Below are 139,974 nucleotides of genomic sequence, written 5' to 3'. Positions count from 1 at the left end.
GAATATTTTTATAAAGTGCACTCTTTTAACAGTAACTTATATTTTATTTGCTACCTTGGACCGAAATGCAATTAAACGTAAGCTCGTTGCAATTCTCATGTAAATACTATTAAATGAACCGGCATTTTGGCCATTATTCCCCTCACAACTAAAACTGAAACAATCAGGCGAGAAGAACAACAACAACCGGGGCAGGACATCGAAATTGATATGAGACACATCTGCTCAAAGTTAATTAAATTGTACAGGCTTACAGCCAGAAAATGCAATCTATATCCAGGAGTGCCAAGCAGATCTCTGGTATCTCTGTCCCAAAAGGGCACTGCGTACTATTGTGTTTACATAATGCAAATAATGCGAAAATAACAATAAATCTAGACGAAGCGGGCAAACACAGAGGGTACAAACAGACAGACGTGTAACAAGACAGAGACCAAAATCTAAATTCAAACAGTTAACAGTGACCCACGATTGTAGATTGCCTTGAAAGTTACATTAAATTCAATGAAAAACCTTTAAAAATTAAAAAGTACTAAAGAAGAACACGGGAAATACTTTATAAATATTTATAAAATATTTCAAAAGTTCTTCAGATACATCAAATAAATATCTAGTACGTTTCGGGGCATATAATTACATAAATAAAGTTTAAATATTTATTGAATTGCAATACTTTTTCTTAAAATATAAAATTTACATCGTTTTTTCACTAATAATAACTATAAATTCTGAAATTGAAACCTTTTAACCCAAGAAACTGAAACCTTTCCCAACAAAGTTGATATTCAAAGCCCTTTTATAATGAGTATATATCATATTCTATCACTACTGTACCGAAAGTAATCCTTTCCGAACTGTGTCACAGCTGAGGCGATACTGAAAGTGCAATAAATTAAAACCAAGTTGAGGAATAAATTCGTTATTAATGTATCGTCTAAAAATGTCACAGAGCATTACCCTCAAAAATACTGAGGAGGCGCCGCCAAAAAAAAAAAAATAAAACGAGGCGTGGCCAACAACATGGGAGACCCATTGTAAATTTTGCAAAAAGCTGGAGGGGTTCGAGGAGTTTTGGTAGCAGCTGAGCAATCGGGGCAATAAACCACAATCGAATGGATTCGCTCCTCAATGGGCTACTTCTACTCGACCGCTGCTGCTCCTCGGCCTGCCTTCCCTCTTTCTGCGCACAGTTGGTTCGTACTCCGCATCCTGGCCAGAAACACGGATATAAATTTCAATTTCCGACACTCTAAGTGGCGGCCAAATGAAATAACATTTTCATTTAACCTGCATTCGATTCCCAAGCACCGAGAGAATCCGACAGATAGAGAGGAGAAGAGAGAGAGAGAGACTTGGAGAAATATGGGGATGAAGGGAGACAGTGACTATATATGTGCGTACATGTGAGAAAAAAAGGAAGATAATTAACTATATATATTTATACTATCAATTAACTAGAAATAAGTGAAATAAATTATATTAAACAACTTTTATACTTAGTTTATCCTTGACATTAGCTTCAATTTTGTTCTCATTTGTCATACTCTACTTTTTAAGTGTATACGTCCATTATCAAGCTCAGATTAAAGAGCCAGTGATGACCTAGAATATTGATTGCAAGTAAAAATAGTATGTAAAAAGTGTTGAAATCTGATTAATAAACATTAAACATTAAACGTTATTTATAATAAGAATTTCATAGGATAATTTTTTGTAATATTTTATATAACAATATAGCTGAATATAGTATATAAAATCCGCTGAAAATTGTATATTTAATAAATGAATTCGTAATTATTATTCTAAGAATTTTAATTAAATATAAAGGAAGAAATCAATTGGCAGAATAAAGTCAAATCGTCTTCACTACTCTCGAGTGCTGGCTCAGCAAAATAGGTTTGATTCGCCTTTTGCATTACAGATTGCATTCCTCGTCCATGCGGAGGCTTCCAACACGCACGCATTCCGGGCAAATCGAGAAATCAAGGAGAACGAGGCTGCTCCCTCTTTACAATCCATGAGGTATCTGCTGCAACTGCCGGCACTCGAGCAACAGGAGGCACTGCATTCTCCCCAGGAGAAGGAACTGCACAGCAGCCAGACACTCATGAAATTGGCCATAAATAACATTTTCTTTACATTTCATTCGGGAGGGCCGTCGTCCTCTACCTTCTCTACCTTCACCAGGAGGGCAGGCAGGCAGGCAGGCAGACAGCTGTTTCTTAATAGTGTTTGGCCAGGCTGAGTTGGGCGTTCTGCTTAACCAACTGGGCGTAGCTAAGTTGCAATTATCCGGCATCAGGAACTAGGGATCAAAGTCCTGTGCGGTTGATTTAAAAGTCCATTTCACTTAGGCACTTGCATTCATTTCCGCTCTGCTCTTTTCAAAGCTAATTAAAGTTGATTTCGAAATTCGGTAGTCAGACCACTGGCATTGATCTGAAAGGGATTTTAAAATTGGAATGGGATTTTATGTGAGTTAATAAAAATTGCAAGAGGATAAGTGCATTTAATAAAGAGTTTAGTATTTAATTATTAAATATAAAACATTCTTTAACTTTTTAAAATGTTTTATAGAATTTTACTTTGAATATGGATTATGGATGATGGATTTTCTTAAGGATTTTGGAAAGCTTTCTATTAGAAAAACTAGAAACCTATAAAGAATCCAATTGATTAAAGTCCACTCCACTTATCTAACTGAATTAAACTATAAAATTGTCTAGATTGCTCAAATTTCCTCACTGATTAAACAATATTCAGTCAACAGAAAATGAAAAGAAAATCTACCTTAAACTGCCATAAACAAGCGCACAAACTTAAGTAAAGCAAATCAAGCTGCTCGGCTGAAAAGGAAAGATCCCGAATCAAAGGCGGAGAAACAACAAGAAATAGCAAACTGAATAAGGAACTTACCGAGCGTATCCTTATGATTTCCCCATGGAAATCAGTTTAGCCAAGCTGCGTACAAGTGAGGAAAAATCATAAAAATTTGTGCTACAAATAAACAAACCAATAAAAGTGACGTCGTTGTTCAGTTGACGTCGTCGCCATCCTGTGTTCTCTCTTGTGTTTCTTCGTTGTTATCGAGTCAATGAAATCAAAACGGTAGCCGAGGGTTAAAGGGTTCGACGAGGACGTTTTGCAGGAAGTGCAGATAGACGAGGTAGCAAAAGCCGACTGAGAATGCGTTACGCATACGCCATGTTAAACGCTTGAAAACAATTTCTATGAAATTTGCAATTCATTGCCAGGAACAGGGACTCTCCTCCCGACGACTCCTTGCCAGCTTACTTCCTGTCTGTGGCTTTTGTGCTTCTCCTCCAGCTTACTCCACATCCTGTCTGATATTTACTACTCTTTGGGCATTAAAAGCTCTCTCTGTGTGTGTCTCGGGGCAACGCTAGGAGGTAGCGTTGCTGTTATTTTCGTGGCTGCGGCCTGCAAAAACTTTCGTAATTGTTTATAGACTTTGTGTGTTCCTAACTCTTGGAGATCCTTGTGGTTCATATATGTTGCTCGTGTGGGAAGTTACTTTTGTAAAGGCCACTGAAATGAATTTAACTAACTGCCATGGTCACTACTTGCTTTGTGGGCTGAATTTCTTACGAAATTATTAATTGGGAATTATCCTTGTTTTATCTGGAAAGCTATAAATTATAAATTAACGGGTTAAAAAAGATTCACAAATGCACCTATAACTGAACCAATTTGTCAATAGCTTTCACTAGCTTCCGTTTTTACGACTTTCTAATTTTTTTCAATTATTTACCACACACACAGACTCATTTCAATTTATAGCCCCATTGGTGGCTGACAAACATCGCTATAAATTCCAGCGCCACTAAACAATTGCTGCAGAGAGCCGCCGCAGAACGAAAAAGAGATGGCCAGATAGATAGATATATAGATAGATGCATACATAGATATCGGCCCGTAAAAATAATAATGAAAATTTTCGATAGTTCGTGTGCAGAGGTAGGGCAGAGCAGAGCACAGCACTTATCCTTCTTAGTTACACGCCAGCTGATGTTGCCGTTGGACTTATTGATACTTATAGCACCACACGCCAGCAAACACACAGAGGGTATCTCCCCCTAGCATACACTAAGCTAAAATCTTTAGCTTTTAGTTACAAAAATACCAAATTTGTAATAAAAACTAGTACATCCTCTTAGCAACTCGTTGTGTCCCGTTGAAACCAACGAGTAAGTGTTAAAGAAACGAGATTACTGAGTTGGAGCGAGATACTTATAAAGTAACAACTTTATAGTTTTATAACCTTGGTTATATAATTGTTTTAAAACTTTCTAGATTTTCCAAACGAATTCAACCTGTTTTCAAGTCTCAAATCTTTCTAAAATTCAAATTCTAAAACACTTTTAATGTATTAAATATAGAATTTTTCTATCAGTGCTGGTCCCCTTGGTTTTTGGGCTGCTGCAACGCAAGCGAAATAAATTCAATTTCGTAAAACTGATTCCCCACACAATTTTCAAACCGTTACACTCTGCTCCTGACTCACTCGTTCGCTCACTCACTCGCTTTTACCCCGCTTACCCCGCCGCCAGCGTTGGCGCTGCATATGTGCGAAAATTTTGCAACAAAATGAATATGTATTGGCATTTAGCCTGAAGTAGCTACCAGCTACCAGCTATCAGGCCAGGCAGGACCTCCAAAGGTGGCAGCATCAGCAACAGCAACAGCATCACAGCAACAGGGAACATCATGTGGAGCAGATAACAATTTATTGCCATCAAGCGGGCCAAAATGCTATAGTAAAAGTTAATGAAACCAATTTGTTTCGACTGCATCGCGTGTGCAAAACACAATGTGTGTGTTCCATGGAAAATGCGAGGTGCAAAATAAATAGAACGAGATAGGAGGTGGAATTGAATGAGGTCAGTTACTGAGCCAAATCGGGTATTGTTTATCCCCGAAGTTGATTGCCAAAATGTAAGCAAACCAATGAGCTGAAATAGCAGGCACTTGGTTGCATATTTGTTTTATTTAGTAAGCTGTTGGCATTCACTTGAAAAATAAATCAAAATAAATTAAGTTAAACGAAAGCTTAAAAATTTGGAACTACGAAAATTGAGATGAAATTCATTAAACAGGAATTTGTACATACAATTCCTAAACAAAATGAAATCTTTAAAAATTTTAAAATATCCTTCTTTAAACTTTACATATAACCTTTCTTTAACTACCAAGCAATTCATTTTTTATGCAGCTCAAGCACTTTAAATAAAATTTCATAGCCCAACAACTCAACCTGGCTAATGAACATTAATTTTGCAAATACAATTCAGTGCAAACACTACACTTAAATGCCCTTCGAAGAGGCCTGCTGACCTGGTTACGTATTCATAATCAACAAATAATTTAATAATTTACCGGGCTAAAGGGGGGAATAAAAAAATCTTTCACATGTGAGCCGGCATTTATTATCGTTTTTAATATTCAGTACTAAATTTAGTATCGTAAAATTTGAGTGCCTCGGGGGAGGCATGCGAATATGATGATATCCTTTCCTCGGAAGTTTGAGTCTGAGAAAATGCAATCAAATCCCCAACTGATGACGATTCGCTGCCGTCCTTCTTCTTTCGTTTTAGGCGGGTCGGAGACTTTTTCAATCAAATGTTGATGGCTTGCAACGCCGCTGGGTTAAGGCATTTTTATGATTGTTTTGGCTGGAAACCACCGCTCACGCAAATAGGTACAGTTGTGGTGAAAGAGTTAGTTTTGGATTTTGTAAAATTAAATAATTTTAAAATGATTTAACAGATTTTAAAACTACCAAATAAGTATTTTATGTATTTTATTATAGAATTTTTCGGTCGCCTGGGGCCAGAAGTAGACGACCTACAATGTGATGTTTATGCTATTTTGTAATTATGATAATGCTAACCAATAAGGTTGCCGGCGCGCCCGCTTTAGGGCTGAATTAACAGACACTAAGGACACAAAGGGGTAAACAGTACTCCCCGTATGCCTTAATAAATAATAAGAAGAAAAAAAAAAAAGAATTTTAATGTATATAAGGCCAGAGTTATATTTTATTGCATACGCTTAGGCTTTTTTCGAAAGAGATTTCAAACCTCTCGATATTTGTATGTTAACATTTGTTTTAGGTATACCAGCATTATTAAAAAAAGAAATAATAATCTTATTTTCCAGTTTTGTGCTCTACAATTTTGCGTAACCTTTCAAACTTCAATATGAAGTTTTAATATGCTTTTTTTTATTTTCCTTAAATTTTTGTTTACTTTTAAAATTCCTAAAATGCTTACCCCTGCTGTTCTTGTGTGGCTGTATGTGTAACGTAAGGCCATAACCCTTTTTGACCGACATCCCGCAGGACCAAAAATGTGGGGGAGGCCGGCAAATGTTGCCAATTCGACAACGGCACTCAAATGAATTGGCGGTTATTGCGCGGGGAGGCGCTTGGGATCGTCCTTTCCTCCCTTCATCCCTTGATCCGTTCCCATTCTACCAACCCCTCACACCAGAATGCGTTTGCTTAACGGTTCATTGGATGGCGAGCTTCCTGTCCCTGGGTCCTGCCAATCTTCTGGGCATTGGGCGAGGAGTAATCACATTTAATATGAAACGCAATGCAGCAAAAATGCCGGAAACTTGCACGAAGGATGTTATATATACGGTATGTGTGTACATGTATCCTTTTGCCGTAATTTTTTATACTCATTTTTTTTTGAGCGTTTGTATGTTTTGACGGTGAAAAGCAGTGTCCGTAACTAACTGACCACTAATTGAGCCAACGGAAATCTAGAAACCGCACAACATAATTTAAATAAACACATGCGCGCACACACACACACAAAAAAAAGTAAAGCAGGAAAGAAAAGTAAACTAAAATGCCACTAAGTGAAGTTTTTGACCACAAACAGGACGCCAACCAGACTGCTGGGGATACAAGAAACTGTTTCAGTTCGTCCTGAATCTCCTGCACACTGCTCTGGCGGCTGTGGAGTTGGAGTTTTAGTTTAGAAGTTTATTTAGAAAAAGAGTATATATTTTTTTAATAATAATTATAATTTTATAATTTCTAATAATAATATAGTATATTAATAATATAAATAATTTCTTACAATTAATTCCCTTTTTGATCCCAATAGTCCTGCAAGTTTTTAGTTACTCTGCCACGTCTTTTGTCACACACTAAACACATTTTTCAAAACGCTTCCGTTTGTTGCCCAGCGGCCTTCTATTCAGCAACTCCCACTCTACGCTTACCACCCATTTCCCCCCCCCATTTAGATCTGCCCTTTTGCTGGGCATTATGTGAAAATGAGTGTGTTGTCATGTCGTCGTGCAGTGAGTGCAGGGATGGACGGGAAGCTGAAGTTGCTAATGCAATCACATAGCATTCATATTCATCATAACCACAAAAGGCACTCCACATGGGAAATCCGAAATGGCCAAGAGGGGGGTGGCAGGAGGGAGCTATGTACTTCCACTTCCGCTTGGCAGCTGTGCGCCATTTTGCACGTGGCTGCTTTGCATGACTCTCCCCACACCTAACATCCGCATCTATGTCTCTCTTTCCATTTCCGCTGACGATTTTCTTTCTTTCTTTAGTGCGAACTTTTCCCCTTGGCGATTATTTTTTCTGTTTTGATTTTTTCGCAGTTACTGTTCTTCAATTGTTTTGGGCAGTGTACTGTTAGCGTTTAGGGAACTTGCAGTCGTAGTTTTTTTTTGAGTATTTTAATCTAATAATCTCCTATTTCGTATAGAAATACTATTGAAAATAGTCCTTAGAACCCTTATTTTCATCTTGTTATTACTTAATTTTATTTTTTTAAGCTACACTCAGAAAAAAACTTAAAAATTTGTTAAGAGCAAGTCATTCTGGATTTGTTTTTTTGTTTTTTTTTTTTTGTTTATATTCATGAAAACTTATTCTTAATTATAAACAAATTTCCTTCATCTAGGGCTTTGTTTTCTAGTAATTTATGTAAAATTTTCTATTCTTTGACATTTATTTTCTTGGTAACAAATGCTTTCATGTTTTACCCTCTGACATTTCGGCTATTTCACCTCTCTTAGTTCATCAGCTTAGTTGGCAAACATTCATCAAGTCTTTACACAAGGTGTCGAGCCATCAAAATATGCATCCCAGGCTCATTCCTTCGCCTTTTCCTGCAGAACTCATAAAGCGAGCACTTGATTTGTTCGAACTTGCAGCGCCCCTCTCTGTGCTTCTCACATAATCCAAATAGTGGGCAAGTTGCCTGCTGCCTCCACTTTTCACCTCCTTTTATTTCCTCTTTTTTTTTAATCATAGCTCAGCTGGTTCGCGTTGCTCTCTCCTGTGCTCGAGATAATTGCAATGTTTACTCCGGCGCTGGGAGCCAAGCTAAGTGAAGCGTTAAGGCGGTATCAGGAGGCAACCAAATGACGCTGGGAGCATCTCTACTCTTGATTAAAATTTCTGATTACTACACTGATACTGCCGCCGCGCAAACAGAATGCAAAAAACCAGAGAGAGAAAAAAGGAAAATGAACACAAAAGGGGAAAAACATGAGGGGGGAAGTTAACAAAAAGCCAAGTAAAGTAAAAGGGGCCACAAAATGCAACGACAGCGTTTTGTGTTCCACCTTCATCTGCACCTGCTGCTGCTGCTGCTCCTTCTAATAACATATCACCATCACCTGCTGTGTTTGGTTTTCATTAGTTGGCCCCGAATCCTTTCATCTCCTTTGCCTTTGCCCGCCAGCATGATTGATGATTTCAATTTGAATTTTCATGTCAAGTGGTGATTCATAAGCAGACATCACACAAACACAGGGGAAAAAAGAAAAGCAGCATCAAATTACTATCCAACTTAATTTAACTTTTTCAAACAAACACTCTACAGCTTGTCGACGCTAACGCGACTGTACTTCCGCTTTTAGCTGATATCTCTTTATGTATTTTTTTTTTTCCAGAGGTAGTGAGTGTGGTGTGCTAATTAATGATGCCCATGACAGAAATTTATGCGCTATATATAGCTAAAAACTTTTGCAATATTTGTTCGCATTTAGTTTGCCTTTCATTTGGTCTGTTCTTGTCTCTGCTATCCCTCTTTTCCTCTGTCGTTGTTTATATGTGTTTTCACATGTGCACACGTGTGTGTGTGTGTGCTTGTTGGCACTTCCGTTTCCTGTATTAGGCCGGAATATTGTGCTCAGTCCACTTCATATTTGTTTATTATACACTTACCCATTAGCCATTCAGGCATTGTTGTGTTGTTTGCTTTCCTGGAAATTATTGGCTTTGGCTTGAGATATAGTATGTATATGTCATAATCAATGCCGTCAAATATTGTTCCATTTAAGCTGTTGTTTTTGGTTGGAAATATTGTGATTTGCGTTTAGAGCAGGCCATAAACATATTAATGATAAATTCATAAATTAATCTTAAGTAGCTTGGCCAATTTCAGCGACCTATATATTATTAATAAGCTTCTAGCTTACGGCCTGAAATAAATATTCTGTCAAATTATAATATTAATATATTTTCGAATAGAAAACAATCTGAAATACCTAGGAACTTAAGTTTTTCCCAAATTGTCCTACCAAAGGTCCATAATCAAAGGGTATTTTCACTTCAACCACAATTCGAGGACATACCAATCTTGTTTATTAATAACTCGTTTTGCCTTATTGTCCATCCCGTGGCCAGGACACTCTGCTCAACAAACTTTGCCCCGGGCGAATGGGCTACGTCTAATGGTCATTGGCTGTTCCAGACTCCATTATGCAGCCATATTCCTCTCCCTTCTCCAGCCCCCCGACCTTTGGGCGTGCATCGTTAATGCCTGCGGAAGTGAGCTTAGTCCTGGTCCTCCATGATGTTGTCTGCCGCTCATGTTTCGAACATAAAACTTTTGCCATTGCATTTAGGTGAGCGGCAACAAATGCAACATGAGCATCGGCAGCTGCTGCCACCTCTTCATCTCTTGTTGTCTGCTGTCCCTGTCCCTGTCCTAGCTCCTGGCTCCTGGCTATGTCTATCTGCAATATCGAGTGGCGGCTTTGCTGGTGCTTGAGGTGTGTCTTTCATTTCCGTAAAATGCACTGGACAAAAAATAATTATGGTTAAATCTTTATAATTACAGGACTTCTATGAAGAAATGTCTTTTGAAAATGAAGAGTAATTTAAGTATTCTCTTGTTATAATAAACATTTCCATAAAAAACATTCTAGTGAATTCTAGTGAATCCTATTTCCTCTCGTTGGCATCCTCTATCATCAAAGCTCATCGTCCTTACCAATCCTCGAATCTAAGTGTGGGTAACCAAGCTCGAAGTGAAGTTCAATAGAGTTTCAGTTTCGGGCTTAGGCAGTTGTTTTTGTGTTCGAATCCATTCAGTTGTTTCGCCTCGAGGGAAGCGAACAAGTTTCATATTGCATGGCACTTTTAATAAGCCAAGAGAATTGAATAGTTTTCCGGGAGGTTAGAGGAAAATGCACCATTCAAGGACATATGTGAAGTGCCACAAAGCAGCTAAGAGGGAAAAACCCGGGAAATTGTATTCGAAGGAGAAGGGAGTTGACTTGTAATATTTTTTAAACAATTTTAATTAACCTTATAAATGTGAATAAAATATTTTTACTGAATAAAAAATTGCTTAACTTAGTCTTAAAATAATATACAATATTTTTCCTTTCACCCTTGAATTTTTGTGTACAAAATTGTAGCTCTAAAACCAGTTCAAAAGTATTATAAAATAAAGCAAAAAGAACACATAAAACACTATAAAAAAGTGCAAACTCTGCATACGTATCAATGATGGAGAAACCTTCAAATAAAGGGGGCAACGCGGAGCAGCAAGTAGCAAAGCGAAAATAGCAAAATAGCGGTTAATACACACAACGATGACGTCAAGGGGAAAAATCGGCTTCGCTGGAAAGAGTGAGCAGCAAGTGTGGAGCGGAAAAGCGACGGCTTCGGGGAGGAAAGCAGCAGCAGCAGCCAACGACAATGACGACTTGTCAAATATTGACGTATCTCTTGAAAATTGTGCTTCATCGCGGCTCATCCAATGTAAGCAGCCCAATGGGCCATGTGCCAGCCACTCCCACAACTCCTCATTTTCCCCTTTTGTGTCCTGACCTATCCTATCCGTCGGTATCCCGTCCTGGCAACGTCAGCAACATCATCAACTAGTGTGCAACACATATGACACTGTTGTCAACTAAACTTTTTCGTAAGCCCATATGAAAGTGGGTACAGTCTAACTTTCCTATACAATACATATCATATAAAATTTGTAGCTATAGATTTTAAGTTTAAGTTTATAATAATACGTTAATAAGAAGAAAAAATTAAGTAATATATCAGGATATATAAAAAATATCTTAGATTATTCAAAAATAAAATATTTACATCAGGAAACATAAGAAATTATATAGGGAAATATCGGAAAAAATATGTCAGTATGGAGAAATATACAAAAATATAAAGATATATTAGAAATATATGTAAATTCATAGGAAAATAAAGAAAGATCTACGCAAATATAGGGAAATATTTATATGTATAATAATTAATTATTTTAATAAAATTTATTTTCTGTCCATCTTGGTTAGCGCTACTTTACTGTACTCGGCATTTATCATTTGTATGACTAGCATCGACGTTTTGTATGCATTTGCTTCCCTTTTCTGTCCCCTTTGTATTTGTTTCATGTCCTTTTTTCGCTTTCGTTGCACTTTTACTGTCCGATCCTGCTACTGGCGCTCCTTGTTCCCCTGCAGACATCGTCCTCGCTCTCCCACTTTTATCCATCCCTCCTCCTGCCAACCAACTATGGCACTTCATTTGCTGCGCTCAAGTGGATCCACTTTCATTTGTTTGCCTTGAAAAAAAAGAAAGAAAAAGAAAATCAAAAAGAAAAAAAAAAACTGTAGAAAAGTAAAATACAAGAGTGGGCGGAAAGTGGCGACCCTTGCGCCCTGCCAATGGATATTTCTTTTCGCTGCCGCCCCTGTCATTGTCGCCCCGTTGTACAGTGGAGTGTGGCTGCTGACAGACAGTAGTCGCCGTCCGTCGCCTGCTGCTGATTCAGCTTTGTTTGCCTTAAGCCTTTGTGCACACACTTTGCGCCTCGGAGACTCCAGCGCCCCTGGAATCAGACTGCCAACTGCATAAAGCAAAAAAAAAAAAAATAATAAAGGAGAAAATTCCAAAAATGCACTAAACTTTCAACCACTGAAAAAATCTAAAGAAAAGTTCCGCTTGAATATTTAAGAAATGTCACAAAATACCTCTTACAGAAATAACAAGAATTATAATTTATATAAAAAGTGCAAATACATATATCTCTCAACTCTTCTGGAAGAGCTCTTCTATAGGACTTCGCTTGGCGTTTCTTTAAGTGTAACCCTTTTGAAGAAGCAACAGCAGCAAAAAATGAGCAGTGACCGCTGCCTGGGGGAAAGAGTGGGTGCTTGAAGGGTTTGAACCTTTTGTGCATTGGCCGCAGAAAATGCATCATCAATATGGCAGCAATGGCTCTACTCATGCTCCTGGTTCTGCTGCCCACTACTGGTCCCGGTCCATATGTGAATGACGGACGCCTTCGGGCAGAAGGAATTGCCATGGAGGAGTTATCCGCACGCATAATGCTGTGCCCCTCTTTTCTTTGCTTTGTCTGCGTTTGCATTTGCCGGAGGGGGCGTGGCAACGCCCAAAACGCCTCCGGGGACTCTTCACTCTTCGTTCTCGTCGCTTGCCACATGATTTTCAGCACCGAGTCCTCAGGGCTGCATCGTGCTTAGTCAGTCAATGACAAAGGACCTTCCACGCTGCGCATCCTTTGGCACAAGTTATTGGCGTTGATATTTTACGATTCTTGTCTACAAGTCATCGGCGAAATGGTCCGTCTACTGCAATGGATGTTGTTTGTGGGAAGGATATTCTTGGGTTAGCAGTTGGTCATAAAAAATGATAACCACTTATGGCAGGGGAAATACGATTTGCGAGAGATGAAATTATTTAGATATTTATATATTTATCTTTTGAATAAATCGAGAATTGAATTTAAAGGGAACTCGGTATTGGTTTTTTTTTTATTTAGTTATTTATTTATGTTGTTTAGTTTCAGTTGTACATTTTCAGTTGTTCATTTTCAGTTGTTCATTATTAATTGTTCATTTTCAGTTGTTCATTTTTAGCTGTTCATTTTTAGTAGTTCATTTTTCGGTGTTTATTCTCAGCTATTACGGTATTTTTGGTGTTTATTTATTTATTTGGTATTTATTTTTAAGTTGTTTATTTTTTATGTTTTCTTGATCATTTTATAGTTATTCACTTCGATTTTTTACCATTTACTGCACTTAATTCAGTTACTGGGATTCATTTATTACCCCTTTTCAGTATTTGCATTGTTAATTAAAAAAATAAAAACCAAATAGACTTGCATCAACGGCAGTTCCCCAACTGCACTCAAACAAAAACCTCTAGTTTTGACCTCTGCAAATTAAAAGCAAAAACAAACAGTGCACAAAAAGAGCAGCAGCAGGGAGGACAAAGAACAATAATAATAATAAGAAGGCAAACAAAAACAAACAGGCCAAAAGGCAAACTTTCGGCCAAATCCTTACAAATGTTTATCTTTTCTTAATCCCGCACTTAACTGTTAGAGACGACCAGCATTGGCTAAGGCCATCCAAGTTCTATAGGAAAAAGGGGAAGAAATGGGGGTTTATTTTGGAGAAATGTGCATGAAGCTGGCAAATTGCTTAACGCTTCACAGCTTTCCCCCCTTTGAACACTCCTTTTCTGCTATTTTCTTAACACAGTTGTAAAAACTTTTTGCGCTAAAAATTTGTGCTTTCCAAAATCCAAAGAATTTTTAGTGAAGCGATGGTAATGGCGGCGGCTGGCGAGGAGTTTTTCTTGAAAGAGTTTTACTAGAATTTTTGCAACGACAAGTTTCGCAACTATTGGGCGATGTGGGGTGCCGGGCTGTGTAATGACCATTTTTGCGTTGAGCTTCATTTGCACATCGACCACAAATGTCGAGAAAGTTGTGAACTTCTCATTTATCTATTGCACTCTCAGAGTTTCCTTACACAAAGTCCCGCCATCATAACGTTAAATCTGTCGCCATAATTCTTCTTCCCATCTTAAATAATTCTGTTCTGCTGTTTTTTTCTTCGAGTTTTAAAAGTTTTTCCTTCCAGCTGTTTAATTGTTTTATATTTATACTTCGTAGGTTAAGAGAGAGCTGGGGTATATTGTATTGGCGGAAATTTGTGGTGTGGGGAAATGTAGAGGTAGAAAAGGAGTGTTTGTCTAAAGAAGGAATTTTGTGGTGTGGGGAAATGTAGAGGTAGAAAAGGAGTGTTTGTCTAAAGAAGGTATAGCAGCCAAAACCTATAGCTGCTATAAAAATGATCGCTAAAATTATATAACAACCTAGGAAAATTAGCAACAATTTCGGGGTTTTAAGCAAAAGGTTCTCAATAATTAAATTGCTAATAGTTTACTTAACTGTTTAATAGATAATATCTCTTTTTCTACTCTAATCTAACAAATATGTTTGCAACACCAAAGCAAACGAAACACTTGCAATTGTCGCAACTTTTCACTCTTCTGGCATTTGTTTTTCTAGTATTCCCTAGCTTATTTATCTTGGCTGTGGATTGAAATTGTGGGTGTGGAGCAGTTGGCTCCTGGAAGACGTTCTCCCAGCGCGTCTTAATCTTTTGTTGATGCTTGTTTATTCTGCAATTACTTAGGCGTACTGTTTGCGTCGTCTGCACTGCGGCTGCGACGTCTTCAGCTCTTCATTGCCTCCATTTACTTCCTTGTCTCGCCGTAAGCCACCCCTTACCCCTAGTTCTATCCAGTGACCGGCTGTTTTTTATAAACACTGAGCAAAAAATGGGGTAAAATAAGAATTGGTAAGGGTTAAGGGTTGAGAGGTTAAGAAGATTTATAAATCTGTAAAAAAATTTATTATGTTTATGAATTAATTGCAATTTTTAAAATAAACTAAGATGTTTTTATTTGAAATAAATATGTATTTTCAAAGAAAATTCTTTTACATTATTAAACAAAGTAAACCGATCATAAAATACTCGGCCATAAGTTAGTACAAAAAGCATTGCCTACTTTTAAGCAGTTTTGGTACTACGAGCCTAATTGGTAAACCCTAAGACTATATTATGTATCCGATTAGTATAAAATTCGGTATTTGCTAAAAATAATAAATTCCATATAATTGTATAATTTTTTTTCTCCATGCATACCTTATTCTAGACACTCGCTGCGTTTTAAGTGCTCCAGTGCGTTTAGGTTTGTTTGCTCTTTTCTCAGTCTGCCTCAGTCTTTATTTCTTTGCTGTCTTTTTTCGCAGCTTAGGCGCGACTCTCCTCGTCCTTGTACGTTGTTGTTGTTTTTGGCTTGGTAAAGTTGTTTGCCTAATTTCATGCTTTGCTTGCTCCCAAAAGGTGTCGTCCGTGTATAAGTGATGCCCTGCGTCCTGATTTGTTGAGAGTAATTTGCATAGGACTTTAGGAAGAACAGGAAGAAAGGCCATAAGCGGGGCTTAAGAATATTTGGAACGCTACTGGGGTTCTATAGATAAAGTGATAAGTTCTGTGAAGTTATAGAATTCTGTTTAGAGATAGTTAGGTGCTAGAAATGACTTAGTAAATTTTATAAATTAAAAAGAAATTTAATGAAAAAATGCAATATTTTGACTTCTTCCAGTTAAATCTTTTATATATAATCAAGATATTACAAAGAAAGTATTTCTCAAGCTTCCTTTCACATAAAAGTCACAATTAAATGCTCATTTATCAAGCAATTGATCATGATAATGACTATGGGGTGGTACTGATGTGGCTGTGCAGAAATAATTTCCCGAGAAATTTTCCGCCCCCAAAAAGGGTGCATTGGGAAAATGGGATAATCGAGGGCGGCACACTCAAAACTATTTGCCAAAGCTTTAATCGGAAACGGAAACAGGCTGTGACAGTTAGGCAGGCAGTCAGCCAGTTGACAATCGATCGATGGATGAGGTTACAAGGGGAAAATCCAAGGGAGAGCATGCAGGGGGGGGGGCACAATCAAAGCGGAAGTCATTTTCGTACGTTAATTGACAACAAGCAAGGGGCGAGGGCGGGCAGGGTACAAGGACTATAAAAGACCAGGACAGAGTGCAACCCATATAGACGTCGATGGTGTCGCCGACTGTCTCTCCTTGTCTATCAATCAGTCGACCAACTTTCAGTCAACCATAAACCCACCATCCCACTTTCGGTTCGGTATTTGTTATGGCGAATAGTTTCAGCATTGTTCCAAAGGCTTTTCTCCTTTCATTTTGTTTTAAATGGAAGGCTTAATGACGAGTAAATTTGGAAGGGGATTGAGGTATAACCTCAGGACTGGCGCCTCCTCAAACTGCTGTGGGTGTAATGATTGTTACCGATTTTCGGGATTTGTGGTCCTTTGCTTGATTGAAGTTTTGCGGGAATCGGCGAAATGGAGCAAAACATTTGATGTGGTTCTCGAAAGATGATTTGTGGAAAAGGGGAGAAAACCAGCCACGAAATTGAATAAAGTTGTAAGCGGCAATGAAGAGAGAATAACGTCAGTTCCTTGAATAAGCATAAATTTGATGTGCATTTAATTCTGAAATAAGTGCTTTTCCTTGTAACATATTTCCTGAAAATGCTTATTATTTTTTCTCATTAATTAAACATTCAACAAAATTTCTATGAATGCATGCATGTCTCTTCGCCTTTCACTCTATTATATGATAGAGACCCCCTTTCTTGTTTTTGTTTGGTATTCAGTTGCTTTTTAAAACACACAACGAAAAAAACAGGGGATCCTATGCGACGTAAACTGAGAACGACAAGCCGTAAACGAGCTCAGCGAATAAATAGCAACTGGAGGCTATTTTTGTTTTAGTTCTCACTGCAGCTCCATTCTTTTATTTCACACAAAACAAAAATAAATTGAAGTAAATCTACAAAAAGTATTAAAATAAAATTTAAATAAAATAACTAAGATATAGGAATAAGATTGATTATTATTAATCAATTTATTAAATAAATAAACAATAATATGTTTAATATTTAAATGTATTCTTAACATTCTTTCTGTGTATCCATTTCGATTTTGATGTGCCCTTTTGTCCAAGTGTGGCTGTGCCGAATCCGTCAGCATTTTGTTGCAATCACCGAGGGGCATTTGGGGAGAAGGAACGTGACATATCAAACACTGCAACCAAACCGAAGCGAAGTCATCGTCATCCTCATCGACGTCATCGCCATCATCAGCGCATCCTACGGTCATCAATGCAGCTGATGGTAGCTGAGATGACGGCTCAGGGTCTAGGATGTAGAACAGAGAAGATACCCCATGCATGAGGGTTCGTTCTAGGAGTAACACGAATATTATATATAAGTTGTTAAATTTAATAAGTAATTTCAAACTTGGTAAACTTTTAAGATGGAAAACAAAATTTCCTTTTGTAGGAAACAGAAAACTGTAATAAAATATCTGTAGATTAAAGATATCAGAAAAAATAAAAATATATATTTTTTTTTATTGTAATTAAACATATATTTATATTCTTGTACAAGAAAGTCTCATAAACAAGGTATATATATTTTATAAATTTATAAAACTTAAGGGCATTTCAAGTTCGCCTATCCTGTCACTTCTTGGTGTTGATTTTAGTGCTGCTGTTCAACACAATTGAATCCCCATCCAGCGATGTCCCGGTTCAGTTTCAGTTGCTGTGCTGATGAAGCTGACATAAAACAATGCAATGGACGATTTTTCCGAATGTGCTTCCCAAATGAATGATTCTGGTGGATGTCTGTTTTATTTTTATTTGAAATTTCCCTCAAACTTCGTTTTTATTTTGTTAAATCAAACTGACAGCCAACCATTTCCATTGGCACAACCCTTTCAACCCTTGAAATCAGTGAAATTTCAACTAATTTGACGTATTTTATTCCAGAGGCTTAATCAGTCAGTCTTTGTTAGCTGAAATAAATCCTATTTTCTATTTTCTCTCCTATTTCCATCCATTTAGATAATACATTTATTATTTTTTCAACTTGTTGGAATTTTAAATATTTGCCAGGAATTTTTTTAAAGCTGAGAGTATGGGTAGTCACTTGATTATTGCTATTTAAATACAAAATTAGGCTGGATTTTTTGTTACATTTTCTATATTCAACGGATAAATTAGTTGGATTTATTGCCAAGGCTTTTTTTTTCTAACTAACCCAGTTCTCTACTATTTTTGGGCTACAATTAAAGCTAAACTCCTTGATGAATAAAGCTCAGGCTACACAGTTTTAGCATTTTATTGCTGCTTCGCAAAAATATACATTAGTCTTAAATTTATATGTTAATTACATGCCATTTGTCCGAATATTTGTGTGGGCTTCAGAACAAGGAACTGAACTGAATTGAAATGCCTGCTGTTGTGGCTTTTGTTAATTATTTTTTCCCACACACACACACACCCGTCTTTGCTGATATTGGTTTTCTTGTAATTATTCTTTATTAAATTTGCTTGGGAGGAGAAGAAAAATAATTAAAAGTGTAGCCAACGTTGGTTTCGTGGGACTTTATTTATGATTATTGGCAGGCCGAGCTGAATTAATTGAGTAATTCGCATGGCCTTGTGCTTTTTTGCTTAATATGTGTTTATCATTATATCCCTGGCTTTTTCCCTAGTACAAATTGCACCACATTTATAACACTTTCCGTCCTATCCCAAAGTTAATAGCACTCCAGTCAATCTTTGTTTAATCAAATGGTGGATCGACTTGGGCTCCATTGTGGTGCTGATGGTGGTTGCTCTCCTTGGTATTGGTGGCCATTAGTTGCTATTATTATCCTCATTACACTAAATGATGGCTAATTTCTTCTTGCAACACTCTAAAATGGCTCAGGCTCTGGGTGTTTGGCAAATTGCAGGTCATTAGATTCGAATAGAGCCCAATACTAGCACCTAACATCCTTCTATTAACCACAAGAAGAGGGTTTCCTATGGGGTAAATGAAGGCATTAAGTTATTGTGTGCCCAATTTATTGATTTGTTGGTGGTGGGAAAAGGTTATTTAAGGATATAAGAAGTGTTAGTTAGCTAGAATTTTGATATTGGTTTATCAGATCTTGACTCTGAGAAATGTATTTATTTGTTTAACTATTAAATAACTATTTTAATTTTATCCTGCTATCCTGCATATCCTGCTATAATAGATAAACTCCATTCCCACAGCTTGTAATTCAATAAAGGTTTAACAATCCCAAAAATCATGTTCACCTTTATCCCCTTGTATTTATAGGCAAACAAAGAAGTAAACTACTTAAGCTTCCTCAACCTAAACGAGGCTAGAAAGTAAAAGTAATGCAATTTTCGTCATTGAAAGGTGTTAGCCGACACACGTGCTTCTTGGCTTGGCCTGTCATTCATGCTACTCGTGTAGCAGACATTTTCCAAATGATTATCTTTTTCTTTCTATTAATCCCAGACCAGTCAAAGAGAGAGAGGGAGAGAGAAAAATAGAGGGAAGTCAGGAAAAATTCCTCCGTGCGTGACAAATTTCGATAAAAAGGCGTTGACCAATGATGGGTATGGGTTGAAATCGAAGCGAACTCCGTTTCTTAACCCCTCTCGCCGCTGGCCATTTAACACTTCGTTAAACTCGAGCAGCTGCGGAAAAAAACCCCTGCTTGGTGGAGAAATGAGAATCCTCGTGTCCAGGAGCAATGTCCCCCACGGGCAACCCCCATAAATATTTCACACTCGCACACAACGCATGCAATAAAATGCAACGAATTACATAGTTGAAAATGTAAACACAGGCAAAGGGTTAAGGGAAACGCAAAAGTATCAGTGGTAGTAATGGTAGAAGCGGAAGCGAAGACAATGGTGGCAATAGCAGTACAGTCAAGACTATCTAGGATGGATCTGGGTTTTATATTATCATATTTTTAAAGTAAAATATAGGCTATATATAATTTTAAATGCTTAACATGCTAGAAACGGCTTATAAATAATTTAAAAAATGTATAATTATAATCCTGAAAAGCATTTATGTCCGTCCAAAAATAGGATTCGACATTATTTAAGACTGATTAATCAGCCAATTAAGACCAAATATCTGTTAAAAATCTTTAGATACTTTCAAGTCAATGACTTTTAAAGACATTTTCCAAATTTTTCTTACTGTTGCAAAATTACTATACAAATTATCTTTAAGAAATATATAGAAAATCCTTTTAATACATATATTTTATATGCTATTTCGACTGTTAGAGCTATATTCTTCAGCGTCGACAGCGCTGCAGCAGCTTAGGAGCAGCAATAAAAGTCAATAATGTGTGTTTCGCTAAAACAGAAGCAGCAGCAAAAGGAGCAGCAGTAGCTGCTACATCGGGAAAAAAAGGACCTGGCCAGACGCGGAATACTCACATTTTGCTGTTACGTGAGCTAATACAGTTGCGTATTGTATTGGTCAGACACTGGCAGGAGATGGGGAGGATATCCTCGCTTTCGCTATTAAATTTCATAGCCCTTGCTTGTTGCGAATTTACGGCTGTTAAAGTTTTAAGTAGCCAATTGAACTGGAAATTGTGGGTGTGCGGGGAGGTTGTTCCTCCGAGGTCTGCGTCTGGGGTCAGAGGTAAATACTACCTGGTGGTCACGTGCCCCATGTCCTGTAAATCGATTTCGTTCTTATGTTTCTCAGGCAAAGTATCAATGAATGAACTTCCATTAGGAAGTCCTAAAAGATGTTTAGCTCAATGGGATGGCAAAAAAAGAAAATTAAAAAAAGCAAACGATTTAAACTGCAAATAGGAAATATATTCAATGGTTGAGCATTTCCTAATTGAAGGTTTCCTAATGGAATTGCCTATAAATTGTTTAATGGAACATGTGTTTAACTGTAAAACTGTCTTCGGTGGAATAAATCTCTATTGAAAATATAGAGACAACTGAAGATGTGAATAATTAAGAAAGATAAAGGTAGGACTCGTGTTTAAGGGAAAGAAATTAATATATAAAAACGATTTTTCAATGAAAACGAAAAGGGTCCTAAGGGGTCTATCCTTATAGTGATCATCTCATTTATGTACAAACTTTGGTTTGAGACTCAACTAACCTTATGGGATTGAAGATAAGACACGATCAGGTTGATTAACATTTTTGTAGTCCTAATTTAAGTTTTTCTTTATTTTAATCTGATCATAATATGTGTAGGATCAGAATATTGTCACATATTCTGGAGCTCTACCTCAGATCAGATTTCAAGTCCTCATAAGATATCACATCGCACTTTGTCGGCAAACATCCCTTGCCTTAGATTTTCCTTTTGCTCAGTTGCATTGATCTCTGCTCGTTATCTCCGTTTTTCTTTTTCGAATTTGAATGCCAAACTGATTGGGAACGATTCGAAGTGGTGTCTTATCAATTTTCGAAAATAGCTGCAGCGCGGGAGCTGCTCTCTTTTTTCCGATTCGAGTTCTCTGTGTGACGATCGCCGCCTCTTAATTCGATCACACGAGCATTATCACTGCCGATCCGTTCGGTTGTTGTTAGCTCGAAAGTAATTTTGATTTAATTTTTGTTGTCTGTTTTTTTTTTTTTTTGTCTTTAGTTTGTCAGAGTCTGTTGTCTTGATAACGTTGCTGATCGTCTCTAATTTGCTAAATTTATTTAATTCGACTTTTTTCTGTGTGTTTCGTCTTGGCGTTTTCGTTTTGTGCGTGTAAAAATTTAAATTCCATAATAGTTATTGCTAAAAATTTCGAAAGAAGTGCTTTAATTGTCGTGAAAAAGCTGCGAATAAATATAAAAAAGTATTGTACGCTTATGTCATTACGTCTCGTAGCGTAACGTAACGTCTCACGTAAAACGTATATAAATCAAGTGCCTGTTTCTGCTTTCTTTGTGGGTTTTGTGGTCTCTCTCTTTATCCAAAAGAGTATATATATATTGTATACTTCTTGAGATATATCCAAGCTATCATTAACAAAAATCTGTGTGTGTCCTATATACCATATGAGTCTTATGTGAGTACGGAGTATCCCTAGTTTTAAGCCTTTAAGTTGTTTCTGTTGCTACACTGTTGTTTACCTCTCGTTTTGGTCGAATTTCGATTTATTTATTGCCAAACGTACTCAACTCTAACCTCATTTAACTGTGTGTGTTGTCTCATTATAAACCACATGGGTTTTTACTCGGCTCTATAAATCAGTGAATATATATGTATATAAGTTTATGTGCTTCTATATATGCAATAAATCTTTGTTGCTTGGGTTATCGGTTTTTTGCCTATTTATTGTTGTTGTTGTTGTTGTGAATGCTGTGGTTTTTATTTGCTGTCGATGTGTCAATAAAGGTTTCCTTGTCCTCAACATTGTTTATACTTTTTTTTTCCGTTGGTATTATAATTGATTAAAATGCTATTATTTGCATATCAGTTTTTTCTCCCCCCAAGAGAGACGCAGATTAATTTAACAAGTTTTTTATTATGTTTTATTGATAGCTCTTTATTAAATAGTTTTTTTTTTTCGCTGGGGAGTTGTTGTATTTCAATATTTTATTGATGACATAAAAAAACAAGTTACAATAAAGGTCAAATTTGTAGTTAAGAATTGTGGAAATATTTTAATTTTGTCTCATTTTAAAAATATGTAAAAATTTAGAAAGCAAATTAAACAAAAAAATCATTTTTCAATTTCAATTTCCTTTAAAATTAGCTTGAAACTTTTATTTAATAGCAATTCCAGTTCTATTTTAGAACTCCCTTCGAATTTTGCACATTCATTTTGGTTATATAGTATCTCCCCTATATATATTCCCCCTTAATATATGGAAATCCCCCAACAAATCAATTGACAAATCCCGGAACTTGGAGCCATTCAATTAGCCGTAATTAGACGGAAGTTGCTGGGCTCCGCCATTGAGCATCACTTGTTGCATGAATAATGGCTGCCAATAATAATGCCGTTAACAAGGAAGGAAGGAAGGGGTCTGTATCAGAGGGGGAAAGTAAGGGTTCTTGTGGTAAGGACTCGTACCACAGCAGCAGCAGTTTTGTTTGCTTTGACAAATACAAGTTGCCTCCTGGAGCCATAATAATAATATTATTTATGGTCCTCTCGAGGGTATGTCGATGGGAAACGATAGAACTGGCTGACAATTTATAGATATTTCATTATTATGGTAACAAGAAGAAGGAGGATGAGAAACTTGGTCTTCTCTAAAGGAGCATATAAATTGCAACGATGGAAAAAACAAAAAAAAGAAGCTTAAAGATTTTTCTCCCTTTGCGCTTGTTAGCGACATTTTTTAGATGGAGTTTCTTCTGCGGGGTTCTTGTGAATTTGTTATTGTTTTTAGTATGATTTTCTCGTTTTTTGTTGTTGTTACTGTGTGTGTGTCTTAGTTGCTCTTATTCTTGAACGCATGTCGAGCATGTAAAGCTTCTTGTTTACGCTTTTCGAATTCTTTTCCTCCAGCTTTTAACATATGTTTCACTTGTGTTCAAAGACACTTGTTTGTTATTTACCAAAAGCAGCAGCAGCAACTCTGACAAAACAAATTTAAATTGATGATTATGCTTTGGAAACAAATGAAGAATTCATTGATATGAAGCTTATTTCTTTTAGTTGTTAGAAGTTTGCCTACATTTTTAACACTTTTTAGATGCACATTTATTTTTGGGAGTTTGTAAATCCGTTTTTGAGCCTTAGGTTGAGTTAACAGGTGAGTAAACTTGAGCCTATGGGAAATCTTTCCTGTGCCAAAGGTTTCACTTCAACCTAATTAAATATATTCATTTAAATTAAGAATTCGCTGAAAGCATACAGAAATAGCTAAGGCAAATGCCATTGGGTTAGGCTGCTATTTAAATGGGAGATTTCACTTTAGGAAAAACAAAATTTGTGAAAAAACAATATTCCAAGTGAGTTTGCTTTAAAAGTTGGTTTTATGATGCTGATTAAGTTTTTCCTTAAGTCAAAAAATGTATTTCAAATATTTATATCTAAGATTAAAAAAATTGGTGAACAATTTATTTAATATTTTTTTAAGTTTTGGTTTGGATTTGCATTTTATTTGAAAATTTTTCTAAAGAATTTTTAGTCCTTTAACCACTGAGCCATTTAAAAATACTATTGCTTATAAAATTTAACAATTCTAATTATATATATAAAAAAAAACAAAAGATTTTTAGTAAAAGAGTTGGAAAAAAAAAGAAAAATATTGATAGTTATCGATTTTAAATCGTTTCTTTTTAAATAAATAATGAAAAATATTTTTATTCTTAAAAAAAAATCTTAATCCTTAATTTACTTACCTACTTATTTATCAGTTTCCTATAATGGCACTGAAAACAACAATCATTCCAAATCTCTTTCCTTGTTTTGTCATTTTTATATCCTTGACAATTATTTTAGCGCAGAAAAACTTTCTAAATGCAGCGCAGCATGGGATCCCTTGTAAAATAATTGCCTAGCCTGGAAAAGGACTCGACAAAAACCACTTTATTCAAGCCAAAGTCAACTTATTCTCCTCTCCCCACCATCCTGAACACTCAACACTCACTTATTATTAAGTTGTTTTCAAAACTAGCAAGAGGAAAAACAAGAAAGATGGCGTGGCGGAGTTGGAGGTGGAGGTGGCTTCCGGCAAAAGTTAAATTATAAAATCGTCAAAAGTTGACGAAGACATTTTGCGCCTATGCAAACACACACACATACATATACACGCAGTGGAAAATTCTCGACCAAAAAATAAGTAAGGGGAAAATGTGGAGAAAATCGGTGGGAACGGAGGATGGAGCCACTTAAGATGCTTAGCGCCATGGCAAGCGAAAATAATGACGCTCATAAAAACTAACTAAACACAAAAATAAAGCAAATACATAGGCGACAGCAGGCGGTGTGAGGTTGGGGGGTTGCGGGGTGTTTTTAAGCTGGAACGCTCCCTGAATGACAACGATAATGATGTGCGATAATGTTTGTTGTTATTTCGTTTGCTTTTGTTTATGGTGCTTCTTCATCTCAAGAATGCTGCAAAATGATGATGATTATAATGCTGATGAAGATGTTATTGTTTTTTGTTGTTTGTTGGTGTTGTTGTGCAACTAAGACAACTGTCAAAGTCCTTGCCAAAAGGATTAGTCGGAGCTGCTGCCTTTCGCCGTCACTATACCCATTAGTTTTGGAAATTAATGAGTTGTACTGTTTTTGATAGAATTTAGTGATCTCAATGGGTTGAGATTAGAAAATATTTTTAACTTAGCCAACAAACCTAACTTGCTGACAGATTTCGGCTCAATACTTGAGGTTTTACTATTGAAGTTTGTCTCTAAATTCGTACTTGAGAATTATTTGGTGTTCATTGCAAGACGTTGCTGCACTATGTACAGTACATATCAAGTGGAACTTGCGACACCAAGCACGTGCTTGTTCTGTTAGTAATTAGTAAAACGCGAAGGACTTAAAAAAAAAAAAAAAAAAAAGGATGCGGGGAGACTACTACTGGCGTACTGCCGGATTGGTTGCTTGCATGCGTAAGTAGGTTAAGATTGAAGTTTTTAGTTTTGGGAGGCTATCAACGTTAGATATTATTGTGTACAAATCGTTATAATTTGCACAGAGGACTCTAAAGGGTTCATGCAGTTCAAAGGATGTTCTACAGTGGGGCAAAACTAATGGTAAAAAGGATCTAGTGTTTCTTATTGGTACGTGAAAATTTAGCTGACCGAGCAAGTCAGTACTTTCCACGTCACCACGGATTAAGTTGTATATGAATGTAATACCTAGCATGGTTCTACGATCAGATAAGGGGGGTAAGTTAATTAGTAAGAGTCTACTAGAATAAGACGGTAACCTCTGGTTTGCATCCCAGTTTAAACCGCGTAAAGCGAAAAGTAAGAAGTTCTTTTGAACCGATTCTATGCGTTTACTATGGACGCCATACTGAGGGCTCCAAACGCAGGATCCATATTCTAAGATAGGACGAACAAGTGAAGTATATAACGTTTTTGTGACATAGGGGTCATTGAATTCCTTAGACCACCGTTTAATGAAACCAAGCACGCCCCTGGCGTGCAAAAAGTAACGCTATATAATTATAAAATTTTTTTTAATTGTTTGTTTGTAAATCAACAACTACAGCTAATTCAAACAATACATTTTGCAACTAATCATTTATAAAAATAGTTTTGAATTTAAAAATCATTTAATAAAATAGTCATGAAGCTGATGATAGGGTATCTCACAGTCCAAACCCACTCGTTTAACATCCAAACTGACTTTCCTTGAGCCTTTCCATTGGTCTTGTCTTGCTCTTATCACAGTCGTAATTAAAATTGCAGCAGACGTAGTGAAGTTTTCTACTTTCTTACCGACAACACCACCCCCGACTCTCTTTGAATTTCGATTCCCTCCCGGCTTACCCATTCTATTTAATCGCTTCAACTGCCTGCCGTAATTTATTTATTGCCGAAAATCGTCCCTATTTCTGATTTCTCTCCTTTCTCCTCGGTTGTTGTATTTTTTAATTGATTAGAAACGTGAGTTTTGTTTTGTTCTTCTTGTGCACGCCTTCATTTGGCATCGAGCCAGATAATTTTCAGTCTCATTGAATTTTCTTCTAGGTTTTCTTTCCCTCGAGCACTGAGTTTTTTTTATTCTTTTTTATTTTGGCAATTTTAGCAAATGACTCTCTTGGCAGAACTTTTAAATTGGTTGATTCATTTAGTTTTAATGTCAAAGGTAGGGTTTCTTGAACAACGAAAATTGCGTGGGAGATGACTCAAGTTTGGTTGGTACAACTTTATTTATTATTTGCAAAAGCTTATAGATGGGAAAAATGAGGTTCTAATTAATTAATTTAATTTATAAATGCCAAAATAAAATTTTCGAAAAAATTTTGATCGCAGTTTGCTCTGCTTCGTATTTCACAGAGTGTCAAAGGGATGAATATTTGAAATTATTTTTAATCTAGTTGTATCGTTTCCAAATCAGACTGTGTAGCGTACATATTATTTTAAAAAAGTTCAACAATTTTCGGCTTTTAGGTGGCGAAATTCTCAATGTGTTAACTTTTCGGCAGTACCGCGTCTCGTTCCATCCCTTCCATAAACAAAAAGAAAACCCTACAAAAAAATTATATTCACGTATAAGAAAGCCCAGTGCTGTGCTTTCGTTTACAAATCTATAAGTGGAAAATATTTTAAATTTCTGCAGCAAGTGAAAAGGTGAGTGCAAGAAAGTAGCTCAAGTGTTTTTTTCGGGGACACCAAGCGGAGATTGTAGTACCAAGTCTATGATGGAGAGAATAGCGGAGTGTGGTACCTTCTGTGGGTTGTTTGGGCCTCCGACTGCATGCCTGCCTGTCTGCCTTCCTGGCTGACTGACCTGACCGGCTTTCGAGCCTCTTAAGTGTTCTCAGCAGTTATTGAAATGCTGCAATTGAGTTCCGAGTGCTCGAAGCTATTTAATTGTTCTCAGACTCTCAGATCTTGGCTGCACTATATTGTTATCAGTGATGGTCGAAATGTTACGGGATTTCATAGGTGAATCTTGGAATGACTGTAATTGTAAATTTATATAAAATATTAGTTATTGGAAGTTTATAAAGTTAGTATTTTCTATATTTCTTTATTCATTTAGTTGTCTACTTTCAAGAGAAATTGAATTAAAACTCTATCCTATCCTATCCACTTAATGTTAAATGTATTTTATACCTAAATTTCTTCTATAAAAATCTTTTTCGAAATACCTTGTTTTACGTTACCCTCAACCTCCTGGCCATCTCTAGTTCAGTTTAATAAAGATGCAATAGCAGCCGGAGCCTTTACCCGCAGGTGTTGTAATCCAACAACGAGTCCTGGACCGAAGCCAAAGCAGCTTTCCCTCTCAAGTGCTAACTAATTTCGTTGTTGTCCTTACCGCTCCGCTACGTTTGCTGCCCCTCAGGACATCTTCTGCATCCGTTGGCATCCTCGAGCTTAGCCTCATTCCCAGGCTCATCCCCATCCTCATCATCGGCGTTTCCCTGCAGTTTCGTTTTTGGTGTCAGCAACATTTCTTCAATTGGTTTCGTTTGCCGGCCCCATCATGTTGTTGTTCTCTTCGGTCCTCCGTGTCCTTTATAGAGTTTTATGCAATTTTTTTTTGTCCTTTTTGGATTCTAGTTTTTCGTTTTTCGATTTTCTTCGTATTGCAATCCTTTTTTCTTGGCAAACTCTTCTTGTGTGTGGCGCACAGTTGTTGACTCTGTTTCGGGGCCAAAGCCAATTCCTTTTTGGCCCTGGCTAAGTCAGCTCTTGGCTTGTTTCAGCTTTTTATGCACCTAGCCTCGTGTTTCATCCTCCTTTCTCCCTTAGCCAAAAGGCAGCACCCTATCCATATGATCTGGCTTCTGGTCCGCATTTTTATGGCCATCGTCTTAGTTGGCCTTTTTCCCACCTTGCCCAGAAGTTTCTTGCGTATATAGAACATGTCTCATTTGGATCGTAACATTTAACTTAATGCTTATGATGCTTGCTCCAAAAAATAGTTTCATCTTAAGTGAAATAGGAGTTCTTTTTTTGTATATGTGTGGATTGAACTTACCAAAGTTAAATTTAAAATTGGAAATGTTTTTAGCTAAATCAGCTAAATAAGGTTTTGTTTTTAGGTTTAAGATATTAATATTTCTTAAAAATATGTTTATATTTATTTTTTATATTTTTTTTTTTTATAAAATGTAAATATTACTCTATGTCTATGTTCAATGTTGTCGTGTGTTGGCCTCAATATTTGTTTGCTTTTTTATGCATTAATTTTTAATTTATATAAAATATTTAAAAGTGTTTATTATCGCCGCCCACATGTTATCGATAGTTGTTTGCCTGGCGCCCTCTGCCGATAGTGTTTCGATTGTCGACGATCGGGCCGGTTGACAGCTGACTCTTGTCACCACTACTTAAATTCTTCTTCTTTCGTGCAAGTTTTTCGCGTCACAGGCTGCTTTTGTGCTAATATTTTCGTTTCTATCGCGTTGCGTTCGCACTTTGAATGACTACCAACAAATTGACGACGAAATTGTACACTCAAATCCAACAGAGACTCGCCTGTGCGGGCTTTCGGGCTGTCTCGTCGGCCGGCTTTGTGAGTGCTTCCCCCACGCGGCGTTTCAACCAACAGCTGATCTCTGTTTTGCTTTTCAGGTGTCTCACAAAACAAAAACAACAACAAATCGCTGGAGCTCCAATCAGATACGTGCACTTAAAAAAATGTCAAAGTATGTTTCAATTTGGGAATGAAGAAATTTATAATTTAAAGTAGGTCATACCGTGTTTTTTTTTGTTTTTTTTTTTTTTTTTTGCAAGAATGAAATTAAGGAAATTTATAATATTTTTATTTTTAATATTTTAATATTAATAATTAATTTTATTTATTTTTTGGTTATAAAGTTCTTTAGGCTGTTTTATATAAAATAACTTATTTTATTTATTTTTTGGTTATAAAGTTCTTTATTATAAATTTGTTTATTGAATAATTAATTAAAAGTATGTAAAATATTATTAATAAAATACTTAGTTAATTTTGTTTGTATATATATTAAATTTTTTCCATATTTTAAATTTTCCTTATTTTTAGTTTTTTGAATTCAGACTAAATTCTCAAAACAAATAATAAATCTATAAATTAATAAGCCTATACACACTTTCAAAACACACGGTATTACACCTACATTTGTTTTTTTCATTCTGGTTAAACAATTTAGTCTAAGTTACATATTAAAAATTACGTTTTTGATTCGAAAACTCATTTCTATCTTTGTCATTTTTTTAAAGTATCGATATGGATAAAGTATACATGCGCAATGCTGCTGAAAGCAAAGAACTAAACATAGTGTTCCGCTATGTAAACGAAACCCTGAAGATAGATCGAGAATTTAATTTCAATCGACAAATGGACGAGCAAATTGAAGGCATTTTGACACGAATTCAAGGCAATGTCCAAAAGCAGATGGAAAAGAAACAAAAAAAGAAGGGCAAAAGCAACGAGCCGGTGGTAGTTGGATCTTCCGAGATAAATGTTAAACTTTATAGCGAAAACCATGACCTAAATTTTAACAACTTAACATTTACCGAACTACTTGATAAAAATATCAGCGGAATAAAGCTGCGAGTGGTCGATGCCACTTTCGATATGGTTTTCAATCCACCCTGGATTTTAAGCCTTAAACTACCGAAATGCATGCTGGCTGGATTTGTGGTTTATCCAACGGCTTGTGAACTTCAATTTGCCGAACGTGAGCACAGCAATGGAACCTGGTTTAAAGCCAAACAATCCCAAACTACCGAATGGGAAGCCTGCGGCGAAGGTTTTCACTATATTCCAACGGCTGAAGATATTGGATACTACTTAAAATTTGTAGTTACTCCAGGAAATGGAAAAGGAGCTAAAGGTCCTGTGGTGGAGGAAATTTCTAAAACTACCGTTCAAGCTGCCCCAGAATTGTTTCCCTTTGAAGGTCGGCATCGCCACACGCCTGATTATTTGATAGCTTCGAATGAACTTCGAGTGGTAACCTACAATCTATTGGCTGACTATTATGCGGATAGTGACTACTCCCGAAAAACGTTATTCCCTTATTGCCCGCCAAAGTATCTGGAAATTGACTACAGAAAACAATTATTTATCAAAGAAATAGTTGGCTATAAGGCTGATCTCATCTGTCTGCAAGAGGTTGATCAAAAGATATTTGATATTGACTTTAAGGAAATACTGGGTGGACCTTCGCTCAATTATCATGGTATCATGGCCCCAAAGGGCACGTGTGCGGAGGGCGTTGCAATTTTCGTTCGTAAATCCCGATTTGAACTTGTGGAATCTCAAGTGTTGCATTTAGGTTCTAAAATACCTAAACTACCCATTTTTGAAAGTCTTTGGAATAAAATCAAGATTAATGAACAATTGGCATCACGTATTTGTGATCGATCAACGACTTTGCAAACATGTTTGCTGAAAATTAAGGATACCAACCGATATATACTTGTGGCCAACACCCATTTATACTTTCACCCCGATGCCGATCATATACGCCTCTTGCAAATGGCTTTTTCCATCACTTATGTTGAGCATCTGCTCAAGGAAGCTGTAAAGGATTTAAAAATCTCAAACCCCCAAGATATTGGACTGATATTTTGTGGAGATTTTAATAGCGTCCCGGAATGTGGTATATACAAATTGATGACTGAACAATTTGTGGATAAAGATTTTGTGGATTGGCGTAGTAATGCCGAGCAAGCAGTTTCGAATGTGGAACTCACTCAGCCCTTTGAAATGGCTTCAGCTTGTGGTACTCCCGAGTTTACAAACTTTACCACCCTGTTTGCGGCATGCTTGGACTATATATTCTATCAAAAGGATCGATTTGAGGTAATGCAATACGTACCATTGCCAACGGAGGAACAGTTAAAGGTCAATAGTGCCATACCCTCGGTAGTCATTCCTTCAGATCACGTTGCTTTAATAGCTGATCTTAGATTTAAGACGGGATCATCCGCTTAAAATAATTCAATTTGTAAACAGTGATTGTACTAAGCATTTTAAATTGATAATTTAAAAACGTCAAATGTATTTAAAAAAAATAATTTAACTCGGCTTTAATAACCAGTGTCGAAAAGCACAAAAATATCGCTTTTAGAGTCTATTTTTTATGATTTTGAATATGTTTAAATATAAATAAAATACATTTTATAAAATTTATAATCCAATAGACTTAATATTATACTTTGTATAACATGTTTTATAAAATAAAATATTCTCAAATAATTAGTAAAGCATTTATTTTCAAATTTCAGCGATTTTTTTTACTTTGAGGAATTTTCTTTTCTTTTTATACCCTTGCAGGGTATTATAATTTCAGTCAGAAGTTTGCAACGCAGTGAAGGAGACCTTTCCGACCCTATAAAGTGTATATATTCTTGATCAGCATCAACAGCCGAGTCGATCTAGCCATGTCCGTCTGTCCGTCTGTCCGTCCGTCTGTCCGTCTGTCCGTCCGTCTGTCCGTCTGTCCGTTTCTACGCAAACTAGTCTCTCAGTTTTAAAGCTATCTGAATAAAACTTTGCATATAGTCTTCTATATAATCTCACTGCTGTATATGTCGGAACGGGCCGGATCGGACGACTATATCATATAGCTCCCATACAAATGATCGATAAATTTTTAGAAAAAAATTATAACTTGGCTGTTTTTTAACATTTTTGCACCATTTTTTAGATATGGCCATTTTATATTATTTCAGAATTTCGGTAAAAATTTCATGAAAATCGGACAGCTATATCATATAGCTGCCATAGGAACGATCGGGAAATTAATAGAAAAAACATTATAACTTCGTTGTTTTTCAACCTATTTTTATCTACTCTGAGATATAAGCTTATTTTATTAGTTCAGAATTTTGGTATAAATTTTATGAAAATCGGACAACTATATCATATAGCTGCCATATAAACCGATCGGTAGATGTAGAGAAAATGTAAAACTGGGAATGTAAAACTGTAACTGTCAAACTCTAAACAATAAGTATAGGTAAAATTTAATGAAATAATATCTGCAAGGGTATACAAACTTCGGCGTGCCGAAGTTAGCTTCCTTTCTTGTTTTTTTTATCCTTTCCACATAAATAATCGTTTAAATTGAAACGAATAAAAACCCCCGAAATGAGTTGGGGGAAAAACAAGCTCTAGTAAATTACAGAATTGGGGTGGGCGGCGACAACAAATTGGGTAAATCCCTGAGTGGCTTAGCTCGCTTTCCAGCTTTTCCTATAGCTTCTGCTTCTGTTTTCTGGCTGATTGCAGAACGCAGAGCAATTAACGTGAAAATTCGCCAAGGAAAAACCTGGCAAACACGCCCACCCACACACAAACATAAAAAAAGCTTAAAAGAAATCGGAGAGAGGAAGGGAAAAAAATATCCCAAGCCAACTGAAGTGATTTTCGCACTAATTAACTGCACTTAGTTGACACATACCAATCTATTCAGACCGACACACTACCCAACAGCAGTAACAACAATAATAATAACAACAACAACAACAGCAACAACATCGTTGTCGTTGGCATAATCAGAGCCAGTGCAGCATTTTAATTGCTTTCCATTTCCACAGTGCCTGCCAATATAAAGTCCCACATGTGCAATCGGAATTTTCCAGAGAAATTATTAAAAACTAAATGCCATGTGTGGTTAGAATGGTGGTCAATGTAATAGTTGTTTTTATATATTTAAATTTATTCTATCATATAATATAAATTTTACTTTTTAATATATATTTATTTTATTTTTTTAAGGAGTAATTACTTATTTCTAGGCTCTAGAAATGTTCTTTTATGATTTAAGAACTGATTCCAATGTAGAATAGCAATTTTAAAGGCTTTATATGTTAGAATTTTTAATAAAAATATATATATTTTTTTTTGTATTTTAAATATATTTTAAAAATGTCTTTAGAAAGCTAAATGTAAACATACTTCCATTACCTTAAAAATTATCTGTTCTATTATTATTTATTCAGTATATGTTATTTGCTATTTTTTTTAAAGACTTGTTTAATTTTCTCAAATATTTTCAAGCATTCTATAAGTATTTGTAAACATTCAAAATTTTTAATATTTTAAAAAACTAAACTATTAATTTACCTATTACTGTTCCTATTCACTTGGTGTTGTATGAGCCCCGCAACTCTATAATTACGTGGGGCTGTGTTGACAACCAACTCTTTGCTGTAAGGGAAATGAAAAAGGAGCAAAAAGGAAGCAGCCTGGCATTCAATTCTCAGTTTGATTTTGCCTTAGCTCCTTATTTTCCTCTTCATATGAAGCACATTGTTATTTGACATCAAAGTGAATTCGCATGATTTAGTTTTGATTTTTTTTTTATGATTTTAATTAGCATGAGGTTGTTAGGTAGTAAAATAATAATAATAAAAAATAGTTAAATATTTAATTTGATCATATTTAGCTTATATTTTAATTTATTTTCTCCTCTTAAATATTCTTAAATATGCCGACTCAATTGGTTTTACTTTGTTAAGCCATATTTATGCACAAAAAGTAATCTCAAATTTATACGTAAAAATACATATTTATATGGGACTTATTAAGCTCTACGACTTCATAAAAAAATCGTAGAAAATGACCTCTCCCACCAAGGGTCAGAAGGCAGGACATTTTATTTACTTTGTTGATTAAGCTAAAATAGCAAGGAGAGAGAGAGAGCATAAAGGCAGGGGAAAGAGAGATCATCCAAGTGGCAAAGTTACGAGGCAACTGCCAAGGACAAAGCCAGTCGTTCACAAAAAAAAAAAAAACTCCCAAAAAATAGGCAAAAAATGTGGAAAAAGCAAACGGAAGCATACGGAAATGCCAGGAGCGTGGATTACATTAACGCAGTATTTTCATAGACGTGGGTGTAAGACGAGGGGGGGTGTACGGATGAGGAGGAGCTGGAGCTGTGGGTGAGACTTGGCAAATTAAACGCCCACTTAATCTCGGCCGGGTCAACTTGTGACACGAAACTCATTTGGTGGGCAAGGTGCCCAGGAATGCTGAATGGACAAATATGCAACAGTGGTTTAATTTTAAGTTTACATATTTGAATTATATTTCCCCAAATTTAGGGTTTACTTTAATTTATAAGTCTTAAGTTCTACATTAAATTCAATACATTTTCCAATTGTAAAATATTAAATAAAATAAAAACTACAATGGGAAAATATTTAAAGGGACCTTTGGACTTTATGTTTGGCTTTAAAATGTTTTCAAAATATTTGTAGAAATGATTTGAATCGCTAATTCCTCATTCTTATATTTAATAATTTTCTCTTATGCAAGCAAATTTGACTCAAGTTTTGTTAGTAAAATCCACCGTTGAGTAAAGTTTTTATAGGGTGTTGTTGCCGAGTGAGAAGAAGGGCAGGAGCATGATGGCTATCGCATTTGGCAAGTTCAGGGACATTGCCGTGGGACAGTGTCAAGATCAAGTCTGCATCTCCTCCATCTATTCACTTCGCCCTCTCAGAGGTCTAGTCGGTTTCAATTAATTTCACGGCAAAGGGCGACTGGCTGGTGAAGAAACTAAAGAAAAACTGTTTTCCAGGCACTTTTGTGTCAAAAAGTTGTCGTCGTCGTCGTAGTCGCGACATTTCTACTGTGTCTCGTCTGAGATTCCCTTTTCCCCAGGTTCCTCTTCTGATTCCTATACCATGGAATGTTGTTTTACTTTTTTTTCCTTCTTCGTTTCTCGAGTGCAGGAAATGCGTACTTCCTGTTTGTTGTCTCAGCAAGCTTTGGCATATTTGCGTGCTTCCCCTCCTCAGTCTCCGTCGGTCGCCTTTTCTCCCTCTGCATTTTTTCTCCCGTTTCTGTCTGTGTGTGAGTTTGAGGGACAATGAATGCACTTGGTCCTGTCCGTGATTCTTTGCTTCCTTGGACTTCGTTGGGGGTCGCCCCATAAACTTTTGCGTCCTACTGGCGCATAATTTTACATGTCGTTTTGTTGCTTCCTTAAGATACCTTGGACTTTTCGAAAGAAAAAGGTATATTGTGCCATAAAATATACCTAATATTTTGTATATTTTCTGAAATTATTTTTTATTATATCAAAGCGAACTTTGACTGCAAAAATCTAGCTAAAAAGTTAAATGGGTTGCTTTTTTTATGATAAAAATACTGCGCCGCCGAAAAGTATGCCATCTTTATCGAAAACAAAGCTTACTGGGTATTCTATGGTGGTGACACTTAATACTTTTTTTTACTTTTATACTTTATAAAGTTTAATTAAATTAAAATTGTTAAGATACATTTTAAATACCCGATATTCTATAGTCTTACATATACATATATTTTTTTTCCAAAACCTTACTTCTTTTCTTTGCTGCATGGGGCAGGAAATGTCTGGGCTCAATTCACTGCCCTTTCCGTTGGTTTTGTTAAAATCTTGCTAGCATTTATCTGTTTTGTGCATGTAGTATGTGGGGGCGGCGGGTTCATCCTTTTGCATCCCCTGGCTCATCCTGTTTCCCTTGCCGGCCCTGAAGGACATTCATCCTCTTTTTGTTCGGCCCACATGGAGTGCCTTGATATATTTTTTTTAAAAGGCCTTCTCTCTTGTGCTACCATTTTTCCTGCAGCGGCATCAGCTTATTGAAATGGATAGATTGGGAGGAAGTCGAAAAGGTCTGTAGGTCTCTTTTGCAACTCACTTCCTTTTTGTCGCATTTTAAAAAGTCACTGGAGTCGGTGATTTGCTGCTTCTTGTTTTTTTTTTCTCGTAGAAAATTATTAATTATAGAAAAAATTGGTGGTAAAAAAATCAATTTTATATAGAAAAAATTAAGGCATTAATACAAAAAGTAAGTAGTAGAAGTCTATCACTAAGATGGAGATGTGTAGATGTCACCGGTCGGTCGGTCACGTGAATGAAACCCCAGACTCCTGAGCTTAGTTTGTGTGTTCATTGAAGTTGTCCATTGAAGTCTCTTAGGAGGGTGGATATTCTCCTCTCTCTCTGTGTGTGTGCGTGTTTCAGTCCTTATTCATGGACATGCATATGGGAAGAGCAGTGCTCGCACTGCTACCTTTTCTCCCTACCCAAGTAAAGGCTACTCCTGAGGGTAGTAGTTACATCATAGAGACAACGACACATTTTGGACACACGCTGAATAGCAACGCAACAGCCATGGGAAGCAACAAGCAGCCAGTGAACCCGGCGACCACAAAAACCAAAGTTCTTCGCGTCAACTTAATGGAGTTCGGCAGAATGCCACCCAAATAACAGAAGCCTAAGGAAGCCGGCCCCTGAAATACTCTTCAAAAGGTTAAAAATATATTAAATAATAATAAGAAAGCAAGTCTTTAATTCATAAAGCTTATAAAGGTGTTTTTAAATAATTTTTAACAACGAAAACAACACATTGCATTACATTTTCAAAAAAAAATTGGGTAAAAGTCGGTACATGGGCATCAAGGCATTGGTTTATGTTTTAGTTAGTTCAATTTTAGTGCGACAATGAGAAAGAACCTTTGGTGAACGCACAAGGTTTTCACCGCAAGGTTCCAAGTGCTTTGTTCCTGTTGTTACTTTACAAGGATTTTCAGAAACCATCTTGTCCTGCCGCCATCTCTTTCGCTGCTATTACTACTTCAGAGGCTTACCACATGTGCACTTTGTAATCTGTCGGCGTTATTGCATTGTGTGGTCGGTAGCTGGAAGTAGGGGAATCCCCCCCATCGAAGGGACTGTACTGTGTGTGGGATGTCTCCTAGACTTTTGAGTGCATTTTCCCCTGTGGTTGTCCTTTGCCATTTCTGAAGGAGTTTATTGGGCACCCAAGGGGTTTTGTGAGAGCTTTCCCTCTCGGAATTCGATACATTTTCGATGGGTGATTTTACGCGTAACTGATAAAACTAATTGATGCTTGTATATGTATTTTTCATCTGCTGGAAGCAAGCTTAAAACAATTTTTAAGTAATTTTTAGCTACTTTTAAATCAATATGCATTAACTTTTCAACATATTCTTAATCAAAAAGAAAATCTCTCCCGTTTGCAATCAGGATTGTCTTTTTTTTAATTTTCGACAAACCGCAGCGACCACAAAGGAATTTTCACTGTCTGTGTCATGCGATCTGGTTGTGCCTGAAATTTTCCTGGCTCACCTTAACAAGAGCCTCATAATCGCATCAGGAATTTCTTGTTAAGCGTCACTGCAAAAAAATACAAAAGTAAAAAACAACGAAATTTTCGCAACTTTTAACGCGCGTCGCGTCGCCACAGAAAAAAACCAAGGCAAGCGGCGTCGGGGTGCGGGATAGAGGTCCTTTGTGGACAGAGCTTGAGGTCCTTTGCCTTTAGTCCCCTTCTCTACTCCCCCCCCCCCACCCTTCCGGATAGAATATACAAACAAGCAAAAGTTTGTAAACAAAAATTCTGTTAAAGGCCCCAGACTCCGAGGGGGGGGCGTGGAAAATCGAGGGTCCTAGTGCTTTCGGGTTAGAGGTTTTTCTGCGGGTTAAAGCGGGGAAACCCGGAAAGTTTTTACATCATGATGCGGCGATGATATGGCTCAGGGAGTGTGACAGAGACGGGGAGAAAGAGGTAATGGGGAGATGCTCATTCTACCTAGGATTTTCCAAACTCCTCCCCACCCACCTGATTACCCCTGATGTTACTCCATTGTTCTTGTAGTTTTTGTTGCGTATTTATTGTCGTCTAGGTTCAACCTTGCCACATTCAGTTTTCCCCCATTTGCTGTTGCTGGATATTTTCCATTTCCCCTTCAACTTGGGAATGCCCTTGTTAAAGGGGTATTCGAATAGAAATATTCTAAAAAATATATATTTTTTTAAATTCTCTGAATATATTCTTTATAAAAATTTCTTATAAATATTTTAAAGTATATAAGACTTGCTGTTAGATACTAGTTATTAGCTTGTGATTATTTAATTGATTAGGGTATCTAACAAGCCTTCTTGAACTAACCGAGATTTACCTTGTATTTGTTGTCCTTGTCCTTGTTGTTCCCTTCTCTTTTTCGCGGTTAAAGTGGCCGGCATTTGTTCTTTGGCTGGACACACCACACCACACCGTCCGTTGTCAACGTTTTGTGGTTGTTGTCGTTGTTTGCTGTTATCCTTGTTGTATGTCCATCAGTTGGTTAGTCGGTTGCTGTTTGCGGTGGGGTTAACCTAAAGGATTCTGAATTAATAGCTGGACTTTTACCTACTTTGAGGCTTACTTGCATGAGATGGCTTAATGAAGGCTTTTAAGTGGGTCTTCAGTTTGTTAATTATGACGTTTGGTTGAGGGGTCTATTTTATGCCAATATTTATGATATTTAAACCTTGAGATTTTATTTTCTTCAATGTTTCTTAGAAACAAAATAAGTATTTGCTTGCCTTAGTTTTCTTTTGTTTACATTTTGCTGCTGAAATATTTTTGTTTTGGGCTTTTTTAGTTCACAAAATAATTTCCCTAACCGTTTGGTGAGCTAAAATTTCCCGGTTACCGTTAATAAGTTGAACGCATGCGTGGACTTTTATGAAAAGGGTAATTTTCTCTTACAACTTTTCAAAAATTTCCCTTATTTAGTTTGTAAAGTGAATTTTAAAAGTGTTGAATTAATATTTATATAGTTTAAATATATAATTTATTTAATTTATTATTTTTATTTGCTTTATTTCTTTTATAAAAAAAATAAAAATAGTTTAAAAGATAACAATAAGTTTAAAACTTAATATTTAATTTAGTTGAAAACGTAATATTTAAAAATGTATTACTTATTTTTAAGAAGTATATGTATAATAATAAATTTAATTGTTATGAATTCAATTATAAAACATATTTTGAATATTTCTATTTCATTCATCAAGACCCACAACCTTTGTAGGAGGAAGATATACTCCTTGGTCTAACAGGTTGCTACGATGGCAACATGTGGAAGAGCAAGAGAGCTTGCAACCCGAATCCGATTGCAAACGAGAGACAATTTCCCAGACAGCGAGAGAGAGAGAATAAGTTAGTCTTTTATTTTTTAGTACACACAACGTTTGCCGCCTGTAAACAGAGAGCCAATTCCTGCAGGACCTTAGCCAAAGGACTCCAACTGTGTGTCTCTGTGTGTGTGTGTGCGAAATTCAATTTGACAATTTGCCGACTCTGCTGCCGAGGCAAAAGGCAGTATTTAGTATAAATCGTGCTTTCCAACGGTGCGGATGTCCTGATCAGCGGCGTTATCCTTCGTCGCTCGTCGTCCTCGTCGATTGTCGTTAACCGTCGTCGTCGTTTCGGTACCGTTATCGCGTTCGAGAGCCATTGTGCGCCCCTTTTAAGTAGGCAATACTTTTTGTAAAACTCACATTTAACTTTGCAATTAACCCAAAATACAAAGAGGGAGAAAAACGACCAAGAAATCTCGCCGCCCGGCTTCTTTCATTATTTATTTCCGGGTCCTCGTTTTAAGTGTACAATTAGGCGGGCCGGAGAAAATTCAATCAGTCAAAGTGGAAAAGCAAGTAGCAAGCAATATAAAAGAAAAGCAGTGTCTCGTCTCTCGGTGTGTTGTGTGTGTAATAAAACAGTGACAGGCTCAGATGATAACAGTCGTAATCAAGGGCTTTCGGTTGGCCTTTGCCGCTAGTTGATTTTGCCTCATACTAAATTATTCACAGTGCAGTCAAAAAGCGGTGTGGTTTCCCCTTAAAAAGAATATAGCATTTAAAAAAAGGTATTTTTACTATTTTTAAGTTTTTAAATTTTGAGTGTGAATGGTGTGGATATTGTAAAGAATTTGAACTCACAAATTCATAATAATACATAATATGGTTAGTTTCATTCTTTTGTTTAGAATCTGATTTACTTCTCCCTGTTTTTCCTATAAAAATAGTCACATTTACCACAGTAAAAATAATCTTTTCGCTATTTTGAGACTCGATATTAGAGTGGGAATACATTTTACTGAAAGAGGTTGTTTTAAATTCTTTACCAGTTCAAAATGTTTAGTTGCATTTACTTGATTGCCACTGTAACTTCCTGCTGGTGTGTGTCAACGTGTTAAATGCAAATGACTTTTGTGGCTTGTTTCGTTTTCTCACTGTCTTGTGTTTTTTTTTGTGACTGTTAAGCTTTATCAATGGGCAACAACAATTACACATTGTTACGTCTTCAAATTGTGTCCTTTTCACTCTCATACCCCAAATCTTTGTGTGTGTTTGTTTGCATACCGGAAATGCAAAACTTCAACAGCAGAAATGGCAGCTGCCTTGACTGTCTGCCTTTATCCATTCCGCATTCCCCTTGGCCCTCGATTCTTTCACCTCCTTCGCTTCCTTCCTGACTTTTTTTGTGCCGCACACACAGATTTCTGCGATGTGTTTGCGCGTCTGTTTTGCAATTGCAATTTCCATTTCCGTTACAGTGGTTGAAAGGATATAGAAAAGTAAAAAAAGTTTTAATATATTTTTGATTTCAAGTTTCTGAAAAGTTTTGTAATAAGCTAAGAGGAAATTGATGTTAAATCGTTTGAAAAGCCGGCTAAAAATATGATATAGGTATATTTTGATTAGAAAGTCGTTTTTAAACATTTTTTTTAGCACATTTTTACGCACTATTTCGGAAGATTTTAAATTTTCTTTTATTCCAGAAGAGTTAAATATAAAACATACAGTTTTCTTTTCCCTTATTCTAATATAATTCTTTTCAGATATTCATTTTTTGCTTACTCACTGTAAGTTGTATACTTTTTGCCAGTTTCTGGCACGTCTTTAAAAACTGCTTTAGTTATATTTCCCCAGTACCTCTCCTCAAAAGCAGCCCAACAGCTGAGCCATAATAAATTTTTAATTTCATTTTGTGTTTGCATATTTGTTTGTTGCCTGCCGCCGCCTCAATTACATTACAGTGCTCGATCTCAGTGTAAATTTCTTTGCTTCCTTTGTTAAATTCATGCAGAATTGTTTTTGCCGTTGCCGCTGCTTCTGCTGTGGCAGTCATTTTTAAGTGCTCTGAGCCGCCGCCATTTTGTGTGTTTGTGTAAATATTTAATTGATTTTTAATATGCGCAATGCATATTTGATAAGTGTTTTGATTTCTTTAGGGCAGCAGCTGCCGGTTGTTTGGTTCTGGCGATGGAAAACCAAATACAGACTGTGGGAGTTGGTGGCAAAGTGAAATTTCATTGCTTTTTATTGTCTGTGCATAATTCGTGGGTGTTGTTTTGGTTATCCTGCTGGTGGGACCAGGCAATTTAATATCTAATTTGCTGAAAAAAAAATGATGTGAAAATGTATCAGTGGAAAATGATTATTAATTGAGGGTTCTTGAAGTTTTAGTGAAATAAATAGTATTTAATGGCGTACTGTTTTCTCCTAAAATCATATAAATGCATATTCTAGGGTACTTAAAAAATCCTTAAAAATATTTCTGCAAATATTCATTGAAAATTTTTAGTTATCAATTCCAACATATTATTGGCATTTTAAATAAAATTGGTTTAAAGCATTTAAATAAATATAAACATTCATATTTGATTGCCAAAATCGCTTAAATAATACATTGTGGCCGATATTCAAGTTAAATATTTTCTCTATAATTTTGTTGCCATATTTGCACATAAAAATGCTACGCTCAAGTGCATTTAAAAATTGATTGCATAAATGTTAGACCGCAAAAATTAAATTGCCAATTGTGCTTGGCCGCAAAACGGGGGAAACAAACAATATACCGAAAATCAAACAAAAATGAAAATTCAACGCAAATCACGTGCCGCCGACGACGCGGTTGCGTAGCGGAAATAAACGCTACTGCGTTTTCTTCCCGGGCGTTTTTTCACGCCCCGCTTGTTGACAGCCAAAAGGCAGTGAAAATGTGGGAAAAGTGGGATAGAAGAGATAAAAGAGAAGCCTCAAGAAGGAAACGGGATTTTAATTGAAAAACGTGAGTAGGATGTAAAAAAAGGACAGTTTTTCGTAGATATTGTTGTATATATTTTCTAAATTAAATTTTTTTTTTTAATAAATTGCATTCTGCAAGTATATTTATCTTCCTTTCGTTTTTTTCTTATATTTAAATATGTAAATGTTTCCTGCATTTTATCTTTCCATGCTCACGTTTTTTTTTTTAAATGTGTAAATGGTACTTTCTGTTTTATGGATTTTGACCTAAGGCCAAACATGATTTGCATAAAGTTGTCGACCTTTTGATTTATAGCATTTAATTAAATGTCTGACATGTGGACTGGGTTGGGTTTTATAACATATATAAATTGAGTGGGTGATGTTTTGCTTTATAGGGAAAAATAAGAAGACAGTTGCTGGTAAGGCGTCTAGGAATCTTGGGCTTAAAAAAATAAATTTATTTTAAATTTTGCTAGATTTTGTAACCTTTTGTACATATATATATTAAAAATTGTTGTGTCCTTAGTATCCTCACAAAAGTTTTAAGTTTAAAGTTTATTTTTTAAGACAAAAGTTCAAATTTTCCATTTAGTACCGATACCAAACCCTAAGCATCGTTCTTCCATATTTTCCTACATCAGAATTAAGTCTTCTTCCATGTTTTTCCTGCTACCCCAAAGGATATTTTTCTAGTCTAAAACCTGAGTTATGACTGTCATTTGTATTCTGTGTACAGCAGCTTCCTTCTCCATTCTCCATTGAATTTTTGCCAGTAAATCCCCCCCCCCCATTCAGTTCATTGACCTTCCTCAATGATATTTTCTTTCCCTTCCCAAATTAATTTTCCTCCCACTTAACAAATACCGAAACTCTTTGTGCGAAAGTCTTCTTGTTGTTCGCAGTTGAGCGAGAACGAACCACAAGTTTCAACTTACATTTGCCCATAATTATGCAATTACGTAACCATTTAAATAGAACATCGGGCGAATTCAAAGTGAAATGAAATACGCAGACGGGCGGAAAAGCGGGAAACCCGAGCGAGGAGGGAAACGGCAGACGTGGCTTTGACGTGACTTGACTGTTGCGTTGCCATTCTGCGGTGAAGGGCTGCCAGACTGACACCCTACTCCAGCTCCTCCAGTTCTTGATCCAGCTCCTGATTCTGCTCCTTCTCTAACTAATTTGTATTAGTGTGCGTCAATGGACGCATACATTCAAAAGAGAAAAGCCAACAAAATGCAAAAAGAGAGAGCGAACGCTGGGGAAAAAAACATGATAATCCACTTCAGACATAATCACAAAGAAAAGCAATCGAAATGCGTTCTTTTGAAAGCAGTCAATGGCGTTTTTTTGTATTTTTATTTATGGCTGACAAAAAGTTATTAATAGAAAACATATCATTCAAATGGAATCCGCACTACATGGTATGGATTTTATATTAGATTTAATATATATAAAATTTAAAGCCATAAAACCACAAAAAGTCCCTTTATATTAACAGCTAGTTTTCCATAAAAAAGAAAAGCTAATTCAATCAACTCGTTCATTTTGTCATTCGGATTCATTTTGAAACGGATTTATTCCCGTCAATCAATCTATCCCTTGTCCCCCTGCTCTCCTCCTATATATTTTTTTTAACTCTGCTGTTGGAGTATCTGTTTAGTAGTGCGCTTAACTTCACTTCCGTTTCCGCTTTGAACGGCTTCCGTTGAGCGTTATTATCTAACTAACTAGTGGCACTCGTGCGCGTAACGTTCTTTATGTGTGCGAGACGAGGTCCTTTTGCCGTTCGCTATCTGTGTTCCTGTATCTTTGCATCTGATGGCAAGGATCCCCTCAGACTCTCGGGCAGCCACTCTCGGCAGCGTCAGTGTTTGAAAAATTTAATTACAAACTCTCTGAGGCATTATTAGAGAGATAACAGGATAATAACGATGGGCAAGGACGTCGTCGTCAGCAGTCGGCAGCTGTGCTCCATTTTTGCCATTTTTTTTCTTTTCTGATGCTTCCTTTGCCGCCGCCATCCTTTCTAGGCCGCCTACTCTGTCATCTCTCCTCTCATTTTGCATGGAAATTTTGTTTACTTTTCCTTCAGTCCGCCTTTCAATTAGTTGTTGAGACTAGACTGCACGTGACAAGGATTTTGTTCCCTTATCCCCACGAACTGTAATTAAAGAGACTTTGTTTAATTAAAGTATTTTCCGTTTTTTTTTATGAATCTATATTTTGACCTGCATTAATTATGAATTTAAATATGGAAATATGCTACTGGTCGCGGGCTATTAAGTATGCTTTTAATTGGCAATCATATTTCAATTAATTGCTTATCAGAAAAAGTATGGTTCAACACCAAAAACAATCTATTAATATGCATTGGCTTGTTTAAAGCGATTCGTAGAAAAATAAATATTTGTAATTACCGCTAGCAAAGGGGAAGTGTCAGCAATCGGTTTTGATTTAAATATGAAATTATAAAAAATAAAAAAAAATAGTTGGGACTAATCTAGCTTATTTTCTTAATATTTTACTTTATGCAGAAGATAAAAAATTCTAAATAGAAGTAGTTTAGACAAAATAAGTAGAGGGAATATTAAAGAAGGAATTTTTGTTCAGTTACAAAAAATAAATCAACTCTCTATATTACGTATACGTAAAATTGTCTATACATTACGTATACGCAGCGTAATCCATTGGCTGCATTTAGAAGCTTTATTTGAGCTTGGATTGATTCGTTTGTTGTTTCCATGTATAAAAAAGTAATCAAGGGTCAACTACACAGTTCGGAATTATTTTTTTTTTCATTTGTATCCCTGCTTCCATTCTTCGCTAATTGCCCCCGTTTTGCGTCGTAAACAACAGAAAATAAATAAAAAGAATATTGTTTTCCATAAAAATGAATTCGCTTGTAAACTGTTTTGTTCGGTTTTGTTTGCCGCCAATAATTGAATTGAAATCGAAAGGCAGAGAGGAAATTCATTTCAATTTATAGTTAATTAATAAGTGGCAATGAATAAAGCTCTCTCTCTCTTTGCAAATGAAAATATATTTTTATTCCACTTTTGTGCATTCGAGAGGGCTAAGCCTGTAAATTGTTAAACAATAAACGAAGCAAAAACATTGCACACTTTCGGTTGTAACATCTGAATTCAGGTTAAGCTCTTGTTATAAAATCGAAAATAAAATGCACATACTCATAACAACTTTTCGCACTGTGGGGAATTGTGTTACTGAAAATCGATTGTCCATAAATAAAATAATTGGATTATAAGTAGAAAGAGCTCTGAAATTCACTCAACTCTTAATCAATGCCAAAATCCATGCCTTTCTTGGAGCTCTCCTTCAAATTAACTTGTAAATCCTTTTAAATTCCTTAAAACCAAGGCAAAATAAAATCTGGAAGGGAAATGTAAAAAAGGTAAACCAGCCAAGTTAAACACAAAACCGAAAAAGACAAAGAAAAACAAAATGAGGCAAAGTCGAGACTCTCTCTCCTTCTAATTGTTTAAGAATTAGCTAATTTCGGAGAGGTATTAAGTCAACCGCTGCTGGGGTAAGGAGAAAGAAAATTAATTAAAAAAGTTATTTCGGTCTGAATTTAAAAATTCATTTTGAAATTGAGAACAATTTTGGTGTACTGTGAAAACTGTTTGACCAGCTGGCACAACCACCTTTTCCGGGGGGTTTGAGGGCCAACACAAGTTGTGTATATAAAAAGGGGAGAAGGGTGGGATGGGCTTATATAGCTGGGAACGACAGTAAACAAATTAGCTCCAGTTCGGAGGCATAAAGAAAATGTATTGAATATATGCCAACGTCAGCTGACGCTCCAACAAATGCAACAAGAACAATGTACAGGGAACTCAACCGCAATGCAAAGCATAAAAAATGCAGTGAAAATCGCCAGTAAATTGTGCAACATCTGAGCCAAATAAATAACGGTAACAATATGTGGGTTTACAATTGGTTGTAACTGAAAATGAAATACTCTTAAAGTGAGTTGTGTACGAAAATAAATTCATAATAATTTTATTACATAAAGAATTTATATATACAAGTAGAAAGATGAAGGTAGCTCTTTGTAGAAAATATATTTTGCAGAAAAGAGGTACTAAATATTTGGGCTAATTTATTTATTAATTTTTTCACAACAGAATTAAGAGCATTAATTGATTGAAGCCACAATTTTAAGAGCATAAAATCAATGACCTCAATTTTGTTTTTTCTTGTTTATAGTTTTTGTTATTTATATATTTATTTTAACCAACTATGCTCCAATTTTCCAGTTTTTTCTTACATTTGTTTTTTCATAAACATAGCAAAAAGTGCAGTTTAAATTTAAAACCATAAAAATAAAAAACAAACTTAAAGTAAACCAATTTATTAAGCAATTTAGGTTAATTTTCAAAGAGTAATTTGTTTTTATAAAATAATAAAAAAAATTCTATATGTAGCTTATTGTAAACGTAGATTAATTAAGGTATTTTCCTTAATTTCAAAATAAAAATTCGCATGGCTCTTAATAATTTGACATTGTTTGTGGGCCAAGGAAAAATAAAACCCACTGTTTGTGGTCTAAAAAGAATTTTAAGTAGCATTTTGTAAGTGATTTATAGCTGGCCTAAATGGACGAGAACCGTCTTCTAGTTTCCACGACCCTGTAAAACCATTTTGATCCCAATATTTTTTTTTTTCGTTAAAAGCATTAACATAATCTTTATGGCCTCTACTCACATTCCTTCCCCTTTTTATGCCTGTGTGTGTGCGGCCAATTAAACCCGGCCATATAAATAAAAATAAACAATTTTGGCAAACAAAAGGGAATGCTGAGAAAGCCAAGCTCACAAAATTTGAACATAAAATGAGCAATTTCCATGAAAATGTTAAGAAAAATGTGGCAAACATTTATTGTTGAAGGAACAGAAAAAAAATGAAAGGAGAATGAAGAGCATATGGAACATAATTTAGAGGGGAAAAAGGGAAAGAGTCATTTGAGTGCCGCCCTTTTGTTATGCACAGAGAGAAAAAATAGGAGGAGAATGTACTACATACATAAAATGTGTATTTCCGTGTATTTTCCCCCCCTCAGTTTTGCACTTGGAAACAAGAGTAAACACATGTCTGCTAAAGCGCATCAAATAAGAGAAAGGACGCAGGACTCGCACACACAAAGGCCACTAAAATATTATATCTAATAAACCAAAAAAAAAAAATCCTGGGAGGAATGAGATGAGAAATACATAAAAGAGAGAACAATAACAAAAGACATCAATCATAAGTCAGTGGGAACACCACGTCTCCATAATCTTTCAGCCCCCACTCTTGTGTCTGTGTGTGTGTGTGTTTATGTATATTTCTAGAGAAGCATTGAAAAATTGTTTCCAGCCATTGACATGGCGAGTTTTACTTGTTTTCCTTTTTGTCTGTTTGTTTTTCTGTCGTGAAACATCTTTTTTCCACCTCCAACTGCGACTCAATCTCAGCCTGTCTCTCTCCGGCGGCATATGTTCATTAAATTTATTAAATTACGGACACACGCCACGCACAAAGGCAGAGCAAGGACTTTCGGGGGAATCAACGTACTATAATACTGTGTAAGGACCCCCTCCATATGGTCATGGCAGCTGCTCAGACATCGAGAGCATTTAATAAAGACATGATAGCCGGGGACACATGGCGAAAGCTGTTGCTAAAGATGCGCGCTAATTGGGCTGGGGGGGCGGAAAATGGGAAGGCGGGGAAATTTGTTCTCAACTAAAATGGAATTAGTTGAGACAAACATGTAGAATTATAAAGAAAAAAAAAAGAAAAAAAGTAAACAACCCAAGAACAACAGTTTTAATGAACTCGGTTTTTGTACAAAATTTAAGAGAGAAGTAAACTGAAAATGATATTTGTGATTGGGCTTATTTTTAAATCAAAAACACTTGAATAACTCTCAGAATTCTACTTAAAAACTTTATGAAGGGAAAATATTTGGACTCACTGGTCAAGTAGGCAGTTATTATAATGTCTTGGTAAAGAGTCAACTGACTTACACCATCCAGGTCACCTAGGAGATGATTGAAGACTGCTTTGCCTGCAAGTCCCGACAGAGCTGAGTCCTTTTCCTGTCGATGACCAAGGCTCCTTCGGCAGCTCCCAGAAACTGTTGCGGCTGCTTAACGGCCCAATCAAACCCAAGACTTCCTTTGGCATTTCGGGTACTGGATCCAGCAATTGAATATTGCAAATAACCTTAAACCCGACATCTATGGACCTGAAGCTCTTTAGGTGTTACTTCCTTTGGCTTCTCAACGAGGTTCTTGTTCAGGGTCAGGCCTTTCAGGGCTTCTTTGCCGGGCCTGAGAGAGGAGTACAACCAAATCTGGGCAGAATTCGAAAGATCCTGGCCTCTGCCCATCCATAATCCAAAGGAAACTTTTAAAAGAAATCTTAAAACTTAAATTTAACGAAAAACGAATTAATAATTACTCTCACATCTTTCGCTTGCTCCCCTGAAATATGCCATACTTTTCACACTACCAACACTTTGCTTGTGCTGTCACTTAATTGTTAATATTTGCGAAATAAATGCCGTCGTGGTCATAAAGCCAAATCTGAACGTAAAAACGACGCCGACAACCAAGATGAAAATCTAATCTCTGTCTCTGTCTGACGGCTGTGCAAGGCATAAAAATGTCCTTGACATAAAGAAGTTAGCAGAAGGCGCTCTCTCTCTTTCTTCTATCGTCGTCTATCTCTCTTCTATATATAGCCACATAGCCATGAGACTTTATTAAGACATTTTACGTTGAAATTTATATATATATATAAAAGTAGAAAAACAACAACGAGAGCGCGTCGACTGGCGGCAATAAAGTCGGGCCAAAAACGCAGCTGAGTTTCATGCAGAAATTGTGAGATTTATGACAAGGTATACACACACACACACAAAGAGATACACCAACCACCCACTCAGCTTCCCTTGTTTTTCCATAAAGAGTGAGAGAGAGGGAAAAGAGATACAACAGCGACAAGGTGACTGCCGCAAGTGCGGTTTAACTGCCAAGCCAGAGCCCAGAATCCAGTCCCCTTCCCCGTAAAACCGTAACCCCGTAACCAGAGCAAACAGAAAACATTTGCCGACTTTCGGGCGTCTGGGCGCTATACAACCATCAGCCAGTGTTTGGGCCCAGTTGCCATAATTGGGCCAAGTTCCCAGGCCTCTCTGGGAAATTCTGTTGAATTTGTGCAAGTGAAATCGTTGGAAATGTTTCAATTTTTGTTGCAGAAAATAAAAAGTGAAAGCTAGTAGAGAGGAGGATAATTTATAAGAGATCTTATTTGATATATGTTGAATTTAAAGTTTTAATTTCACGTTTTTTAATTGGTTATATTTAAGTTCATTGGTTTAGTATTTTTAAACAATTAAATGAACATAAAGCTACTTAAAAAATACTTCAATTTAGGTCACATTAATCTCTTTAAACCTTCAAAAATAAAAGCATTCCAAATCAATAAACTAAACAATTTCCAAAAATAAAAAATGTATAAAAATCCCTGGGAATGCAAAACCATCCCTTTACCATCTATCTATTATTTAAAAATCAATATTTTAGCCCTATTTGTTTCCACGTTCCACAAATAAACTAAAAAAAAATATATATATGTTTTGCAAACCCAAAAAATGTTCACCACTTCCGTTGAGGCAGAAATAAGTATTTCTGACAGCAAATATATGTACATTTAAAAATCTGCAGAATATTCAGCGCGGCCATAAATGAATTTCATTTGGTAAAATGCATAAAACATAAATCAAACCAAAAAAAACTAGGCGGGTGGGAGGCCTAAACACAATGCCTGTCCTCCCTGTCTGTCAAATGCACTCAACGCTTGGCGCCGACGAAAATTTAAATGGTCAAAAATATATAAACAAATGTGTACACATACGTACATATGCACATATCGGGGAAAATTAATAAAATATTTAAAATGCAAATAGACCCAGCACAATATAAATTTGGCCGACAATTATAAGCATATTAAACTATTAGGATTGGCATTAGTGCTAGTATTGTGTGTGTGTGTTTGTTGAAGGGGTTAAAAATCTGGCGCAACTTTATTATGTAGACGCAAAATTTGCATATCAAAGCTGCTAATAGAGAGACACACACACACAAAATGTGTGCATGTGTGCTGTCTGTGTGAGAGTTCATTGTAATGTCCTGAAAGTCCTGGCCCCGTGCGTGTGTCTGTGCCATAAATGCGTTATTTATGAGGCATATTAACAAGCGACAAACGACGGCGACGTCGACAACGACAACATAACTCATACGCACTGTGTTCTGGAGCACATTTATTGTATTCAATTATTGATGTAGTTCAGTTTAGCAAGCGTAGAGATTGGCCTAGGCTTTAATATCCTGTTTGCAATAATATACGTATATGTTTATATTCAGCAGATAGCTATTAAAGTCATTGGACATTTGTGTTTGTTTGGCCAGACATAAAATATTCATGAAAATAAATAGGAAATTAATATTTCAGGGAAAATAAATGTTCGAGTCTCTGTGTAAAATCACCGAAATTGTAGTATTTACTTTTTGTAAATAATTAATACACTAAAATATGCATTTAAGTTTTACATGATTGCAGGAAAATATTTCTTATTAAGTTAAGAAAATTATTTTCATTTTGATTCAATTTTTCCAAGTTTTTAAATAGTTTTAAAACCATTTTCGCTTTACAAATCACCGTGAAATCTGCAAATTAAATTCGCTTACAATCCGAAATAACAAATCTCTGCATTTTCACAGACTTAATTCAATTTAACAGCTTTGCAACCTTTTTGCCTTTATTATCAACAAAAAAATAAATGGGGAAAATTGCTGATAATATTTTTGTTTTGCAGACAGTCAGAGAAAGGTGACTCACAGACAAAGATTGGCTCACAGAGATACACTCTAAAGGAGCGAAAGAAAGGTTTAGTGACTGGTCAAAGTCACAGGACACCTGCAGATTGTGTGTAAAACAAAGCACAACCCTTTTTGATAAAAAAAAAAAGAAAAGGAAAGAGAGCCACTCCTATATGCCAGGAAAAGGGGTTACCTCTGTGATTTTTTTTTTTTTTGCCATCGCATCCCTTTAGCCATTTTGCTGATTTCGGCCACATTGTCTATTACACACGAATTAACATGAAGCCCGAAAATAAACAAATGTTGGTGTGTCGTCCGTCCCCAACCAATCCGTATCTGTATCTGCTGCATTCACTCTATGAATATATCCTCCACAACATGTCAACAGCTTTGTGTGTTTCTCCTCTCGATATCTTTCGTTTCTGTTCATTTCCTCCTTTTTTTTGTGTGCTTTCTTTATGCCGGTTTTGCGTAGTATTTCTGGTTTTTGTTTTTGTGTATTTTATGTGCGAATGCGGCACACAATATTTATTTGACAAAAACCTATGGCAGACCCGAGATAAGCACTCTCACACACATGCACGCCCATCGAAAGATTTAAATGCAACTGTAAATCGAATATTGACGCTGGGCACAGGATATTTTTGGGAATTTTAGATCCTGCCTGTGGGAAAAGATTTAGCAGACGGTTGATTTTTGGCGGTGCTTTAGCGGTACCTGCAGGTGTTATGGGGTTTTATGGTTTCTATATTTTATAGTTTTCTGAAACATAGCCAGTTGCAGCTTTTCACTTCCAATATTTAAGCTTCGATTTGTTGCTAAAAATGTAGTCATTATATTTTTTGAGAGCTTAACTTTATATATGCAACAAAATTGAATAGAAGTTTTATTGAAAATTGATTTAAAATTCAAGTATTTCAAAGTTGAAAATTAATACAAATTAAACTCTCGATCTTACTTATCTGCATCTCCAAAAAAACTCAATTTTAATCAGCTTATTCCTGGCCATATGTGATGGTCTGTCAACTGTTTTTAATACATCACAATTCGGCCCGAAATGGCTAACGAACTGCATGACAATGTCAAATTTCGAGAGCAACAAACAATAAATTTTCACGAAAATTGACAACATCAAATTGATGGGTCGCAGCCATATTTGAAGGGACAACACACACAACAGATATACATACAGTCGATGGAAAACAAACGAACGAACACAGTTAAGGACAACAATAAAAAACGGGAATGGGAACAAGAACGGGAGCGAAACCATCGCGTGTCAGTAAAGATTATGATAGGATATATTATACAACAAGAGCAAACAACAACAAGAACAGGAAGTCGGGCAAACAGAATCGAACGTCGCGCAATTTGAGTGACATGTCGGCGAAAAAAAAAAAACACACACACAGAAAATAAAAGCAAACAAAAATCGTTACTGGAAAGCAACGAGAGAAACCCAATATATTTATATGAATTTTTATCAAACGACAATGCTCTGCAATATTGTCAAAGTTTATTGCATTTATCAGTCATATAAAAATATATATATCAAAAATATGCATGAAAGGTATACAATATACCATTGTCGCACTCTCAAGGGAGCCGGGAAACTCTCCGAGTAATTAGTTCAGTTGAGGAGTTTTCCCAACCGAAGCGAAATGCCAGACAAGTGTCATTTATGTGTGGCCCATGCTCTCAATGTCTGGCTTCTGGTTTTAACAACAACAGAATGCAAATCACTGCGGAGCAATTAAACAGAACCAAAGTCGTCTAGCCGTGCAAAATGGCCCTAAGGATGCTTTCGGTTAATTTGTTATTTAAACCCGTCTGCCTGTCTGATTTTATATATTTCCTTGAAAGCTTTACTCTGCTGGCAAGTGGCCATTAAATAATAGCAACGTAAATATTCATAAGCTTTGACTTGATGAGGTTTAAAATGTAAAGAAAAGGTATGCATTATAGTGTGGTCTTCTAGCTAAAATTATAAAAAATAAGGACATAAATCTATAATTGAATTTTCCCAGTCATTACCCATTTAAAATATTGAATTACTGTTAAAAATAATACGTGAATGTCTGCTTTGCGATACAGCCAATTACGTTAAATATATAAATCCACTGCAATTAAAAAAAGAACAAGGCACAATGCTCAGCCAAACTAATTAAAGCTGACGCAATCCGGAGATAAGACCAAAGTCGACTATTTCCTCGTTAACGTTGTATTATTTTTTTTTCCCCCGTCAACACCAGCAGCGAGGCTTCCCATAAAAATCAGGGGAATTGGCTCATGTTACGCTTTAATTAGTATTTAATTACTCAATAATGCAAACCACGCGTCGTATGAGCCATATAATTTATTTCGTAGGCGCCCCCTCACACACGAATGCGTGAGAGGAAAGCCATATAAATTAATAAAACATCAACGGGACGCCATTTATTTGATTTCGTACAAATATTTTTTGCGTGAGCAGTTGCTGGTCAGAAGTTAAACGATCCTAACTTTGGCAACCTGATGAGAAAACACGCAATTGTGTGTTGGAAGGGAGTTTGTTTGCCTCCTCTGCCTTTGGACATGCCAAAAGTCGTAAAAGCACAAATCTCATTGCCTGAAAGTCGAAAAAGCAAATGGAACACAAATTGATTTGGACATTCCTTCTTGTCCTGCGGCCCAAGAACAAGAGCCTGAAAAAAATAGGATAGAAATTTAGTTGTTTCTCAGCGTTGAAATAAATGGAATTTCTCGAATTAATTAGCAAATGGTGAAGGCAGTTAAATGAGAAATGTGCCGCCGGCTGCGTGTGTGGGTTCCATAAATATTCGGCCCAGCCAATAAAAGGTGGAGAGCGCCTGGGTCTGATATATAAAATTGTTCAGTTTGCGAGTGTTTGGCACGCAACGTTCTGTATTTTCTTTCTCCTGCTGGCCCTCTCATCGATGGCCAAGAGCTGGAAAGTGTTTTGGCATTTTGCTTTTGGCTCCAAAAGCATTAAAAAGGTGGACAATGTGTTAATTGCTTTGGACACGTCGTGAAGAAGGTAAAGGTGGTGGTGGTGGAAGGTCTCTTTAGGGTGGAATTAATTGTAGATAAGAACGAGTCTGAATTAGACATGGCTAAAAGCTTTAAAATGTTTAGATATAAGAAAGGAAATTTTCTTTTTCCTTACAAATAAACGAAGGGATAAGAGGAACTAGAATTTATATTTGGGATCATAGAATACACGGAAATTTTTGTGGTAAAAATCATGACATACTTTGTGGCTGAAGTATGGGGTAAGAGAAATATTGTTGGTATGGGTTTACCTTAGTAAATAATAATTAAGCAGCTCTGACATTCAAATATGCTTTAAAAATATGCTTTATGTTAAAAAAAAAATTGTACAAACCATAAAATACAAGGGAAATGTGTGGCAAAAAGCATTGCCTACTTTCTGGATGCTGTTGAGTTTCAATCAGGCCTCAGGGATAACTAATAGATAAATCTAGTGGATTAGGGATGCGCATTAATGTTTCTAGGTGGTAAATAATAATTAAGCAGTTATGTCATAAAAATATCCCTTTTATGTAGTTCTAATTTGAACTCTGATCTTTTTTGATGCCTTTTCTATATCCCTCCCAAATGCAAACACTTCAGTTTTCATCATCCACAGGCGCAAAGGGCAACAACTTATTTTCAAAATGAATTTTTTCCTTTTTTTTATGTGCTTTCTGTTGTCTGTTCATTTAGTTTTACGAGGCATTTGAGATTTGCATAAACAACAAACAGCGCATAGTGTGCACACGGAACATGAGAGCATGAAACTGACACAACAATGGCAGTTCTCAAATCCACCCACAACCGAGCCAATAGAAATTTCATGAGACCAGCCAGGACGACGACTCTGTCCGTTTCCCCTGTTTCGGCAATTTTGCAGTTTGCAATTTTTGGTCAAATAGATAACAGAAAATAAATATAAATTATTACAGAGTCGTCGCAGGTGTTCCCCAGCCGGTGTTCGGTGTGAGTGGAATTTTGTTTCAGCTTCTATTTTAATATTTATACTAGGTCAGTGTTGTGTGGCTTCATTGCTAATAAAAAAAAAGTGTAGACTAAAAGTTACCACCCCCAACAAGTAAATTTAAAGCTAGTTTACTTCTATACTTAAAAGTTGTGTAAAAAATAAATAAATATGTTTTTAGTTGCTCTTTTTTCCACACGAAAAAAATATATATATATTAAGTGTGATTCGAAAAGTATACCACTTGCTCGTTACCATAGTAGAATTATAATTCTATCATGCTCGTTACAGGGTATTACAATAAAAGCAAATTGAAATTAAAATTTCTCTGGTCAAAAATTGTAATGTCTGTATTTCTACTCACACTTGTTTGCTTAAACTAGAAAATATAAATATTTAAACAAATATAAAAAATAATGAAAATTGTAGCTTGGAAAGCTGGCTGTTCTTTGCATTTGCTTACCATTGTTTAATTTAGAAAGAAAATATTTCTGCTTCAGCTCAAGTATGTAAATTTTCGTCTAAACAAATATAAAAAATAACAAAAATTGTAAGTTGGAAAAGCTGGCTTCAAATTTTAATTTAACTTGTCAATGCAAATAAAGAAACCAATAACCTTAAAAGCACAAATTTTACAACCAATTGTTTGATTTGCTGGAATATGAAGAAGGAAATCAACAAACTCCATATTAAATTGCTATATACAAAATCCTCGCCAAGCCACAATAATAAATATTTTCCGGAAAAGTGTGCTTTCGCCAAGATAAGTGCAATTGCAGAAAATTTCCACGAAAATTGACAGATTAACAATAAAGAAAAATACGACGACAGTCGATGGCTGGACACGTCGACAATGTTACAAAACTGACCAGGAAATTGACCAAGTCCTGCACGAGATAAATAGAAAAGGAGGGAGTGAAAAAACGCAAAAAATAAAACAAGTTAAACGAAAAAGTTGAGCATTCAAAAGGAGGAAGGGGAATATTAAGGGAAATACGAAAGGTTATAGTCTCCGTCCTGGACAAAGTTTCACTCTAATGAGAGTAAGAGTTTTTCTTATTTTGCGGTGCAAACTTGTAACTTGTCGCAGTTCCTGTTATTCCAGCATCTCAGCAATCGCCTCTCCCCTTTGGGCCTTGGTTTTTTAAATGATTTTTTTCGTACCTTACTTGTTGGCATAAATAATTCATGAGCAAAATATTGGGCCAGTGCTAGAACTTTTAATTAAATCAAAGTTGACTTTAATTAAATACTTGAATGGTTGAGGGCGAAACAAAGGCTGGCCCCAAAAATGCTCTCGTCTAAGCTATTAAGCCTTAAAGTCTAATAAAATAAACAGTAAACACACTTAATGCCTTGATTACCAGCATCAACATGGGGTTCAAAGTCCACTGCCAAGGACTCGCCGCCGTTGCCCAACGGAGTCCTGTCCGTCCTGTCCAAGACAGTTTTGGTTGCCTCTCGGTGTAGTTTGCTCTCAGATTTATGCCAGTCCCTCCCAAGATGACCTCAAAATTTGTGGGTGGCTTTCAATTCGGGAGGTGTGGGTTTTGGTTTCGTCTTAAATCTGCCAGGGAAACACATGCTCAGCACCGACGGCAAAGTACAGCTAGAAGAGGTTTGAAATAGGGAAAATCAACTGATTTTTAAAGTTAACTTTAATATCTCTTATTATTATATTTTTAAATTTCTTGAATTTCTTTTAGAGACATTTGTAATTTTAATTTATTTTTTTTATAATACCCTTAAGAAATAAAAATCAAGGAGGCGAAATTTATGTCTGGAACCGCCCCAAAACAGAATTTACCACTTTGTTGTTCTGTTCTGCTGAGTTTTGGGTCGTTATAGCAGGAGTAGGAGAAGGAGTAGCAACAAGGAGCCGAAGCAGAAGCAAGAAGCACAAGCATGAAGTGAATTTATAGCAAATGATGTGGCTGTGCTACTCGACTCGACTTTCTACTCTCCACAGCCGTTGTGGCCGTGCGTCTTAAAGTAAAATATTGACAGTTTGAGTTAGAGCAAGTGTAGCATAAACTGCTGTCAGGGCCACAAAAAGTTTTCTATTCCCCAATTTTTTGCAGAAAGAAGAAGGGAAGACGCCTCCCCGTCTTCTAGGAGAAGCAACAAGCAAAGCAGAAAGTAATTGCTTTCTCCTGCTCATCGTGACTTTTTGGGGTTTTGGTGCGGTTGAGACTTTCTTCTTGATAAACCAAAAAGCAAAGCAAAAGCAACCATGGCCATTGTGTGCCATATTTAATTTCCTAACTTCCAAGCTTCCTTCCCCGACAGCAACAAGACTTTAAAGAGAACAATATGTAGCTGATTTGAACAGGGAAACACTTGCCTGATTTATGAAGAGAAATCAGTATTATTATTCGGGTTTCTGGGCCATCCTCCGAGGCGTTCTCCATCCTTGCCTGGCCTCCTGCTTAATTAGTTACTCGATTCATTTACATTTACATTGCCATAGCTTCGGGCACATGTCCATAAATGTCTAATTATTTTAGCCCTGAGTTTGCATTGTTTATTAAATTGCCAGCTGACAATTTATGCAAGTGATTTGTCTGTCCAAGCGAGTATCAATCTCCTTCCAATATCACAGCCAGTATTTGGTGTTTGTTGTTGCAACAAACGCTTCATTTGATTAAATGCTGGCCTAAAAGGAATATTTGCTCTTATTCATGGAAAATAATGCACAGGAAATTGTGTGTCACAGTTGGGTGTTAATAGCATATTAAGACTTATTGTTCTTGAAAGTATGGTGATTGGTGATGATTTCAAAAGCTAAAGTAAATACATAGGTTGGATTAAGGAAATTTAATTACTATACCTACACTTTGCTTTATTTACTTCAACAAATTTAATTAGGAATACGTATAAGCTCTTAATCTTGGCCTCGGCCAAACAACTGGTTCGAAAACAGCAAAAAGAACTTGCCGATTTTCGAGGTTTGCTATTGCCTTCGCTTCGACGCTTAGGATTCCCAACGGGTTCTAGCTTAGATGGAAGGTAAATTTAATTACTTTAATAAGTCACTCTCAAGATTGCAAAACTCTTTTTATTTTCATTTTTATATATCCGCATTTAATGTATGTGTCTTTTCTCTCAGTTTTTTATTTGTTATCTTCCCAGGGTGTTAAAGAGCTTTCCCGTTGCCGCTTATCAACTTTTTTCCACTTCTTTATAGTATATATCTCTCTGAAAGTTGAAGCATATTCATTTTTCCTTTTGCCCGTTCACTCTATTCTTTTTGTTTGCCAAAGGATTTATGTTTTTGGGTTATGGCGCTCTTGTCTTTGAAGCTCCGAGAATTTTCTCGTCTAGCGCGATTTTCTTTTCTCAGTTTTATTTTTTTAATTTATCCCCATCATTCCTCTTCTTTTTTCCATTTGTTAGTTTTGATAACACACGCAGAGAGAGGCTAGAGGGGAGTTCTGTTCTTAAAGCCTTTTCAAATTCTATTATGCGATTGCTAATGAAAAGGACAAAAAGTGGAACTGCTGACTTTCAGCTGTCTGGAGCCCGTCCTTTTGCCTTGAGGCTGTGGGTTGTGCTTGAATGACTAATTAAGTTTGTTGAATTGTTTTTTAAAGGATTAAAGCGAAATGGGAGTTTATGATGTAGCTCCTTTGGTAACTGTTCTTAGTCAAGTTCTCCGGTTAAATTTTATTTGTTTGTTAGGAAATTTCCAAATATTTTTAAAGGAATTTTTAAAGCAAATTCTGCTTATAATTCTTCACTCTTTCTTAAATTACAAGACTTTAAATTTATCTTAAAAATGAGCTGCCTAAGATCTGGCTTCGTTTTGCTAATTACAAGCACCGAGATTTCTTTCTTTCCGTTTCTGTTGACTGCAAAGACATCCTGCGTGGGCAAACATCCTGGAAAACATTTAACAAGCTTTTCCTGCATTCTCATTCTCTCCTCCAGCTTCTACATCTATGTATTCCCCTTACTCTATGTGGCAGGGACTACTTTGATAGCCGGAGTCTTTCTATGTATCTGCAATAATATAATGCCATGTAATAAGGAAGTAACATTTACAAAAGCCAACGGCTTGCAACAGCCCAACAAATACTGGTGCACATGCACAGCTAAGGTCATAATTATAGCAATTAGAGCTAAAAAAAAGAAACTGATATTCCATTTTTTTTTTCTAAAAATAAATTTTATAATAATTATATATTATATTTTGGAACTATATAAATTAATTTTGTTGTTTTGTTTTATTAAAACAATTTTTTATTTTGTTTTTAATCTTTTAGGTTCATTGGTTCTATTTTTATAGCCCCCGCTGTTCATGTGTGTTTCAGTTGCATTTGTGTGCTTATGGAAAAGCGGTCGACGCGTGTAAATTGCAAAGAGTAAAATCTTGTAACAGGCAAATTCCTTTCAAATGCAACCAACATAGCCGGATAGAGAAAAGGAAGAAGTGGGTGGGCCAAGGGATATACCAAGGGAGAACTACTTAAAGTTGCAAGCCCTGGCACTAGACATAGAAAATGGGGCTTCTGGGAGAAAGAAATGTGGTGAAATTTACACAGCGCATTCAAGTTGACTTTTATAGTATGTCATACAACAAACATCAAGGAGTATCCTCATCCGCTCCTACCACTCCCTCAATCTTCTTTTTTTTTTTGTAGATACAAAACCTGGCCACAACAACAATGGATCTTTGTTGTAAGCTGGAAATTTGATTGAAGATATTGCAGGTGTTGAGTGGAGTGGAGTGGATAAGGATAAGGATGGAGTGCTGGTAGTAGCAGGACAATGTCTAGATACTACCATGAAATGTGGTCAGCTTGCTTCTTCCCAGCTCCTTGCTGGCATTCTCTAAAGTCTCCTGGCTAACCACAAAGTATTGCAATCTAAATTCATTGCCCTGGACCTGGAGATAATCCACAAATAATCGTAACTGAGTGATGGCACAAGAGCTGCCGCTCCTTGGCACAGTAAACTAAGATTTTGCTAATTCAATGTAGTTTACAGATACTTAATCTATGGGTTGTGTCAAGTGGTGCTTAAGTTGGAGTTGACAAGGTTAAGCATCTCTTTGGGAAAGTCATGTCTGGACCTTTGCATACTTTTATTAATTAAAAACCATATTTAAAATATGTCCAAAAGAGTTTCTGGTATTAAATGTGTAGCTTTGCTGTTGATTTATATTATTTGCATGTGTCCCCCAATTATTTTGACCACAAAAGCAGGAAGGACTTTGGCCCCCACCAGAGGGATGTTTGAATTGCCAGAGGTAGTCTCAGGGGGGATGGAGTGCACCAACGGGTGGACAAACACTGCACACAATGCGAGTGGCAACCACTCCGTCGCTGAGACCAGGATCCCTTTCCTTTTTGCTCGCTTTTTGCCTTTCAAGTTGGTCCTTTTCTAGCTCAAGTGTTTGCATTTTGCAACCACACAGACAGACAGGCAGACAGACAGAAGGCAGGACGTGTATGACCCGGAGTGTGTGTGAGCTTAAGAGGGTGTGTGAGTGAACTGGTTCTTTATTTAAGCCACAAAACAAACAAATAATAGTGGTATTTTTTTGCCAACCTGTGACTGATTTTGATTTGCCTAAAAATGTAATGCCGCACACTCATCATTTATCATCTTTATCTTGACTAAAACCTATTCATTTAAGCTTACTAATCCATTGCAATTCGCCTCCCAACTTCTCCCTCAGGCAAGTTATAAGCAATAGTTTCACAAACAGTATCCGAAAGGCAAGTTAAAGAGAGATCTCTAATAAAGGGGAACAACAAGAGGCAAGAGTGCGAGATAAAGGCTCAAGGTAAAGCAATTGCTCCAAACTGGATAAGCGAGAGCCGATCTAGAGGACGATAGCCACCACCACCGCCGACACTGACCAGCAAAAGCGAGTTAAGATGTTGAGTTCGCTGGACGCGCTGGCTGGTAAAATAGCCACCGCCACGCCCGGCACAGGCGCAGTGACGGCGGACAGCAAGAGCAGCCAGTCGATGCTCCATCACCACCACCATCATCACCAGCATCGCCTCGACTACGAGTACTCGGCGGTGGAGATTGAGCCACCGGCCGAGCAGCTGGCGAATTCACCGCGCAGCGAACGAGAACGACTGCAGCAGGCGCAACAGGCCTATGAGGTGCAGGCCCAGGCCGAGCTGGACTTTGGACTGGCCGAGGTGGATGCCAATGCCTGCCACAAGCTCACCCAGCTGAAGGTTAGGGTCAGCAGTCACCATCAAATGCAGCAGCTTAATCACAGTCAGCAGAGCCATCATCAGCAGCACTCAGTGAATAGAACCCTCCAGCGGCATCATCATCACCAGGTCCAGGTCCATCATCATCATCCCTATCAGCGACCAAGGACCTCCTCATCCCCGCCACCGCAGCAGCAGTCATCCTATCATCAGCAGCTCTCCCAGCTGGCCGCTCTGCAGGATCACCACGAGCTGCTGCAGTCCCAGCAAGAGCTCTTTCACAAGCAACTGGCCAATATGCAGGAGTTCCAGCGAGAACGGGAGCGTGAGCGGGAGCGGGACCGTGAACGTGAGCGGGAGCGGGAAAGGGAAAGGGAGCGGGACAGGGAGCAGCGAAACAACTATATCGATACCAGCGACTACGATGACTTTAAAGTTCGCCTGAGGGATAGGTGAGTGTGCGAGCGATGATTCCAGCAACCAAAAATCACTCTAACAACCTCTTGTTTCTAATAATTTCATTTGATTTTGTTTTGTGTGATTAATTGTAAATGATAATTCTACTCATTTTCATTTTAATTATGTAACTTTCTTGTTTTTTACTCTAATATTGTTAATAGTTTCCATAAATCCATTTATTCATTTCATGAGAAACTAAACCTAAACCTAAACATTATTGTATAATATTTATATTAAGTTCAGAATGGAATAACGAGCATGTTTTAATTTTTATTTCATTTTAATTGTATCAATAATACCCTTAAAAAATACATATTTTTATTTTGCTTTAAATTAAATATTGTAAATAATGATTACTAGCCTTAATTTAATGAATTTAACTGTATTTTCATCTGAAAGAATATAAATTTGAATGTGAAAAAGCTTATAAAATCATTTAAACTTTAAGGGAATACCTAAATATTAAAATATTAAATTATTCTCCACAAAATTAGTGTATTCCATTTCAAAAAATATAACACAAGATTTCACTTCCCACAAAAAAATACATTAAAATTAATAACAGCTTTTGTGGCCAACTCTCATTTTGTTTTTCCACAAGAACTCAATCGTCTACATTGCATGTTTGCATGCACGATAAGCAAGGGCTTTAAAGTTCGACTTAATTCATTAGCAGATATTAGCAAGAAGCCTTATAATTAGCACTAAAAACCTGTGGTCAAACATGCATACATGGAAATTCCATTAAAATGCACATTCATTTGGGTTAATGCATAAATAAACACCAAGAGACAAGTAAATAGTAGGTCGCAAATGAATCTGAATGTAATTGAAGCTCATTTTACATTTATAAGTTAAATATTCAGTTTAAAAATAAAGTTGTAAAAGCATTTTAACCAAGTTTTTAACCCGCAAATAAAAATAAATATTATATGTGTAAAGGCAAAATATTCATCTTTAATTTCCCGTGACTGTCAGGTTGTGGCATCTTCAGTGTAAACACGCCACAAAATCAAAAACACTGAAACACGCACCTTGGCAACGCCTCCAAGCATGCAGGCAGCACAACAAAACACAGAAAGCCAAAAAACAAACCAAGAAAAAAAATAATAAAAACATTTGTAATTTTTGGCCAAACGAAAATGTCACGTGACAAATTGCCGGCAGGCGAAAATGTGCTCGAGACCAAGTAGCAAGGTGAAGCCAAAGGTGTAGTGTAAGGAAAATCGAGTTTTCCGAGCACACATGCTTGACACGAAGCCTGGCACAGTCGCACATTTGCACTCCCGCAGACAGGCACACACGGCAGGCGGCTTTATTATACACATTTGCTTAGTCTTAACTAATTTAATGTGTAATATCATTTGACATATTGTTTTCATGTTTCTCTCTTTGATTTGTGGCCCTGCAAAAGGGTTTCTCGTTATTTATTTTGTTTCCCTCCCCCCAGTGAGGGCAACCTTTCCCATATGTAAATATTTGGCGCCTACGGTAGGCGCCATTTTGACAGTTTACCCCTAAAAGTTATGCTAGTTCTGGGAATATTATGACAGAAGTGGCGGTATAAATAATGGGGAGATGTTTGTACCTCAGACAAAAAATGATATATAATCCATATAATAATTCAGTTTGTTTATGTCGGTATTTAGACTATTTCAACTTTTAAAACATCACAATCACATTATAAACAATTTCTTACCTTTTCTGCATAATCATAAGAGGTTTACCTAAGTTAATATAGAACCCTTTTCCTCATAACCATTCTAAATATTAAAATTCTCTCTTAAATTTCTAAACCATTCTGAAAAATCCCCAAAAATAAAAAGATATAAATTATCCCTCAAAATGCTTCTACATCCAATTTATTTTAGGCTTTGCTCTTACCCATTCCTAACTTTCTCTGAGAAAAAAGCAAACACTGCGTACATTTTTTATAACCCACTGAGTATACGACATTTTATGTTTACTGCCTTGGCAATTTACAACGTTTGTTGCTATTTTCGTGGTCTGCTTCTATTCTGAGCTTGTTTTTGTTTTTTATTTTTTCGTTTTTTATGGCTATTTTAAAAAGCTTTGACATTTGCGTGCCAACAATTGCGGCTGGGTAATACACATTCCGGAATTGCGAATCGTTCATTGACTTTAAAGCGCGTGCTGCAATGCAATTAGCCCGTGGTAAATGTTGCATTTGCATGTGGCATACAATTAGCCGGGCTGGTGCTTCAGATGAGCCAGAGATAATGCAAATCGTCTTCGGGGCTCATATAATAATTATCCAGCTTTCCCCCAGCGGGAAAATTGTTTGCTGAAAGTGAAATGACTTTGTTCTAATGCGCGACAAATATAAACAAAATGCAATAATAAACACTGCAGAAATGTTTCAGCGCAAAAGCAGCAGTCATAAACAAATAGAAGTGGAAAACAAAACTCTGTGAGAGGTTTTTCATTTATTAAAGTGGCCATGAGTGGGCGAGAGACGAGGGTCTTCTGTGCTCTGGACACGTAAGCAAATAATACCTGCCGCACATGTGAATACCAGGGTGTGAGCTCTTACAAGATATGTAAAGGACTCAGAAAAACAAGAAGGGGAAGGCAAAAGCAGATGGGCTTTTGTGTGGCCAAAGCCAAAGCGACAATGGAAAGCGTCAGGCAAAGGAAGAAAAATTATAAAAGGTAGGAAATATCCAAGGGAAAATCTTGCTTAGGTACTTCTCAATTGTGCCAAAAAAAAAAAAGGAAAATGATAATGATGGCTTTAAAAAATTCTACAAGCTGTAATCCCGTATTATTTAATATTTATTTTAAATATAATTTATATTTTTAAATATTTTCTTTAAATTTACATCATTTTCTTCAATTTACACCAAGTATACATGTTGTTATTATTATTTCTGCTTACGTGAAGAGCTATAAAGAATGCTGCTCTGCTTTTTTCTTTGGTCCTTGGCCTATAGCAACCCATCTACACCCATATTTTCTTGCAAACCCAAGGGCCGTCCACTTTTTCCATCCCCAAAAGTCTATTTATAAACCCAAAGCCGCCTGCATTGCATTTCACTTTGCAGCATTTTTCTCTGTGTTTGTTTCATTTCAATTGTTGCTGCTGCTGCTGCTGCTTTTTGCTTCTGTGTTGTTTGTTTATCCAGCACACCCAACTTTTCTTTTCTTTATTTTGTGGGCGAGTGTATGTATATGTGTGTGTGTGACCCAGGAAAAAGCTAATTTAGCTGCCGGCTGAGGGACATTCAAGGATAACCCAGTGAATAAGCTCAGCTCTCGCGACTTTTTTTCTAGGTTTTTGTTTTAGGGAAATCGAAATCCAACCGAGAACTACATGAGAATATGCATTTACCTCGACACTTAAAGGAAAAGCTTATAAAAATTAAAAATTAAAATAGCTAATACTTAAAAAAATTATTTTTGGAAACCGGTTGAAATAACAAGTAAATAGGAATGAAGAAATTAAATCCCAAAATTTTGAAATTTGTTTTAAGGAAAGTTTAAATACATTAAAAAATTATAAAAATATTTCTACAAAACTTTTCTTTGCAATAATATAATTTCTTTTTAAATTTAAATATTTTTCCAAGTGTCTTGTAACAGAATTTACATTCGTATGAGAGACAGGACGCGTCAGATGTTCCATGTTTGCCATTTGCATAGTTGCAATTTGAGCTCAGCTCCAACCTCCATTAGTATTAGTCATGTGTCTGTGTCTGCATACTTTTCACCTTTATTGTTTTATGAAAATTGTATATGCAAAAAAATATGTTAAATATTTGTGCGGACGGCTTGGTTAGAGAGTTGCATCTGGTTTGGTCTTTGGAAAATTTCTTATTTAAATAAAAATAGAAAGTTGCATTTAAATAACATAAATGAGTTATGTATTCGTGGGAGGAAAGCAAGGAGACTAGCGAGAATACTAATAATAAATATTACATTTTCGCACTGCTAGTAAACCATAAATTAAAGCCAACAATTTGTTTTACAAATTTTGGAAAAATGTGTGCGAAAAGGTGGAGGCCATCGACGCATAAATATTACATTTTCAAATTAAATGAGCGCCAATCAAATGAACAAATAACAAACTTTCTGCCAGGTCAAAAATACATTTTGTATAATTTGTTAAGCAGAAACCAAAAATTAATAAGGGTAAAGCTGGTAGGTTCTTCGGCCTCTTGGTCCTTTTTATATTTATTTTGATTTTATTTTACCCCTCAATTTATACTGGTGGTTTTATTTTCCTTATTTTATTGTATTCAAGTGCGGTTTGTTCCCTGGAAAATAACTCAGCTCGTTAACTGCACAAATAACATGTCAGCACTTTTCCTTTTCTCTTTTGCGAACGACCCCAGGTTGCCGCAAATTTGCGGAGTCTCCCCCCGCCATGGATTCAGTTCACTTTTGGTCTGGCCATCATTACTCAAGAGTCCTTAAAGTCGGGCCAAATAAAAAATAATACAAAAAATCCCAAAAAAAAGGGAGCAGCACACGAATAGAGGGTAAAAAACACACGGCACATGGCACTCTGAAGTGGTTAAGTCAAATAAAACAGAGTTCAGTTTGAGTTGGTTTTCCCTCTCTCTCTGTGTGTTTTTTTAATGCCTGACCAAATGTATTAATCACACACTCGGAAATATAGAGTGGGGCACGACCCTTCGTCTGCAAAGTTTTCCCCGGGAAAACACATATCAATGAACCCTCCAAATCAATAACTAAAGCAGGGGACTTACTCGCTCCAGTAAAGAAAAAAGAGAAAAAATTAGTAAATGAAAATGCTCCAAATGTTGATTTTCTGCTTTTTATTTTCTGCGGTTTCCCTTCGGTCAGCAAATAAAATAGGAATGAATGTGAGCCCAAATAAAATAAAATATAAAGCAATAAAAGGCAAGCGGAAAAAAAGAAGTGAAAAGTGAAAGCAGCAGCAGTTTGTTGGCGAAGTAAGCATTAATATAACGGCGCCATCTGATATGTTTTAGTTTTTTTTTTTTAATTTTTGGTGAGGCTTATTTAAAGGGTTAAAAAAAATCTATTCAGGGTACATGATTTCTGAATTCTTTATTTTTAAAATTTAGATTAATAAAGACTTTGTTTAGAAGAAACCCAAATTCCATTATATTGTTTTGGTTATTTTATTTAAAAATTTTTCAACGGAATATTTAAGATAATTCAAATTTGTGAAATAATAAATAAATTTATACAATTTTAAAGGTAGTTTTTCGTATTTTTCTTAAAAAGTGAAGGTACTAAACCCCTCGATTCATAAAACTTTTCACCAAGACTGAGCTTCATTTTATCCTTTTTTTAGTTTTATTTTTTTTCTATTTCTATCGCATGCAAGCGCCTCGAAAATTGCGGTTAGTTTCGGGTTTTTCTTTTACCAATCCTTTTTTTTTTGTTGGTGTTTGGTCTCTGCTTTATGCTCCATATGTGAGGGGTGTTGGTGTAACTGCGTTTTGCGGTCTTCGAATGCTTCAGTGCAAAAACAAAAGCTGGAAAGCTGCGCTCGCTTTTCCCTCTTTTCCGACCTCCGATATCCGAAATACCCATTTCTTATCTCTCTTCCCACTTGAACCGACACAAGCTGTGGCCCTTCGGTACGAAAACTGAGAGAAATTTTTGTACACCGATGCCAGAATAAGAAAATATCGAAATATTCGTATACATAAAATATATTTTAAGCTATTCAAAACAATCTTAAATTTGTAAGAGTACGAGGGACTCTGCTTTTCTTTTTCTTTAAAACCTTTTCTTAAATTTCTTCTGGTGTATTTCTTCAGCTTTTCCCTATCCCTTTTGCCTGCATCTGTTGGTTCATTGATTTTGGTGTGGAAATGAACTGTGCTGGTTTTTTTTTCCATGTTAGACCCCCCCTAAGACCCCCCTACCATCTCCTATATATCTACAGTAGTTTCTTATGGATAGTTTGTTTTTGTTGGTGGATTTTCAGCACTTTGTAAGCATTATTTGTTTTTCGCCTTTATTTATGTTGCGGTTCGGTTTTGTTTAGTACGCAATTTTCGGGTTTTGAGGGCAAAACTCAAAATAAATGAAACTTGTTAAGGGAGAATGAGTTTCTCTAGTGTTTTGGGGATTGAAATATGGGTAAAATAGCTTTGTTTTGTTGAATTTGCTGTTGTTGGTTTATATATAATTAAAGTAATATTATATTTAAAGAAATGTTATACTTAAATAGTCATTGTTTTATTCATTAAACCCAAAGTGTGCATATATAATTCGTCATAAGAAGGCTTAACTCCAGCCCGTTGTCAAATAAAGATCAACATTATTCAACCGGCAAGGACATAACATCCACCCTTAACCCTTGGCACACCCAGGCCTTGTTTTATCTCCGAACTCATGACATTGGTGGGGAGTGGCGACTTCTCTTTCATTTGTGCAAAAACATTTTCATAAATTAAAACGGCGCGTCAGCGGCAATGCACAAAATGCCAAACACATGATGGAACCCCAAACGAGTAGCAGACAAACAAACATCCATGTCTCCCTTAAGCTCCAAAAAATGCACTCAAAAAACTTGTTTTTAATTTTTATTACATATTTTAAAATGTTAAAATATATTGTATTTTTTTAAATCTTCACAAAGATGTTAAATTATTTATAATTATCTCCATTATGTTCCTTTTCAATAAATTTCTATAAGAGAAAATAAAAATAAACCATTAAACAATTAATAATTACATATATATTTGTTTTGTTTATACTTTTTCTCCTGTGCACACGAGGAAAAGAATTTAAAAACAATAAAAACAATTGCTACCCTGTGAACCACACTTGGCCTGTTGTTTTTCGTTATTACCTTGGAGATTAATTAATTGCCAGGCAGAAATATGCTACAAGTTCAGGCCTTAACCCACTCTTCCCCCCGCCTCACCCTCCCACACTTAACCCATCGAGGCCTCTACAACTGTCAGTCATTTCCTGTGTGCCTCCCACTCGTTTTAACTCTTATCCTTGCATTTATGAGTCGGAATAACAAAAACAATGGTGACCCTGGGCGCAGGGGGGGACAAAAAAAGGGGCAACAAGGAACATCCATGGTAATTTTCGGGCTGGTTTTTGTATATGGTTACCCCTTCTCCAGTAGGACCCCTTTTGTTTATGGCTTTTTCTTTTATAAAGTGGAAAATTGCAGACAGCATTGTTTGTTATTTATTGCCATTTTGATATGAAACCTTTTTTCGGCCGTTGGTTCGTGCCTCTAGTTGCCATCTTTATGGGAGTTCTATGGCTATATCCTGCCTGCCCTCTGGCTTGTCATAAAATCTATATATTATCGTCTATGTTGGGTTTTATTTGTATCGATATTGGCAGGGTAATAACAAGTCGTTGGGAGTTATTGATAATGAAAGAGGAAAGAGGAGAGTACTGAAATATAAGGTTAGTACTAGAATATCTTGTATTTACATTTTAAAATAAATAAGCCACCCTTTTATCCTTCGACTTCCTAAAGTATCTGCCTTAAAAACATATCATTTATTTAGTTTCTAATCCGAATCACTTGCCCCTAAGATTACCCGGGCACCACCTTCTATTCCCTGTGCTAACTCAATCAAGGATCTTGAAAAATCTCACTGCCAACGCCCTTTTGAACCTTGCGAACATTTTACCTTGTCAACCCATTTTAGCGTTGAAATCAATTTGACAAAAGCCACATAAATTTAAATAAATTGCGGCTACACATAAATTCAGACATTGAGCGGAGAACAAATACAAGGAAAGGAGGCCGCCAGGAAGAGGCGAGTAGTAGTCATTTGCCATTTGGCCAGGCTAACAAGAGGGAAAAAAAAGGGGCAAACAAGCCACCGAGCTGGGGCTTTATAAACCAAAATACAAATAAACTTACCCGAGGACGACGACGACTCAACTAACAAAGCAAACACAACGGAGTAGACCAGCAGCAACAACACCAACAGCAACACACACTCACAAAAAAAGGGCTAAAACGAGAAACTAAGCGGATGGAAGAAAAATGGTAGTGGCACTATGTAAACTAAGGGGTATAGATATACTATACACCGCCACCCCAAATCGGAAATAGAAACAACAAATACAATTTGAGCTGAGAAAATCAAAATGAAGCATAAACAAACACAGGCCAAAAGCAAATGGAGCCAATAATAGATAAAGTATCAGGGAAATAAAAAGGAAAACAAAATACTATATACATACATATATATTTATATATATAGCATAACAAGTAAAGGCGATTTCCAGGACATAGGCGCAGGAATAGATTCCAGCTTGAAGTTCCACGATGGGGGGACGGAGAAAACTGAATTCAGGAAAGTGTATAAATGAAAAGAAATCGAAACCGATTCGAATAGAGTTTTTTGGGCGGAGAAAGGAGCAAAAACGATAAGCAGCAGGAACACCAGAAGGCATCAAACACAGCACACACAAACCCACACTATATATATCGTGAAGCAGCACAAATCGAACCCAGAACCCGCCAGCATAAATGAATCCTAAACAGGCAAGTGCATAGCACAGTGGATTGATTTTGAATATTTTTCAGTAAATTATATCTCTAACAGAACTTCATTAGACTTTATATCCCATAAAGCACACAAAACACACAAGCATCAAAAGGAATTGAATTATGAATCTTGTTATTGAAATTAAAGTAGTTTTCGGTACTGTTTTGCACTAGAATTCCCAACGGGTTCTAGCTCTCTGGTTCGTGATTTTTATTTAAATTTAATTATTTTTAAACCAACTTAAACCTGCTATATATTACTTAATTTTCATTAATTTTATATTTTTTTCAACAATATTCTATAAAATTTTTGACAAACCACACCCACTGTCTCTTCGCATCCATCGGTGGCTGGCTACAACTCCTTAGGGAATTCCTGTTCCGTCCGAGTGCTGCGTCCTGGCAACGTCCTGCCACGGCTTGGACCTAGCCTCGGTCTGTGTTTTGGCCCCGGCCAACAGGCAAAAAGGGCTTTTCATAATATTTTTAGACATTTGACTTTTGATTGAGCGCATTACACGCGATTCGAACGGGAGGAGACCAAAGTCCGGGCTTACATTTCAACTGAGGCAATTTATTTGGCCCGCATTTCCTCGAGTCGAGTCGACTTGTCTTGGCAACCTTGCCTTGCCGGCCATAAAATTAGATTGTCCTGGCTTATGCAAAAGATTTGGCTGGCTGTTGCTGCTGCTGCTGCCGTTGCCTGTCACTGCTGCGTAGATTGGCACAGTATTTTATTGAAAATCTAAGTCAAATATCTAAACGGCGGTGTTTTATTACCTGTTTTCATCTCGCTCTTACTTTGACTTTAGCCATGTTTAGCGCATGTTTTACATCAGGGAGGAGCAAGTGTTGGAGAGCTTAGTGGGATGAAGTGGCTTCTTGCGGCACCATTTCAGTCTCGGGTTTCTGAGGTGGGTTTAACTGGTTTTAAATCTTTGGATATTTGCACAAATGAAACTAAGCCTCGGGGAGGGAGAAATATCTAGGGGTTTTGTAAGTGGATACTTTGGGGTTTTGGTTTTGGACTTGAAATGCTAGTAGGAAGGGGTTTAAATTTGGAAAATATATGTTTATTTTTATATTATTTAAGGTATCTTGTTTTTTGTTTGTTCATCGATTTAAAGTCAAAATAATGATCCCAAGATATTTTATTGTCTCCTTAAGTCAACCCTTTATCATTTATTTACCTTCATAAACTCTATAATTCACCACTTTCCTATGCCAAAAAGCCAATGACAATAAATCCTAACAAAAGTCATTTTATTGTCAGTGAATCTCAAAAAGTTGGCTTACTGAAATTAAATTCTGTTAAATCCAAACTCTTCATCCCCCCTTTCCAAAAACTCAGCCTTAATTCGTCAGTCAAATTACGAGCAAATCCACGGGAAATTCTTCAGTAAGCAGTGAAAAGTAAAAGTGACAGTCGCGCCTTAATTTTCAACTTTTCTTTGTGGCTCCTGCGCTTTTCTTCCATCCTCCCCAATTTTCAGGGTGCTGCTTCCTTCTGTCGGAAAAAAGGGGCCTGTCCTTAAAACGTTGGCTGCTACTTTCTCTTTTTTTTATATATATATTTATTTTATATTACAAACGTCAACTTCGACGTCGCTGACTGACTTCCTTCCGCTTAGCTCATTAAACACACAGAAAAAAGCCCAGCCCCCCAAGCTGTCTGTCTCAGAAATAACTCTCTGTGAAATTCTCTTTCTGTTTCTGAGACTTTTTCGCAAGCGAAATGTGAAATGTGTTTTCTGTTTTTTTTTTTGTTAATACATATATATTTTTAAGAGCGAATTTTCTGCTAGTCATAATGGCCGCGTTGAAGGCACCCCTGGGAGAAAATCCGGGCCCTTCCTGCCACCCTTCGGCATATTTATTCGCCGTGTTTATGCTTTGCCCGGATTCCCTGCTTCCATCCTCTTAGCATAATTTTATTTGTTTGCTTAAAAAAGAATTAAAAGAGGTTTTTCGGTTGTATTTTATTTTTTATGCACATTTTTTCCCTCTTCCTTGTGTTGTTTTTGTATTCGTGAAATCGTTTTTATGTGCGTCTGCGGTGGCGGCAAATTTTCATAAGAGTGGAAGCTGGGTTTAGGGGGAAAAACTTGAAAGGGAAGAATTACTTGGCAATTGTTGACATTTACATTTTTGGTTATGATTCGGAGTTTTATGTGGCGTATAAAGAGCAATATGTGCGGGTGCATTTTGCGATGAATTTTGTTATTTTATTTTTGGTAAGAAGTTTGAGGGTTAACTTTGGAAAAACAATGCCTGGAGATGTTCAGAATATTAATTTTAGGAGAGTAGAATTTAATTATGGGGTGAAATATTTCCTCTTTCAAATTTGTTAAGGTGCTTTAGCTTATCTTCTTAATCCAAAAAACCATTTCTCTCTCCCCAAAACTTATATAAAATATTTTCTTTCTCCTGCACTTTAGCTTTTAGGTTTTTAAAAATAACAGGACGCACCTTTTTCTGCAGCCAGGACTTTAAACTACCCTTTGAAAAAAGTACTTCGGCTGCCCCACATCCCCCAATTGTATTCTTCCCTTCCATTAAATGCTTCCACCACCGAGCGAAAAACTTCCCGTTCTCGACATCGGCGCATAATTGATGCCTCCGGGGAGCTGTGATAAAAACAAATCAGCGGCAACCCCATAGGTTCGCCACACCCCCCACACACACACCTAACTCACATAAGCAGCTGTTTTGCCCGGCATGTTCGTGTGTGTGTGGTGGCTCGCTTAATATAATTCACACCATTAAACCGAGAGCTGCGGCATTTTGCCCCTGTTAGACATAAATTTTTATAGACAACGCACAGCACCTCCTGCCTTCGCATCCCCTTGAAATATGTTAAGTGAGCCGGGGAACTGGTCGCTTATCAACTTTTGTTTTTACCTCCTTTCTACATTTGGTTTTCCCCACATTTACTCCTTGTTTTTATTTTTTGTTAAATTTTCCCTTAGACTTTTTAGTTGAGGCTGCTGCATTGCCCTTTGGTTTAACCCTTGAGCTACATATGGCGCGTTGGCAGCCCTTAGCCTTTTAGCTTATCAGAGCGCGTTTATGCCAAAACACTCGGAGCTGGGCGAAACCATTTCGGTGCTACTGTGCAGGGAGAAATACAGTGGATGCTAAAAATAAAATGATTTGAATATGAACATTTTAATTTTGAATTTTGGAAATAATTATACAGATTATTAAGTTAAGTAGCAACTTTAATAACATAATAATTAAGTTAAAGTAGTAGGAAAATCATTATGATGGCATGGTCCTTATAATTCCCAAGTACGGAGTCAGCGATGAGATTTCTTTGCTTGAAATATAGATTCGGACAAGATCTTTAGGGTTTTCGGTGATACTCTCATATTTTTTAATGTTCTAACATTTATAAAATAGTCATCTTACATAATTTAAAACATAACTAATTTCTAGGTGCTTTAAATCACTAAATCATATGATATTTACATGTGAAATTTTACTCTTTGCTATAACACCTAAGTACTGTTACATTAGACCTCCAGATTTTCCCAAAAATTTGCAAAAGCATTAATATTTTATTATATTTTCTAAATTCCACTGTACCTGGACTTTTGGTTTTGCAGGTAGGCGCCAAGTGAGTTGGCTATGTTGTTGGAAGTTTGTGTGTGTGTGTCCATGGGTGGTGTGTGGGGATGGTTATTGTGTGTGTCTTGGGGTGGGTGTGTGCTACTTAGCCTAATGTAAACCATATGCATGCCTCGTTGCGCACCCAACAACACATCGACAACAACAACAACTAGAGAAGAAGCCGCGACAGCAACAGCAACATCAAACACTTTGCTGTGCAGCGAGGCTTCACTTTAGTAAAAATGAAGAGGGAATGGGAATGTGTGTAAGGGGGAGGCTACACCTCTTGGCATACATTGACACAGAAACGGTGAAAAGTTGCGGCAAAGTGTGGAAAGGGTGGTTTTAGTTTGGTAAAAATACCCTACCCCACATCGCTTAACTCTTTAATTTTTTTGTGTTGTACCCACCAACAGTTGAAAAATATTTTCGCCTGTCACGTGGTGCAAAGTTTTGAGCTCGCTCTCAGCTTTTTCTGCACTTTTCCGCTTTCCACCACTCGCGTCATCATCTGATATTCGAAAAGCGCCGAAACTTATTAGCAAAGTGCATTCTTTACTATCTCTCTTTTCTACCTTTTTGGGTCAGGTTTCAGTTTCTTTCACTGGAATTCTTTTTTATCTTTTTTTTTTGTTGCCTTCCATTTTTCAACTTGTTGAGCGAAAATTAAATTTTTAATGAATTTTTGCCCAAACGAAAAGTTTTCCCCCATACGTGCAGTACGTCGAGGGCAGGGGAAAATAGAGGGAAGAGCAGGAAGCAGGTTTGCTTTTTTGATTTAATTAAAAACATTCTTTGAGTTACCAAAGTGTTGCAAAATTGCTGTAAGCAATGTTTCTATCTTCCACGCTGGCGAAAAGGTTTTTTTCTTCGCTCTCTGAACAGTTTACAGTGATTGTTTGGAAATTATAATATTTTGGGTCCTTATTAAATATTATATATTTAGAATTATTAATTAGAATATAATTTAATTTATCTAGAATTAGTTGTTTCTTTATATTCCAGGTATTTAGAAAAGAATTCTCCCAAGCATTGAATCTAAAATCCTATTCCAAACAGCTTCCAGCATCCACTGTTCTTACTATTTTGGGAAATTTTTGAAAATCTTTAAAGCTGTTTAAAACCCCCTTTTTTGTCTGCCAAAATTGGGCAATAGATTATGTCTGTTAGAATTTTCGGTAGGCAGCAGCTGTGCTATCTGAGCCGCTTTCACCCCCCAAAGCGACCTCCTGCCGTTTTGGGGGCTTCGCTCCTATTGATTTTCAATTAAAAATCCATACAAACTCTGGCAGAGGCCAATTAGCCCAGTTTGCTGCCAACAACGGATATGTCTAACAACAACACTTGGCCCGAAAGTAAAGAATTGCCCGAAACTTGTTGTTCTTGTCGCTGCCGCTGCTGCTGCTTGCTTGCTGCATTCAAGAGCTGCCAACAAAAGTTTTCACCCAACACAGAAAGGGGGAAAAGGTGGAGAAATGAAGTTGCGAAAGACTTGCCCCCATCTGTCTAACGGTGTTCTCATCGCATTTAGGCCATAATTGCAGGCAGCCGCTAATTTCACAGGCCCCAGACGACAACTTGACAGGCGCCTGTATTTGTGGCGGCCATAAAGGGGGTTCGTTGAGGAGGGGAGGAGGCCCAAGTGTTTGGCAAACGGAATGACTCGTTGATTGACTGACTGAGTGAGTGACTGCAATGACGACTGCTCTAGGCTGCCTACTGACTATTGCTGTTGCTGTGGTCTTCGGTTTGTGGACATTCAAGGCACAGAGAAAAAAAAAGGATTATAAATAAGAAATTCTTAAAACAATTAAAAATTAGTAATATAGGTTTATATAATAGATTTGTAAGGTTTTCTTTCATTTTTGGTTTAATTAAACACTAAACTTGGAAGTTATTCTACAAAATTGTTCTAATGTAGCATCTATCTCGCTCGCACTTGCAATTTTTGGCTGAATATTTGGTTTATGTCTCAGCTAACTTCATTTGTGTTGAGTTAATTTTTATAATTTGCTCACAAATATAGCAAATTTAAGGCAAAAAATCATAGTTTTTCATCTATCTCGCTCACGCTCACCGAGTTTTGGGTGTGAGTCCCAGTTTATTTCCTTTTTTGCTTACTTTTTATAAGTTAATTATTTTTCTAAGTGTAACGAATGCAGTCAAAACTAAATTTTTGCTTTGGCTAGACGGCGGCGGCCTGTCAGCGAATCCAGAAGCCCAGACTATGCAGTCAGCCAGAGTTTTTTGACTGGAAAATGTTGTTTTGAACGCCAATTTTAGTCAGTGTGTGTGTGTGTGTGTGTGTAAGTCTTTGTGCTTGCCATGGCTTTAATGCGGGGCCAAGAGTAAAGGTCTGCGAAATGAGGTGGAGAAAGCAAAACTTTGCAGCTTGTTTGTGTCTGGACTTGACGTTTCGCTCCCCTCCGAAGCTCGTTCCATCTTTTTGCCATTTAGCCCGTGTGCCACATTGTAAACGCATTTTGCCGGAAATGATATCGACTCCTGGGTTAAAGTGTGCTCATGGTGCAACTGCAACTTGCTGCTGCTGTTAATGTTGCTGCTGCTGCTCCTGCTGCTTCTGTTGCCTCTGTTGCCTGAGCTTGCTGTCGTGTCGTGGTGTTGCATTTGCCGCTTCGTTGCACCGGCGATTGGCAACTGGCGGACATCGAACGGACAATGGACATTGGACAATGGACAAGGGAGTCTGGCTTTGTCTTTAAGTGGTCAATGAGCGGAGAGGTAGACTCCTGGCCATGTTTTTGCCTTTGTGCAACTGTCAGGTGTGTATTTGTGTGTGAGCTCTGTGTCTACTGGAATTTGGATGTTTTTGAAAGCAAATCGAAAGCAAATTTAAGGCAAAATATGCTAGAATTTAATGCCAAAAACAGATTGGATTTCATTTTAGATTTAATAAATTTTGTGTTTATTTATATATTATAAAAAAACGAGATTATGAACACAAATGAGAGAACAACCCATATAAATATGCTATAGATATCGACATATGTTACATGTCTTGATATAAATGTTCTAATTATTTACAAAATATAAATTTATGTTAAAGTCTCATTCTTTGGCTCACATTTATTAAGCTCTCTTATAATTATAATTCGATCCGGGACTTTATGCAAAAACTTTTTTAATTATCACTGTATGAGCCCTATTTAGGTTAGCAGCTGGACACACGCTGGGCTTTGACTATAAATGAAAGGGTTTCGTTTTAATTTTTTCCCCCAAAAACGTAGTTCTAAAGAATATATATATTTTTTTTATAGAGTTATAGGGAACAGAGCTACGCTTAATGTAAATATATGCACGTATGTGTTTGTACATGTTTTACACAGACAAGTGCACACATATAAGGCAGCATCATCAAAAAACGAGTGAAAATAAAAACCCAAAAAAATGTCACGTACATTTTTCATTTCTAAAGGAAAACCTCATATTTTCTCTTTCACTCCCTCAAATTTTCACCGTTCAGTGTGGGAATATGCTATTCAATGGAAGGGGTCTTCCCTGCACAGCAGCAACAACCACAAATGCCAGGGAAAATATGTCAAGAGTAGATGAGGATGCGTTGACGGTGGCGTAATTAGGAAACTTGCTTCCCACTTGACTTGCTTATAAACATGAAAGTGAGGGTGCCACCAGCTAGGGAGACAGATAAGGGTATATATATACAAAAACTTATTAAAAGCTAAGCAAATAGAAGAGATAAATTTAAAAGATGAATTGTTTTCAGCTTAAATTAGAATAGTTTAAGACATGTATTAAACCTCGTAGAAGATGTACAAATTTAAAAAGAAAATCATAGAATTTTTTACTAGTTTTAACTCTTATTTAACCACTGCACTATGGGGCGAACGACCACCTTATCTGGCATAAACCCATTTTTTAAAAGTTGTTAAAATACTTTTTTTTTAACCGGAATGTATTCTTATAACATTAATCTAACATGTTACATACCCAAAAAATTAACATTGACGCGCTCTGTTAAGTTATTCGCTGTTAAAGTTAGCTGTTAATGCAACGAGAAGTGAGCGCTGTTAAATCGCGTTTTTATTCTGCAGATTTTAAATGCTAAAAAAATGTAAAAAATCTAAATAAAATGCTAATTTTTTGATGCAATCTCATTCATGGTGCTTCGTAATATATGTTAGCGGAATTTAACTCCAGAAATGTAATAGGTGCCCCCGCAATCTTGTATAATTTGTAACCCTTATAAATTATATAAAATTTAAGTGTAGTCCAATATTAAAATTGAGTTATAAAGTGAGTCCAGCACAGTCCACCTCTAAAATTGGATATATATTGTAGATTTGGTAATTCTTGTTATATTCTGTGAGTATCAAGGTGCACTTTTGCGCACTTTCTCTGAAATTTAAATTTAAAGATGATTACCTTACATTTGAAAAATATCGAGTTTTTTACCCTTTAGAACGTTTAAACGACCAATATTGGTAAAGATATTGCAATTTTTATTCATGTTATAATAAATCTGTATACATTCAAGTCATATTACAGAAAACTAGGTTGTTTCATTTAAGTTTTTTTGAATAAGAGGCTTCAGAATCTTAGAGTACTGCATATGCTTGGTCGGCTGCCCAAGCAAATGAAAAATTATGTGATTTGACTTAAAAAAAAAATATTTAGAAGACAATTTTTACATATTTGTTTTATTATGCAATACTTGTTTATTATACATAAAAAATAGCAAAAAAAAAATTTTTTTTAGCACTGAAAAAAAATTTTTAATCCTTAAAAAAATGCGAGACCACGCCCATTTTGAGTAAAATATTTTCCTTTTTTTATATTAAACTTGATTCAAAAAACAGAACTTAAAAATTTTAACTCGTCTTAAAGTTATTAATTAATGCCACAAAAAGTGGTCGTTCGCCCCATAGTGCACTGTTCTTGAACATCTTCATCTCTTGGTTAGAATCCCTTGGTTTTCCTTTGTTGTTCGGCTCACTTTAATGGTCATTTTAATTGTCTCGTTTTGTGTTTAGAGAGAGAGAGTAGAGGTTGTGGAGGCTGTGCGATAAATTATTTGTCTCAACCCAAGGAAGTCCTTTCCAAATTAGTTCCATTGATAGCGACGATCGTCCTGCTTACCGCCGAGTCCGAGTCCCATCATGACAGAGGAACAATTAAAACCAAATTCGGTCAGGCTTGAACACCATAATGATGTTGAGAGCAGCAACTAGAATATAATTATGTTAGCTGGGAGGAAAAACGGAAAAAGAAACAACAAAGACCAACAAACGGCCACAACAAGTGTAGGAACTTTCCTTTTGACCAAGCCAAATGCATGTGCTTTTCTTTTCTGGTTTGGACAATGAAAAGGCAAAATAAAAGAGGCCACGCCCCCATACAAAAAACACATGAGAACAATTAAGGCTTTGCCATTTCTCTAGTGTAGTTGTTGTATACTTCTGATGAGGGAAGTCCATAATTATGATTATGAGTACTCCTCCTCCTGTTACTCCCACAGCTTTTCCTTCCCTCATTATTATTGTCCTTTCACTCGCTCACTTCAAATATGGCAACTCAGTTGGTTTTAATTGTTGAGCCACAGTCTCAAGGGGTGGAAAAGAGGGGGGAGGGACCTGCACTTGTAGTTGTAATTGTACTCTTTGTGCCTTTTTTTGTTCTTGTTGCTCAATTGTTGGCTGCTTGAGTCCTGCCGTTGATTGCTTCATTCTTTGGTAATGCTCGGAGAATCTGGTTTTTAAACGTTTTGCTTATCAGTAAGAATACAGAGCCAGAAAGAGCAGTCTTTAATGGGAAAAGTAGCGAATTATTGGTATTTTCTGATATTACAAAATTATAAAAGTTGTGCCCCAAAAAGTAGGCAATAGTTTTAAGCCACTAACAGTTCTTTCATTATTCTTTTGTTCAATACTGTATTCCAACATGTGCGGATTCTTAAAGTAGCTTGATTTTCAACATCAAAGGAGACCTTATCATATTCAGTTTCCACATTAATTTGGACATTTCCCCTTGTCGCTGCTTCTTCCCTCATTAGCCATTCCGCTCTTGCGAGTATCTTTGATTATTTCCCGCTGATAAACCGCAAAAGTTTCCTTGGTTATATGTAAATTTTCATCAGGGTCATGACGTGTCCTTGCCGCCACTGCCCTCTCACCCCGCCGTTGCTCTCCTCGTCGACGATAATGACGATGATGACGATGTTTGTTTTTCTTCGACGAGTAAACTTTTTCTTCGTTTTGCTGCTGGTGGTTCGCCTCATTGCCGCTTCATTAGAGCTTGCCGCAAGTGGAGGGAAAAAAGTAAAGACGAAGGAAAATGTGTTGCTGCTGCCCATCAACAGGCGCGCGAGCTCAGTCGTCTGGCTAAATTTTCAAGGATATGAGTTGTTGGTTAATGTTATGTGGCACATTTCCTTTCCCCGCACAGCAATGAAGATTGCCAAGAAATTTGCTCTCTCTTGGCCAGGCCAACACAAATTTCGTGTGCTTCCGTTTTCATTCTTTATCCACTCGCCTTTTGTTGTTCAGTTGGGCGGCTGGCAGGCAGGAGGAAGCTTAAACTGTCGTTTAGTTAATGATCCAACATGTAGTGGCATTTACCCAAACTCACTTTTCTTGGTCGCATTTTGCTCTCCTTAAATGTTTCGGTCTCTTATCTGGAGTAGGTTCTATTTAAGGAAAATGAATAGTTTTCTCTACATAAACATAGAACTTGCTGGGGGAGTTGTGAACTACATACATATCAAGTTATATATTTTTAAAGAGTTAATTAAATATTTTATTATACATTTTAGAATCTTTTGTTGTAATCTATTCAAAATTGATTGTGTAAATAGTTTTAAAATGGTTTATTACAGCTTAATTTGATATAATAAAATCTCTAACTTCCTTATCTAGTTACAGCCATGAAGTAACTTTAAATTGGTCCCTTAAATCCCATCTTAAGCTAAGCTTTTTAGTTTTTCCCCCCAAGGGGTCGCTTCAATTAGTCACCCATACGGTCATTCTAAGGACTCCAAATTAAATTCTTTACTCTCCCATATTCACCCCTTTCAAAGCTTCAAGAAGGACCTCTGGGAAAATAACACACACACACAGACAGACAGAGAGTTTGCAGCAATTATTCCATCTGCGGGTGCCCCAAGTCTAGACCAGGACCAACCTCTTCACTTGACCAAAGGAGTGGGCAAAGGGTGCCGGGAGATCCTTTCCACGGCTATCACCTGTCACATAAATAGCAACCGAATGAATTATTAAAGCAAAACCTGTGAAAAACAGAAGCGTCCCGAAAGCCAAAACTTTAACCAGCAAAAGTGTGTCTGTGTGTGTGTGTGTGTTTTGCAACCCAAGAGGAAAACTTTTTTAAGATGCTTAAAATGCGCCGCCGTCTGGAAAAGAAGGATATGGAAGGGAAATGAGGGAAATGGTGGGGCCAAAATGACTCGCAAAGTCTGGCCAGCAGCGAAAAAATGAAAGGAAAGCTATTTTTGTGAAAAGTCGACAATTTACATACCATATAAATTATTACATACACACATATCATAAATATTATTTAGAATATTTGCATAATTATATGCTGAATTGGCTAACATTAAATAGAGTTTTTTTTTATTATTTTAATAACAAAAACTTGTCGATAATAATTCGATAGATATGATAAATATGTACATTAAATTAAAAAAAAATTGTTTTAAAAGAAATGTAATATCAAAAATTTATAAAATATCATATAATTATCAAACAACGAAGTTAATATAAAAATCGATATAAAGAAAAGTGTTATTCTTAAATTAATCGATCAATAGATCTAAAGATATTGAACATATTTTTCGATTTTTACAATTGGCAACTTAAGGGCTTTGTCAAGGTCTATATTTTGTAATACCCTTTAATATCCAAAAGTTTCATTTGGCCGCTTCTTCTTTTTAACTGTCTTCCCCTTCAGAATGGTTATAAAAACCGTTATAATAAGCGGCGATGGCGAAAAGCAGCCACAAAAAGCGCAGTCAACTTTGCTCCTTCATTTTCTACCCTCCCGTCTCACTCTTTTGTTGTTTTTGGACCGCATAAGTGGCACCTGTGACCAAAAATACACACACACACCCATTACCAAGCTGTTGTCTATGGTGCTGGGAAAATTTTCGGCGTCGCGGCATAAAATTGTTTTGTTTTCGGGTCCAAATTGTCTGCTGCTTTCCGAGGGGCTTATAAAATATAATTCGACAGACAACACAAGCGAGAGGGCTGGCAAAAGATAAATATATTAGCAAGAGAAACAGCAAGCCATAAAAACACAAAACAAAAAGTTGTTCTTTAAACAAAGTCAGAACGAGCTGTTGTTGATGCTATGGCTGGGAAATTATGAGTTTTAAGATGAAGCTGGAAAATGTTGAAAATGAAAGAATTATTAGTAACTCTAAAAATCTATATTTATTATATTACTCGTAGATTGTTACTAGTTTAGGAATACAATTAAAAGTAAGGGTTAAGGTATCTATAATATTTCCTTGTATATTTTGTTGAAAGTATAAAAACCAATACAGATTTAGTATTATAATTTGTTATTTCTAATACTCTTTTATTTTTCCTTTCTTTAATATTGTTAAAATAATGAATCTAAATACTAAAACTCAAAATATAAATACTCTGCTAGCACAACTTTTAATCCAGTCTAACAATCAGACGCACTGGTAATTCCAACGAATAGACATAGTTAATAGCAGCTAAAGGAGCACCGAGCGGAGCTCTACGTCTCGTTTTCCTCCCACTAAAGCACAAGCACATAATTTGAGTCCTTTTCCCCTCCGCCTGCGATGTCCTTTTTCACTTCGTTCTGTAGCTCTATCCTCAAGCAATTTGCCAGCCGTTTTATTTGCGGTTGTCGTACATTTATGGGCTCGCTACGTCCTCCTTCCACTGACTTTTCCATGGTTTGGTCTTTTGTTTTCCTCGCTTCTCGTTGTTGTTGGAATTTTCCTCGAGTTGCATTCACATTTGTATTTAGTGTAATTTGTTTTGGGGTCCTGCTCCTTGTTGACCATTTAAGTGCAGCTCTAATTACACTGGAAATTGTTCGAATTATGCATTTTTAGTAAAGACCTCTGGTAGAATTAGAAACGGCACAGCTCTCTTTGCCTTTAGGTTATTGTGTGTAATTAAACTCTTTGGCTTAGGTTTTTTTTATTTACAAATGAAATTGCTATTTTTAACCAGTTTAATGATTTTATTTCCTAATTTTAAAATACATATATCTCTTTATTCTGCATAAAACACCAAATGCAAAAATATCTAACAATATTTTTTCTGTTCTTCTCTTTTCATATGTTATTCGCTTCACCAAAGTAGGTAAGTAAAACTATGAATATTAATATATGTATACCTGAAAAAATATATATTTAAATAGGCGGAAAATCGGTAATTTAGAAATAGTGAATGTATTTTTATTAGGCAGCATATATTTTGTGGCACCAAGCAAATAATAACTAGCTTATGGCCACTAAACAAATATATTATAACCAGTTTAATCTCTCGAATTTAGTCATTTATTCTAATCCATTTACTCCTAAAATTTGTATATTTTCTGTGTCCCCCGTTGGCTGGAAAAATGTATTTGCCACTTGAACATGTCATGAATCAATTTGTTTATTTTTGAATATTGAAAAATATAATGCTTGACATTTTTCATGAATTTTTATCACTATTAAAAAATAAAAAAAAAAACGAGTCCGAACGAAATATTTTTGGTTTGCTTCATTTTGTTTTTGGCATATTTCTGTGACGCCTTAAAATATGCAACGCTTTGCTGCTGTCATGTGGCATTAAGGCCGCTCGAAATGCGATTGACAGCAAACACACACACCGCACTCAAACAACAAAATAGTGCCGAAAAAAAATAATACCACACACAGATCAAGTGGGAAAGAAAACTTTGTTTACCTGGTTGTTTTTTCTCGTTTGCATTGGCATCCTGTTGGCCTCTTTTAACGCCTCTCCCCGCAACAATTGCTAATGCATAAAAAATTGACCCACATTTCGATTAAATATACATATTCATATTTACATTTGTTAAAGCAACGATACAAAAAAAAATAGAAGCACCGACAGCAAAACCTCTTTGCATGAATAATAAAAGAGTGTATACGAAGGTTGATTCGTGCATAAAAATAAAATTGAATCGATTGATCAATATAACGGATGAAGAGCAATTTTAGCTGACACTTTAATAATAATACAGGGGAAACAGAGAAGATGCCTTAATACCACGAAAATTAACAAAAGAGTTACAAAAAGGAAAGGCAGGAGATTTTGGTGAAATTTAAATGAAATCATATATAAAAAGGTTAACTTTAAAAATTCTAAGAAGACTATGTGTATAGCTTTTCCTTTTTTTTTATTGAAATATCACCTTTAAATTATAAGAAAACAAGTTTTAAAATAAATTCCTAGAACAAATATTTAAAAGCATCCTCTCCAACTTATGTATGTTTCTTTTACTTTCCATACTCAAGGAGCTACTCCTCGCTGTTGTGTTATTCTTTTTGTGAGCCTGATACTTTGCCTTCAGCTAAATTCATCTGACAGCAGATAAAAGCTGTATGCTATCGCAGGAGCTCCCTCGTATCTGTGTGTGAGCATCGCACTGTGCCAGTGTGAGTGACACACTTATTGATGTAATAACATGTGCATTAAATATTTATTGTATTGGGTAGACAACATGGCACTTTCTTTCGCTTATATTTGTTGTGTTACCTCCCTTTTTTATGGGCCACACATGGAGCAGAAATCGTAAGTGGCCTGGCCCAAAGAATTGTCTTCAACTCAAGTGATTCGAAAGGTTTTTCCGCCAGACTCAAGGTGTGTGTGTGTGTGTCTGTGCTGCCTGTGTGGGTGGAAAAGTGTGTCACATTCGATGATGGCAAATACTCCTGCTGCTCCTGAAGCAGCTTTTCTGAGCAAAATCGAAGCAACACAGAGCCAAGTTGTTTGCATTATAAAATATGAAAAGGGCAAACAAAATGGCAAAAATCAAACACTCAATAGGGAAAAGTGTGAAAAATTTATGTTGAAATGAATTGAAACTGGAATTGGGCAATCGAGTATGTAAATACAATGTTCATCAAATTGCTATTTAAATGTGATTTATGGGTTTTAGAAAGAGTTTGTAGTTTTGTACGAAAATAAATTAGTTTTCCTGATGTTTTTAGAAATGCATAATTTACTTTAAAATATTATAAAAATGTTTATCTTTTAGATTTAAGCAAATTTACTGCTTCAACTTTAATAAATTCTAAGGCAATTCCGGAAATAAGCCCTTCACAAACACAACCTCTGTATGTGTGCCTTAAATATTAACCAGAAAAATTTAATTAATTTCAAAAAATGATGCCCCGTAAACCTAAAAAAATAACCCAAGTAATTAGAAGGGAAAGAGGGAATTCTCCTTGCAAATATTTGCTTTGTCTGCTCCACTCAATTAATGAAATTTGATCAAGTCGGCAAAGGGTTCTTTGTGGAGCCCCCAAGCAGTTAATCCCTGCCAGCTCATACCCCCTGCCCCCAATCCTTTCTTGTTAATCAGATGCAGAAAAAAAAGGATACAAAATAATTGTTGCTGCTTTGACTGCGTTAATAAACAACAACAAAAACAACAGCAAAGCGCGACAAAGTCTATTATTCCTGCTTGTGAGCATGTGTGTGTGAGTGCTGTGCGTGGGCGTCTGTGTTTATTTTTCTCCCGCGTGTAAGCCTAAAAGCTGCTTAAATTTTTAATGACTGCTTGTCTTTTTAATTGCGTATGTGTGCGTGTGTGTGTTTTGCGTTTAAGCAGCAACAATTTCCATGAATGGGTTTGCCAAGCGTTAAATTTCAATTGGGGGTTTTGACAAGAGTTTTGGTTAACCGACTTTATGGCAGAGTCGGGTATTTGTAGATATTTTTTGTTTGTGTTTGGTGTGGTCTATAAACTTAGCTATAATTAAATTTAACTTATTTAAATATTGAAACCATTAAGATTTTTCTTTAGGAAAATAATTTCACAGATTTCTTACATACTTAAATCAAAATGCAATAGCAGTTTGTCAACCAAAAAACAAATACCTTTTACAGGCGACAAGTTGTCAGCTTTAGTTTTCTCATTTTTTCCCCCCTATAATATATATTTTTAGGACCCAAAATGGCAATAAATATTTACACAAGCAAGCAAGAAAAACTGTATCTCTAGGAAAAGTCTAAGGAAAAGTCGAAGAATAACAAAAAATGTCGCCAAGTCACGTAAATAATTAAACACGTGACATGCGTCAAATAGAGCCTAGATAGAAGCAGAAGCGGAAGACAAATCCTGCTATCCATGTGTGTACAAAAAAGAGACAAAAGATAAAGAAAAGTCAGCGGGAAGGAGACGGGGACAAGGATGTCGCGACTTTTTTTTTGTCCTTGTTTAGATAAGTGTGCGTGCGTGATTTCTTGTGGCGCTAGGTATTTGTTCTTGTTGCTCTCTAGAATATGGCCAAAGTTTTTTATTGCCTGTTCTAAAAATAACTTAAAGGGAATGAAATAGTTTAAATAAATAATTATGGGGGCTTTGAGCTTTCAAAGAAGTATGTTTTTAACATTTCTATTAAACAAGAAATAAACAATAATTTAATATTTAACTCACAATCAACCAAATGTACTTGACCCTGAAGAATCGTTTAAAATATATTTTTCTTCGCTGCCCTTGGGCTGTTGGCCAATTTATGTCTGAAGATTGTTTTTCAATAAAAAGATGCTCCTCTCGCTTTCAATATACATATATTTTTTTATATTTTTTACCTTGACTCGTTAAGGCTTTTACCTGTCTAAAAGAAGACGACGAAGAGAGCTGGTCCTTGTCCTTGCCATTTTAATGGTCGTTTTCCTAGGCAATTAGAGACACTGCTAAACGACTTTCCTTTCCTAGCGCTTTTCTTTATGCCTCCATCCTTTTCCAAGGATTTTCCCAGGGGCCTCGTTGGCCATGTCCCGTTATTATGTTTATCGTTTGGTCGTTTTGTGGGCTATTTTCCATCGCACTCTGTCACTCCTTGCCTGCCGGTGCTGATATCCTTTCGCTTTCGCAGCTCGTTTCGCTTTGTGCCGCGTTGACAAAATCATAAAAATGCACACAAAAACCCAAACAAATTATACAAATGTCTCCCGCATGAGAATGAAAGAAAGGAGGGACTTAATTTTTTATTCTACCTCCCCTTTCTTTTTTGTTGTCACAATTTTGAGGTAATGGTCCCATTGAGACCAAGATGTCCAGGAAACAGGCAGGGACAGGCCTGTGTGGTTGGGGCTAGGATAACGATGTGTTTAAATTTTGAATGGCGGAAAAAAAACAAGGTTAAGGAAGGAAGGGTAAAGCTGGGCCTTCAGAATAAAATTAAAGCGGCCTAATTTAAAATTCTAAGCTATTTTTATAATTTAAAAAACTCTACATAAAAATTAAATAATGTTTTTAGGTAAATACAGCTTTCACTTACCTTTCAGGTTGCTGCAATTTCCCCAAAATGGCCAATTCATTAGCCTTGAAGTACTCAAATATTGAAAAGCATCCATATTCAAGAGGAAAGAGACCGATCTCCTCTTCAGCCTTGGGCGTACTTTCTGGAATTTTTTCCTCTTCCCCGTTTCATTTGTAAAATGCGCGTCAAACCAACAAAATTTATGCGCCACTGCATCGAGTGGGTTAAAAATGGAAAGATAGCTGCGGAAAATGGCCAGAGTGAGGTGGAAAATCGAGAGTAAAGAGCACGGAATTGTTTCAATTTCGTTGGCAAACAACAATTTGCGAAAAAGTGGCGACAATTTCTGTGTCTGCCTCAAGTTGTGTGAAGTTTTACTCGATTTCCTTTTTCTTTTGTCCCCCCTCAGCACTCTGGAATTTTCATTTATAATTTTTCTCGTTTGTTTTTTTATTTTTATTTTTCCTGCAAGACTTATACTGGAAAAGTGTTAACCCCTTGCTCTGTCTCTGCTGCAAGAAAAAAATAAAAATCATTTGATTCAATTTTCCACATATCTTGCTCCGTTTCGTGGGTGGAGTTTTTTTTCGAGAGCGAGAGTGGCGAATTTTTTCCCCGGCATCGGTAGCCATGCAAATGGTTTTCTTCTTTTTCCAAGGCCCCCCAGTTTGCCATAGTTTTTTTTTTTTTTGCTCTGATTTTTTTATTCCAAAAAGAATCAATAAATTCCTTTTTGCCGGGCGAGAAGTTTTGGGTCTGCGTTTTTGGAGAATTTCAATACTTTGCACAGTGGAGAGTCTGAATATTTTGGAGAATATAAGAATAAGAATAAAGGTTTATTTTTATTTTTTACAAAAAATATATATAATATATATTTAAATAATATTTTTATTTCAGAATATTTTTATAAATATATTTAAACAAAAATAAATTATTTTAATTAAAATATACAACAACTTAAAGTCTTTCTTAACTCTGTTTATTTTGTAAAGTTTTTTTTTATAACGCCTTATTCCACATTCTTCACATTTCAAAAATTCTTAACATTTTGTTCCCGCCTGAAACGCAGTTACTTTTCTTTTAACACCTCTGGCCTGCACCTCCCCTTGATCCTTTTGGGGCCATGTATGCCATAGCTGACTCTCTTTAAGAGTACGAAAAGTTTTACATACCCAAAAAAACAGTCAAAAAAGAAATGAAGTAAGCGTAAATGAGAAGGGAAACAAAAAATATATATTTTTTCTGGTTAGCCTCCTCGCATGTATTCCATTCATTTCATTGTGGTTAAAGCCGGGCTCGAATCGCCTCTTTTGGACTTTTGGGCATTTTGGCTGCGTTAACATTACGTTTCACAATTTAATTTTCCCTTTTTTTCATTCGGGTTTTCCCAGTGACATTGGTGTAGCCGCCATTGCCGAGTCCTGGCATCCCTTTGTGCTTTATCTTTCGACACACATATAGTACAAACACACACAAAAATACACACACACACATATATATATACTGTATCCTCGCTTCGGCTTTCGGTTCTTTATTTTTGCTTTTTCGGCTTCAGGTTTTTTTTTACATGGCCGCAAGATTTACTTATTTAATTTGGTGTCCTGTGTGGCGGATATTTATTGCACACTTTTTTCTTCGGTGACAATACCGTTGGTTGTTCTTGGCCTTTTAATTTCAACGTCATTTTCAGTTGTAAAGATGGAAATGTATGGGAAGCAAGTTTAAATTAATGTATTTAATTAACTAGAAAGGAAAATATTAGTTTTTTATTTAAATTGTAGTCTTTTGCTTCTGGTTTTGTATCATTTGATTGAACCCTTATATCTCAGAGTTTATCCTTTGGAATTAGTAAAGTCTTACCCAATTAATTTAAGCCAAAAAGTCAGCCCCAAAGCAAACATCCCTTATTCTACAGGGAGTTTAACCCCCTTACCTTTCACATTTACCATTTCTCTATTTTGGAAACCAACTCCCCAATGAACTGGCCCTCATCAACCTCTAATTAGTCAACATAATCCTGTCCAGACTTTCAGTCTGGTGCCAACTTCAATGACCGAAAATTCCTCACTGTGATGAGGAATTCAAATAAAATGCCAACTTTGATCTATTTACAAGTGATTATTAACAACAAAAAGGGAGAGATAGACAGAGGGGGAGAGAGAGAGACAGACAGCGACAGCAAGTACAAACGATTTGGAATTTTTGCTTAATTACACACGAGTCCTAAACCTAAAAACCCCGGCTCGGAACAACCCCCCTGAAAATCCCCAGAGTCGGCTCAAAAAATGAGCTGCATCCCACCAATCTGATGTCCTGGCCTGGCCCTCTGTTGCTCCCGTTCCCATTTCCATTCCCTTTGCCGCTGTCTGCTTTTGGCCATGTCAAATATTTGTACAAAGTCCAAGCTCAGTCCTCCATCCTGGCGCCGCTGCCTTCCTCGACACCCAGCCTGCCACTCCTTTCGTCAGCATTTGCTCATCCAATTGTCGCAGTAGAAGGACGAAAAGGAGGCCAAGTCCTCGCACAGGTTTCGAGGTCTCTGAAAGGATGCGAACCTGAGGTCTTTGACCAAAAAAAGAGCAATGTCCAGCTGGGATCCAACTAGTTGTTACCCATTTTATGTTTAATTTAATTTAAAATATTTTTACGAGATGAGTTTATTATTAGATTATAAATGATAGTAAAAAAATATAGTCACATTAATTTTTAAAAAATTTTAAAGGGTATTACAGATCCTTTGTTTTTAATGTTGGCATTCCTTTTTCGGGGTTCACTGACTGTCAACAGTGGCGGTCCAATCTTCCCTCTCGTCCTTGTGCCAGCAGAGTTGCTCTTCCAGGGTTGCCAGACATCGCACAGTCAGCGAAAAAAGTCGCGAAGCTCGACAAAAAAGAGGGAAAATCGGGCAGCGGAAAAGCGGTTGAAGGGCGGGCATAACGTGCCAGAGAGAGCCTGTGCAAAAATAAAGCAAAGAAATAATTTTTAAATGCGGCTTAAAATTATCTTTGATAAGCGTGCCGAAATTTTCTCATATTTTTTGTTATACCCTCTTTTTCTTTCTTTTTTTGTGAAGCTGAGTAATTTATAGTCTCCTGAACTTGAGTCGCATTAAAAGGTTATTCTTGCCCAGATCAAAGAAAAGCCCCCGATTTGGGGTTGAGGGCGATTTTAAGCCGCTTAAAAACAGCGAGGTTGGGGAAATTATAGCAGGGATTAAACTACAAAGGAATACGGAATAAGGCATTTGATTTTATAGTTTTGTGCTGAGAAAGGGATAATGTTGAATTTGCATTGATATGGTTGTATTTATAAGGGATTAAAAAGGATTTGTAGACAATCATTAGGATTATTAAGAAAAGAATTAGTCAAGTATTTCGTTTGTCTTAAATTAATTCATTAAAACACCAATTAAATTTTGTAAAAAATGTTAACTTTAGAAATAAAATAATAAAATAAGTAAACAAGTACTGAAAAACTTAGACCCATGTCCGATTTAACCTTCAAAACCATCATTTTGTTAACCTTTCGTCCTCATTAGTCCTTCAACTTCTGTTGCCCCACTTCAGGAATTACACTTACTCTAAAAAGGAAAAAAAATCACTCGAGTTTCCATTGATTTCCCGTCTCTAGTACATCGCACTAGAAACAAAAACCAATCAAGGAGAACAAAGACAAAAAACGTAGGGGAGAGAAGGGGGCACACAAAACAAAATAACAAGAATCAAAAGTTCACTCTCTTCAACAACAACAATAACAACAATAATATGAAGTGGAGAAATCCACTTTGCACTTGATTTGTTGTGGAACAGACGCTAGACATAAAAAAAATATCCAGCTCACCTGCAAAAAAGATAAAAGAAAAAACAAAAAATAGCAAAATGAAGACAAGAAAAACTTGTTCAAGAAAATTTTCAGCTGCTATGAAACGCACTTGAAAGAAAATGCTGGGGAAATTTGGCAACCTTTAAATAAGTAAAAAAAACTTGTAAAATATTCTACAAGAAAAGGTAAACTGAAAAATTAAATAGTTCTTAGTTAAATTTAAAAAAAAGTATGTTTATTAAATATTTAAAAAACAAAGAATTCTATATTAGGCATAAAACGTAATTAATCATCTGCCTTAATTCTAAATATATAATTTTTAACCAAGTTATCCCTTATTTTCCCGACTGTTAGCCAGCTGTTACATACTATATTCTTCCCTTATTTTCTTCACTTTTGTTCAAGAAGTTTTGGCTTTGTCCTTGTCTGTGTCAAAGTGTTGACCCATGTCGACGCCGTCGCCGAAGATGATTTTCCCGCCCACTGTTTCGACCCAACGACCAACATCTCTTCCGGCGATCCCAAGTGAGCCTTCATTTTGAGGCTAAAAAACTTTTATAATAGATTTCAAATTTCCTCCGTCCTTGTAAATTCTCTGGAGTAATCAAGCAAATTAGTGAGTTTCTCGGGAGAATTGGAGGCGTGGTCCAGGCGCGCTATCTCTATGCCGAATTTCAAACACTCCCTCTTGGCTCCCTCGACAATTTTGCGGTCGGCAAATTGTTGACAGCTGCTCCAGCTCTGCAGGTCCTTCTGCAGATTTTCCTTTTTCTTCTCCTCCGACAAATGAAGATAAATGCTAAGAAGGAATGGGCGAGAAATGGGACCAAAGTTTACTTAAAAAATTTAAAGAGTGAAATCTTCCATTTGTAACTGGATTTCTGCTGTCTTTTTGGGGTGCATTATTGACAAAAAGAAGAACTGAAACTTTCTTCAGATACCCTGTATATTCACTGGAAATGGGTATATGAATTAGAGCAGAATTAAAATAATTTGTAATTTGAAATCCATAATAACCTAAAGAAGACTAAAATATTTTATAAAATAATTTAACAGATATATTGAAAATATAGGGTATTCCTTTGGTCAAAATGTTTGATTTTTAGTTCCTTATTTTGTTGCACACTTTTTGTTGATGAAGATGAATTGCAGTTTGAACTTTGATAGCAAAGTTCAGTTCGTTTTACTCGTTTGTTCCTTGTATGGTTATTTTGTTGCTTAGTTTGTTGCTTGGAAGTAAAGTTAAAAAGTTTGGGATAAAATTGTTGGAATTGCATGTTTTATTGGGTTCTAGCTGGACTTCGAACATACACAGAGAAAACTAAAAAAAAGTTCAATGCTTTTGTCACAGCTAAAATGAAAAATAAAAAAAAATTATAATTACATCAAAAAATGCGCCTTATGATGTGCAATATTTCAAAAAAAAATTATTTATAATTTATTAGGTTGACTGTGTTTTGTAAGAAATGCAATAATTGTGTCAAAGGGTCGTTGCAATTACACAGATCTTCCCCTGCTGCCCCTCAACTTTGTTTGCTAGTGGAGAGTGGCTTTCCAACTTTAACTAAATTAAAGTCAAGCCAAAAAAGTCAGGAAAGGGTTAAGCTGGCAAAGAGCGGGTGAAGAGTTGAAAAGTTTTCCGTCTGAAAACAAAGAGCAAAGAAGAAGTTCAAATTACAAAATGCAACAAAGAGAAGTCGCAGAGGGAGCGGGAAAAGGAGAGCGACCAAGTTAGTGGGACGGGATGACAAGAAATTGCCAAATAAAAGTGAAACTAAGAAATTAAGACACAATAAAATAAAATAAAACAGCAGCCTCGAGCAGCAAATTTTGTAGGTAGAAGACACAGGAAGATAATAAATAGAAGAGACACGGGGATCGCTGGCAAAGTAACGGTAATTACAGTATTACCTTCAAATTCTAAACCTAATTTGTTTTGAAAAACAAAGACATATACAAGAATAAATAAAGACACATACAAGAAACCTTAGTAATATTGTATTTTAATTTATTTATACGTTAATGTTGTTTATATAAGCTTTAAGCATTCAAATGAGGTGATTTCACCTTTCGATTTCTCAACGTCAACCCAAATTTCTAATTACGACCAAAAAAGCAAACGTTGCCATTATCCATTTGTCTACCTAGGAAGTCCAGCTCCTTGAGTGCCACGCCCTGTTATCCGATCCCATCCTATCTATCCTTCTGGGCTAATTTATTTGAGTCAAACACATACAGCTAAGTTTAACATAATAGGAGTGTTATTTTAGAAAAAAAAACCTATATAATCTATTTTTTCAATTAGAACTTTGGAACATATCAAGTATTTTTTCAGAAAAGCCTTCTTAAAAAAAAGGGCATTAATAAATTTTAATTATCAGACTACCATATATGTTACGATTGCTATTATCGTGCTCACACCTGTACGTGTAAGCAGACAGCAAACGTTTAATCATCAGGTGTGGTAGAGGTCCTTGTCCAAGTGTTTGCTCATCGCGTTTTAGCTGACCCAATTCCATCCAAAAGCTAAAATCGTTTATTTACACAAGCAAATGGCCATTAGGTTAATGCTATTTGAGGCTTACTCGCCCAGAAAATCGCCAAGGCAAACAAGAACGGTTCACTCAAGCCGAAATCGAAGTTGTTTTAAGTCCTTGCATTTCCTTTAATGTTCACTTGAGGATAAACGACAAATCACGGTATATCGCATTACACATAATTAAGCTTTGCACACACACTACCCACACCCTGTTAAGTTTATATACTCTTTAATGCGTTTAGAGATTTTAATTAACCATTTCTGTGTGAAGAAAACACAAATCAATTTAAAATTGAAATGTGAAATAAAAAACATTTCAAAATAAAAATGAATAATTAGGTAATAATTGAAAAATTGCTTGGATTTACTAAATAATAAAATAATTAACATATTTAGTTTGTAAAGGGTTAAATACGTAAATGCCGTTCTTTAATTAGAGCGAGATCTCTCTCAGTTTCTCTATTTTCCAAGCTCTTTCGTGCTTTAAGCTTAGCTAATAGCTAATCACCTGTCTCATTCAGTCCTACTTTATTATTGATCTCTCGCATCCTCTCTTGTTAATTCCTTTCCTCCTTCCACGCTTTGGTTGGAAGCCACTGGAAGAATTCCTTCCACTTGGCTCATGACATTTCTCCCTCACACTCGGATTCTCGTTCATTTGTCCATCGACGTTTGCTCGTGGAGGAAGTTCAGTTCAAGGAAGAGGGAGAGGACGACGAAGGCGCTGCATTTATATATTGAATATATAGTTTACTTTTTTTAATTAGTCACGTTCAGTTCAGAGTACCGAGAGTGTCGCCGTGTTAAGTGGAAGTATTTATTTAGGCCCTTAATTTAAATTTTTTCAACCCGACCTCGAGTGTCCGTGCGCGTTAACAGTAAACGTATTGGTATTGGTATTTTGATAGTGCAGCCGCTAAATTAGTTGTTTATTCGCGTCGACCGTCTACAATTGTATTTTGAGATCGCAATATGTTCAGCAGTCGCTCTTCGTTTTTGGCAAATCGCCGCATGATTTTTGATTTCTCTGAGAAAAACGACAGCGATTTGTACTTGGAGTAAGTTTATCTGTGTGTGTGTGTGTGTATAAGCTGGGTTTTTGTGTGGGTGAATCCTAGCTGTAAGTTTTAAAATTACAGTGAAGATTCGTTTGGGGATAATAAAAAATAAATTAAGCAAAACTATAATAACAAAGAATGATAAACTTGTTGTTTTTAATATTATTTGTTTAATATACATCGTATTTAAAACTATACTTTTCCCTTTTACCAGCCTTTATTTCAAGTATTCACTGTACTAACTGTTACTCTCTCTTTCACATTTCTCTTTTGCAGTGCATTTGGTATGAGCGATAAGAGCAGCAGTGCCACGAATAGCCTACCAAATAGCCCCGTGCATAGCAACAACAATAATCCATCTCTGCTGAACAACAACACCAGTAGCAGCAATAATAGCATTAACGGCGGCAACAACAACAATCCGAGCTTGGGCAGCACCAACTCACTGGTGACCGTTGGAAGTAACGGTATAATGTCCGCCGCAGGACTGGTGAACAACAACAACAATCCGTGCAGCGCCAATCGAAATGTCGTGAGCATGGACGATGATTCGTGCTTCCGTCTGGACACGGACACCACCGTGGTCACGTACGGCGAAAAGGAGCCGGATCCGGATAATATCAAAATGTTTGTCGGACAGGTGCCCAAGTCGATGGATGAGACGCAGCTGCGTGAGATGTTCGAGGAATATGGCCCGGTGCACTCGATCAATGTGCTAAGGGATAAGGCCACGGGAATAAGCAAAGGTAAGAGACGATGTATTTAATAAAAAATTCATTCATATTCATTTACAAAAATGTATATATTATTTTTATAGATTCTCAAACATTTTATTTTGACCCCATAATGATCAGCATCAACAGGAGTGTTAATCCAGTCTTGCCCGTTTGTTGTTGATACCTCCTCGTTGGTGTTCAATTTTAATAATCTAAACAAACTAAATATTTTCCGATTCTAAACATTTAAATTATTCCTTCCTTCGAATAATCACTGTACAATTGTTCTCTCTCTTTATTCCTGGCTTTTATCATCGGCCTGATAAATTACACTCGAATTTGTTGCGGTAAATAGCCGAAAGCTGCGCTAAAACTTTATCTCCCCTTGCATGGAAATGAGAGAGACTCGCAGACAAAATTAATATGAGATATTGGTCTAGCCAGAACACAAATACAAGCTTATATATGCACACACAATGTATGTATATGTGTCTTTCCATGTCTCCTTCTCTCCCTTTTTAATTGCATTCACATGCATTTGCCTCGCATTTGCCATTTCATTTCATCAGCAAATTGCTTTTTGTTCGCTATTTGTGTTTGAGCAAAAATTTCAATAGCCTTGAGCTTTGCTAATGGAGATTGGGGTACAATTTTGTGGAGGAAGAGATCATGCAAGCTTCCCTTTTGTATTAAATAATATAATTCAAAGTTTTAAATGTGCCTTTTATTTAAGAGTTTAAGAGACATGTTATTTTATATATTTCAGATTTACTTAAGAGGCCAAGAAATTTTGATTTTTGATTATATTTGAATCTAAATTGGATTTAATTTAAAAGTACTAGCTTCCACATAAAGGAAAAATAAAAAATAAATTTTTTCTTGATTGGCTGAAAACATGGTTAGTTTATATCGAATTTTTTAACCTCTGAGAATAGTTATTCAAATTTCAGTAAAGTTAGTATTCAATGTTTTAAATTTAATTTAATCAAATAACCAACAGCAGACAAAGGACATTCTTTTGCTCTTATTTTTCAGTTTGTCAGTCTTAAGTCTTCTTTGAAATTAAATGCTTTTCAGACGGATCAAACTCTGTTGCTTATCTTCCGCTCATAACTCCATTTCCATTATTCGAATATATTCATTGTTCTGTTCATTTCTCTGTCTCTTTTTCTGAGGCCTCTCAACTGCAGCAGTCAAGCTTCTATTTTTATTGATGTGCTCTTTTTCGCCATTCATTCATGATGGCATTTCCACTTCTAATCTTTTTCATTTCCAATTGCCATTTGGCTCAGATTTCTATTCATATTTCTGTGCAAAGAGGAGCTTTCATTCTGGTCTCGTCGTCCCATTGTGTTTTTGTATATTTTGTATTTCAAAAACATTTACGACGTTTTGTTTATTTTGTGTCATTGTTATTCTATAACCAACTGTCTATTTAGCTTTTCTATCCGTATTTTTTTTATTTTTTTGTTTTGTTGGCTAGTATTTCTAGTATTTCGCATGTGGTTGACAGGTTCATGCTTATTTTTGGGCGTTCCATTTCCTCTCTGGTCAGTGATGTCCAAAAAAGGGGGCGTGGCAATTGGGGAGGCGCCAAATCTGGGAGTTGGGAGAAAACTGTTTTAGAAGCACTTAAGTGGAGCGTTGTGTTGATGATTTATGACAAGCAACGAAAAGTAGTCACAGCTTTGCCTTTTTCACTCCCCAAGTGCTCATGTGAGAATGTTTGCTTTTATTGCTATTATTATTATTTTTTTTTGTCGTTGGCGAGAAGCTAAAAAGACTTGTGCAAGTCACAAACACAAAATCAACACAAATTGCATTTCAAAGTTATTATTTATGTCAGCGACAAGCGAAAAGTAGGCGGGTCCACTTTTTCTCTGGGCCTGCCAGTGACCCAAAACGAAATGGGAATAAAATAAAGTAGAAGTGAATTTTCCTCCTTCTTGGGTGACAAGCTCTGGTATAAGGTTAAAGTAAGTGTAGTTCAGGCTTTGAATTTAAGAAAAAATATTATAAAACATTTTTTTTAATACTGAAGAAATTGATTTATTTATTTAAAATTAGAATTGACGAACACTTACACAATCTTTATGCTTTACATTAGTCTCAAGTATATATTGTTTCAGATTTGCAGTTAGTAAAGGTTTTTACACAGTATTTCTTATTTGGAACAGATTTTTTCCTCCTCCATGATGCAACTTTTTTGGCAGCTTTTTTTTTTTTCTTGTTTAAGCCAACCAAACTTCCTGCTAACAACATTTCCATGTAGATGGCAAAATGTAACTCAGTTTCTGGCTACCAGTTGGCTAAAGGACCTCATCCATATCCTTAGACTTGTGCCACTTTTTTTTTGTAGCCCTTTCGCTTGCCTTTTGTCTGTTGCATTTTTCGGAGAGAGTTTTTAGTTGCTGTCTTGCTTTTTCCCCTTTAAACCAAACAAAATGCAAAATGACATTTTTAAGTGCGATGGTTGACCTCTGAACCAGAAAGTCGTAAATAACAAAACAAAAAAAAAAAAACAAAAATGTATCAACCAAAAAAATTCTTTTTCGTTTTGGTGGAGTATTTCTGGGCTAATGCTTCCTCTACTTGTACTTTTCCTTGCTCCCAAAAATTGTTTTCCTTTTTGGGCCACTAAATTTCGTTAGCGGGCAGTTTTTCCTTTGAGTTTTCTCCCAGTTTTTCTCACTTTTTTACTGTTTCTTTTCTAAGAATCGGTAGAGTATATTAAGGGGTTTTGGTCACTAAATTAAAAGTATTTCCCAAAATATTTTATGATATCGTCTTTTTTTTATAATTTGCGCGGATATTTTTGTATATAAAAATAACGAAAATTAACAGAAAACCTTGTTAAATAGACAATACTTCTGGTTACCGGGTATTTTATGGTCGACTACATCCCCTCACTTGTTTTGGACTTTCTGTGTTGTTGTGGGTGTTGTGGTTTTATGGCTGTTACCAAAAAATGTTGTTCTTGTTGTTGCACTGCGGCTAGCAGATAAAGGTGAGAGGTGTGAAGGTAAAACGGGAGAAAAGGTGAGTTAAAGGGGGTGCAAAGGTGAGAGGGACAGAAACTAGAGCGGCACAAGGTTAAGCGCCCGGGGTCATAATTTATTAGCGCTTGCGGTTCGGCCATAGTACTGGGACTATTTTCGGAATACAGGATAAATGGGCGCGATGCCGTTGGGTGAAAGAGGAGGGGGCGAAAAAGAAGCGAAGCATAACGGCAAGGATTTTCTGCGGTTACCGTTTCAGATTGTTTCAGGCGAGTTTGTGGAAACAGGTAGCTTTTAATTTGATATTGAGTGAGTTTCCGTGGGCTGGCAGGAGCGTTGAGGGTGATTTGTAAAATGTTTCTCTGCCGTTGTCAAGTCAGTGTCAAGTTCTCTGCGGCTTTTGTGGCCAACGAAACGAAGCCAACTAGGATATAATTAAGATTTTCTCTAGGGAAAGTGAAATGTCGTTAGAATTTAGGGTGAAATTAAAATAAATTGCATTTCCGGTCAACAATTAAATTGGATGTGTTTAGTTTGCAAATTTATTTGTAACATAAAGAACAGAAAAATTTTATGTTTATCAAGTTTATAAATCTCTGTTTGAAATGACATTTGTAAATATCTTATTCTTGGAAGTTTCATTAAAAGATTCTAATTGATTAAAACTAATAAATAATAATGAAACTTGGCTTATAGTTAAATTTAGGTCAAATTTGCTCTTGAAAGTCTTACTGCATAAACATTTTAATTAAAGTAATGCAATTTAAAGTCTTGCAATCCCACAATAAGTATTGCTTTTAATGCTTTATCTTAATCCCTGGTATTTTCATAGCCTTGAGCTACTGCAGATAATCCTCTACCCTCGCCAGATTCAATTGTGAGAAGTTCTCACTGAGAATTTATCTCACCCCAAAACAAGACCATATGTCACAGTTCCACATTAAGAGCGGCACGCCCATCCGAACCCCAATGCCGCCCACTTTTTTAGTCCGGCCTGTGAAGTCTGTGATTTATGACCGCTGCCGCCTTATAAAAAACTAACTCGCTGACCAAACCAGAAAAGGAGAAACTGAGAAAAGCAGATGAGAATTCACCCGAGGAGCAAGCAAAAGAAATAATATAATTCACACTGAGACTGAGTTAGAAATCGGGGTTAAGTGGGGTTTTCTTCTGGGAGTGAGAATGGGAGTTTAATGGAAAAAGGGGAAGTTTGGTCAGTTAGCAGATTTTTGTGCCCTCGTTCCCATTTTCGTTATCTTTCGGTTTCCTTGAGAACTTCAGTTTGAAAAGCTTTTCCCAACTCTAAGACCAGCTGTCCGATGTCTTCCCGAAAAAAAAGGAAAAGTAACGCACTTATCTAACGCCTTCATCGGCCTTTCCTTACTTTTCTCTTTTTTTGTGTGTGTTTTAGGTGCCTTCTCGCAGGAACTTTGTGCTCTTGACATTTTTATTTAGCTGCTGCACTGAGCGTGAAAAATGCATAAAATTTCATTTAATTTTATTTCGCACCCCTTGCGTTTTCTCTGTTGGAAAAAGGAAAAGCGAATTTCAATTTCAAATGCAGACTCTAGACTCGCACAGTTTGAGTTTATGTAATTTTTTCTTCTTCATGTAAAATAGGAATTTGGTCACGACTTTTAGTTGCCACTGAAGAATTGCAAAGCACTTGTCACGGTTGAGGTTGAAAATCCTGGAATAGTTATTATTCCTGATTAAATACTATTTCTTAAGCAATATATTTTTTTCCCCATTTTTCAGTGCAGTGTCTGTTCTATCGCTCATATCGAATCAGAAATAAACCAAAGTCCAATTGCATTGGTTTGTTTTAGTTGCATTCCGTATCCTGTCCAGGAGCAGCTCGTCTTTTGTTCCTTTTCGTTTTCGTGTTGCTTTGGCTAGAGTCAGTAAATCTGTGGGTGGAAAAGTTTAAGGACATTGATTTATTTAACTTCGATTAATTCGTTTCGTCCACAAGCGCCGTGTGTCCAAGTGTTGGTTCTTTATGTGTGTGTGCATATAGATATATCCCAGGACATGTATATATACGTGTGTATCCTTTCTGCTGGACTTTGGCACGTCTTGTCTGGCGGCTCTCGATTTCATCTTCCTCCCACTTGCCGGGATTAAGTTCTTTTTGGCCAAAAACGTGACTGGATGTCGTTTTCAGCTTTATTCCCGCCGCTTCTATTCCTTGGGTTTCCTCAGATTTTTCTTTAGTTTTTCCCGCCTTGCCTTGCCTCTTTTTTTTATCGCATTGTTCTCCTTCGTTGGTAGGTGGGTGTGTGGTGTCTTGGGTTTGATTCTAACTGCAGTTGACATGCACATAATGGGAATTGTGTGAGATTTTTCTTCCTTTTTCTGCGTTGTTTTGATGCAGTTTGCCTCCTCCTTCGTTATCGCTCGATTGCTTTCCTTATCTATCACTCCTCCTCCGTCCTCGGCGACTATGTTTTATTGCATTCCAAATGGTTTCGATTTTCCTTCATTTGTTACATTTAACGCTAGTTTAATTCTAAGTGATATTTAATCTGCGCCAGCGAATTGAAATTGAAGTCGAGTTTAATTTGATCATTTTTTGCTTTCATTGCTTTTAAGTGGAACACGATATTTAATGAGGGGAAAAATAATACGGTGGAAAAAGCTTTTTTATTCTTGGAGAAATATGAAAACAATCACAGCTTTTTAAACATTTTTATATATATGTATTTTTGAAAATAAGAAAATAATTATAAACTCAGTTAAATTAGTTTGGTTTCATTTAAAGTACGTTGTGATAAAACTGGTTAAATGTTTTGACATTAAAAAAGATACAGAAAAAGGTCACCGTCCCATAATTCACTCATACACATCGGATGTGGCGGGCATTTCTCCATCTAACCTCTTCTTTGCCGGATATTTAACTGCAAAAAAAGACGGAGAAAACGAAACGAGAAATGAAAATATTTGCAAGCAAATATGTGAAAAATGCTGAAAAATGTTGCCTGGCGCGCGCGTACCTGTGTGTGGCTTTGGTGACATGGCAAAAAACTGCGACAGATTGAATTACCTGTGTGGCAAATAGTGGGCGGTATTTGGCTGACGGGGTGGGGTGTGGCTCCCTGTTTCACCTGGCCGAGTAGGACGAACCGAAATGGTCACCACTAAATGCCGCCGATACGCTGGTGGGTAATTGCATTATGCAACTATTGCCGTATTAAGTTTTGTTGTAACCATCGCTGCTGCTGCCATCACACACGGTTGCCCATGAGATTGGGGTTGGGGTTGGGTTTTGGTTTGGGGCTTACGGAAAATGGTGGGAAAGTACTGGGAAATGGGATGCAGGGAAATGTGTGCAGAAGCCGGAAATGGATTTAACCAAACCTATGTATCCCAGTGTGTGTGTGTGTGTGTGCAACTTGGCCACAGATTTGGCATATAAAAGAAAGGGAATTCCAGCCACATTCAAAATGGAACCAACAAAAAATGTATTTTGGTGAAATGGAAATGGAATTTTACACGTAACAGAGGAGTGGAGGGAAAAAAGTGTGTTTCGGCTGGAAATTTAAAGGTGTTGTTTGCATGAGATAATTATTTGTATTAAATATTTAAAATGTTTTTTTTTTTTACTTCACTAATTATAAATTTGTGTTAAATATGTTCGAGTTAATATTGCAACTCGTAAAAACAAGAATGCAACTTCAATTAATTAAATTTATATAATGTTTTGAATGCCCCAAATAAATGTGAAATTTACACAAGGAGTATCAATTAATTAAATTTATATAATGTTTTGAATGCCCCAAATAAATGTGAAATTTACACAAGGAGTATACGAGGGCAGAATGAGCACATTTGTACGCTAATGTTCGACTTTAAGTATCACTTAATATGCTCGCCACACTTGCCTTCAACTCGAACCCTCATAAATATCAACACCTTCGCTACCCTTTTGCCGCCCCCCTTAAAACACCCCCAATTCTGACTCCACCCACCCCATATTACCACTGAAAACTTGCTCTCCAATCTCAAACGCGACACATTTGTTAGGGCCATAATGTTTAATTTAGTGCCAGGCTGTCATGTTGTTGCCACATTTCTTGGGTCCCCTTTAGGCACGCCCACGGCTTCCGCTTCCTCTTTTCACACTTTCGAAAGACTTTCCCTCCTGCCTGGCGCCTGGCCTGCCTCTTTCCCTTGCTAATAATAATAATTTTCATAATTTCTTTGTGCCACCTTTTCCGAGGCGGGCGACACTCGCTCGTTTGCCTGAAAATAAAGTAGAATTTAACCCCCATGCTAATCCTATACCTTTTTCCTTATTTTCCAGGTTGCTGCTTTGTGACGTTCTATACGAGACGAGCCGCCCTGAAAGCCCAGGATGCTTTGCATAATGTTAAGACGCTGAATGGGGTAAGGAATTTTGATTTGTATAATGATGTTATCACGCCCCACCTGCTGCCCTAGTTTTAAGCCATTTTCACAAGTTGTAGACATTTTGCATTTAGATGAAAACTTGCTCTTTGAATGTTGGTAATAATTTGTGGGATTTAAAGCCTTAGTCTGTAAATCTTATGCTCTTACCATGCTAATATTGCAATTCAAAAATAATTAAATGAAATAGAAATAAGGGTACTCTAGGGGTTTTTAGCCTGAAATTTGCATCTGTCGTTGCAATGGCTGCATCCTTCAAGTCTTAAAGTGTAGATGGCTTTGATGAAAATGATAGTCTTAACCTTTAATTGGAATTTTCGCTGATCTGACACAAACAAGGAAAAACTCTATAAACTTATCATGAAACGCTATCATCCGCCTGACAGGACAACACCAGTCGAAGGAGAAGGGGAGCCAGTCAGCCTAGCCGGCTGTGAATGGAGGAACTGGGAAAGCGGTAGCAGCAGCAGCAGCATCATCGTCCTGATTCCTCTCTCATCCTTCATTATGGCTAACTGACTCGCTGACTGACAGATTGACTGGCGTTTGGACTGACAGAGCCATGACACCGCACAAAAAAATAAAAAAAGGTTCCGGGATAAAATAAAATGCAACGCAAGGGAAAATATTTTCGTAAAGTGCCGACAAAAAAAAAATCGTGGAACGTGAAATTCTTTCCCCTCTATTTTTCAATATAGTTTTTTTTTCTTTCGCCCGCCCCGAACATTTCCCTATAAAATGCAAGTAATTTCAAAAGTTTAGCCCTGTGTCCTTTGGCAGCTTAAAAATAAAATAAAGAAGAAATACAAAAATAGCGAAAACTGTTAGCACAAGACACGCGCCAAAAGTTCTTTCGTTATGTCTCTTGACTATTTCTAGAGGATGTGATGGAATAGTTAATGGGTTCGGGAATTATAAAGTGGTAATAGATATTAAAATACTCTAAAAAATAAACAAATCTAAGAAATATAAAGCCATTTTTAGGTAGCATAACCTGAGGATAATTTATCCCTTAACTAATTTTCCCTAATTGTGAAGGTATATAAAATATAAATATCTCATATTTATAGTTTAAATAACTATTTAGGATATTCTATTTGTCGATCACTAGGGATTCTTTTTTTTTTTTGACGGGAAGAGAGCAAACCGCAGGCACAAAAATGTCAATTTGCACTTTGGAGCAGCAGCAAAAGCAGCGGAAAAGCAGAAAAGCAAGCACGGAGTCCTGGAAAAGTTGTCAGCACAAGAAGTGCAAAGGGAGAAAGATATGGTAAAAAGTAGGGTCTACTGGGAAGAGGTCAGAAGATAGGGAGCAGCAGCCGCAGCGTCAGCAGAAGGGAGCGACATTTGGCAATGTTGCTTTTTATTTTTCGGTTACCACTTTTTGTGTTGGCCCTGCTGTTGTTCTGCCCTTTTTTCTATAGCGCCATCAAATAAGCATTGAATATTATTATTATTTGAAAGCCATGTGTTAGCGCTGGCTGAGAGGGGAAAAAATAATGGGCCAACAGGAGGGGTTTGAGGGGAACGGAAACAGAAAGACTGGTGGAGGAGCAGGAGCAGGAGCAGGAGCTTTTCCAAGGGACAATGCTTATGTCATCACGTTATCGGCTTCAAAAAGAGGAACTGACATAATTTGCATGTTGCTTCGTGGCTGCAGCTGCGATATTTATTTTAGAAAATTGCCATGCAACGCGCGCCATGGGGCGATAAGGGGTTAAGGGACATGTGCGTGCTGCATTTTGAGTCTCATCGTGGCTGTTGTTGTTGCTTTCCCTGCTTTTGGCAGTTCAACTGACAGGCTTTGACGTTGGCTTGTAATTTTCTTGCACAATTTGCGATTGTTATCGAAATGTGGAGGGAAATGCTTTTGGAAATTCATGTTGATTGGTAGAATGTTGAAAGGAAATTTACATTTTTTGTTCAATTTATTTTTGCTTAAAGCATAGCAATATAGATTAAATTAAAATAGTTTACTGATATCTGGTTACTTCATTTAAACTTACAACCTTAAAGAAGTCGTAGTATTTTCTATTTCTATTCTTATTTCTATTCTTATTATAAATAAGACCCATCTTTTTCCGATATTTACTTTCCAATCGATTAATTTCGCTTCGTCTTTATGTAATCGATAACATATAGCTTGGCATTTCACAAGCTGATTAAGTGCAGACCAGCCGATAATTGCCCCAATAGAAAACAGTTGCCGGCAATATTTCAACCAGTTAGGCGAAAGCCAGGAGAAAGTCAACCACAAGAGCGGTTGACAAAGTGAGGAAAGGCGCAGGATTTCCTCAGCTAACCAACGCAACCCACTTTCTTTGCCCCTCCTTGAAGCTCCTCTAGCTTTTGCCAGGTGGGGGGCGTGAATGCCGCCTGTGTTTGACTGGTAATTGCTACTTCCTGCATATAAATAAATTGGCAAAATGAGAAGGGGAAATGGTAGAGCAAGAGGTTGACTTTGGACTGCAATTTGTAACCAGTCGCGTTGCGTGTATTATTTACGGCCAAAAGAGGTTGGTTGCTGGTGGAGCAAGAAGCGGGAAAGGTCGGGGAAAAAGGAGCTGGTGAAGGGAGGCACAAGGACATTGCCTTCTAGCGTAGACTGTCGTCGTTCTCTTGCTGCTCGTTTGCCAATAAATCACGCGCCATTAGCCACCCAGTAGTTTGCCTTAAAGGTGTTGGCGTGACACATTCAAGAGTCCGTGTACTTCTTACGAGATTTTCCAGATTTTTTTTTCGAATTTCCTTTAATTAAACGAACGAAATATGAGCTATAAAAATATTAAAAAAAATAAATATAAAAGACCAATAGAATAGATATTGAAATAATTAATAGTCTTGTCGTGTCCTCAACTCACGCTCCCATCTCTAACTAGAGAATGCAGCCTGACCTCGCGCCGGTTTCGTGGCCTCTTTGGTGGCGTAAGAAGGCGTGGCTAGGGACAGGGAGCTTTAAGCTTGTTTTAATTAGAAGACGGCGCTGTGTGCGAAAAATTACATTTAAAACACGCTGCAAAGTCCAACACATATTTTAGGATTTTTGCACATAGCACCAAAACCCTTCTTTACCCCTTTCCCTTTTTTTTTGCCAACGCCGCCCGTGTCCTTTTTAGCGACCGCTGAATAAATGTGTTTGGCTTTTGTCAAGGATTTAGGCGGAGGCTTTGTTCCATGTCCTGCGAGACTCCCTTTGGCTTTGCCTGCATTCCATTCATTATGCAGCTTAAGTGGGAAGCCTAGATGGTGACTCTGTGGGGCATTTTCCACACCGCCCTTACATTTCCCAACCCCCTATTCCACACTTTCCGGGAACTGCAGTCCCTTGCCGACGTTTTTGGCGACTGCATTTTGGCCCTAAGCTCTGTAAATTAATCGCGACCTTCTCGTTTTTCGAGTGGAACCACGGAGCATATTGCGCTCTAATATTTCAAATGTGATTAACACGGGCAGGAAACGGATTTGATTTTAACAAGGGAAAATGAAGGGATTTTGGAAAGGGTTCGTGATGCAATGGCAGCAATATGTTGTGCCTAGAACTTAATTTTTAAGGATAAGAGAAGTTTGACATTATTCAATTATTTTCTATCATTATACAGAAAGAAATTTAAGAAGCGTATACAATTTTTTACTGCAAATTGAACTGATTAAACTTTTATTTTATATATTTTAAGTATTGGCCTCAAGACCAAATCAAATAATATTCTGACAAATTCTAATTAAATTTTTTGATGTATTTCCATTTTATTTTAGATGTATCATCCCATCCAAATGAAGCCTGCCGACAGCGAGAATCGCAATGGTAAGTTTTTACTCATTTTCAAAAACAAATTAAGCTAACAGAAAAAGTAGAAAATTTTGAAAAGCCCACACACACACTCTTCACACACACAATGCGGTGAATTGATGCGGTGTGTGTGGGCGACTGAAAGTATGCCAAAGCCAAACTATTTCCACTGCTAACAAATCAACAGAACGCGGCACAAAGTGACCAGCGAGGCGTGTGAAATATGTGTGCAATTTTCTATAGAAAACTGGAAACGAAACAGAACAAATGTAGGCTTAAAAATTTTAAAATATTAATTGAAGTGATAAATAAAAATCTATTAAATATATACTAGAGAGATTGTAGTACAGAAGAGGAATAGTAATAGCTTGGCGTTTAAAACCTACATGTTGTGAGCACTTGAGGAATATTTTTATAAGAAATTTATAATTTGAAAGGAATACTAGAATTTTTATGATAAATTTAGTTGTAACAAAACCTACAATTCAAGCATGACTTTCAAAAGTTCGATACCAGTGTACCAAATGTAGTATAGTTTTCACAAATTCACAAAGGCAGCAACAAGGACGAATGAAGCGAAAGAGACAGACAGCGACCGACAGAGACAGAGCGTGACTGAGCGAGGGACAAACTGAAAGCGATCACAATTCCGTGGCCGTGGAAATTGCGTGCGAAAAACGCGGCCAGCCTAAAAGCGGGCAATAGTATTTGACAGTTTTTATTGGCAATGGTCAACGTTGAGTGTGAGGGATGAACCGCGTGACAGGGGAACGGTACAAGGAGGCAGTATAAGGGAAAATTCCGGAAAAAAAGGGAAACAGCGGCAGACGAAATTGCTTCCAACATTTCACGGATTTTTCATCGAACTCTCATTCGCGTGCTCCTTTTGTTTCATACTTCGTTGTCAGCTGTCGGTCACTTGGCAGTTAATTAAAAACCATCAATTATGTGAGCCAGCAAAAAATGCTTCACCAAAAAAGCAAAAAAAAAAGAGTTTAAAAGGCTGACGACAAAAAATAATTCCGAAAAGTTGGTGAGCATATTTTAATTTATGTTAATTTTCAGACAGGAAGCTTCAACCCGCCACCCTCACTTGAGGGGCTGCTGCTGCCTCTCTTCTTTTAATTACACCCATGATATTAATCTGCTTAAGTGACCACAAAAATGTTGACTTTTAAAGGGGCGAAAATGAGAGAGGGGGCAAGGGCCAGGCAGAGAAGACTGTGGCGAATGCCACTTTTTAATTGGGCGACCTCTGGCGGCGGCGTTTATTGTTAACAAGCTGTAACAAAAAATTTAAAAAAAGAAACTGAAAAACTGAAAACTGGTGAGGAAAAAGTTTACCCAGCATTTCGAGGCTTCCTGGCAGCAGCCAATCTCATTTCACTCGCCACCCACCGAAAACACTTCCCCAGCTTCCCCCCTTTTGAGCTGCATGTAATTACGCTTGTACAACATGTCGTATGCTTAATAATTTTTTGAACTTTTTCCTCGGTGTGTGTGCTTAACTAATTTTTTTCGTGTATTTTTTACACGTTGATGGATAAGCACACTATCATGGCGGTAATGAGGAATGGAGAAAATAGAAAGGGCAAAATTATGTTAATTAAAGTGTGAAATTTGGGTAGGAAATTTGTAAATATGATCTAGATTTTCCTAGTAGATGAAGATACATGAAAATAAAGTGTTGTTTAAATTTATCTTTATGTATATAAACTCTTCTAATACTTGATTTTATAAATTCCTTTGCTAGTTTTCGTACAAGTTTTCTAAATTTATATTTAATCACATATTTATTTTGCAGTATTGTTTCAAAATCTAGTATTTGTGGGTGGGGCTTTTCAATTTTAGATAAGCCCTTTGCCAGAGACCGCCCGCATTGCGCCTAAAACAAATTCAATGCAAATTTAAGTTGGACACGATCCAACATTTGCCGCATTATAGACAGACGATGTCGACGGCGACGGCGACTCCCCGGCACACACCCAGCGAAATTGCAATTCAATTCAATATTCCAAACTAGACAGAGAGAAATGCTGTTTGTTTCGTGATTTGGCACTTTAACCTCGCCAGAGAGCAACAAACAGAAAAGCAAGCAAAAAATGCTAAATAAAAAACCGAAACAAATACAACTGACAAAGTTCTTTTGCTAGGAGCGCCCAACAGCGGAAACGATATAATAGAAAAAGATGGCAGGAATATTTTTTCCAAAAAGTTATTTTTTATCATTTTTTTTTTCTGGTTTACCGCCAGGGTTAAGAGAGGAGGTAAAAGAGGAAATCGGGGGGTTAGTCGCACAGTCTAGAAATCGAAAAAATATATATACATATATATAGAAAAGAAGACACAGTCGTCGCATGGCGTCGTTTCAAACGTAACAACAAACGGAAGGTGGCAATTTAATAAAATGCTTGAGTGAGTCGCCGAGTTTTGTTTCCTGCTTGGCTCTTGCTTTCTTAGTTCTCTTTCTGAACCTCCCAGCTTACTCCCAATTTTTCTCAGCTTTTCCACCCGTTTTACCACCCACCAAAGTGTTGCATACTTTTTGGCTAAGAAGGACAAACCTCTGATTGGTTTTCTTTGGCCTCGTTCGACATTGTTATTCCTGATTCTTCGACTGGGGTGTATATATATATACACACATTTTAAAATAGCTCTTATTGAGTGCTCTAGTCAAAGGCTTGAAATAGCGTGGGAATTGCAGCAGACTTTCGAGAAATAATGCTAAGTTTGTATTGATTGTATAAGTACCCTTCGGGGAATTAATGGGCTCTTTATGACTGATGAAAGTAGAGTCGTGTTTTATAGAGACAGTGGGTGGGAGTCGTAGAACTGCAATTACACTTTAAATATAATTTAAAGCACGAATAAGTGATGAATAATTTGTTACTGCCAAATTTCCTTTCAATAAGAACCCATAAATAAAACCAAATTTTCCCGATATCCTTACTCAAAAAATCAAATAAAATTATCCTCAATGATTTGTTGTTTACCTTTGATCTTTCATCACAAATTCAATCAACGATTGCACCTCTCTCATACCCCCCCCATACACATAAAACCACAAGCCACGAAAAGTGCTTTCTGGAAAAACCCTCGCTACCATAAATACCGAACAAATGACTTCTCATTTCCACCCAAATGGTGGCAAAGGGAAAAAGAAGAATTGCATTTAAATTTTATGACACTTGGCGGCGACTCCCTAGGTTTTTCTTTCCTCTGAACCTGAAAAGAAAAATCAAGAGAGACCCGAAGGACGTAAATACCTCAAGGAAAAGGGAAACAAAGAGAATTTATTGTCCAAGGGTAGAGAAGTGCATAATAACGGCGATTTGCATTAGGTTAAGTAAAAGGGAACGCTGGCAAACGAGAGACAACAGCAAAATGCGCAAGCAAATCAAATGAGTAAGCAAAAGTGAGGAAAAGGTGGGAAAGTACTGAGCAAGGTGAGAAAAACTGCAACGCGGTAATCAGAGCAATTTACATGCAAGCGAACTTCAAACAGACAACGACGAAAATAGGATGAGGGATGGGATTATGGAGAAAGTCAGGTCGAGGGTTCCGAAAGTGTTATTAAATTTTGAAAATATTCCGCATTTTTCCTTTTCTTTTCATTCTTCTGTGGGGTTGCAGCAAAATGAATGCTGATGAAAATTCGGAAAGTTTATTTTTACAGCAACAAAGTTGATATTGCTCTTTGTGTATTTTATTAGAAGTATTTTGTCTTAGGATATTTTTATCTAAGAAGATTGAATTCTTATAATGAAAACCCCTTTGATAAGATTTTTATTAATCAAGGTTTTTATATAATTTTGAATATAATTATAAACTATTAACATGCTTTTTGATGATTGGATTACTTTAAAATTTATTTTAAGACTCAAAACCATAACCTTATTCGTCTTAAATTCATACATTTTCAAAAGTAAGAAAAAGTGACAGAGCAACGAAGGAGTAAACATCTTCATGTTTATTCCATACAATTTCGTAGAAGCAGAAAAAGGCACGATTGCATTTACTCTAGAGATGGGTGGAAATGAATGGGGGTGACGACAGCAGTAGGTTCGGTAGAACGAGAGGTTGTGGAAAAGTCGCGGGAACATATGAATTTTTCCTTACTGCATATGAAATCGATATGCAAATGTTGTGCGAGGTTTTCCCGGCGTCAACAACAGCAGCAGCAGCTCCTTCCTTCTGCCACGACTATGATGACGATGATGATGATGATGCACGTATTGTTTGCTTGTAAACATGATAAAAATTCAAATTAGCCATTATATATGGCAAGTCAAGGAAAGTCGCAAGGCACAACCCTCCCATATATGAGTCTTCATTTTGTGGCGCTGAAATGCAAAATGTGCCAAGAAATTACGGCAAAAAGTTTTGCCAGGGGGTAACACGAGTAGGGAACCTTGAACAAATTACATATTGTATTTGCATTTCTAGCTGTCTGGTTGGTGTGGAAATCAATGAGTCAACCAGAAGGTGAAAGTTGAATGTAAAGTATATTTTATAAGGATGATGTCTGAAGGACAAGAAAGGTTTGAGATGGTGCGAAATTATAGTTGAAGAAGTGATTTAATTATTTAACTAATACAAGAATATTCATAGTTTATTATCATATTTTTAGATATTTTTCATATACAAAACTTGTGTTCTCTTTATTTTTCGTTTCCCTTTCAATCCTCTAACTTTACCTCGCACTTTCGGAGTGCGTGTGTGCTTCTCTAAGGTTCTCTCTAAGCCAACTTTTTTGTGAACAACAAAGTGGCATCGCAAAACTTGTTAATTAACTCATTAGCATCAGGTGGTAAGGTGTACAGTGGGCGCATGGTAGACGCGAATGAGCAAAGAATAAACAACACACATTCATCAAATGTGGATGAGAATAAAAAGTAAACTAAGCTAAACCAACATTAAAAGTCATTTAAAAGAGCTCAGCTCAGGTCCAACAATTTCACAACGAAGCCCAAGTTGCTAATCAAGTTTTTCCAGCTGAGAATCATCTTCGCTTGAGATGAAATGAGATCTAATATGATGTGGGCCTTAGGGTCTAGATCTTGGAACTCGCGTTAGTTGCATTTCCAACGTCAATCAGTTCGAATCGAGGGGACATCCAGACTCGACTGTGCAAACAATCAACTTGATTTATTTTCCCGCGATTTCGCGTACGTGCTAAAATTCCATTTCGTTTGTTTTTCGCTTTTTTATTTGTAATCGAGCCTATTGTTTGGTATTTAAATACGAAGCATATCCCTTCCGTCTCCTGTCCCTTTTTCATTCGCTTTCATTAATGGACGTTGCATGTGTGACGTTGCTTAATTAGTTGCCATCGCCATCGTCGTCGTCTGGTTCTGATGACTTTTCCTTTTTCCTTTGCCCCCTGATTGATGTCAATTTATTTTTAGTGAATCGAATTTCGCCAATACGCATTTGTTGTCGTTCTCGTCGTCGTCGTCGACGTCCTCGTTGTTGTTAAAAAAGGGGAAAAAAGTAAATAAAAAACGAGCCTTTGCATATACAAGAATTTGTTTAAATCACAACGAAACTTATCGGTGAGATGGGAAGGCTGTGAAAGTGAAGTGACAAAGAATAGCTGAAATATATATACATGAAATATATATAAATACAAACAAAATAAGCGTGAACAAAGGGTGTCTAGCCAGAAGTTTACATTTAATTTGGATTTTAAACAAATGCACAAGATTAATGTGAGTTTTTATTTAAAAAATAAATACCATGTAATTAAGTAAAAAAAAACCATAGGCTAGTGTGCTTTTTTGCATTAAATTAAATTAAAATTATAAATAAAAACGACATTTGCTCGCCTAAGGTCAAAATCTTGGTTTGGGACTCGACTAACCGAGTGCAGGTGCGAGCGAGATAGAAAGCTGCAACTTGGTTATGCGAATAGGATAAGTAATAATACCTTAAATATTAAAACCTATTAAAAATTTTAATATTTAAGTAATTCATTTCTTAAAAACTAAATAATTTTCTACATTTTGTTGCACCCTATATTCAAAAACAATTCATCACCTGCCCCCTTCCAATTTCGCGCGACTAAATGTCGCATGCCTGAGATAAATCCGATCGCATTGAATAGCTTCGAACCGAAACAATACGAATTAAGATCGGTCAAGCGCCAGCAGCCATCGCATTCTTTCCTCGTATTATTCTGCAGAAGGAACTATATTTAGTAGCGATTAAAGGAGGGATCTATAAAAGCAGAAGCCGAGTGGGCAAACGCATTAATTGCAATCACAGGGAAGAACTCTCGATGCCAGCAATTGTGTCTGAAAGAAAAGACTGAAAATCACACGCTAAAAGTGCGAAAACTCCAAGAGAAACTCACAAAATTAATTCTTGTTCATTGTTTTATGGCAAATATCGAATCGGAGGAAATTAAACTAAACCATTTTGTGTGTTCACATCTACTTTATACACCTGATTGTTGTACGTTAAACGTTTAAAGGAGGAGGCGAACAAAATCAAAGTAAAAATTAAATAATATTCTAATTGTGCGTGGCTAAAATCCAAAAGGAGCAGCAGCAAAATCAACAAAAATCGTTGCGTGTTCCACAAAATATCAGAAATAAATAAAACCGGCGTATGGGATGAGAAGTGTTAACTGGCTGATAATTGAGTTGAATATTCGTGTTTAATATTTATTATATATGCTTATTGAATTTTCCACTTGACTGACACGTTCGAGACAAGAACACTCTGGATACTTGTTCTGTTTTTAACGCTCTCTGCTCTCTGTTTGAGTGTGTGTTTTCTGTGTGTGTCTGGTGTTGTGAGTATCTGTGTGAGTGTGTGTAGTTGTGTAAGAGTAAGTGTGAAATATTTTCAAGAATTCTCTCTTCTCCGCTCGCCGTCGCCGTTGCCTTTATCATCATCATCAACTGACATGATAAATAATTCAGCTGCAATCGGTTTCGTAAATAGCCAAAAAGAAGCCAACGGATGCGAATGCGAGGCCCAGGGATGCGGATGCGGAACTTCTGAGGCATCTGAGCCAGACGCGAATGTTGCCTTCATAGCGGGCAACAGCAGCAACAGTCAATTATCTTCGGTAATTGAGAATTTATCCAATAACAGCGACATTGCAGCCGCATTGTCCTTTGCCCCGTCATCGTCATCAACATTATTATCATCGGGAGCAGCAGCCGGTGCAGGAATTTTAACAGGAGTAGGAGCAGGAGTATCCACTTCCCCAACGAACCGCACCACGCATAAATCCTATCCGCCAATAAATTCAGCATATTGGCTGCCATCGTCGCATCCATCACCGTACGCGGTGCCAGGTAGGAGTCGTCGATTCACATCTCAGTTTCCTCACTGATTCCCACACGAACCTGTACCCAATCCATGAGTTTTCTTCGCCCGCGGTAATTCGAACTTTAGCTAGAGATGAGAGATTATCATGGGGGGAAAAATATATCCTTTATAATATTTTGGGAAAATATGAAGACAATGTAACATGAGGTTCCATAGAAGAGAAAAAACTTTAAAATTGGTAAAAGACGTTTCTGAAACGGGATCCCAAATTAGAATTTATTTAAAGAAATTTAAAAGCCAAATTATATTTATATTTATAAAAGTTCTTATATTAAAAACCTACGAGAATGAGCGATTCTTGCTTAATTCATTGCCATCTCTGACTGTCCTGGTCAGTTGTTGTTCCTCATTCACCCTGTGCACAGCTGCCCTTCGACCTCGTTACCAGCTCATCCTTATCCTCCTCCGCATGGTGGACCACTCTCTTATTGATGGTCTGTTGATGTTGAGTGTTATCTACCTTGTCGCAGGAGTTGCCAGGACTCGTCAGCTGCCCAAATTGCCTTACATCCACATTACGATGTATATCCTTGTCCCTGGTTTCCTCGGTCTCTGTAGCCGGGTCTCCTTTGCCTGCCTTTTAAAATTGGGTAATTAAGGCAATTTATTGTCATTCGACGGTGGATTGAGATCGGGAAGGATACAACATAAAATTGCCAAGATGTTGTCATTAAGCAAATTGCCCATGACCCGAAAGGTTGTTGCTTAATTGTTGCCAAAATAAATACGAGATGGGAATTTATTTGTGAATTTAGTGTAGAAACTAAAGAAGGAAAAAGCTCAAAGACTAACTAGCCAATTTCTATATCAAAAAGAGTATATGCACATCGACCTTCTTGCCTGCTCTTGCAATTTCTTTTAATTACGATTTTCCTTTAACTTTAGTTAATAATTTACTTGTCAGAATTCCAGCATATTTTTCATTCTTGAAACTTTAACGTCAATTGCCTGGAATCTTTTTCCATCAGCAGCCTCCACCGACTGATGCTGATTTTTCGACCTTTCCGCACACAATTTCCGCCCTTCATTTCATTATCTGTTGATGCCAAACCACAAGCGAGACGAAAAAGAGAACAACATCTGGTAAACATATTTAAAACCTGTCTTTTTTTCCTGGGTCTTTATCACCTGGATATGTCCAACGCAGACCTACCACTTCCCTGGCCCTCATTCACTCATCACCCGGCCACAAGTTTACACTTGACTTCGACATTATTAACGCCCAGCCTGATATTGCTCCGTGTATATATATTTAACAATAATTTCAGCCTGCGAGAAATGTTAAAATGTCAGCCCATATGAATATGCGTTTGTGTGGGTTAAATCATTGACATACACGTGTTGCTGGCCTGACACTTTTCCTGTTTAATACACTTCAGCAGGCAGTCGATGCCAGGACGACCCATACAAAAAAGGACATTGTCCTGGCATCGCTTTTTCTCTCTCTCAAGAAAAGTGAATTTATATTTTTCACTTAATTTTTAAGGCTTGGGTTGGGAATAAAATTACAGAGCAGCGTGAAGAACCGTGTCAAGGTAGTTAAATATGTAGAGAAAGTTAAATAAGTTGTTTGTATTTATATTTTACTTTCTTTTTAATTCTCCATATTAATTGTACATTTTTCGTTTCTTCTCTGAATTTTTCTTTAAAATACCTTTCCTATTAAATCACGTTTCAACTATCCATCAAAGTGTGTGACTTACCCTACCCTATCTCGTCCTATCTAAGAACCTTTAACCCTTGGTTGCCAACCGTAACACCATCACTTGTTACTCCATAAATCTCTGCTGGCCAAATTGCCATGCAAATTTTAACTGGACTTTAATTTTCTGCTAAATTAAACGTTAAATGAACTGCCTGGCCACGTGGCCACCACGTAAACGTGACTGGGCCGCCGTACAGAAAGGAGTGGCGGCGGCACATATATAGAAAATTTAACAAAGAAAGCTACACAAAAAACGTAATTTTTCGCACACTGAATGTGCCAGCCAGCAGCGAGGTAGAGGGGGAAGAAGGAGCAGCCCGGCACAAATTTATAACCTTTAATTGCTTTGACCCAAAAAATGTGCAGCAGCAGTTCTGGCTCGTCGGTGGTCTTCTCTGATCCTGGCCACAGAAGCCACATTGCCTATGGGCCGCTCTCTGGCCTAGACTGGACCCGCATAAAATTATTTTTTTGGTGTGTGTGTTCAGTCCCTCTCACTTTCCACCGCCCTCCTCCTGGTTCATTTAGTGGCTCTGGATGCTTTTGTTGTTGTTGCTGCCTAATGCATTTTCACATTTTACGGGGGGGAAAAAGCGCAGCGTGTGCCATTTACCCACATAGATGCAGCACTCGACCCTCAGTTGGTTATAGCACTAACAAAAACTAAAGAGTTACTTCAAATTATACATTTTAAAGTAACAATTGAACCATACAAAATATTTAAAGAGCTTTATTGAAAGGAAAATGAAGTATTTCATGAATTTCATTTCTGTTAAAAATTTATTTTTTAAGTTACAATTCAGAGAAGTGCACATATTTTCTTACAGCGTACAGTAACTGGAATGATTTGGCCTGGCTGGCACCCATTTATAGTCCGATGGCATAACCATGGCATTCTCTAATCTGAAAGCCAGCCGAGTTTTCAGTTCAGTTTCCATTCCATAGCTGCACATACTCGGCTCGACTCGACTCGACTCTTGCTCCATTTTTTACTTGGGCCCAGGCAGCCAGACTAGTTGCCGTTTTATGCAAATGAATTGGTTTTTAGTGAAATACTTTACACTTTGTTTGGCCCAAATAGGAAGGCGAGAAAAGTCCTGGGACTGCCGGGAGAAGATGATGCGATTCTCTGGCTCTCTCGCTGGAGGTGCAGGCCTCTTAGCTGTGCTGGAGATGCAAATGCATTCCCAGAGCTTGCTTAGCTGCCTTTCTGGCAGCTGTTGGCTAGAGTGGCAGACTTGACGGACTGACTGAATGATTGCGGCACCAACCAAGGGACTGACCGACCTATCTGACTGACTGACTGTCCAATTGAGTGACACACTGAAGACTCGGCTTCAGCTGGGGTTAAAGCGAAATGTACTAGAAGTTGGTCTAGGAATTTGAAAAAATAAAGACTAAGCAATTGGAAAGTGATTTAGTGCTAAAGAACACTCTTGCAGCTTTAAGTTGGTATTAGAATTCCTTAATTTCTCTTTTTGAATATGCTTTTTGGGATTAATTTTATAATAAAAATTTGAATGCCTCTGTAAATTTCATTTTCAGAATATAAAAATATATTGCTTTGAAAATTCGATTGTTTTGCGATTATCCCTTCTTTCGCTAGTAATGTCCTTATTTATTTTTAAGGCCTATCAAGGATTTGCATATTTTCCATATAATATTGATAAAAATGGTTTCTATTTGGGGTGAAGGCCATAAAAGCGAAACCTTTCTCGTTTTTTATGCAGATATATGTTATTATCATAATCAAACTGGAACTACTTACTTTCACTTCCCACACACAACATACCGCCAGAAAGGGCATAATAAAAGGGAAGTGTAACCCAAAAAAAAAAAAAAAGGGGGAACCATAAAATACAATAAAGGAAGTTGAAAGTTCTTCGACACAGAAACCCATTATCACAGTAACAACGCACACACACACACACACTCGTACGCATTGTTCAAATCAAAAGTTTTAACCCCGCATACAGGACTATAATGGACATCCATTCATATTTGCCCGCCCTTTTTCTTCTCTATATATAGAGTCCTTCGTGTCCTTAGCTTGACCCTCAAAATGTGTAAAAATGCAAATAATTTCCAAAGCAATCCTCCATCTCTGTTCCTCTCACTCACTTTCTTGCCTGATTGTTATGTTCTTGATTATGTTGTTGTTATTGCTGTTGGTCCTGGCAGCGGATATGTATGTGTAAGGATATCTGTTCGTGTATGCAGCAAAAACATGTCCTTTTTATTGCCCCGACATGAAAATTTATGTTTCCCTTGTAGTTTCTTCGGTGTTCTCTGCTTTTCTTTTCTTTTCTTTTCTTTTCTTTTCTTTTTTTTTTGTGGCTCATTTTATTGGCTTGTTGTTGTTGCAAGGACATTTCTGTGGCTTTCATGTCATATCGATTTATTAACCTGTACGAACTATTGTCCATCGTTTGGGCCGCATTGATAAATGAGGCAAGTTTGTTGAAATTGGTTTCTCGTCGTCCTCCTTTTTATTATCGAAGGGTGTTTGAATTTATTTCCTTCGGGCGCCGCCTCTTAATGGAAATTTATACGCCAAAGTTCCCCTTGTTACTGCAATTATTTGTGATATATATGCATAATCCTCGTTAGCAGTCCTTTGCTAGCTAGCTTCTGGTGCTGCTACTGCTGCTGTACTTCAACTTTCTCCTCTTTGCAACTCCATTTGATATTCAATATTTTCTTTTATGTGTGAGGCAAGAAAAGAAAGGAAAATAGATTAAACGCAGCAAAGCAACACAAGTTCAATCCAATTAAAATGTAAATTTCCTTTATGCAATCCCCACAAAAAAGTATACTGAAAATAAAAAATGTATTTCAAGTCAGAATATATAGAAAACCCAAGAATTTAGACCTCATGTTATTGTATTTAAACAACTTGAATTAGCCGTAATAACTCTCCTTTCAAAAGAGTATTGAAAAAAAAAGGAATATAAAACCGCCCAGAAAACTGCAAATCCCGCAATTGAAATACGAACATTTTTGGAAGCACATTTTGCCCTCCGTTTAACTGTCGATTAAAATTTAAATTTTATACAAGAGCCAAAGTATTTGCCATAATTTTGTCGGCAGCTCTTCTGGCTGGCTCGAAATTAAATTTAATAATGCATTCGAGTCTGGACTGAATGGTAGGGTCTGGCTTTTGGCGGAAAGAAAATTTCATTAGGCAGGTGAAAAGGTGATATATACATATGTACCTATGTGAAACCGTTATTCGACTGAAAAAGTGAAAGTTAGGTGTTGCTTGATATAAGGATTCCACATTTATACGTTTTATGATATAGCTTGTTTTTGGTTTATATTTTATATATTAAAATTTTATTATATAAATATTTAGTAAATTTGATCAATAAAGAAGTAGTTCGTAATATTGTTAATAAGGGAATCCAATTTGATAATCTGTTAGTATATTTATACATTTACCCCCGATTTTAACATTTTATAAAATTTAAAAAATATTTACAATACCAACGGACGTTGGACGTTGCCCCTTATTCGTTTTTCCATTCGCTACTTTCAATAAGGTTAAATTGCTTTTGTGGGTCGACTTTTCATCATGTGGCTTATTGCTTGTCTCAGTCAGCGTGTGTGCCTCCCTGTGTGTTTTCCCTGTGCATTTTGATGGCGATGTCTATCTGTGTGTGTGTGTGGCCGTTGCCGCAGCGCTTGATTAGATTTTGCCACTCACTTTTCACCACTCCCCAGCCCCCCACTTTTCTCTGCGTGTATGTGTGGATCGGCGAAAATAACCGCAGCCACAACAACAGCAGAGAGAGGCGAGTTCTCGGCATGGAGAGTTACATTATTTTTGTGAAAATTTGTTAAATATGCCAAACACGCAGCGATGCATGCAAAGTGGCAAAAGCAGCGTCAGGTGTGGGCGGAGAGGGTGAGTTTCTAGTGAGGCAAGTGGGTGGCGTTGGGAGGCGGCGGGGCACAGGTGCCATATCCGAGGCGAGTCCATCCATACGTGGCATTGCGTACGCTTTGGCTCATATTTGTGACATAAATAAGCTAAGCCAAGTGCGGGATGCCAAGGGGAACAAAATGAGTGGGAGGTGGGTTGACTGAAGGATGCACGGGCACATACACACACACATTGGGCTGGAATGGCGGCAAATATGACCCGTTTTTATGCACGGCTAACTACTCTTTGTATTATGCTGGGGGTATGATGAGCTGAGCGGTAAATTGGTACTCTTAATATATATACTCTCCCAATTAAAATGCAGAAAACAATCCTAATAAAAACTACGAATTGTATTAAATTATTAATTAATTTTCGAAAGAAATATTTCAATTCAATGAGTATATCTTGGGTCGATCACAACTCCACATTTTGCATAACCCACTCATTACAGAATCCAGGATCCAAAGGAAAAGAGGCGAAAGCCTGCTGGAGGAGAGTGCAAAAGAAGAACGTCGATGTCATGGCTCGTTCGCTCTGCATTTGGTTTTGGTTTGGGTTTTCCAGAATCTAACCCTTCGGTTCGGTTCCCTGGCTTGAGAGTGGGGGTTCGCGTTGGGGCTTCGAGTGGTCGCTCGGTTAGGTTGAGTTGCATGCAAAAATGGCCAGCGCTCTAGCAGTAGAGGAAGGAAAAAATAAAGTCCTCTCTGGCTGTGTGTGTGTGCGTGTGTATATAGGTTGCAGAAGTGGCCCGCACTTTGGCCGCACACCACCCGTCCCACACCCCACGCCTTTCTGCTTTATGTTTTGAAATTAAAGTCGAAAGCGTGGCAACACTTAATGTGCGCCACTAGAAGCAGATTAGTTGCATTACCCCCGAAGCCGGCTCACCGAGTGGAATCGCCTTGCCTCAACTCGTCCATTTTCCATCCTGGCCTCCTGGCTGGCCAACGAGTTGTGTAGGAAGGAAGAAAGGAGAAGTGGCGGAATAGCTACGGCAACTAAGCCTGGTCTTCTCCTACGTTTTAATAATTTAAAACTAAAGCTCTTTCTCTTCTGGCAAAAACTTAAAGGTAAAGTTTTCCCACTGCTTTGGTGGAAGAATTAAACTTTAAATTGAATGCCGCTTAAGATTTGCGTGGACTAAGAGTCTAGGAACAGGGATTTACTTGGGAGAGCGAACACTTGGAATTTATTTAATGGCTGTATTGAATTTTATTAAATTGCTTACTTTAATAATATAAAGCATTTTCTATAGTTAAATTGGAAACCCTCTTGAATTTGTGGCTTTGATTGGAACTAATGAGGTCACAGCGCCACGCCAAGTTTGTTTATTTTTCTTTTTGGGACAAGAGCGATTTAAATTATGGAATTGCTGTGGGGTTGAGTGTGAGTTTTGGGATGGGTTTTGTTGAGTATTGGCATTCCGCCACCATCGAATTCAATGAATTTTAAAATTCCTCTTCTGCTGGCAATAGTGCGGCTGCTGCTGCTACTGCTACTGCTGCTGCTGCTGCTGCTGCTGCTACTGCTGACTGTGCGCAATTTCTGCTAGGATTATGATAATATAGCTCAAGTGCAGTTAGTCGCTGTCGCTGCTGCAGTTGCACTTGCCGTTTGCGATAATCATAATAATAATAATGGTTCTCCAGAGCTGATCCAGCTCCTCCTCCACCCCTCCTGCTGCTACTGCTCCATCATTATTGTGTGGGTTTTGCATTTGATAAGGTTTCTGGGATGATGATGATAATGACGATGCAGCATCAGCACCGGAATGGCAATTGAATTGCAAAGAGCGGAGACAGAGAGACGGCGGGTATTCCCCAACGAGTAAGTGGGAAGTGGGCTAAAGCCGCATTGCAGCACGCGTTGATGCCTCGAAATGTGGCAAGTGGCAGAAACGAAATGGGGGGAAAAAAACCCCAAGCATTAGAATTCACTGCCATTAAGCTGAATTTCCACACTTCTTGTGGTTACAACCGACCATCGAGAAGAGCGACACTCCCACTTCCCTGAATATTAATAATAATAATAATAATAATAATAATTTTAAATACTCCGCATGAGCTGTGAAATTTGCAAAGTCAATGACCAGAATGGCTACTAAAAATCAATTTCTACCCCATAAGCAGCTTAATTATAATTTTAATTGATTTCCAAAAACAGATTTCCAACGGGGGGTGGTGTGTGGTCCTGTGGCAGTGGCTATGTTGGTGGGCGTTTCATAAATTTTCACCAGCAAATTGCCGGCTATAAAACATAATTGGCATTCAGTAAAAATTTTCCGTTTATTGAAGCGATAAAATAATAATTTATAACAAAGCAATTTTTGGAACCACCGAAGTTCAAAATTTGCAAAAACTAATTTGGTTCCTGTGGGTTGTACTTGGTTGAGTTTTATAGGCAAATATTGATTTTGTTATTAATTCCGAGAGTTAATAAGGTTCACTAAACTTGTAAACAGTTAATTTTAATCAAGGGAAATAGGTTTAGCTTAAAACTTGAAATGCTGCGAGTGATTTGATAAATATTTTTACAATAATCATTGAAATTAGGCTTTAAATAGAATTATTTAAATTTATTTAAAACCAGTCTTATGTATTACCATCTTTAAACTGAAACTAAAACGTTAAAAAGCTTGCAAAAATTTAAATAAAATTCGCTCTATTTATTATTTTTGTCCAGTTGCTGAAATTGTAATCCGCTTTAAATAATCGCCAGCACTTTAAATGCATTTAAGCCAATTGATTCGCAATTTGGTTAGTTAAAAGATAGAAAACCCAACCGACCGAGCCAGACCGATCCCCGATTCGCCCGCACAAAACAACAACCACATCGCATCCTCAGCCAATTGCACATTCGATAACAATTAATTTGTGCAGTGCGCATTTTGCGTGCTTGTGCAAATAAATTAGTTGCCCATTTTCCCTCCACCCCCGAAACTTGGAGCCCTTTTCTATGGAAAGTGCAAATATTTGGCGAAATGTTAAATGCCTGCCAATTAGTTATCGAGAGTCCACCGCCGAGCGGACTGCTATCCCAGGGTGCGAGAGAGCTTTAATTTATGTAAAATTAATTGAGCATTGGCAAATGCTGGAATTAACTAAGCCTGGCTGAGCACAGAGCTCCGGCCAGACCGGACCAGTTTCAACCTGGCCCTAACCCACTTGAGTGTGGCTGGCACTTTTCAATGCCAAAACCCAGGGGCGGCTATTGGATTACACTCGACGATGTGGTCGGTCGAGGCTTCCGCCAACTTTTTCACGCAGCGATTAACTTACCAAGGCCAAGGTCTCCAGCTAAGCTCAGATGAGTCTTAGTCTATTGGAGACTTGGCTAGCCAAAAGTAGATTTAATAATTAATCTTAAATTATATACACAATAAATATTACTAACGCATTATCTTCCCTTTTCTTACAGAACGCAAACTCTTTGTGGGAATGCTAAACAAGAAGCTGAACGAGAACGACGTTCGTAAGCTTTTTGAAGTCCACGGAGCCATCGAGGAGTGCACCGTTCTCCGGGATCAGAACGGCCAGAGCAAGGGCTGTGCCTTCGTCACATTTGCCACAAAGCACGCTGCTATTTCGGCCATTAAAGTGGTGAGTACTCGGTGGAGCACAGAATTCCCATAATGAAAAAAAATGTATTCAAAGATTACCTCATCCCTGCAGACTCTCAGCCAGAACAAGATCATGGAGGGCTGCACGTCGCCGCTGGTTGTCAAGTTTGCCGACACCCAGAAGGAGAAGGAGCAAAAGAAGATCCAGCAGATTCAGGCCAATCTGTGGAATCTGGCCAGCAATATTAACATACCGTTGGGCCAAACCGCCACCACCGTTTCCACACCGATTCTGCCCAATCCCCCGCAGCAGGCTTCACCAGTCTTGGGCGCGGATGCCATTACCCCGGCATCCATTCAACTTTTGCAGCAATTGCAGGCCGTGGGACTGCAGCAACAGTTGCTGCAAGGTAAGGGGAATGGAATTTATTATATTTTTTGAGTTTTATATTATTTATTATTTTCCATTTAAAGCCCTTACTGGTCTAGGAGCCGCCCAGCAGAGCAGCTCGGCCACGGATACAAGTGCCGCGGCTGCCGCCGGGCTACTAACTCCGATGACCGTTCAAAATCTGGCCGCCATCGCTGCAATGACGCAGCCAAGTCTCACAAACGCCGCCGCCGCAGCAGCCGCTGCCACATCTCCGGGCAGTGCTCAGCTAACAAACACCGCCGCATTGCTTTGTAAGTAATCCGCCTTTAGTTTACGGGGAAAAATAGGACCTCTTAGTTAATAATTCAACATGGGATGTGTGCTGCTACCGTCTTATCCTAGCCATAAGTTTTGCCTCAGCTAATTATCTAATTTCTCCCCATTTCCGTATTGAAGTAGTCTCGTCCTTGTGCGTCACAGGAGGGGAGATGGTTCCACCCACTCTTGGTTTCGTAGCCAGCCGCCTGTTGCTGTTGGCTTTCCTTCTTCCACAGTTTTCTCGGTTTTTTTTCGTTTTGGTTTTCTTAGTTTTTCCTTTATCGATTTGTAATTATCTTGCGGGCACTCAAACATGTTGGTTGTTGTCCTGGTAATGGCCTTTAATGAGTGGCAAATGGTTATTGGGGCAGTAAGAAAACAATTTGACGGTGAGAAAATATTTTTTAAAAGACTGAAAATTAGTTTCCTGAACTTGAAAAGCTTCAATTTATTTATTGCATTAATGTAATTAGAAGTAAAAGTTTAACTTTTAATTAAAATTAAATAAACTCTCCTTGAAAATGGATATCCTCCACATTAATATAATTTTACTTTCGTAATTTCGTTCATCTATAATTGATGAAAACTTTCCACTCCAATAACCTTCACCGAAATTGCTTTGCTATTCTCGTTTCGGCTTCTACGTTGCCAACAAATGTGTCATCATCTGACATTCAAAGTGCCCAATTAGCTTAATTTAGTGGACGCTCCTGCTCCTCCTGCTTATCCCACCAACAAAAAACCACCCTCCCTTCTGCCACTGCCCACTGTTTTTCGAAACAAATTACAATCATGGCCTTGTCAATCTTCATTGGGGAGGAAACTCGAAGGAAATCGACTTAAAATAGCCAAATAAGAATTTCCTCTTCAACGTTGGGGGATAAAGGGATTGACGTCAGCGCCGCCGTTCTATTCTAATTAACTGAACAAATTTATCCTTTTCGGCAAATATACTAACCAGCATTTTGTTGTACATTCTATATTTGAACAATGCTTACCGTAATTTATGTAAATAATTTTGGATTGAAAGCAGGCCTCTTGAGAAAGAAGCCTGCGGCCAAGAAAAAAGGTGAGAAATATATGACAGTGATATTTTTGAAAGGAATATTTATACTTTTATACACTTATTTTATTTTTTATATTAATAAACAAATATTACATTTCAAATTCCGTAAATTTTAAAGTAACCTTGAGTTTGTAGTGAAAGTTACATTTCCTTTCACCTGCTGTGCGTTCACATTTCCTCATAAAGAAATGTGTGTGTGTGTTATTAAGTTTGATAGTTAAAGTCAACGAAGCATTCGACGTAACGTTCACGTGCACCGTAACGCGCTTGTTTTACGTCGCTCGCTTTACGTCACCAGCCCGGAGAGAGTTGATGGCCGTAAAGCTGGCGATGGAAAGGAGAGGGGACTGAACAGGAAAAGGGAGTCATTCTCCGGAGAAGAGGATACCGTACAACATACAAAATTACAAGTTACACTCTCTTGCGAAATTAACAACATGGAACTTATTGCAGCAGCACCAGGCAGTCTCTGGAGAAGTAGTAGGGGTTCCACCAGAGGTTATATAGGGGGATATTATAGAACGAGGACGAAAAAGGGATCTTCTCACTCCCTTTTTGATGGTTCCATTGACTTTTAAGTTGCAAGGAAACGGCAATGTTTTCTGTTCATTTCACGGTTTTTATTTCTCAGTTGGAAGTTGAAAGGGAAGCGCGAATAAAATAATTTCAATTATGATTAATGAAAATAAATACCTAAAATAAACCTAAAAGTGGGTATATTACTTTTACATTATTTTGTAGTTTTTTTTAATTCAAGGAATAATATAACAACTTAATCTTAATCTGAAAATTCTGTCTTGGATGCTAAAATAATAAATCCCTTGTTCCTCTTTTTTTTTCTAAGAAATCAAAAGCAGCTAAGAAATTCCACTTAAACTTGGCCAAGACAGAAAACACAAGGAAAATACTTGTGAAAAAAATAAGAAAACATGCCCAAAGGAAATGTCATTGCCTATCTGTGAACATTGCTGACCGCACTTGTTTCCCCCCTTTTCCTGCACTTGACTCTACTTAAATATTTTCTTAGCAAGTTCATTTCAAGAGAATCTTACCGAGAAGTAGGCGAAGAAAAGCCAAGGCCAAGTAAGTCGAAAAATCTGCGGCTGACTTAACCAGAAAAATGCCAAAAATTAAGCGGATTTTTCCAGTGTCTCCATCCTTCTCATCCACCTCCTCCTCTACATGGCTTTCTCTTTCGGTCCGAGCTTATCTTGTGGGGATTTTCGTGAGTTTTGGCCCTTGTGCACTTGTGCGTGCTCATCGTGTGCCACTTGAACGATTTCCGGGCACTTCATTTAATGAAATATTAAAAATTCCTTGCCCTGGGAGAGGGAGCAGATGGAGTCCGGCAATTCGGACTCCAAGGAGATGTCCTCTGTTTGCTGTTTCCTTTTGCTCTGAATTGAAAAAGAAATTCAGTTCAAAGTGCAGCTGACAGCGAGGACAGCAAGGTTGCGCCTATCTCTGGGTAGTTTCTCCCTTTCTTTTTTCGTATCCAGGGGTGTAAGGGTATATGGGATTTCCTGGATTTTGGAAAGAGAAAATGTGACTGCTTAATTATAATACCAAAAAATTGATAAATTCCTATAAATATATATATCTTGAAGTTCCTGTAACAACCGTTTATAAAAAGTTGAGTGTAATGACAGTCGAGTTTATATCCTGTAGCCTTCTTCCTCAATTTTCCCCCTCCAATTTTCTTCACAGTTTCCATAGAGAGGAAAACAACTTCCCGTTTGGTATTCCTTTTTTTTTCTTTGCTTAGCTCTCTCGGATACATAAACTAAACTACAAAATCGCTTTTCAAGTTGCCACGAGTAACAAAACTTTTTGCCCTTGTTGGTGTTGTTTTTGGCTTTTGCCTGCCACAAATAAAATGGACAAACAAATTGAGCTCTCGACTTTGGTCCCGCTTTGTTTGTTCTTCGCTCCCCCGAAAATTGTTTATGGAAAACGTATTGAAAGTATGAGAAAAGGCAGTCAGGAGCAGCAGTGGGAAATGAAAGAAAAAAACTAATTGCAGGGAGACTAGGGCTAGGAACAATGCAGGAGATATGAACAAATTGGCGAGAGGATAACAATAGCAGGATGTGGATGTAATGCTGGGAATTCGTTTTAGATTAGACTTGAAGCAGATGGAAAAAATGAAGAGGAAGCAATTAGCATATTGAAGAAAAGGGGGAATGATGATTGCAAGGGAGAGATTTCCTAATTAAATAATAAATCTGAAATATGAAAATCATCTACAATAGTGATTTTTCTTTTAACCAGATTAGCCTCTATCTTGTGATATTCCGCAAACACTCTTCACCGAAGCTCAAGTGCATCCAATTCAAAAAGTTTTCAACCTTTTTTTTATTTATATTTTCTTAGAGCTGTAAGTAGCAACCGAAAACAAAAAGCCAAAGACTCTTCTAGGATCTCCAGGCCAGCCAAGAGCAACAAACGAAAATCTTAATCAAAGTTTTGTTCAAGTGCAGTAAACTATGTAGTTTATATTACCAACCTCGGGCCACGCCCCCTTCTTCTCAGCTTCTCCTCCGCCTTCACAAGGCGCTCCTCAAACTGATTTAGGGTTTCAACACGTTTTCAACTCGTTCCTTTTTTGTTTAGCCATTCCTTTCATCTCATTTTGTTTTCCTTTTCTGGCCAGCTCTCCATTACTTTTGTTTATACACTTTTTCGCTTTTTGCACTTCAAAATCAACAAAAGCAACAATAACACAAAGTGGGAAGAAAAAGTCTTTTGCCTGCAAATGGCAAATAAGACGGAGGAGGAGGAAGAGAAGTAGAAGGGAAATTGTAAAATTTTGTACTTGAACTCGACGAACAAATTTTCAACTGTAAACTAAAAACTTGTAGCAGATACAAAAAACAGACAGCATCCGGACCAGAAATAGTTTTAGGCAATGTTTTCGACTTTCTTCTTTCTTCAATTTGCCATTGTTTGCTGTTTTTACTGGCCGGTGCACTCATGTGGATTATTATTGGCCAACTTAGTTAGCCGGGTCTTGTTTCTAGCAGCCTGATGAGTGTGTGTATTGCAGAATTGGCCCACTCGTTCCACTCTTTCCACTTGCTGACTTCTTGCTGTCTTTCTTTGCAAAAACTTTGAACAACAATTAAAACAAATTTTCGATGCAAATATGTGCAAAAGTTTTCGCCTACACGCTTCTGTCATATTTACACATGAATTTTATTTAGAATTTTTCATATATATTTTTCATTCTGTTAAATAAGGTAAAGTTTTCGAGACATTGTCTGTTGAAATGGTGATTTTTTTGACAGCCTAACGAGCTGAATTAATGTTCATAAACTAAATTGGAGTAATCTAAAATGTTGTACTTCACAGAAATAATAATTTGTCGGTGAAATTAAACTTGGGTATAATTTGTGTTAAAATTCCCAAGTAGGAATTCTGCGATATATTTTTATTAGCTTAATTTTGCTTATTGAAACCAAGGGGAGTCTAGCTATCGCTTCTATCACATTTTCTGTAATTTCGTACACACTACACACACTCGCATACACACAAAGGTTTGCAAAACTCATTAATAACGGCGATCATGGACGACAAAAGGGATGGGAGGAGGGAGGAGGGGCTGCCAAAGTGGCGGTCAGGGGCCGGATTGCTAACCACAAAATTGCATTGCATGACGGCCAATGGCGAAACACGCAAAACAACTAAATAACAAACAACAGGCGTCAAATTACACAAAACCCGAAACCAGAACACAACCAACACACACACACACATACAGATATTTCTACAGAGACAAATTAATTTTAGATTCGCCGCCACTGTAGCTGCTTTTGTTGTTGTTGTTTCTGTGAGCTTGGCAAAATAATCAAATGTCGCCCCACGTCGCAGTGCACAAAATTCGATGATTAATTACGTCTGACGATACGAAACGAAACCAACTAAATAATAATTATACAGTGAAATAGGAGGAGGTACAATCATTGTGGGATAGTTGCATGGTTTGGGGGAAATAATGGTGGAATAAATTGACAAAAAAACTAGAAAATATTTGAGTTTCAGATTTTTCCAAAATATTTTTTCTCTCTGAATTTATTGTAATTAGGCTAACCTAACCTAAATATAATTTATTTTTTACCTAATTTGACATTATTCTCTTCTTTATCTTTTCCTGGAAAAATTTTTTCTTTTATATAATTTTACCAGACGTAAAATATGTAATTTACATTACTAACTATCCCCTCTTTTATCTCCCTCACTCTCTGGCATCTATATAGGGTCTGATCCGAATCCATTGGCATCGGCATATATGTCAACGGCCGCTGGTTTGCCGCAATTCGGCAGCGCCAGTGCATTGTCCACCTCACCGCTGGCCAGCGTTGCCCTTAGTGCCGCGGCTGCCGCAGCTGCGGGCAAGCAGATTGAAGGTGAGTAACCATAATAAAAATACACTTAAAAAATATTTTTAAAACTTAAGATTATACGTTTTAAGTAAAAATCAGACCTGACAAAGTTTAATATTTAAAGTAGTATAATGTATATTATTTTAAAAGCTTTTACTTTTATCATAATATGTAATTATCGGCGGACATTTAAAAGGCAATGTCTACAGGTCGTATACGTAATTTGACAGATAATTGAGCTGATAAAAAAGTTTAAATAAATAAAAGATCAATAATTAATTAATGGTTTTTCTTTTTAATTAAAGAAGCTTTAAATTCCATTATAATATATTTTTTACTTCATTAAAAATGTCAACCAGTCGTATACGTAATTTTAAAAATAATTAAGGTAGTAGAAAAGTATAAAAAGAAACTAAAATTTTCAGTTTTAATTAAAATTTGGTGTTACAAATGTATTCCAGAATTTTTTCGCGTTACATAAGCATTTGCGGGGGCAATCAGAAAGGTTTTTGAAAAGCGCAATGGCGGGGGAAAATGTAACTACACGCACACGGTAGGAATAGAAATGTCTAAATGCCTGACATTTTGATAAATGCAGCAAAATGCCCGAATGAATGCTGCTGCGGTTGTGTCACTCCAATACCAAATCGTTTGCTCTGTGCTTTATCCTTGCCGCTATTCTCTAAACCATTGCATAAAGATGGCCTTTTGAATACCCTAAGCTATAGAGGTTTAATTGGTATAACGTTTAAATAAATATTAAAAAGAAGAAACATAAGAAAACAGGATATAATTCACATTTTATGACATTAATGTGATTGATTTACTTATTCAATTGTTTTTATAAATTTGTTTAATTTTTTAACCTGTTGAAAACAAAAGAGTGAACCTTTTAAATTTTTAAAATATATATAATTCTGATATTTTATACTTTTGTGTATCTCAACCTTTGATAGTACCCTTACTTACTGCCACATCTGCAATTGTATTTGTTTCTGCTGCTGATGCAACATCACATGCATTAACCCGCTCATTGCTGTCAGCGTCACTCGTTCGTTGGTGATACGGTTATTTTTTCGTCCTTTTTTTGTTGTCTCCCACCCAGTTTACTCTGTTCGTTGCTCCCGCATTATGTCCTCCCATTTCCCAGCCCCGCCTTTCGCGCAACTTTTCCGAATCCCACTTGTCATGGACATTTTGTGTGGATGCCTGTCTAATCTACTTAGTTTTAGTTCTGCAATTGTACTCGTTGCTTTTAATATTATCCTGCGGCCTTTTATTTTATATGAAAAATCATCTATCAAATGTTATGCAGTTGCTGGGATGAGAAATGAGAGCAGAGCAGAGAGAGAACGTCAGTTGGACATTTTCATAACTCTAGAAATATGATTTAAGCAGATCTTACACCCCCAACAAGCCTCAACAAATCAAAATCCCTCAAGAATTTCAATCTCCTTTTGCCAGGATGTGTGCCCCTCTAATCCGCAATCGAATGTCCTCTGCTGACACAAATCCTTCAATGCCATAAGCACAAGCCAAGAAGCAAATTCCCGGTGGAGATGTAGCAAAAATCAATAAGATCAATCATCCTGTACATTTCACTCCTGTCTTCCAAGCACTCCATGCTCCCCCAGCTCCACATCTAGCACTTGCTAAGGAGAATTTATGAGGAGCATTTTGGTGGGGGGCTTAAATTTTTATCAGCTCCCGACACAGTGTAAATATTACACACACTTGACACACAATTCCATTAGTCAGACGTCGCTGTCGATATCGGGAAATATGGCAACTGAGCATTTCTCCCTATATGTTCGTGTACTTTGGCACACATAACATTAAAGTTGCAGCAGGAGATATTCGAAATGTTTTTGGGGGTGGAGGAGGAAGAAAAAAACGATGGGAAAAGGGGGGTGAAAATGCAACGGAAAATGTTTTGGCATTGCACTTTTTGCTATATTTCCGGTTACATAAGCAAACATCCTTTGAGTGGATGTGAGTATGTGCACAGGGAAAAAAGTGTAGCCAGAGTTTTGAAGTGTTTGTAAAGATTCAGCATTTATGCATTAAAATCTTAAAAATATTGTACTTAAATACAAAGATATTTAAAATAAATATATCTAAATTAGTCTTTAATATTTCTCTCTCTGCATTTTATGCACACCATATAGTGAGATATATTTTTGCAGTTGAGTGACTCGCTCCAGCTCGCCCTTCGTCTTCACATCTACTGGCTTCGTTATCCTTTTGTGCGACTCCTTGTTTGCTCTGCTGACTCATGACGTCGCCGAAAATCCCCTCCTGACCAACTGCAACAACCAACAACTATCGAGGAGGCGGGGCAAGCCTGATCTAGGTTCCCAGGATTGCGGGGGGTACTGTGTCTGGGTGGAAGCACAACAAATTGCTCTTGCTAGCCGAAATGCGAAATGTGAGCTGCCATGTTTCGCCTCGCTTGGGTGGATTGTGAAAAACTATCATAGATGATTTAGACTTGCTCAAATGGAAGTTGACCCGAAGAAAAGCTGAGAAAAGACGGGAGGGAAAAGCTAAGCTCTATGTAATTATTGGGATGAGATAAGGAAAGATTACGACACGCAGAGGGGGAGGTCGGTAATGGATAATTGACTGTGATTGGGTGGCGTTTAAAACCTTTGGAGTTTTATATAAATTTTATAATGATATATTTTATATATTTTCTAAAGTTTTAACTATTTCAAACTAATTTAATTCCATTCTTATACGAATTTTATTCTCAATATTTGATTTACTTTAACTTTAATGAACATCAAGCCTATTATCCAGTTCTGTAAAAGCTTAACTGGGTTTCCTCTTGCCTTTTCTCTTTCCTCTTCTAACTTTCCTTGATGCGAAAATCCCATCGAACTCTCATTTCGAAAAGGGAAAAAAAATCTAGAGACAATCCTAAAAATTCCGGATTTATGCAATCTGTGTAGGAAGAAAGGGCTGCAAAAAACTGCAGCAACACAATGCCACTGTAGGGCTGATAAATTCTCAACATGTGAAATTTATCAAATGACGACAAGCCGCACAACATCTCGGAGATAGAAAAGAGGATAGTGGGGGATACGAAGCAGAGCCATAAAGGCGGGTGAGAGCAGGAAACAACTTATAAGCATGTAGACAGGACCAGACGACAGGCACGAAATTAAGCAGGAAATAGAAGCAAAAGCAGAGCAAAATAAAAATAAATATAATAATATGACAAAAATCTCGGGAAAAATAAGAAATAAATGAGAAGCGGCCCTAGAACTAGTATCTGCAGTAAATATAACGCTTTAAAGGAGCTGTAGGAGCACAAGAGGAACCATCCTCCGACCAAAGAAAGGGACGGACGGAAGGAAGGCGGGCAAATATGACAGTGACAGACGATCCGGGGAATTCCCCGCTTTCAGAATCGGTTGGGTGACCCTAAGGCGGCAGCGGTCGCTTCTCCTTCCGGCTGTGCAGCCGGATTAAAGTCATGTGCATAAGCCGGAAGTTGGAATATAAAATAACCAAATATGTGTGTGTGTGTGGCTGCAGAAAGGATGAGGCGGAGGAGGAGAATTACTGCTACTGTGAGGAGATACTGCCGGGAGTCCAGAGACAGCGGAGGAAGTCGAAAGATTTGCGACTTATGCTCCGGGGAGTGGGCGCAATTGTGAATGCGGAGCCGACGAGTTGCAATCCGCTTGCAAGCGAGTGATTATGGAAAAGGGCAACGTATGACACTTGGAAAAAAAATACACCAAGTCGGCAAAGCTTCTGAATTTTGAATAAGAAAAATAATTATTTTAAATAATTCCTATTAATTTTTTTTTAAACTTCCAATTCAATAATAAATATTTCTTGCTATAAATATTTATTTCCCATTTTTTCCACTACAACTTTCGTAGTAAGTCGCATTAAAATCAATAAAATAGAACCAGATATATGTCGAGGCAGAACTGGAACTGTAGCTTATGTGCCATAGATTCCATTTGGCTTCCTTCCGCCTTGGTCGTGTGCCCTTGAGAGGAATAGGAAAATAGCGGATGACTTTCCCCTGTTTTCCCCAGCTCGGTCGGATGAGCGCGACAGCCAAGAAAAAACGCTAACCCCCAACGGCGAAAGGGGCAGGGAATGTGCATCTGCATTCATCTCTCTCCTGCCATCCTGCCATCGATGGCAAACGGGGCAGGACACAGGACATGGCAATGCCAAGGCGGATGGCGCATCTTTTGGTCGACGGAAGAGGAAAATGCAATATAGGAAATCGTTTTTCGCACACTGAAAAATTCCAGTAGAGCAACATAAAAAAAACAGAACCCCTGCGAGTTGTGAAAAACAAAACAGGAAGTTTATTTGTATGTGCGAGGCTCTGGCGGAAGGGCAATCCTTTGCGGATTCCAAGAAGTTACACATTTTTCTGGCTACCAAAATGTGTGGAAAACATTTTGCGGTTGACAGCTAACTGAATTTATAGAAAGTATAGTGAGATTAGACTAGAGATGGATTTATTTTTGCAAATAAATTTTTGAATATATGTAAATAGGTTTGAAAAAAGGGGAAAAGTAAACCAGAATCTATAAAAGTAAAGAGTAGATTTATCAATCCTACAGATACTTAAAGGTTTACTTGAGCTTTAAATGTTTAATTTTCTGCTGATGAGACTTTTCTTTCTTTTCTTCCTTCTTGAATTATTACCAGAAAACCTTTTCAAGTGCCACACAAATTGTTGCCTTAATTTGTTGCCTTGGTATTGACACCCACCGTTTTTGCTTCTTCACATCTATTCTTTCATTTAATTATATGGTGGTGTGTTGTGCCGCACGTGTCGCTTGTTAGTCGCGTAATTCAATAGCTTCAAGCATTTTTAATTGGACTTTTTCACTCTCCACTCGCTGGAGCCTAAATTAATTGATAGGTGTTCAAAATTACAAAGCAACAAGTGCTGCAGGAGCACCAGCAGCGGCACAAATAGTATCAGTATCACGACGAGCCTTGAGTCAATTAATATGAAAATCCTAGCAGCATCAACGGCTTGTGACTGCCTTCGGCGGCCGTTTCAAAGGAAGAGGAGGGAAGGAGGACGATGATGACGGAGGTATGCCTCCGGAGGAGCAGCTTTCTTCGCCATTCAATTTGGCTTCATTCTGTAATCGCATCAGCGTCGGGCAATCTGTCAGCAGTCAGTTTACCTCGGGGGTCTCAGTTGGCTTGTGGAGTGGGTAGAACCTGTGGGTAGAACCTACGGGGATTGCAGGGCCTATGGAGGAAGTGGTGCTAGCCCAGTCATATATCAAGGTGATCAATAGCAGTGCTTCTGGCAAACGATGATGGAGTTGCCTATGGGAATTGGGGTTCATTGCTGTTCTCCGAGCAACACTACAAGCCTATCCTATTACAATGTGTGTGTAAATTATGAGTGTGTGTGTGTGAATGTCCTGGCAAAGCATTGTAATTATTGTCCCTGTGAATCTTAATTGAAAATCAGAACACTGTAGAGCATAAGTTCAGTTCAGAAATTAAAGTTGAGAGCATACGCTTTTTGCCTTAACTTAAATTATAAGTAATATTTTTATAACTTATTTTCTAGTAAATATCTTCACTTTCATTGTTTCTGTTTCCTTTTTTGGATTGGTTTGTGTCTTTTGGTTTAATAATATTGAAAACCGCTAAATGCCAGCTGCCATTCGAAGCGTTTAGCTGTCATTAAAAAGCATCACGAAAGTGAAAACGCGACTGCTGACGTACGCAGCTTTCGCCCGCTCTCTCGCTTTGTCTGTGTCCTTTCTACCATCCCCTCACCCACCCTTTTCATTCTTGATGTACACAAGAAAAAATATGTTTAAAATAATAGTTCAAATCACAAATATTAATTAATTTTAGCCTTAGCTTTTGCTTGAGTCTATGAGCCTTATTTTATAACAAATTCTTAAGCAGAATCACTTCGAGAAAAGAGATTTTCCAACCTTTTCTCTCAGTGTATCTCTGGCTGCTGGTGGGCTTGTAATATTGCTGAATGCTGACTGCCGACTGCTGACTACTCATCTGCTGACTCCTCATTGCCAGTGACGTTGACAGTAATTTGCACGAAAAGTGCAACCGCAGCACGAGGCGTGAGCCGCGTTAATGTGCGTCTGACAGAGATGGGTAACAGGGAAAGAGTGGGAATAGCGAAAGAGACGGCGGCGCCACTGTGATGATAATGTCGCGAAACCCGATGGTGATAATGATAATGCTGCGAAAGATAATGATGGCGAGGCGATGCCAGCAGTCGTTGTCGGCACGTGCAGCTAAACAAAGTGTCACACCCAGCGAGAGAGTGGGAGAGGTAACTGCAGGCAGCAACGCGTTAGTCGAGCGCATCATTTCCGTTTCCGTTTTGGCAATCAGATGCTGATGCTTGCTGCTGGCCAGGATTTCTCCCTGTTCGCCCGTAAAATTTGTAGCTTTGTCCGCTCAACTTTCAGTGTCTCCGTTTTGCGGTTTTGTGGGTGTAAATGACTGGGTGGCACTGCTTAATTAATTGCCTGTTGCCAGGTGAGACTGTAATGCAGCAGGTAGCAGCAGCAGCAGCAGCATTAGAACTAGAAGAAACAAGAGAAACTACTAAGGCCACGTCCAACTAATTACAGGGAAATATCTAAAAGTTTAGTCTTTATTCTTAAGTTATTTTTAACTTAAGGCTTTAAAATTATTTAGTAATATATTTAATATTTTTAAATTAATAATTTCCTTTCCTTCTTTTCAGGACCCGAGGGCTGCAACTTATTCATTTACCATCTGCCGCAGGAGTTCACCGACACGGATCTGGCCTCAACCTTCCTGCCTTTCGGCAATGTGATCTCGGCCAAGGTGTTTATTGACAAGCAGACGAGCCTGTCCAAGTGCTTTGGCTTCGTGTCCTTTGATAATCCAGAAGCGGCCCAGGTGGCCATCAAGGCGATGAACGGCTTCCAGGTGGGCACCAAGCGCCTGAAGGTGCAGCTGAAGAAGCCTAAAGACTCGAAGCCGTACTAGCCGGCTAGCGGACTCCCAAGGAGGCCTCCCTCCCACCAAGATCGACGGGTCATCCGGATTGCCGGGGAGACCGAGTAGAGAATACTGAGATTTGTGAAATATGGAGTAGTCAATGAATGAAGAGTTGCCGTGTAGAGCGCGCGCGCGTTGCAAGAGAGTAACCCGATGCAAATGCCAACGTTGTACGTATCTTGAAAATACAAAAAAAAAAAAAAAAAAGCTAAAGACATGAAACAAAATTTGTGCCAAAATGAGACAGTGTCACTTATGATTTAGCACGTTATATGTTGAATTAAAACAAACAACAAAAAATACAAAAAAAAAAAACATAAAAAGAAAAAAAGAAAAAAAAAAAAAAAAAGAAACAAAGAATACACTTGTTAGTTAGACCGTAGATTAGTTAACTTTCTGTTGAAGTTCCCTTAAGACCTTCTTTTACGACTTGTTTTCTTATTTTTAAACTATCGTACGAGTTGGTTGAACCATCGCCTTTTTTTATTACATATTTTGTATACATATTCATGACACACACACACGAAACTAAACAATAAAAAGGAAGAAAAAAAACAAGATCTGTTCAGAGTGTTAGTTTATAAGTTTTTGATATATCTGATAATTTTATAAGCACTCTTTCTCTGTTTGATTTGTTCATCTCTCATGTTGCAAGTCACAATGAAGTTCTTACTATAAAAATATATATATATATATGAAATATATATCCTAGATCTAGTTACAAGTTACTCGTTTTGTTCAATGGATTATCTCTCTATAAATACTATATATACCCACATTTATTAGTTTTTAGTTATCTGATTTGTTAATTATCCCAACTAACTCACATTTTTTATATGTACTGAGAAAAAAAAAAAAGAAATGTTTCTGTTACCCACACAACACACACACAAAACACCAACATCCTTATTATTATTAATTATTATAATTATGCGATTTGTAAAGATCTTTGCATAAAAAGACAATACACACAATCCAAATGAAATCAAAAACAAAGAGGAACAATTTGTTATTCATGGAGTTTATTTTACTTTTTCAGTTTTCACTTGCAAAATTACACAAATCTGGTATTATAAATTTATACATATACGAATTATACCCTGTAAACTTATTGTTTTAGTTAGTTTCTTTGGCTTTATGTCGTGTCACATCTTTGAAGTAGATGAGTGCACATAATGTAGCATACTTTGTTTATGTAAAAACTCACAATACACACATCCACAACACATATGTAAACAACTCATTGAACTACATAAAACATATCTCAATAAAGTTTTGTTCTCTGTTTCAAATGCACAACAAATATACATAATCTGTGTGTTTAAATCTTTGTTTATCTTTATTTTCTTAGTAGTTTTCTTATTTACTTAATTTCAGAGGAAACACACTGCCTTCCTAAGATTAACTTTTATATATTAATTGAAACAGCTTTTCTATTTACTCAATAGACGCCTTGTTGACCATTTATTTTTCATATTTTGGAGGAGGCAAGTGATAGTTGTGGCAGGCCGCCAGCTGAAAGGTATGTAAAATTCTTAAATATTAAACATATTTAATACAAAACAGATTCCATCTCGTTCCAGTTGTATGCTTAGGTCCCGGAAACTTGTAAATATATCGTGCGCTAAGTATCGAGCATCTGGAGAATAAAAAAACAAACAAAACAAAACACCTATTCATTTGCTGTCGCATACAAATTTTCAAGAACTGTACATTTTAACAACAAACTAAATCGGACGCTCTGTAAAAAATCTGTATTCTAAAATGTTGTACGATAGCCAAGAAAATCCGTTTTTTAAGCTTGTAAAGCGCGCTATTTTTAACAAAGTAAATTTATAAATAAAAGATCGAAATAATATAATTTTATTTCTGGTTTCTGGTCAGATTAAAAACGTTATGTTGTAGCTGAATAAAAGCATTGACAAATCAGAGATGAGGTTTAGCCAAATTATTTTCATTTTCATCCTGGGTTTCTGTTTTCGGGCGAAGCTGTGTGCATTTTAAACTATCTGGATGTGGCTTTAAATTAAACAATTTCAACGCAGACAAAAAACATTCTTCTTAGATCCTAAGCTCAACGATATGAATCAATGTTCTGTGTGTAATTAACTGTGTAATTATAAAAGTTAGCCTCGTAAGTGTAATTTTTTAGAGAAACAAAGCAAGGCTGTGTGTTCTGACTAGATTGTAAGCTTTCTTCACTACCCGATAATGGAAATTGGTAGGCAATTCGATAAAATAAGTTTGGAAAAGCGCAGAAGTATGTATTTGCTGATGCTAAACGTAATTCTAGTGATAAAACGCAGTTAAGTGAATGGATTATATGTATACTTTAAGTAAAACGTGTTTGTATGAGCAACACACACCCCCAAACACACACAACACACACACACATCAGCAGCATTCAAACAGAATAAGTAAATCAATAAAAGGTGTCATGATTTTTATAAAAAAAAAAACGGAAATAATAAAAAAGAACGCATTTTTACTGGAAATAAGTTACACAAACTGACGCTGGATAATTTATCAAAAAATGTCTTGAGCCAGAGAAAACTTTGCGATGAAAAACTTTCAGCCAAGAGGCGACTTTGGGGAAAAAATAAACCAACGAAAGACGTACAAAATGTTGACGACTGCGAGAGAGAGAGCGAGAGTTGTAGTAACTAAAGGAAAACTTCAACAATAAACGAAATATTTTGCTAAACTTGCGATTTGCATATGAGAAACTTTATGCCAATTGTGGAGGTAGAGGGCAGAGGCGACAGCTCGAGGGTGCTGGAGCCAGGCGAGATCCTGATTCTAAGGCCTTGGAAAGGGGAGCAGGAGGACGTGTAAACAAATTTACCAACTACGTGACGCAGCAAGTTCGTTCCGGTTCCCAGTTTCTCCAACTCACTCACTCCCTTTCAGGCGGGTTGCATAATCAAAATCCAAGTCAAGTCTTAACGCAAGATTTATTCCCATTTAAATCATGCGTGGCAAAGTTTTCTCCAAGCAAATGCCAACCGTACAGGAGGAAGGCTACGTCGGCGCTTACACGGCAATAATTTCGTGTCTTGGCATATTCAAATATTTTGACATTTGATTAAGCCAAAAACTTTTTGGCATTTCTTTCTGGCCGGCGAATCTTTGAGAAAGAAAAGCGTTGCAACAATAGTAAGGTAGGAAATTGATTGTTCGCTTGGGATAAGCAACCCATTGATCACGGCAACTGATGACTATTCAAGGAAATCTTCTTGGAAAATCGGAAATTTGAGGCCTGGTGAAAATAGTAAAGTTTTTAAGAGCTATCCTTAGTTTTTTAAACAATTCGAGATGGTACTAAGTGAGGCACAGACACAACCAGAAAACAGAGGGTGT

At 37.1% G+C, this 139,974-nt stretch overlaps 2 protein-coding genes across 9 annotated transcripts; both read left to right on the top strand.

The window, feature by feature from the left end:
* The first annotated feature begins 27,132 nt into the window (after positions 1-27,132).
* bru1 (bruno 1) lies at positions 27,133-138,475 on the top strand. Of its 7 annotated transcripts, none has more exons than XM_017168798.3 (12): positions 27,133-27,273; positions 61,045-61,992; positions 95,287-95,756; positions 103,032-103,114; positions 106,889-106,937; positions 123,317-123,498; positions 123,571-123,868; positions 123,933-124,142; positions 129,472-129,621; positions 136,334-136,784; positions 138,063-138,136; positions 138,198-138,475. In XM_017168798.3, exons 2-10 carry the CDS (start codon positions 61,247-61,249, stop codon positions 136,600-136,602), a joined length of 2,457 nt encoding a protein of 818 aa, XP_017024287.1. In that variant the 5' UTR covers positions 27,133-27,273; positions 61,045-61,246; the 3' UTR covers positions 136,603-136,784; positions 138,063-138,136; positions 138,198-138,475. The 7 variants fall into 7 exon arrangements, with proteins under 7 accessions (XP_017024287.1, XP_070139283.1, XP_070139284.1 ...); XM_070283182.1 differs by having other exon boundaries at positions 123,553-123,868; XM_070283183.1 differs by having other exon boundaries at positions 123,553-123,868; positions 138,181-138,475.
* Positions 27,139-31,732, top strand: LOC108076099 (2',5'-phosphodiesterase 12). Of its 2 annotated transcripts, none has more exons than XM_070283186.1 (3): positions 27,139-27,273; positions 29,230-29,303; positions 29,860-31,732. In XM_070283186.1, exons 2-3 carry the CDS (start codon positions 29,296-29,298, stop codon positions 31,580-31,582), a joined length of 1,731 nt encoding a protein of 576 aa, XP_070139287.1. In that variant the 5' UTR covers positions 27,139-27,273; positions 29,230-29,295; the 3' UTR covers positions 31,583-31,732. The 2 variants fall into 2 exon arrangements, with proteins under 2 accessions (XP_070139287.1, XP_017024315.1); XM_017168826.3 differs by lacking the exon at positions 27,139-27,273 and adding an exon at positions 28,988-29,170.
* Positions 138,476-139,974: the final 1,499 nt, after the last annotated feature.

The sequence above is a fragment of the Drosophila kikkawai genome, chromosome 2L (genome assembly GCF_030179895.1).
Source record: "Drosophila kikkawai strain 14028-0561.14 chromosome 2L, DkikHiC1v2, whole genome shotgun sequence".
Classification (NCBI taxonomy): Eukaryota; Metazoa; Arthropoda; class Insecta; order Diptera; family Drosophilidae; genus Drosophila; species Drosophila kikkawai.
The sequence above is the reverse complement of the archived record's forward strand: the minus strand, read 5'-3'. Positions and strand labels throughout refer to the sequence as shown.

Coding starts and splice junctions, on each gene's coding strand:
- LOC108076099 (XM_017168826.3), top strand. CDS start 29,078: ATGACTACCAACAAATTGACGACGAAATTGTACACTCAAATCCAACAG. Junction 29,171..29,229: donor CTGTCTCGTCGGCCGGCTTT/GTGAGTGCTTCC, acceptor TTTGCTTTTCAG/GTGTCTCACAAAACAAAAAC. Junction 29,304..29,859: donor GCACTTAAAAAAATGTCAAA/GTATGTTTCAAT, acceptor ATTTTTTTAAAG/TATCGATATGGATAAAGTAT.
- bru1 (XM_070283182.1), top strand. CDS start 61,247: ATGTTGAGTTCGCTGGACGCGCTGGCTGGTAAAATAGCCACCGCCACG. Junction 61,993..95,286: donor AAAGTTCGCCTGAGGGATAG/GTGAGTGTGCGA, acceptor TCTCTTTTGCAG/TGCATTTGGTATGAGCGATA. Junction 123,499..123,552: donor CTATTTCGGCCATTAAAGTG/GTGAGTACTCGG, acceptor ATGTATTCAAAG/ATTACCTCATCCCTGCAGAC.